The 144179-nt window shown below is 35.4% G+C and overlaps 4 protein-coding genes across 4 annotated transcripts; 1 reads left to right on the top strand and 3 right to left on the bottom strand.

The window, feature by feature from the left end:
* Positions 1-24861: 24861 nt before the first annotated feature.
* Positions 24862-95126, top strand: LOC149570380 (E3 ubiquitin-protein ligase SINAT5-like). The gene is made up of 3 exons (XM_089823026.1): positions 24862-25364; positions 93544-93930; positions 94082-95126. Exons 1-3 carry the CDS (start codon positions 25086-25088, stop codon positions 94400-94402), a joined length of 987 nt encoding a protein of 328 aa, XP_089679152.1. The 5' UTR covers positions 24862-25085; the 3' UTR covers positions 94403-95126.
* Positions 43727-45660, bottom strand: LOC149570383 (uncharacterized). The gene is made up of 3 exons (XM_089823025.1): positions 45176-45660; positions 44633-45038; positions 43727-44498 (listed from the first exon to the last, which is right to left on the bottom strand). The coding sequence occupies exons 1-3, from the start codon at positions 45404-45406 to the stop codon at positions 43918-43920; spliced, it is 1218 nt and encodes a 405-aa protein (XP_089679151.1). The 5' UTR covers positions 45407-45660; the 3' UTR covers positions 43727-43917.
* On the bottom strand, positions 45441-46119 carry LOC149570382 (uncharacterized). Its single transcript, XM_089823029.1, has 3 exons — positions 45987-46119; positions 45719-45871; positions 45441-45577 (listed from the first exon to the last, which is right to left on the bottom strand). The coding sequence occupies exons 1-3, from the start codon at positions 46117-46119 to the stop codon at positions 45441-45443; spliced, it is 423 nt and encodes a 140-aa protein (XP_089679155.1).
* LOC149570381 (uncharacterized) lies at positions 46175-47763 on the bottom strand. Its single transcript, XM_089823028.1, has 2 exons — positions 47205-47763; positions 46175-47013 (listed from the first exon to the last, which is right to left on the bottom strand). The coding sequence occupies exon 2, from the start codon at positions 46979-46981 to the stop codon at positions 46355-46357; it is 627 nt and encodes a 208-aa protein (XP_089679154.1). The 5' UTR covers positions 46982-47013; positions 47205-47763; the 3' UTR covers positions 46175-46354.
* Positions 95127-144179: the final 49053 nt, after the last annotated feature.

Raw genomic sequence — 144179 nt, 5'->3', positions numbered from 1 at the left:
ACTAGATTTACATTATTATGATATTATTTCATGACTTTGATTACAAATGCATCGGTTATTATTGCTTAGTTGATTTCATTCATGTGTTGTTAATGGTATTTTGATGATCCTAGTTAGTAAATGTGGTTTCTTTTATAAAAATGTTAACATGATGTCTTTAATGATGATTATGTTGTATTGATAGAGATGCATTATTATATGTACGCATTTGATCTTAGCTTTGTGATTATTATACTTACCCCACACTTGCATGTGTATGGTGTGTGTGTGTTTATTTTATCTTTCTGTCTGATGTGTTTGATTTGGTTAAGGGAGGGAGTCGTAGTCACCTGCTAGTCGAGATCTACACGATGAACCACTCCCCGCCATTGTCTGTTTAGTTTAGATATATTATATACATGTACATGCTCGTCTTTTATGCAGGATGTAGGTACCGGGCATCGACTTCCCTGAATTGCCAGGATGAGCGCGCCCTATTACAAATACTCAAATGGTGAGAATGGGAAGATAATGATCAGGTCCAATCCTAGCCATAAGCCTATAATACTTGTCCTGCAAGGAGGACTCGTAACAGACTGTCTACCCTTTTTAAAACCTGTGAGTATTTTTGTGTGTATGTTGTTTTGTGAGTGTTTGATGTATTTTCTATTAATTAAGTCTAATTAATAGATTAAATTAATAATTTAATTTAATGGAGAATTATTATGACTTTTTGAATATTTAATTATATTTAATTAATTAAGAAATTAATTAAATATAAAGAATTGAATTGGAAGATAAAAGTTTTAAGATTAAATTTAGAACATGATAATATTTATTTAATTTAATAATAATATATTTAGAGTTCATTTTTAAATAAATGCTAAATATTATTGTTATTTAAGTTAATAAATATTTATCAAATTAAACGTTCAAAATATATTAAAAAGGAAAAGATATTAATTTATGGAAAAGATTTAAGTTCGCATGAATGAGTTTTAAATATAAGAGATTAATTTAAAAGATAAAAACATGTGAACTTGAATAAAGGTATTTTAATAAAGTACGCATGAGATTAAAATTATAAATTAACTTTAAAAGCAAAGTCAAAGTGGAAAGTTAAATAAAGTAATTTAATAATTCACTTAAAGTGCATGAAGGAATAATAAAAGAATATTTTAATTTAAAAAGGAAATTAATTGTGCATGAATGAATTAATTAATAAGAGAGAATTAAATATTGGAGATAAAAGTTAAAGTTTAAATTTAGAACGTGATTATATTTATTTAATTTAATAATAATATATTTAGAGTGCATTTTTAAATAAATGCTAAATATTATTATTATTTAAGTTAATAAATATTTTATCAATTAAGTTTCTAAAATGAAATTAAAAGTTAAAAGATATTTAATTATCATAAAGATTATAGTTCGCATGATTTATGCATGAGTTTTAAATAAAAGAAATTAATTGAAAAGATTAAACATGTGAAATTAATAAAGATATTTAATCGCATTAAGTGCGCATGAGATTTATAAGTTATAAATTGATTAAAATAGAAGTTGAGTGGAAATTAAATAAAGAGATTTAATAATCCATTTAACGTGCATGAAAATATGAAAGATAAGATAAATAACGGTTGACTTTAGAGTTAACAAGATGGATCAAGAGACCTCTCGGGTAAACGCACAATTAGTGCCCCGATTATAGGAAGAGAACTCCTTATCAAAATTTGAGGGTTCATTTTTCAAGGGAGATTTTTGGGAGACAAGTTTTCAGACACAGGTTTCAGGGAACACACTTTTGGAAAGGGGAGCAAAGAAATCTTTGAAAGCTTGGAAGGGTTCGGATTAGCAAGGGTTTCACTAGATTGTTAGCATCAGATCAAGGTAGGGTTTGTGAACCATTCTAGAAACACTTTCGGATCTTTGTCTTCTTCGTGCTTGTTGGAAATTGCTTTCTCAAATTTTATTGAATGAATCTTGCTACCTTTCTTCTGAATCTTTTGCGATTTGATTTCTTCTGGGAATCGGGATTGAAAAAAAAACTATTTAGAAAACCTTGTTTTACTTCCGAAAGAAATTTAGTATTAAATTGAAATTTGGGTTTTGAATTAAAATGGAATTAAGAAATTTAAATTTGGAAGGGGTTTGTTTTTGGAAATGAAAATCTTAGGATTGAAAATTCGAAGGGTTCAATTTATTTTTCCTATCAGTTTAATATCGTAAATGTTATTAAAATATGTATATATTAAAATAATATTGTTATGAAGTTCGTTGAGAAAAATATTATAAAATAAAGAATATAGAATTATAATACAATTCCTAAAATTTTCATATATAATAATTTATCTAAATTTATTAGAAGGGTTGTTCTTCTAATAAACAAATTTATTGAAATTTGACTTAGTTAGAAATAATAATAATAATAATAATAATAATAATAATAATAAAAAAAATTTTTAAAAAAAAAATAATAATAATAATAATTTTTTAAAAAAAAATTTAAAAATTAAATTTAAAAAAAAATGAAATTTTTTTATAACCCCTGTCGGCACCGTACGCTGCTGACGCAGGCTGCGACAGTAGTGGTACAACGTACCACTACTGGCGTAGACCCTGCGCAACAGGGTACGTTGCTCAGCAGCCCCTTTATGGGGAGGCCGGCAACCCTTTATAAAGCCGACGAGCTTTTAAAAAGGGTAGACAGTCTGTTACGAGTCCTCCTTGCAGGACAAGTATTATAGGCTTATGGCTAGGATTGGACCTGATCATTATCTTCCCATTCTCACCATTTGAGTATTTGTAATAGGGCACGCTCATCCTGGCAATTCAGGGAAGTCGATGCCCGGTACCTACATCCTACATAAAAGACGAGCATGTACATGTATATAATATATCTAAACTAAACAGACAATGGCGGGGAGTGGTTCATCGTGTAGATCCCGACTAGCAGGTGACTACGACTCCCTCCCTTAACCACATCAAACACGTCAGACAGAAAGATAAAATAAACACACACACCATACACTTGCAAGTATGGGGTAAGTATAATAATCACAAATCTAAGATCAAATGTGTACATATAATAATGCATCTCTATCAATACAACATAATCATCATTAAAGACATCATGTTAACATTTTATGAAAGAAACCACATTTACTAACTAGGATCATCAAAATACCATTAACAACACATGAATGAAATCAACTAAGCAATAATAACCGATGCATTTGTAATCAAAGTCATGAAATAATATCATAATAATGTAAATCTAGTATTTCTAAAACTAATCAATGCATAAAATTAGCTTAAAAGAATTTGACAATGATAATAGAATGTGAACTAGGGGCAGGCACTGCAACATTTAATTAATCAAGATAGGCGTATTTATTAAATTAAATAAATTTAATTCCATAGTACATTAGCCTTAGGATATAATTTAATTTAATTAAAGTATAAATACTTAATAATTAAATTATAATTAAATCAAGTAGGTTTAATGTGACTAATATGAGTACGTACTATAGGAATTAAATAAGAAATATGATGAATGTAGATTAGGGTTTTCTGCATCTGACAATTAAGTCAAGTAGTGAATAGTAGAATGAGAATTGCCTATTAGAATAGGACTTAGAAATTATCAGAAATAGACCAGAATTGGTATAATGGCAATGAGCCAATTTTGGGATATTACACCACTTATTATAATTGAACATAAAATTCAACTTCACCTGAAGCATAGCTCTTATTTCTACATGGAGATATGGTACCACAAAAATGATTATAATCAACAAATACTTTCTTAAATGAAGTGTAGAAATTTTATTTTCTTTGATAGTAATATACATTTCTTAAAGTTGTATCATTTTTCTTATTAAAAAATTGAATCATTACAAAACAAAGCAATGCATAATTTCATTTTTCTAAAAGCACATATGAATCCTAATTTAAAAACAGTAGAAGATCTTTTCATATTAAACACAACCTTTTTTATAATGTTATCCACCCTAAGAGGTAATATATCTAAATATATTCATCTGTCAATAAGTCATAGCAATGCAAATGGCAAGCATCAAACTCAAAAGGAAAATTTGTGAAGCTCTCTAAAGACCAAATAATAGAGCATGATAAATGCAGACCCTGATAAAGATAATGTCGATAAATCCACGATAAGCACATTCAAAATCTGATTCTCTCTTATGGTCAAGTTTGTTACCATATCGCCCTAATATTTGAGCGACGGTCTCACCAATTTTCAATTATCCTGATCTTGAAGTAACACATTATGATATAAAATTAATGCAAGAGGCCTTAAAGAGAAATCATAAATTATAGGCTACTTGTTCAGACCAAAACATCGCCACAAATAAGTACGTAAGGTGCCATGTTTGACTCTCCTAGGCTGCGAGAAAATTGAAAACAAAAGTAGAAAGCTTTGCTTAGAAAACCTGTTGTACAAAAAACTCTTTGATCTTTTATCATGTACAATTTTAAAGCACAAATCATAATAAGATTGTCTGTAGTCAGCTTTTATGTGTAATAAAGGAATTTCGACGAAGACCAACAAACCATTGACGGATCAGATATGGAAAGCAGAGCAGACTGCAACGATGTGAAACAAGGGTATATGATGAATTATCCAAAACCTAGATTGAAACCAATATGTAAGTAGCAAAGGCATCTTTCTTTGGCATCTCCTCGAAGCACTAAAGGGGAAATAAATAAGTCTGGGAGAATGTACATCGATAACCCTACCTTCATTCGATCTCCATTTGCAAATCTAAGGTATGTTGTGAAGATTACAAATTGTTTTTTGGCGCTAACTGAGACAAATGTTCAACAAAAGAATCTCAATCATAAGGCAAGTAAGCGTAAGTTTTATAACCAAACCTTTAATAGTGAAGATTTCCATCAATTTGTCAATGCTGCTGCTCGGAAAGGATTGAAACCTAATATCATTTTTTCCATTGAAAGTCTTGATAAACAATTTCACTTTTTTAATCACACCAAATATTCTACCTGTAAGAGATTTCCCTAGTAGATAGGTTTTCTAGTTGATCCCTATGTGAATTCACTCATAGAACATTGCCATAAGCCGGATAAATCAAATTTCAAACCTGCATATAACCCGCCTAAAACATACAACCCCCTCACCACAAGATTATTTTGCCCAAGGCTACTTCTCAATCTCCTATTCTAACCTAATCGACTCCTCACCCCAATGTTAAAACTAAGGAATAGATTCTAATTATTAGCAATCAGGATAGTGAAGATTGTTGGCAAGATTGCCAGAATGTTGATGTATTTGCATTTTGGAATGGGCCAAAACAAGAAATTTTCAATCTCATCAATCGGTTAAAGGATTTCTGTCAAAATCAAGTAAGTATATCTCACCATTCAGATAGATTAGTTTAAATACATTGTAGCGATGAATATATCAAAAAAGATTTCCTCTTTATCTCTATTTGTTATTTTAAGGTCACACTATTAAATTCTTGAAATTGACCCTAGATTGTAAGGAAGAACTGTCAAATTTCATCATCCCATCTTGGATCTCAATTCAATCTATCCCTCCAAAACTTATGCATTTAGAGATTCTGAGGAATATAGGTTCATCAATTGGTAATCTAATAGGAATAGATGCTTCTTATAAATATTGTAATAATATTAAATTTTTGATCAACTTAGAGACTAAAACTCCTGAACTTCAACCTATTAAGGTAATAAAAAATAGATCTATTTATAACTTAAACTTTTGTAGATTTGAAGGTAAAAATTCTAAAATAATCAGACTAGCTAATGAAAGGAATATTACATTTAAAACTTGTCAACCAACCTCGAATCTTAAAGATACCTTCCTTATGATGAATACTAGGAACAAAAAGAAATTCTAGGGGAAGAACAACCATGTCACAGCAAGGAAAGAAGTTTTAGATTTGGAAGACGGAGAAATAAGAAAAAAAAAAAAAAAAAACAGCAGTCATTGTTGGAATATTCAAATAGGAAGAATGCTTTTGAGAGGAGGGGGTGAATCAGAAGTACTATATTTTGACCATCAAATTTTTTTAACTGAAAGTAGATTGCATGCATATGAACATATCAGACAATTATGAGAAACACATAAGCATCACCACATAACACTTGAGATTTTGGTAACCCAGAAACCCTCCAAAAATAAGAAGGTAAAACTGGAGTGGGGATGATACCCACAAAATTACTATAGTAATAATATTTAACCACTTTTGATGGTCTACCCTGTTAAAGGCCTGCCCTGTTAAAAGCTTTACACTATATCAATAGTGACCTGGTTAAACGATTTACAAACACTTTACATGAAGTGTCACCCTATTAAAGGATTTAATCACCTATTTAAAGGATTTACAAAAATAGCTATTAAGCTAACCTATCACCATAGGGTTTTTTCATTCTAATACAATTGCTAGAGAGTATTATGTACAATAAACCTGATAGCTTACAATCCTTTGTTTGCTGAATACAAGCACTTGATCTACTTTCTCTAATCTTGATCCTCTGAGATCTGATACTCTTTACTCTAAAATAGTGTTCCTTCCACACCCTTGTACATCCACTTCTTTTTCTAATGAGATTTTGTCTTCCTTATAAAGACATTTGAAGACTTAGGGTTAGGCATGGATCTATGATCCATATTGAATCTTTGCTTCCCGCTCATTCCTTGCACTTTTCTTATTGGTTGCATGCCTTCTCCATTTTTCTTATTGGCTACATGTAGATTGCATAGGAAATACAAAATATTCTATCTTATCATTTAATCCTTCGAGATTCGTCATATGTTGACCATGAAAATGGTTTACATATGAATCAATGAAGTTACAAACTCATATGTACATTCTGTGTTACTCGACACTTGCTGATTCCAGATGCTCGGCACTAATATCAAACTGGCTTACTCGGCTCCTGTTGCATTTTTGTATTGCTCAACATCATTTATGACTCGGCACTTGTATCATGCTTGACACCTAGAGTCATTCGACACTTGAACTTTACTCAGCACCTGATCTTCACTCGGTACCTGAAGGCTACTCAGCACCTAAAGTCTTTCCTGACTCGGCTCATGTTGTGGCTCGACATACATGGTGTACTCAACTCTAATATAGAAAGTGGTTAAGTGTATTGGCACTCAAGTGTTAAAAACCATTATGAGGTTAACAATCTCCCCCTTTGACATGAGTGACAAAAACACTTAACTGATCTTATGAGTACATTAACTAATCTGCTTGGTATATACAGAGGTTTAAAAAACCTTTAATCAAAATTTGTGTAACTTACAATATATATACCTCAAAATTATTGTAACTCCCCCTGAGTTGGTTTTTTGTGCCATTATCTATATATCATGCTCCCCTTGGTTTCCTTGGTTTTATTTCCCCCATTCTCTCATTCATCTTATAATATCTCCCCCTTAGTTAATAAGATATATATCTCCCCCTTTTTGACACTTATGTCAAAGGATTTTAAGGGTTAAGACCATATTTTGCCAAAATGTGTTGTTTACCTCCATAATCATCCTGAGAGCTGTATCCCAATTATTCAAAGCAATTTTCAGTGACTTGTGTTGGATGACAGTCTCTACAGCAAGATGAATAAGTCCATCTGAAGTAGAAAGATTGGGATCTTTCTTGAGAACAGTTTCTGCATAGACTTGTTCCTTATGGAGTATTTCCAAATGTGGGGTAATGGAGGATTGGAGCTGTATCAATTTTGCCTTGATATTGGCCTCATCTGCTGTTAATACAGCTATTTCTTTCTGAGTGTGAAGCGATTGAGCAAAATTCTTCTCACTTTGAGCTGGATCTTTTGGTAGCTGCATGCTTGAAATATTTAAATTTCTTTCCAAGCTTAGTATCTTTTGGCTTGTCTCCTGTGTGAAGTATGAAAAGTCACACAACTTTTTGTACAATGAGAATATATTCTCAAGTACCTTTTTCACTTTGTCTATTAGCTTTTCCAGTTCAACTTGGGAGAGTGCAATTTGACTTGATACTTGCTGATTTACTTTTCCCTGGAATTTCCTTTCAGACCATTCTATAAGTTTTGCATTTGTCTCTTGGTCTTCATTTGTCACCTAGTCAACAATATCTGATAATTGCTCAATGATATGCTTTGACTCATCTAGTGACTGCAAACTGAAGGCATCCATAAAGATGTCCTTAATCTCATGTAGTGTTTGCTTTTGTTTATACTCCCTCCTGAGTATCTCTTGTCTCTTTCTCCTATTCAGTGCTTCCTACACCTCATTGATTTGATCAATGGTTATTGTTTTTGAGTCATATCTTGGTATGACTATCTCCTCATCTAATTCAGGGTCTCCATAGTGAAGTACCCTTGCAACTTTTGTAGTAATAGATCCTGGTGCAGATATTTGCAATGGTTGTTGTGAAGGAGTTTCTGAGGTAGGCAAATTTATCAATGTTTGTATTGCCTCTTGCTCTTTAGGGGTTTCCTCTATTTTTTCCTCCTACTGTCTACTACCTTGATCAATTATGGTAATCTTAGGAAGTGCACCTTGTGTTTGTGTTGTAGGATCAGATGTAATAGTTTATCCTGTTTGTTCTATTTCTTTTTCTACAGCTGCACTCAGCTTCTATATTGAGGTGTCAACTATGTCTAATGAAATAACTGTGGGCATTTGAGGTTGACCACTAGTAGTTGTAGAGATGATGGAAGGTGGTTCTTGTGGATTCACCTTATCTCTAAATGTGCTTTCTACTAGTTTTTGTAATTCATCCATACTGACCAATATTGGATCTGTACATAATCTTGCTTGCTGCGTAGATTGGTCAAGGATTCTTTTGAGGTCTTCTGCAGTTAATGGATTGATGTTCTGACTAGAAGTGTCAGGAACATCTTTTATAATTATAGTTTCTGCAGGTGTGATGGGTACATGAGGAGGGCTAGAGGGTGGCAATTGTGTGTCTTGCACACTCTGGTCTGGTTGCTGCTCTTGCTCAGTTGTTGTCATTACATCTTGTTCTTGTGTCTCTTCCTCCTCTCCATCTTTCTTTTCTTCTTCCTCCTTCTCTTCTTCTTCTTTCTTTTCTTCTTCTCCTTTTTCTTCTTCTTCTTTCTTTTCTTCTTCTTTCTTTTCTTCTTCTCTCTTCTCTACTACTGTCTTCTCTTCTCTCCTTTTTCTTCTCTCTTCTGGTGGAGCAGTAGCTTCTTCCTTGTATTCTTCTTCAAGAAAATCATCAATCTTTTTGTACAAGTTTTTCCATGATTTTATTGTTCTTTGAACAATTTCTTCCATCTTGTTTTGGAGAATGAAGAATGCCCTGTACTTAGGTGTAAACCTAGTATTATGCCTTTTGACTGCTTTCTTTATTTGTTCCTTAGTCAAATCAGGCAATACGCTTGCTAGGGTTGATTCCCTCATCTCCTTCTCCATTTTCAAACAAAAATGCCATCTATCTTCTACAATTTTAGCAGTTCTTTTGGCAATTGTCCATCTAGTTCAAGAGGAGTGTACTTGAACTATGCCATCATTCCATAAACTGTTTCCTCTATCCTATTTTGTTCTTCTTTAGTAAAATTATTGAAATCAACTTTATTTAAGTTGCTTAAATCACCATTTTCAATCTTTTTACATAAAGTATCAACTAAAAAATGGCTTACCTTTTCAGATTGATCTTCTTCATCAGTATCAGGTTGAGCCACATATATTCTTCTTTTCCTCGGCTCTTCCTGTGTTTCCTTGATTGGTTCCTTCTTTGTATCTTCCTCTTTAGCCCTTTTAGTGGAGGCCCTTGTTGCAGCTCGGGTTTTTGGCTTTTGAGGTGATGGCATAGCAAATTTCTTTGGTTTTTGCTGAACTGGAGGTTGTTCTGTTGCCTTTCTTTTCTTTGACTCAACTTCAGTTAGTGCTTCCTTGGCTTCTTCTTCCTCTACACCTTTCTCCTTGTCTTCACCTAGGCCTTGGGTCAATTCCATTGGGCCTTGTTCTTGTTCATCTTCATCATCATCATTGTCATCTTCTTCTTCTTCTGCTTCAGCCTCAATTTCTTCACCAAATTTCTTCTTAATCTTTTTCAACAATTTGTGTTTCTTCTTTAATGTGGAGGCATTCTTTAACTCCATATTTATCTTTGATCTTACCACATCATAAGTGCCAAAGTGTGGAGCATTCTTATCAGTCTGTTCTGCCAATAATGCAGTTATTGCTGCAGAAGCTTCATCTATATTGATTTCATATCCAAATGGCCTTAGCCATCTCACCCTTGGAATTACTGCTTGAATATAGGTAAAATCAATGTCAACTAAGAAGCACAAATCATTAGTATGTTTTTCCACTAAGGAGACTAGTATTCTTGATCTTTGCTTCATGAATTTCTTGAAATCCTCAAAATAACTTGTCATTAGGGTAACAAAATTTTCTCCCATCTGTTCTATATATTCATTGATTTGGGCAATGATAGTTCTATCATTCCTCCATGTAACTTTGCCGAAAGAGGGAAACTCATTCTGAACATAAAAGAATATACAAACTAGAATTGCTCCAAATTTGCATTGAGCACCATTTGTCCTTCTTATGGCAGCTAGGTTTTCAGTAATCTGTTGTAGTTGCAGTTCTGCAAGATCATAAGTATGATCCTTTTTCACCAATTTGTAACCTACATCTACTGCAATACATGGAACACTATTGAGTCTACTGGATTGATAGAACTTATGGGCAATGACTCTAATAGCAAACTCAACTAGAGGATCCTGAATAGTGTGAATTGTCATTCCTTTTTTATTCCACTGAGCACCAGTGTTCTTTTCAATAACCTCCTTCGATTCACTTCTCAAGGTTTTGAACTGATCTAGAGTAGGGTACCTAGTTACCCTATGTATGATTCCTTTGGTTAATTTGATGGGCATATCTTCCAACCAAAGACTTCCACCACGAATTCTGCTTAACACAAGTTTAACCCATTCTGTCTTGAATACGGTGGGAAAGCTCAAAACTCGGGTCAAACCCTTTCTTTCAACAATTTTGAATTCATATTTTAAGACTCCATCTATGCACAATTTCTCATAGGCTTGCCTTATCTCCATATCTCCTAGGGCTCCTATCTTACAATTATAGCATCTTCTCACGTCTTGAACCATTACAACTTTTGGGGGAGTTTGGGAGAGAGCTTCGGCTGGGTCATTTTTGTATGCAACTTCAAGAATGGGACAAAAATCAGGTCACTTGACCTCATTAGACACTAATTGAACTTCAAACGACTCTTTGTCCTCGATTTTCTTGGAACTTGATGCCATTTATGCAAACTAGGGTTTCCTTTTTACGAAATATGAAACTGCGTAGCTCGACACAAATGAAAATACCTCAAGATCAATGAAAATGCATTGAGAGATGTTGCAATCTGCTTGAAATGCTGGATTCTCAGCTATGAAGTCGCTCTACTCTCTTTCTCTTTTTTGCTTCTTGATCGTGATGAGGAAAATTGATTGGAATTGCGATAATATACCCTATTTTCATCACATTAAATGCTGAACTGCCAACTCAGCTTCTGATGGATTTTAACATTACTTGGCTTATACTACATTTCCACTTTACTCAGCTTGCATTGGAGTTAACCAACTTGGCATCAATTATCAACTCGGTCATTGTTAGGAACTCGGCATGTGTTGGAGTTTAGCTCAGCATCCAAAGATAGCTAGGCAACATCATTTAGATTTTGTCTTGACATCTTGTCTCATGCATATTTATACTTTGCATTGCTTCTTTGTCTTGGGACTAACGTGTGATATAACTTTTTATATTAGTCCCATATATTTCTCATGCTTAGTTTGATGAAGTGTGATCACTTGACCCATTGGGTGAAGTGATCCCTCTACTTGATGTGTTGCACTCATCTTTCTTTTTCCAAGTCTTATTCATTTGCCCCCTTTTCTTTTCAACATCAATCTTTTCTTTGCCCTTATTTTCTTTAGTCTTGGGTGCCTTTGACCTTGTAGGACAGTTTTTGCTAGTATGACCAATTTCCAAACAATTGAAACATGTAGTTTGGCTCAACCATCTTTCATAGTTTCCCTTGAAATGTGTTCTTATGCAATTCTGGGGTGTATGTCCATATTCCTGATGATAATGACAACTATACCTAGTGTTGTAATCCCAATGATAGTGACTTTCATTTCCTTTTGATTTTGCTGGTTGATTTGATGTCCACATAGGCTTTGATCTGCATTCAAATGCTCTATGTCCATACTTCTTGCAATTATGACAATATCCTTCAAATCTTTGAGTCCTTGTGACATTGGATCTGCAATCTTGTGTTATATGTCCTTGCATGTTGCATTTGTGACAGTAACTCTTGCTCTTGGGTGTATTTGGCTGATTGAATCTCCTACTCCTGCAAATATTAGCAGTATGTCCCTTTTTATTATAATAATGACAAGTGGGTTTAGAATCCTTACCTTTGTCACTTCTTTGCTCAACACTCTTTGATGATTCTCCAACTTCAGTGCTGTTGTATCCAAGTCCTGATGTATCATGGGCGGATCTTGAGAATTTCAGCAACTGTTCAAAATACTTGATGGCTTCACTTGACTTGTTGAGATTCTCTGCTACCTCTTTTTCTCTATTTAATTCATTCTTTAGTTGTTCGTTCTGCATCTTCAAAGTAGAGATCTCAATATCTTTCATATTGAGTTCATGATGAAGGTTCATCATTTGGGCAAGTGTATCCATCTGCATGTTTGAAATCCTTGTTAATTTAGTACATTTTTCTTCAAGTCTGTTTGCAAGATTTCTTTTGTCATTTTCCATCATGACTTTGTCCTCAACTGCTCTTTTCTTTTGTTCAGTGATTTCACATAACATTATGGCCTGTGATTTATGTTCCATCTTGAGAGATCTTATCTCTTCTGCTTGAACTTTGTTTTTCTCCATCAATTCGGCTATTGTTGCATCAAACTCTTTGGTGTCTCCATTGGCACACAGTTTTGTGGTATCAATCTCCTTGTAGTTTATATCATTTTCAGCTATGGCTATATCCTTCCTTTTCTTCAAGGATTTTCTCAATTCCTCCCTTGCTTCCTCTACTTTGTGTAGAGCCAGTTGCACATCAATCACTTGATTGTCAATAATCTTCCCAAGTTTGAAGACTTCCATCTTTAGATCTTTTTCTCCAAGTTATTAGACTTCTTCTTGTGAGAGCCTTGCTCTGATACCAATTGTTGGAATATTCAAATAGGAAGAATGCTTCTGAGAGGGGGGGGGGGGGGGGGGGGTGAATCAGAAGTACTGTATTTTGACCATTAAATTTGTTTAACTGAAAGTAGATTGCATGCATATGAACATATCAGACAATTATGAGAAACACATAAGCATCACCACATAACACTTGAGATTCTGGTAACCCATAAACCCTCCAGAAATAAGAAGGTAAAATTGGGGTGGGGATGATACCCACAAAATCACTGTAGTAATAATATTTAACCACTTCTGATGGTCTGCCCTGTTAAAGGCCTGCCTTGTTAAAGGCTTTACACTGTATCAATAGTGACCTGGTTAAAGGATTTACAAACACTTTACATGAAGTGTCACCCTGTTAAAGGATTTAAATAACCTATTTAAAGGATTTACAAAAATAACTGTTAAGCGAACCTATCACCATAGGGTTTTTTCATTCTAATACAATTGCTAGAGAGTATTAGGTATAATAAACCTGATAGCTTACAATCCTTCATTTGCTGAATACAAGCACTTGATATGCTTTCTCTAATCTTGATCCTCTGAGATCTGATACTCTTTACTTTGAAATAGTGTTCCTTCCACACCCTTGTACATCCACTTCTTTTTCTAATGAGATTTCGTCTTCCTTATAAAGACATTCAAAGACTTAGGGTTAGGCATGGATCTACGATCCATATTGAATCTTTGCTTCTCGCTCATTCCTTGCACTTTTCTTATTGGTTGCATGCCTTCTCCATTTTTCTTATTGGCTGCATGTAGATTGCATAGGAAATACTAAATATTCGATCTTATTATTTAATCCTTCGAGATTCGTCATATGTTGGCCATGAAAACAGTTTACATATGAATCAATGAAGTTACAAACTCATATGTACATTCTGTGTTACTCGACACTTACTGATTCCAGATGCTCGGCACTAATATCAAACTGGCTTACTCGGCTCCTGTTGTATTTCTGTATTGCTCGACATCATCTGTGACTCGGCACTTGTATCATGCTTGGCACCTAGAGTCATTCGGCACTTGAACTTTACTCAGCATCTGATCTTCACTCGGCACCTGAAGGCTACTCGGCACCTAAAGATCACTCGACACCTAAATTCTTTCCTGACTTGGCTCATGTTGTGGCTCGACATACATGGTGTACTCGGCTCCAATATAGAAAGTGGTTAAGTGTATTGGCACTCAAGTGTCAAAAACCATTATCAGGTTAACAGTCATAACTCCAATATAAAAAAAATTAGATAGAAAGATTAGAAGAGAGCTACAGAAATACTACTAGTAGTCAAAGAAAAAGAATCTCAAAGCCAAGATAAAGGAAAATCTCTAATATCAGATAACAATAAAGACATGATTGAATTGTCAGATACGAAAGAAAGTAAAGGCACTAGTTCACAGTTGGCAATTGATCCTACCTGTGAAGACCAAAGTCCTACAGATATCAACAGAAGAGGAGAAAAAATAGAACCTAATACAGTTAATATTAAGATGCAAAAAATAGCAAACAGAAGCAAAAGGTTAAACAAGAAACTAAAAAGAGCACAGAAAGCCAAGGATACAAAAGAAATCAGTGGAAAAGAAAAAACATCAGGAAAAGAATCTAGGTTTTAGGACAAAAATACCTTGACTAATTCTAATAGCATTCTTGAAGAAATTGAAAACAAAGGTATTTTCTTTGATACTTCTCCGGAGCAAAGTAAGGATAAATGCTCAAAAGAATTATTAGAGACACTATTGCAACAAAAAGAAGATTCTATGAAGGAGATCATAGATCCTAATAAAGAGGGAGTCAACAAGTGGTCCAAATTTTGGCAGACACCATATACAACACAAGAATCTCCTATTCATAATGTTAGTGGGCACATTGTAAGGGAGAAGGACCAGAATAAGACAAAAGGAACATTGACATTGGATTTTCATGACTTCTTGAATAATGATATGTCAAAGATTGGTGATATGGAAATTTTAATTTTAGATGAGGCTAAGAAAGACAACCTAGAACTTCTAACAATGATCCAAGTTTTTAACCTTTACAATATTGATAAAAGTAGTGACGAACATAAAGAAGAATTAATGTAACGAGTTCTAAAATTAGGTGGAGATAAATATACCTTTGAATATTTAAGAAGAGATTTGTTAATCATTAAGGATGAAGATAAGAGACGTAAATATGTACAGACGATCAAAGATAAAACAATTATAGGAATTGGATATGTTCTTGATTTGGGCAGAACATGGAGTACACCAGACTTAGCAGATAATATACATATAGGTGCTCAAATAACTCGTGCAGATTAGATAATGAAAGATTTAGAAAATGAAGAAAAAGATGTGGAAGAAGGTGAGCAATCTAAAAGTGTAGTTAATGCTCAGGATAACATAGAGCTATTAGGTATTATGATGAATCGAGAAGGGATAAGTACTCCCAAAAATGGCAGAAGGAAAGCTAAGAGAGGAAGGAAGTCTCTTAAAGAACTTAGAGAAGCAAATGGACAGGCGAAAGAATAACAAAAGATAAATCAACTACTTGATATTGGGAAGGGGAAGAATTTTCCCATAGCAGCATGAAGATCACCACCTGGAATTCTAGGGGCTTAAATTCACCTAGCAAGAAACAACTACTAAAACATAATTTAAAACAAATTGATTTGGAAATTATTATATTACAAGAAACAAAACTGAATAAGGAAGAAGGAATTAAGCTAGCAAAGAAATTAGCAAGCTAGAACGTTAACTTACATAAATCTAGAGGAGCCTTAGGGGGATTAGGAATGATTTGGAATCTTAGGAAAGTAACCCTAAATATTCTAAAATCAAACAACTCATGGATGAGTAGCAGAATAAAAAGTATAAAAACTAACTTACGACTAATGTTAATAAACAACTATGGTCTGAGCCATAACACAGACAAAAAATTGCTATGGGAAGAAATAAGTCTATTTATTAAAAATCACAGCAATGAACTCATTCTTATAGGTGGAGATTTTAATACTATAATGAATATAGATGAAAATTTTGGAGGCATCTAGAAAATTTCACAAGCATTTGTGGAATTTTAAAAATGGATAGACCTAAACAACCTATTTGACATACCTATTAATAATGGTAAGTTCACATGGAATAATAGAAGGAAAGACTTTTCCTTTATCACCAAGAAATTGGATAGGTTCTTTCTCAAAGGAGAATTAAGTGAACTAGATGTTGATATTCAAGCTTTAATTCTACCTATAGCAAGATCAGACCACTATCCTGTTAGGATTGAATTTTGTGAACCCAATAAACCTATTAAAAATCCTTTTAAATGTGAAAAAATGTGGTTTTTAGACAAAATTTGATGGAGCTCATTAGAGAATGGTGGAATCAAAGCAATTTTGAAGGTTCCAAAATGTATATATTTGTCTCTAAGATGAAAATAATTAAAGAAAATATACTTAAGTGGAATAAAGAACATTTCAACAATATATTTAAAGAAAAAATAGACATTGAAGAAAGCTTAAGGAAATTAAATATAGAAGTAATTAAAGAAGGTATGAATAATGAGAATTTTTTCCTAGAAAAGGAACTTCCTGCTAGATAGGAAAACATTCTAGCAAAGGAAGAAGTCTTCTGGAGGCAAAAATCAAGAGAAAAATGGCTAGAAGAGGGAGACCGTAATACAATTTTTTTTCATAATAGTACTTTACACAACAGAACTAAAAGAAAAATTATTAAAATTAAAGACTCGTCAGGCTCTATCATTGAAAACCCTGACAGTATACCAAAGATTTTTGTAGGTCATTTCTATAATTTATTAAATAATTTTGAAAGTTTGAATTTGATAGCTCAAGCAAAAATGCTCGAAGATATACCAAAAGTGGTTTCTATAGAAGATAATAAAGCATTAAATTCACCCATATCTCTGGAAGAAGTTAGATCTGTGTTATTCAACATGGACCCGATAGTTCTCTAGGTCCAGATGGATTCCAGGCTTTCTTCTTCCAAAAATGTTGGGATATTATCGGAATTGAGCTTTGGAATGCCATTAAAGCATCAAGAAATGGTGGGTCATTACTATCAGAAATTAATAATACATTTCTTACTTTAATACCTAAAAGAGATGATCCTGAAAACCTAGGGGATTTTAGACCCATAGCTCTTTGTAACACCATCTACAAAATTTTAGCCAAAATTTTAACTAATCGAATGAAAGTGCTTCTTCCTAAGCTTATATCATAAGAACAAATGGGTTTTGTATCGGGAAGATCGATTCTAGATGGGATACTCATTATACAAGAAACATTACACTCTGCCAATAAAAATAAAATGGCAGCATGTTCATGAAACTGGATATTCAGAAAGCATATGATATGGTTGACTGGAGGTTTTTATGCAAAACCTAGAAGCATTTAGATTCTCTCACTAGTGGATTAATCTTATCTATCAATGTATTTTAACACTAAAATTACAATTCTTATTAATGGGACCCTTGAAGACTTCTTTCACACATCAAGAGGTATAAGACAAGGAGATCCCCTATCGCCTTTTCTTTACATTATCACATCAGAAGCCTTCAGTAGAGCAATTACCAAAGCTTACTTTGACTACAAAATAAGGGGAAGTACTATAACCTAAAATATTTCTAATATAACCCCCCAGCAATATGTAGATGTTATCATTTAATCAGGAGAAAGTATAATCAATGAGGCCCAAAACTTTAAGATGATCATACAACAATAAATGGAAGCTTTAGGTCAAAGAGTGAATGCTGAAAAATCAGAATTTTTTTTCATTAACACCAAACCTGAAATAGAAAGATAGATATGTAATATTATGGGATACAAAAGAGGTACATTCCCATTTAAATACTTAGGAATAGAGTTAGAAAAAGCCAATAAAACTAACAAAGGATGGCATAGTATACTTGATTGAATGGATAAAAGAATAGGAGGTTGGAAAGATAAATGGCTTACAAAAGCGAGTAAAGTTACTCAGATCAAAGCAATTTTATCTGCCCTACCAACATACCCCCTGTCCTTCTTACTTCTATCCAAAAGTATCAATAAGAAGCTTAAGGCAAAACTCAAAAGCTTCCTCTGGAATGACATTGATGAGAAAAAAAAGCTGGCTCTTATAAAATGGGAAAAATTATGTAAACCAAAGGAATTAGGAGGCTTATGTATCAAAAACTTAAGCTGGCAAAATGAAGCATTAGGGGCTAAACTGACATGGCATCTTTTTTCAAAAAGAGAAAAAAAATGGCCTAAAATTTTGTATAACAAATATCTTAATGCAACTGATCCCTACTCATTGTTTAGAATAAGGAACCTTCCTAAAGGATCTGAAAGATGAAACTTTATAGTTAAAAGTAGAGCCTTGATTAATAAATATCTCACGTGGGATGTTGGGAATGAAGATGAAGCTCTCTTTTGGGAGGATTCGTGGGTTGGTCATCCATCATTAGATAGAATGGGCATCCCAACTATCCTTAAAGAGCAATTAGTTAAACTCTAGGGGTATAAGGTCAGTAATTATAAAACTAAAAAAGATATTAATAGCAGTATAAGATGGGAATGAAAATCTTTGGATAATATTTACTTGGAACCAACAGTAAAAAAGGTTTATGAAAAAATAAATCATAAGAGGAAATTAAATTAGTTAGAGAGAAATGACAAACTCATATGGGCAACATCAAAAGATGGCAAATATAGTGTCAAAAATGGATATAAAGTAATCACTCATTCCCAAAGGTGGGAAGAAGTGAATATTCCCCTCAAACTTTGTTGGGACTCTTCGTGTCTACCAAAGGCAGGTTTCTCTTTGTGGATTGCCTACCAAAATAGGATTTTAATAGTTAACAAACTTAGAAGGATGAGCATTGAGGGACCATCAATATGTGTGCTATGTAAGCAAGATAATGAAAATACTGATAATCTCCTATATAAATGTCCATGTACACAATATTGTTGGGAGTGGCTTAGACATATGTTATATTAGACTGCTCCTCTACCAGAATCTGTGGATGATCTTCTTAAGGGATGGCCAACTGATAGTAATAGAAATATATATAGCAAATTATGGAATATTTGCCCATCTATCCTTGTTTGGGAAGTATGGAAAGAAAGGAACAAAAGAATATTTCATGACCAAGATATGAGTGCAGGTGAGATTACTAATAAAATTGAGGCATGTATTGTTGAAACCTTAAACTCTCACCTTAGGAAAACCCAGAAAGAGGAAGGATCATTTTTAGAATGGGATGGTCTAGTAAAAAAAGAGATGGAAAAACCTAATGAATCCCCTGCTCATGTATAAAAAAAGAATAAAGAGGCGAGGGAAAAATGTAGATGGTTTCCACCACCTAGAGGTTGGACCAAATTGAATTTTGATGGAGCCTTAAGAGGCAATCCTGGTATTGCTGGAATAGGATGCATCATTAATAATGATTTTGGCAATTGGATTGCAAAAAGGGCTAATTCAATAGGATCTACCACTAACAACCTTGTTGAATTAGAAGCCCTTCAAGAAGGTCTCTGAATTTGTCTAAATCTAGGTATCTCTAAACTTATGATTGAAGGAGAATCACATATTGTCCTAAATGCTATTAGAAAAAGGGAGACACCAAATTGGGTTTTAAATTCTAAATTGGAAGAAGCTCTAAATCTCTTGGATCGCTTCAAAGAGACTCAAATTCTACATGTTATCTGGGAAGAGAATAAAGAGGCAAACCAACTAGTAAATAAAGGTGTTGACGACATAAATATCTTAATCTATAATTATTAGTAAGATAACTAGAAATTGAATAGCTGTCTTGATCAAAATTGGATTATGTAACTCTCATTCTTTTGAGTGAAATTAGTTCAGACAGAGAAGTTAGAAAATAAGAATACTAAAAAATATAACATCTCAATAACTTTTAGATATCTAGATATATGTATGTATACAATATTGTATATGTATATATATACACAAAAATCTATATATCTATGTGATTGTAGACATGTATAAACTTTGAAGCATAAGCCCCAGTAGCAAACAAAGGGGTAGTTGGAGAAGAATTTATAATTATTAATTATTATTCTGCAAGATGCAAAAATGTAATTTTAAAAATAATAATAATAAAGGTTTTTAATCTAAAAATAAAAACAATTAGACAATAAGTCCATATATGAAAGTAAATCAGTGTAAGAATTAGGATATTAGTAAGTTTATGTGGGTACATATTATTGATCCCTATTAGTTTATATCTTTTGCGCGACTGCATTTTTGAAATTTTATTTTGTTATGTCAAATATGTTTCTTTTATCATGAACTTCTTATCATTGCGAGACACTAAGTTTCATCCTATATCACTAACCTTATTTGAAAGTGAGTAGTGTTTTTTATGCAGTTTCCAACCAAATAACGAAATCTAGAAAGAAAGGTGTAGTGGTGGGCCGAAGTTTCATTTTTTCTCATCTTCTCAAGGAAGTATTTTGATTAAAACATTTTTATGTAAATTAAACGAGATGATGTAAACTGGGGTATGGGCCTTTTATTCTGTATAGTATAGAACTTCAATCCTGGGCTAGACTAGAGGTTTTCTTACTCTGTTCTTTCCTACCAATGCCTGTTTGAATGGAGAATCGATGCAATTTTATTTATTAAATTATAATACAAGGCTTCGGCTGTTTACTGATAAAAAAATAAAAAATAAAAAATATCTGAATATATTTCAATAAACTATATAATACCTAACTTAAACCTAATCAGACCTAGGTTATTTAAACCTAATTAGAGCTAGGATATATAGGATGAAAACATAGTGTTCTCCTCTTACTAGATTTATATATAAAAATATGGCTATTATCATGTTTCATTACAACTCCCGTGCAAAAATAACAGTCGGTAGGTTGTTGCATTTACCATTTTTCTAATGCTTGTGGTACTTTTTGGGCTCGTTTCTAAAAATTGGAATAGAGTTTATCTCAAATCTATGATTGAAGTCTAGTGTCCAACAATTACATGTTGTCTATAATACTAGTTAATTATATAACGTACATATAGCCATACAAAGAGCACAACTGTCAAAATAACTCATGTCTAATGGAGAGTTTTAAAAAGGGGCTAAGAATCTCCTCCATAATAATTATAATCAATAGATCACTAAGAACCCTCGTCATCAAAAACCTATTCAACAAACAATGCCAAATTTGTGTGGAGTCCCTCTGTTACATCTATCCAAATTGAGGATATATGTTGCATGGCTAGTAAATAGTAAATATACAAGGGCTTATATTTTCTCTTGCATCTCTTGTTCATTTTTATTTTTACTCTGTTTCTGTGCTCTATACACAAAATCTTAAAAACTTAAATCTAATATACAAGAACCTATATTTTATCCAATGATGATTCTTATGGTAACTTGAATTAAAAAATGTACGTACCAATAGAATACAATAAAATATTAGTTAAATAATTTGGCCAAGAAAAGGAAAACTTATATATTTACCTAAAATGTAATAAAGCTTACACCTAAGACTCAAAGTTAACATCAATGAAATGAATTCCAACAATATAACCTTCATTTTAGTCATTTGAGATATGCTTTTCAATATGCATGATTAGCTATTAAAAATAGTTTGTAACAAGCAAAGATTAATAATTCTATTTACTAAATTAAGGGCAAATAAAAGAAACATAAAGATGTAAGCTATCAGCCTATTAAGAGTAGCTGACACAATCAGAAATGAGTTCATCCAAGCCACAAGGAGAATTAGAAACTCCCCAAAAAACGGTGTGAAGTTGAAGATTACCTGTACATCCAGGACAATTTAAGGAATGTCTGGGTTGTAGAACAATAAACTGCACATCAAAAAGCCCAACTTACAATTTTCTTTGCATTGTTGGTTTGTAGAGCCAGATTATTCAATCAATTGTACAATATGCCATCCAGTTGGTAGGCATAATTGCATACACTTATGAGAAAAATGGAATTGCAAGTTTTGAGAGTTTTCAGCAGAAGAGTCCAAATTAAAATTTGATCACTGGTTCTGATCAACTCATAATCAAAATCAAACAGTACATGTCCCAAGTCTAAAAGGAGAATTCTGAGATAGACAAGATGGAAAGTAGGGTGACTATAATTAGTAGGATCATGTCCTAAAGAACATGTATCAATATTTGATCCTTGATCCTCCTGAGCTTAGAATCATTTTTAAGTTTTAAACGTCCTATTCCAGAAGGAATACTTTGAGCCAAAATAAGATAGAAGTATGATGACCATGACTAGTGGGACCAAGTTATCTAGTAAACCCTATTTTATCCAAGGATGTCAAATGCCTCAAAGCCATGGATGAGTTGATTGTATTTGTTCCTTAACCTAATATACAACGTCATTTACAACTCCCAATGCCTGATTACATCAACCCCTTTCGAATGCAACAACATACATTTCCTAATATATATTTTAGTGAAATTATTGCATGCTAGTATCAAATCAACCTTCATAACCCATCTTTCATAGCTACTTTGGGAATATAGATCACGAAGATTGACTTCAATAACACACCCCTCATTTTTCAAATGATGTTATAACATGAAAACGTTTTTTTAATTTGGAGGCATCTAATTCCTATGCATTGTTTCTAATCCCAGATTTGGATCAAACTCCATAATCCATTCATAATGATAAAGTAGAAAACAACAAAAGAGAAAAATGTTGGACCGTAAAGTTTGATTTGTCAAGAGAAAAATAAAAATGACACTACCAAATCCAAACACAATTACCCAACTTTTAATTAACCTAGTTTCAATAAGTGACCAAAATTTCCCAATTCCAAGGTCAGATAGTTAAAAAGGCAAAAGAAGAAGAATTCTTCCAGACTATGAAGTAACCTTAACATGGAAGCATTATAATCTTTGATGATTTATAACTAGTATGGAAATTATAGACGAAGATCTTGCAACTAGAAGATAAGCAGTCATACGAGCAGGAGGACGAGATAAAAATGTAGCAAAGCTTACTTGAAAAAAGTAGACTCTTTCCCGCTCTAAAATCTCAGAGTTAAAGTAAAGATTACTGGTAAAACTCTGTCAAAAAGAATATAAAACAAGATATAGATTGAGAATGCACATAACTAAAGACATTGTATGGGAGAAAATAGAGAACTAGTTCAGAAATCAATATAATAGAGAAGGATCATACTGAAAACAAAGGACTAGTTCCCTTCATTAAATTTTAACCCTAGTAGATTTTTAACTATAGCATTACAATATCAATTCACATACACAATAAAAAATTCAAAAAGAATCATTATGTCAGTAGAATATTAATTTGTATCAGTTCTAGGGTTAAATGGAAGTAGATGGAGTTGGACTTCACGAATATAGGAAACAAATTAGACAGAGTGAGATTAAATGCACATTCAGACAAAATATGCGGAACCCTACCCAGACTTAAATTAGATAAAAGAAATAATCCACACTGAATGAACAAAATATATAAGATGCATTAATAACATTGCATCCTAAAAAAATACAAACGTAAAAAGCAAATAACACAACAATTCTAGACTTAATAGATGAGAATAGCCAAAATGCTTACCTCACAAGAACAAAACACTCCAATTTTTCACTCCCACAATTTGATAGCCCTACACAATGCCTGATTTCTGAATTTGTAACTTGTCAAACCGACATTCAATTCGATGTGATAACTACAGTTCAATTCAACATTCAATAAGGAATATCATAGTCTAGAAAGATCTCTAAATGAATTTAGTGCACTATTCAAGGAAAATTCATAGTCTACCACAAAGTGGAGTAAAAAAAAAGCAACTTTCTGCAAAAAACTATTAAAATGACACCTACTATATGCCACTTGCACAAGCAAAAAAGAAAATATCTACCAACTCGTACCCATTGCCTACGGGAAAATAATTACTCTTACTCAATCACCTACTGACAAAATAGAATTATAGAACAAAAAAAGATTTCGCTATCTTCAAATCTATACCAATGCTGACAACATTAAATGTCAATAGAATGATCAATAAAAATCAACCCAAAGAAATCGTTGACAAATTTGAAATAATCGACCACATTCATTAATGCCTATTTCTATATAATATATATATGTCCTTAGGCACTATACAACAACAAACAAAATGGAGCACCAACTGCCAAAAAAACATAAAAGACATTCCACAACAGACTGTTCATTGCATGATTGAACAAGTAGAGTAGAAATATAATTTTTTTGTCAATAGAAAATGATAGTTCACTAAAAAAACATGATACTAAAACATTAATTCTCTTATTTGATTGACTCACTGAATAAGAAGAAATAGGCATCTACTGGATGCTATAGTTTACTAGGAACTAAAAATAGAGAGCATGCATATTTGTCATTGAAATAATCAAAGAAAGAAGGTATCATAGCGAGGATATTTCTTTCAAAAGTAAGGTACTAAATGGAAAATAGAGGGGGCAAACAAATACCTTTGAAATTTAGATATACACTAAAAGAGGTAAGATATCATTTGATAGATTTCATTTTTGGTTGTATGTACATTTACAAAAAGAAATTCCTCCGCATAAAAGGGTGGACAGAGCAGAACCGTTGACAAGGGCTGGCCCCTAAAAGCCAAACAAATGGGATCCAATCCCTATAATTAAAACCCGGGGGATTCCAAACTACACCATTTGCCTGAAACATCTACTGTGTTCGAGACACAGGCTCCCTCTTCGAAACCCTCAATCCAAAATTCGCAAGAACCCCACCCAGAAACTAACGACAGTCCCTGCCCAAATTAGTCGGAACCCCTAACCAAGTAATCCCTCGAGAAACACCCAAGAGGACTGAAAAAATAAATTTGGAAACATATATCCTGGCCGAACACGCGCTTGTACTGGTTTGGTTATGAATTGCGTTGGGTCAAGAAAGAGATCAAGCGTTCCATGTATGGATGTGGAGGTTCTTGAATCTCTTTCAATCGCAGATGATGAAGATGATGAAGAAATGCAGCGCCCTCTTGTTAAAAATCCCAGTAACAACAAAAACAATAACAACAACATTGTTAACAGTGGCATTCATCACAGCAGTGCTCTTAACTCTGTTGTTTCTCCCGCTGCCAGTAGCGTCCACGAGCTCCTCGAGTGCCCTGTCTGCACGAATTCTATGTACCCGCCTATTCACCAGGTATTTAAAGTTTCACCCGTTCTATTGATTTGTTTGTTTAGGGTTTTTGGGATTCTGTTTAGTAAAATTGGGTATTTGGAATTATTATTAGTGGAAAATGCCACGGAATTTTTAGTATTGGGTCGAATTATGTTATGGTGAGTACTGAATGCGGAATTTTCAGTGTTATTTTTTTTGTTTAGACTCTTTCGTTCCCCGGTGGTGTTAGTGATGAGAAATGCAATAGAATTTAAATCTTTTTTTTCTTTTCGATGTGTTAAATTTGTATGTGATAAAGCTAAAATTGCCTATTAGAGTTGAATTCATTTTTTAAACTTTGGGCGCACAATTTTTCAATGTTTTGTCTGAGTTCTTTTTAGTGGCGTGAAAATGCGACAGTATTTGAATCTTTTATGCTTTTATATTTATTGATAATTAATTTTATGACTTTCTTTAAATTTATTGTAAAATTCTGTGTAAACCTTGGTTTCTTGAGTCTAGTAGCAGGTCAGAAAACTGATAATTTGTTTTAAATTTTGTATTCTGTGTGCAATTTTCATTAATTTTCTGCGAGATATGAGTGACATGGAAATGTAATGGAATTTGAATCTGTGTCCTTTACTTTGGTAAATTTGGATTCTTGGGTTATATCCACACTGTATGGAAATGGCAAGTACACGTGGATTTCTAATAAAATTATTGAAGACCCTTACTTGAATGTTAAACCGACATCCACATGTGGAGTCATATGATAGAACTAATCTATAGTCAATCCACCAACACTTTTTATGAGCTGATATTGTGTTTTCCATAGCTATGTGACTTACATAGACATTGTACGATCATTGTGCAAATGCGTACATGCACAGATACTTGCCATTTTTCCAATCAGCAAGACAATGGTGTAATAAAGTTCACTGGTTCGTTATCTTAAATGTTGATTGAAAAATATATCTCTTGGCTGTGATGGACAAGCACTACACTTGTAATCAGCTATCTATTCTTTCTTAATTGTATTACTATCACACATGACAAGAGACATTGCTACAAGAACCCACAATGGAGAAAACTTAAGTTGAAAAACCCTAGAAGAGTAAGATTTTGTCTCCTCATCTCCACTTAGCACTATCATTTTGCGATTTTAGCAAGTCAGTTCATGCAATCTGAGCCCTTAAATGTATTTCAGGCTTTGCTAGTATCTCTAAACTTCTCATCTACTTTTCTGTACTTCAGATCACTGGCTTATTCAACATGCTTGATTGTTGCTCTTATTTGTACAGTGATATACTGCAGGAACTCATTTGAAGATTCATGGAACACCTTTTAATATTGTAGTACCTAGGGGTGAATAATTATGTTGATGAATGAGCAAATGAGTATTACAGAGGATTTTAAATGCCCCTCACATGGATAGATGAAATAGAAGCCTATCTTTCCCTTTTTTCCCATGTGGAGCATGCTCAGCTGTAGCTGAGCTTATTTGAATGTTTCCATATTATGATGCATAGGTTTGTGCCAATCTGAACTCTCATATATATTTATTTTTAGTTCAACTTGTATCTCTGACATATCCTTCAAATATGCGGGCCTTAGGAAAATCGTCCTTGAGCTTTGCTACACATGTTGCCCTATTCCTATCTCTGCACTTTACAGTGCTGAATTTTGTGCATGATATATATTTTATTCATTGTGAGATTAATGACATCTATTAGCCTACAAATAATAAGCTCGTTTTTGGAAAAAATAGACAAGAGAGATCCTTGGTAGTTTTAAGGCATGCCCAAAGAAATATAAGAAATGGAATTTCAAAAATAAAATGTGATCAATGAGCTATTAGTAAGTAGGTAGGAGGAATAACTTCTTGCTTATACATCTATTGTCATGATACATAAAGATTAGGCTAACCCATGAAGGTCCAAATCTCATATATGTCATTATTATGTATACTACAATATCGACAACTCAGTGGGCTTGACAAGATTGAGTTTTACATTCAAATATGCCTACCTCAAACTCTAACTTGGTAATCAGAGCTTAGTATCCCAACAATTAATTATTTCATTATTGGAATATCTATTTACCATTCTTGTGCATTGAACCACTTATCAGATCCATTTAAATTAAATTTATACTCTTCAGTATTCTTTCTCTTAGGATAGGGTACTAATTCACAAGTTTTGTTCATATTTGAAATTGTATACAAGTAGTACTCAAAAAGCTAGCTATAAAAAGATGTATAAGAGTTACATTTTAAATGAAACTTTGGTGTCAAATTAGTAAAATGGCAAATATGGTAACGCTAAATACTAAAACTTTAAATTTGTGTAACAATGGATACTAAATTAAATTTGATAAATAAATGTCAAATTTGAGATTTTTATTATCTTGAGAATATGAATATTAAAAAGATGATTGCAATAAGTAGCATGACTTCAAAATAAGTACATAATGTCAAAATGTAGTGAAGGGACGCCTCTAGTCATTGTCTAAGGTAAACTCCTCATTGGAACTATTGGACTCCTCATGGTTAAGCTTCTCCAAACTAACACCAACTAGCTATTCATAGAAGTCGTAGCATCAACATCAATTTTTGTTGGCTCCTTTGGCTGTACATCCAATCATGTTGCTAGACTCTCTTTGTCCACCGCGCCTTGCATTCAATAAGAAGTAAAGCACTATGTACAACCACAAGCTTCACTGCTCTCATAAGGTCAGTCTATTCCTCTTTAAGAGTGCGGTTGAATTGTTGATTAGGTTTTTAACCTTGTAATTTTGCCCTATGGTTCTCATTAATTTTTTTGATTTAGGGTTTGAGTATTGCTCCTTAGGGTTCTCCAAGTCCAGGTTGCCAGGGTTCTTGTTTCAAATTTTAGCAAAACCTTGTTAAACCCTAGCGTGTTCTAATTTTACGTTACCTTTATCAACTTAAGTAATGGGTCTCTTAGTCATCAGATGGGGCCATGCCTTTTAAGTCCTAATATTTTAAATCTATTAAGGTGGGCCCCTTTTGATATTTTACCTTATCCTTAAGTTTTTTCCCTAAGTTCGTTGTGGTCCCTTTATTTATCCCAAGTCTCACCTATGTTTTATATGATAAAATTGAGCCTCATTACCTTTTCCAGTTGTTGGCTATGTACCATTCTCCTGTTTGTGCTGCAATGGCCCATTATGTTCATGGGATAACAAGGTTTTTCCATCTATTGTGTTCTTGTTGGTTATCATTCATTGGAACCTTATATTATAATCCTTTGTTATGCATGGTTAAAGGTCGATTTACTAAAGTCCCTATCTTTTGGCATGTGGTGAAAATGAGATCTTTTAATGTGTCAATAAAGATGCTTGACATATACTTCATCTCAGCGTTGCCTAGTGATTAAAGCTTTGAAGGAATCAATGGCTCTTGTGATCCCACAATCCAAAGCGATAACTTGTTATTTTACTCGGGGTTACGAGATGTTGCCATGCATCTTGGGCCAACGAGTGACTACGAAGTTGGACTGAGGAAGGTTATATGTGGCAGTTGATGATTGGTTGTGGTACTGACAAATTTTCTTCACGTTGCCGATGCTGATTTGTACCAAGGATCTAGTTTGAGCAACTAATAGCCTAATCTTTTAGCACATGGTGAAAATCAACAACGATGTTATAACTGGATGACAAAGATGCTTAGTGTTTAATGGCCCTTTATATCTTGTGGGTGTTAAATTCCTGCGAAGATCAACAATTGCCATGGTCCCACAATGAAAGATGGACGATCTTTATTTTACCCGAGATCATGAGATGGAGATACGTGTCTCCAGTCACCAAAGTTTAAGAGATAGTGGGTTGGGACGCTTTCTTGGAGATTTTTATGACATGGTGCATTCCTATTGGTTGATTGATGGGCTCATTTGATAAGTTGGCAGTCAAATGAAGTTGGACTTCTCTTGGTTATTTAATCAAGTTAATTTGGTGAAGATCTATGATGGAGATTTAAATTGCATAACTGAGGTTTTTGAGTTGTTTGTTTGCTCGAATGAATTAGTGACAAGCAAGCTGGCTGAAAACGATAATAAAAAGCCGTAAGGATTTTTTTGTTTCATTCTGCATTCTCAAGATCTTAGAAGTGCTTTGATGTTGTCTAGTTGGTCGAAGGTCATTTTGTCGAGCATAATTTGGCGTAGTGTCGAGAAATCAATAAGTAGGGCTTTCTTTCTCAAAGCTTGTTCTTACGAGTGAATACTTTGCAGTTTTGTGGGGAAATGCATGTTTTTGTTTAGTAAAGGTTTGTTGTGTTGCGAATTTGTGAAATTGGGGAGGGTTTGGTGCTGAGTTGAGAATTTTAAGTTAGGAAGCTCTAGTTTCCAAAATTAAATTGGTCTTATGGAAAGCCCTTGAAATTGACCATGCCTCCACCAAGAGGACATATTAGAAATAGTGATTACCTTAAGAGACAACTTTTTGATGATTTCTTAGACCAATTGAAAAGCCCTCGACAAATGATAAATGCGACGAGCCAAAATTATTGAAGGGTTAGAAGGTTGATGAGGGATTGTATGGTAAATATGGTTATGTTTTAGATGCTCTTATGTCGACAAATGGTCTAGAACTATTTAGATAGTGGTATGGGCAAGCTAACCTTGTAAACCGAGAGTCCAATGTTTTTGATGATTTCTTAGACCAATTGAAGCCCTCGACAAATGATAAATGCGACGAGCCAAAATTACTGAAGGGTTAGAAGGTTGATGAGGGATTGTATGGTAAATATGGTTATGTTTTAGATGCTCTTATGTCGACAAATGGTCTAGAACTATTTAGATAGTGGTATGGGCAAGCTAACCTTGTAAACCGAGAGTCCAATGTGTGCTAGTATGATGTAGGTAAATTGCTAGTGCCAACTGTATTTTTGGATGTGGAGTTGATGTTATCAATTGTTGGGAGATATGATTGAGTTGGAAAGGTTGTAAGTGACAATAGTGGTGAGTTGTTGAGAATCATCAGAGAATAAATTCAAGAGGTGTTTGACACCTACAAGCTTGCAACATTCGTCGAAGAGATTAATCTGGAGGGTTTTGCATCTCGATACACAGACTAGGGAAATGGTTTGGGGAAGGTTGCTACCTACACATTTGGCTAAGACCGGGCCAACCAAATATTTTGTTGGACAACACACCAAAGAGCCCTTTTTTAGAAAGTAAAGTCCACCAAGATAAGTGGGGGGGGGGGGGGGGGTGAATTGGTTATGAACTATTAAAACATGTATCAACCTTATTAATCCTTAAGCATGTGAACAATATAATCAACAACTATAATAGGATACTCATACGCAATAACACCATTATATGTTAACTAGGGAAACCCTTGATCAGAGGGAAAACTCCGGTTGGGATGTTATCCACAAAATAATGTATTAGTATAAATTTTCCTTGTTAGAGGATGGACTCTGTTAAGAGTCAATGAAATAGTACATATCAGTCCTTATTAGGAGACTTTGAATCCCTGTTAGGAGATTCCAACCCTATTAGGAGTTGTAGAAGGCAGGTGGACCCACTTTCCAAACAGTTTCAGGGGCAAGACCATTGAACCCACTGTCACTCACTGTCCAAACAGCTTCAGGTGCAAGTCCACTGAACTCTCTGTCCAACTGATCTCTGTATTATTCCTTGCAGAATAATAGAAATTATAGCTTATTCTCTATCCTTAGATCGGACTTATCCTCTTATGATCTTGATACCAGATCACCAACTTCGCATTCAAATAATCTCTTTTATTGCTTACTCGCATTTATCAACTACTTCGCATATCACACACTTGAATACATTGGTCACTCCTATCACCACAAGGAAAATAACCTTCCTTTATACTATATCCTCAAAATAATCCCTTGAGTCGGCCTTGAGGCTTTCCCAATTAATTATAACATGACCTCATTAAGATATTACCGAACTTTACAATTATAAATCACTGTCGGCTCTCACTCTTTACAACTTTCCACATGTGTGACCTCAGACCTTGTGCACTTGCTGATGTTATCATTAGACTGTCTACTGTCACTATCTAACAACGCTCATCATGATTCCATCACATTTAAGAGATACAACTCAATCAGCAGAAACCACTAATCAGGTACTCTGACCGCTTGCTGTCTTCTGTAAATCAAGCATATCTTCTGCATGTCTTCAACTCTTTGTATGTGCAATTATCCATGTCATCAGGATACAGTGTGGAATACATCCTTAACTGCGCTTGACGTTATCATCAATACACAATTTGTACGACCTCGTTCTCTGTCTGCTACTCTGCTAGTCTTCATAGAAACAATGCTATGTTGACACCAATGACGAACACAATCATGAATGCAACATGTCAATCATGCTAACAATCTCCCCTAGTGTTCTAGCAATGCTTAGGATACCCCCCTAAAGGAATACCAGCAGCATTCATGCTAACACCCTTTCCCTTTGAAATTTTTGCTAAGCATTTACATACCATTCTTTGTGTAATCATTAGGTAGGTCAACAAGATCATCCATGCTAATTGAGTACATGTACATGGCCATCCAAATCTAACACCTTGGCTTCACTACAACCTATGATTTTGCCCCATTTGTTGCAGACAAGATTCATGAGGGGTTCGGGATTTGAAGTAGTGAGGAACTAAGCATTTTTAATGGTACTCCTTTTTGATTCACATGTTCTTGTTTAAGAATGCTTACTACTTTGCATACTTTATGCCTTTGGAAAGAGTTGGATGGCGAGCCTATGCTAGTCCAAACTTGGTCTACAGTCATGTCAAAGGACTGGGAGGGATCAAACTGTGTTCTGATTGACACTAATTTTGCTGCTAGGTTAAGGGCCAGATTAGTTGTCAATCCACCAAGAATTCCCAGACGGTTGCTAGATTTTTCGAGACCGAAAAATGAGTACTGGAATTGGGTGTCAACCATAAGTAGGGAGACATCATTCCATACCAGGTTAGCATTGTCATCAGAGTTTATGGGCATGGTGGCTGACCATTTGTGTTACCCTATCATGTTACTTTGAGGTTGGGTTTTGTGGAGGTTATTAGACAAATTGGATGGATTTAGGATAAGGAACTAATAGGGAGGGTGAGGGTACTCTTTTCCCTGACTTCTCATTCTTCCCACATTTTGCTAGCTGCAAGGGAGGATGGGTACAATCTCTTTAGGTGAAGAATCAAGATGAAAGAGATGGCTCACGAGTTCAATTACATTGAGGATTGTATAAGGAATATTTATGATGAGGATATTCAAGAAGAGAATAAAAAGAAGTGGCTTGCTTATAAGCAAGAATGGGTTGAGGTAAAAAAAGTTGGATTCTATGTATGATCCTTTACACACCTTCAGTCCTTTTTTTGTCAAAATGAATACATTATTCAATATCTTTGAAGATGTTTTAACCACTCAGAGACAAAAATACAATAGATTGAAGGCTCCGGCTGCAGTACTATCAGAGACACAAACTCAAGCTCAACCAGATGCAGGTGGAAGAATAGAAGAGAGACCTGATTCAGGGGCTCTATTTTATGAAAAAGGCTGCAAAGTGGGCCAAAGGAGAGCATGTCAGTGACAGTGATTATGAAGAGGAGAGGACGAAGGAGGGAAAGCAAATAATGACTACCAGTAAGCTGGTTGGGCCCCCTCCTATTCCATTGAAAGGAATTTGCATTATTGACCCGGAGGATCCACCAAGGAGAGAGCCTTATCCAGCTTCACCTAGGCCCTCATCTCCACCCAGTGAAAAAGGAACATAAAAAGTGGCTGAAATTAAAACTGGGAAGGGAGCAGGAAAAGGAAAAGAAAAAGGGGATAAATTTGACCCCATCATTGCAGAGGAGGAAGGGGCCAAGTCAAGTGACAAATGAGGAGGATGTTATCAGCATCCTTGAGAAGGATATGCATGCCGGGGTCCCTCCTCTACCAGTTGCTCCATTGCAAGACTTCACTTCTTTGGAAGTGTGTGCAAGAGTTCACAAAGATGTGACAAAGGAGGTATGTTCTGAATTCTTAGAGGATGCAAGTTTTGTGAAAACCTCTACAGTCCAACAGTATATGTGGGAACAGAGCAATTCATAGTATCAGACAAGGCTAGAGGAAAGAACGGCACAAAAGCCTAACAAATGTGAACAAAAGATTGCTGATGAAGTGCAGTTGGAAATGCACAAAGAGTTTGACCCTTCACATATTCTCTCAATAATATGGAGGGGCACTCTATACCATAGTTGAAATAGTGAAAATATATTGCGGATATTGTGCATCTGCAGCTGAAATGGTATAAACACAGAATATATCATGGCCGATATATGCAAAAAAATTCCACAATTTATTTGGTGGAAAGTTGCAGCTAATGGTCAAAAACCACAATCAACATTTGTGTACATGAGAAAACATTTTTTTTATGCGTTTCGTTCGGATGAAACTTGTTTTTTCCGGATGTGCCACCTGAGGCATGACACATATAAGTGTGACCTGTAGCATACCACCTTGATTCAGTTAAAGAGTCCAAAGTGATCCAGATTTGTGGTCGAGAATGAGAACAAAGTGATCCAGATTCAACATTTAGTGATCTTCCTACTTCTCGGTTATAAGGATTCTTACATTTGTGAGCGAGATAGAGATAAAGAACTCAAAGTGCTATTGAACACTATTAATGTAAATTACTATAAAAATATAAAGACTTTGAAGTGCTATTAAACAATATCATGTCTGTAAGGCATATAAAAATTAATATAGCATAATATGTATTCATGTCTAAACTCTCACTTTATACATTAAATGTGATAACAATGAATATTAACACTATCTAAATATAAAACAAAGAAAATAATTTCTATAATAATATATTTTAAATTATTGAAGTATTACAATTGTTATATTAATATCTTCTAAAGAATTATAGATAATAATTTATCATCACTAGTGGTATCTAATGTTGATTTATATATGATAGAATCTCTGATAACTAATATCTTCTACAAATTCGGTGTTTTTAAGAATATTTTTTAAAATTACATATTTTGAAATGTTCGATAAAAATGCCAATTTGTTTTTGATTTTTTTGCTGAGTATTTGGTGAGTTCGAGTTTTTCAAAATTATTGGGCCAGTGGAGTGATTGTCGAGGCTGATTTTTTCACTACTTGTTGCACTTGCCATTTAACTAGTTTGGGCTACAGGATTAGCCGCATGGTCACCCCTTTCAGCGTCAGGTTCATATTCAGATTTAGTTTCATTATGAGATTGAACCTCTACCTCTTTCTCGCTCATCTCATGAGAGCTTTTTGTGACACTTTAATAAACAAAATAAACTCTAGTACCAACTTTTAGCCTATTTAGATGAAAAAAATGAATAATTTGATGTTGAATGTTGATGGGAAAATGAAACATGAATAATAAATATTGAAATGAATCTATGAATATTTATTCTTCATTTTTCATTTTCCATCAACATTCAACATCAAATGATTCAAACCAGCTCTTGAAAATGAAACTTACAAAAAGAAAAAAAGAAGAGAAATAGTAGTCATAGAAACCTAGATCTTAATAAATCCCTCCAAGTTGGTGTAGAAACCACTTCTCTCTTTTTCTTGCTCCTTTGCACTTGCATAAACTCAAACTGTCTCCTTTGCTCACTCCTTTGAGTCTTTTCTTTCTTCTTCGCTAGCTGTTGGAAAAATCAGAAAAGATAGAATGATAAAATGAGAGGATTTCAGAGGGTTTTGTAGTGGAAAGAAGGCTTAGATGGGGCCCACGTCTTTTAGGGTTCATTCCTTTTCTCCAAATTAAGTCAGTTTTTGGTTGTCGCAAGATAGGGGACTCAATGGTGCCTTGGGATGCTTGAGGGACATCCTGGAGAAGTCTCAATGTCCCTCATGTCTTGGGGATGTTTTGCATCCTTGGGCGGTGTTGGCTCCTGATTTAACAGAGTTTAAACAACCAAGTATGCAAGGCAAGAATGCGTCTATGGGCAGCTATCTCCAATAATGGACACAATTCACCAAGAACCTGGGCCAACGATAAGGCTACACTCCTTCTACACTTCAAGCTTTGCAAAACCTAGGCGGGTGAACCTCTTAGGATCCAATCATATGACCAGTGCAATGAGTATAATCAGAATCCAAAATAGCAGATAAAAACCCCTAAATCTTCTATATTTAACCAAGAATCACAAGCATGAAATAGCTAAGAACATAACTCATGAAACTGGCAAGCTAAGTGTAGGTTAAACTTTGAATAACTTTCAACATGAAAGGGGAAACGTTTGATTAATGATGTTGATTCAACACAATCTCAAATATGCAGAAGTTCCTATAACTGATCAGTGCCTAATCCATTGGGCAATTCCATGAATTCGAAACATACATCTGTGATATTAGGACATATTTCGTATACTCAGACATCAGATCTATCTAATCACCTTGTGATTCAGACATTGGTGTTCATTCAGATCTCATTCTCACAAAATATCCTTCTCAAGTAACCAGTAACCTTGTTAAACATATCAAGCATTTACTTGGCCCTTTGGTCCAATAGTAAAATACATCAAACATACAACCTGAAGGGGATGCAAATGGATCTTAGATCTTTGTTCCAAGACCACATAAGACTTATAGATTGCTGAGACAGGAGACAAGAACCAGAATGAAACTAGTGAAATTATTGCTCATATGTATTCATTTCCTTGAAACTATACATTCAGATGCATAAGATTAAAACATGAAAACACCTAACATATCAGAACTTCCTGTATTATCTGCACTACTGCTGTTCACATGAGAGAATTATGTTGAAGAATGGTGTCACAGTCAAGGAAACATGTCAAAATACTGGAACCAATGGTCTCAGAGCAATAAATGTTTTCTTCCCAAAAACTGAAACCTCTACAATAAGAAAGAAAGAGATTGATATAGAGGAAGGAATTCCCGGATTGAATCAGCAACTGACATGTGTCTATTAAAATAACCTTCATGTTTCTTTTTAATGCTCACTATTATATCTTATTATATCTCTGTAAATATTAGAATGTTTCTAATATTTTGGTGTAGTCTAGAATAGAATGTTTCTATTCTATTTGACTCCCCTCTTTGTATATATAGATCAGTTTGATCTCTGATTAATTCATTCAAGTATTCCGCCATTTACATTTGTAACATGGTATCAGAGCTAGGGTTTAAACCCTCTGTGCAAATCGATTGAAAAATTGGTCTTCAGCTACTGGCGTTCTTGGAAACCCGTAGCTTAGTCTGTAAGTCACAAATCTGAAGGTCGTTTTTTCAAATCTGGAGGTCGTTTTTTCAAATCTGTTCACATCCAGATCTCAAAAAGTGGGATTTTTTGGTTGTTTTTTTCAAAAACTGGTCTGTCTATCCCTGTTGGATATTCTGCTCGCGTTTCAGCTGCTGGGTTTTGTTGTTTTTTTCACCTGCAAACATTTTTTTCTACCTTTTTGACCTTTTTGGCCGCTGACTGTTATTCTGCTCGAAACCCTAGTTTTTGACTTCGGAAAAATTTTCTGAGCACATATTGTTGGTGGGTTTTTTGAAATCTCAAATGGGTCTTCATCAGATTTTTGTGGGTGCCTCGTTTTTTGTGCCTCAATTTTCGAGCCAGCGGATCCGAATTTCGACAACATTTTATTTTTGGGTTTTTTGAGCTCTTTTCTGGTTACTTCTCCAATTTTTCTGGGTCTTTCATTTTCTCACCTCGAAGTTTGTGCCATTTGAAATATTCACATATTATAAGCATCTGTATCAGCAGCATCAAAAGTTGGACTCAATTAAACAGCACGCCAATGTTGCCCAACACTCAGAGCAGAAAGAATCTATCTACCATGCCTTTATGGCCAGCATACCTGCAAATCATGTGAAATCTTCTGCTTGGTACATCGATTCTGGTGCCTCCCGACATTTCACTCATAGGCGTGATTGGTTTGTTGAATTCACTCCCTATTCTGACTCAGTAATCTTTGGAGGCGGTGAAGAATACAATATTGTCGGCAAGGGCAATGTTCAGATTCAGTCTGGAGGAAGAAAACTCATGTTTCTCAATGTATGTTATGTTCTTGGCATGAAACATAATCTTCTGTCTGTTAGTCAGATTATGAAGCACTCTCCTCAGTTGGATGTCGTTTTCAGTGGAAATAAGTGTTCGATTATTGATCGTGTTTCCCGCACTACCCTTGCTTTCGGTCTCGAGGATCATGGTATTTATAAGCTTGTAGATTCAGGCGATTCCCTTGAGCATACCTTCATCGCCGAATCATCCGCTCTCAGCAGTCTCTGGCATCAGCGATACGGTCATCTGAACATTCAATATCTAGCACAGCTTGCTCGAGATAATTTAGTCCATGGCCTACCTAATATTCAGACCCAGAACCATCGCGTTTGCGGAGCTTGCCAAGTAGGGAAGCAACATAGGACACCATTTAAGAATGGTGAATCATGGCGGGCATACAGAGTACTCCAGCTAGTCCATGCTGATGTATGTGGTCCTATGAATACTCCTTCTATTACTGGGAACAGGTATTTTTTACTCTTTGTGGATGATTTCAGTCGCAAAATGTGGGTATATTTTCTTAAGCAAAAATCAGATGCCTTTCTTGTATTTCAGCAGTTTAAAGCTCTAGTAGAAAAAGAGTCTGGTTCCTCCATCCGTACTCTTAGGACCGATAATGGGGGGGAATTTTGTTCTTCTGCTTTCTCTGCCTTTTGTACTACTCATGGCATTAGACGTCAGTTCACCACACCTCACACCCCTCAGCAAAATGGTGTTGTAGAGCGTCGAAACCGTACCATCACAGAAATGGCTAGGACTATGCTAGAACATAGAAATGTTCCCAGAAAATATTGGGCAGAAGCAGTATCCACAGCTGTCTACCTTCTTAACCGGTCACCCACCCTTGCAGTTAATCATAAGACTCCTGAGGAAGCCTGGTCTGGTCGCAAACCTAGGATCAACCATTTGAAAGTTTTTGGCTCTCTGGCATATGTATGGATTCCTGATGCCAAACACACTAAGTTGGATTCCAAAAGCCAGAAACTTATGTTTACAGGATACAGTCACACACATAAGGCCTACAGACTGATTGATGTAAATACTGATCGTTTAATCTTCAGTCGTGATGTTGTGTTTGATGAGGAATTTGGACCATTTCCGCTCTCTCACTCCCCACCACATTCCGAGATTCAGTCTTCAGCAATCTCTGACTTGGGTTCTTCTATTTTATATGAGTCATCTGATGCTACTGATACACCACCTCAGTCACTTCCAGATAATACAACTCCTGCTCCTGCTTCTCATCCAGCTATTCCGTCAGCATCTGATATTGGCTCCTCGACTCTTCGGCCAAAATGGTGGGCTCAAACGATTAGTGATCTTCGTCCTGATGAACTCATTGAGGGTAGAACCTCCAGAAATAAGAGCCTTCAGCACAACACAGTTAATATAGCTCTTATGGCCAACATCCACAGTATCCCTGAGCCCCAGATATATGCAGAGGCCAAAGGAATTCCAGAATGGGAACAAGCAATGGATTCTGAGCTTCAAAGTCTTCAAAAGAACCACACTTGGGTTCTTTCAGATCTCCCTCCTGGGAAGAAACCCATTAGCTATAAATGGGTCTATAAGGTCAAGTACCATGCAGATGGTACCTTGGACAAATACAAAGCTAGACTTGTTGCTCGAGGATTCACCTAGCGCGAAGGCATTGATTATGAGGAGACATTTGCACCGACAGCCAAGATGAGCACTATTCGCATTCTTCTTGCAATTGCAGCTCAGTATGGTTGGAAAGTTCATCAGATGGATGTGAAGAGCGCCTTTCTCAATGGTGAATTACAGGAAGAAGTCTACATGACGCAGCCCCCAGGTTTTAAGGTTGCCGGTTCAGAACACAAAGTATGTAGACTCCAGAAGGCCCTCTATGGTCTTAAACAGGCCCCTAGGGCTTGGTACATAAAGATTGATCATTACTTGGTTGCTCAAGGATTTCAGCGTAGTCCATCAAACAATAATCTATATATTAAACACTCTGGTAATGATATTCTTTTTCTTGTTGTCTATGTGGATGATTTGATCATTACTGGAAATTCAGAACATTTGATTTCAGAAATCAAACAGGATCTATGCAGAACTTTTGATATGATAGATCTCGGATTGCTTCATTATTGTTTAGGTATTGAGGTTTGGCAGACTGACAATAGTATTTTTTTGTCTCAGTCCAAGTATGCCAGAAGTTTGCTTGATAGGTTTCGAATGCAGGATTGCAAATTTGCCTCCACTCCAATGGAGACTGGTCTGAAATTGTCCGCACAATCTGTTTCTCCTCTTGTAGATGAAACACTCTTCAGGCAGCTAGTAGGTAGTCTCATCTACCTTACTACTACTAGACCTGATCTCAGTTTTGCAGTCAGCTACATCTCACGGTTCATGACAAACCCCAAGACTGATCATTGGATTGCAACGAAACGTGTGTTACGCTATGTACATGGTACTTTAGATTATGGTCTTCTTTACACAAGGAGTACTACTCCTCAGCTCAGTGGATTCACTGATTCCGATTGGGCCGGCTCAGTTGATGATAGGAAATCTACTTCTGGCTATGTGTTTAGTATCGGATCTGCAGCAGTTACTTGGACCAGTAAGAAGCAACAAGCACATGCACTCTCCTGTATAGAAGCAGAATATAGAGGAGCTGTCAAGGCAGCTTGTGAAGCAATTTGGCTCCGACAGATGCTTGCAGATATGCATATTCCTCACGCAGGTTCGACTTCTTTGTTTTTAGACAATCAGGGCGTACTCAAACTTGCCAAGAACCCAGTGTTTCATGAACGAACCAAGCACATAGAGCTTCATTGCCATTACATCCGACAATTAGTAGAAGATGGATCTATTCAGTTACACTATGTTCCTACCTCAGAGCAATCAGCAGATATTTTCACTAAACCCCTTGGTCCTGACAAGTTTGTTAAATTCAGGGGATCTAATGGTGTAGTAAATAGATTGAGCATTAAGGGGGGGTATTAAAATAACCTTCATGTTTCTTTTTAATGCTCACTATTATATCTTATTATATCTCTGTAAATATTAGAATGTTTCTAATATTTTGGTGTAGTCTAGAATAGAATGTTTCTATTCTATTCGACTCCCCTCTTTGTATATATAGATCAGTTTGATCTCTGATTAATTTATTCAAGTATTCCGCCATTTACATTTGTAACAGTGTCCACTTGAAATTCCCTCTCTTTGCCATGAAAAGACTCTCTCTAATCTCTCTCTTCAACTGGTGAATCAAATCCTTAATCAATTTGGCTATCAAAAGTATAAAGTATCTCAGAAATTTGATGAAATAATAACCACTTTTGATGCCGGATTTTAAATCACGGTTAAGCCAAAAATCAGTTAAAAGGCCTCCAAAATGCAATACAATCTTCTCAAAGTCATTTTTTCCACATTCTGGCTTCAAATAGTCTTCATAACTGCCCTCTAACCAATTCTGATGATCAGTGATCAAAACTGCTTGTTCTATTGCCAATGCCCTAGGAAACACAAACTGACCTATAGTATGAACCGGTGAAGACCTGTGCACAATCTAACTTCATATTTGGAAAATTTAGATCTTTTCGGTTCCGGTGGTATATTGGAACGCCTATTTTCGATGAAAATCGCCCCTGTTATGCCCCTTTGAAGTTTAAGCCTCTGAACTCCATGGTTTGCATTAAAAACCAAAAAATTTGAAAAATTTAAATTTTTTCTATAGTATAAACTATAGAACACTTAATTTTAAAACAAAATTCAAATTTTGGTTTGAATACACGGGTAGAGGGTATTATTTTACATTTAAAAATTCCTCTTCCTCTGACCATTTGAACGGCGCCATTTGTCAATCTTTAATTGGCTCTATCTGCAAAACAATGCCACGTGTCATCGCCACCTAAGTGCCACTTGTCGTTGCCACCTCAGCGTTCGCTACCTCGCTATGGTTATCTTGTGAGCATCTTCGCTTGGCGAGATAACGGGGACCATTAGTTGTGCCACGTGGCAACATCTTAGCACTCGGATCTATTGCCCGCCACATCATCACGGGGGTGGGTTTGTTTAAAATTTAGTTTCAACAACCTGCCGCTGATGTCATCATTGGGGTCCCACAACAAACCCTGCAGCTTTCCAAAAGTCGCTGTCTCAAAGACAACTTACTCTTTGAGTGCTATTATATTTAAAGAAATAAAATGGACCTCCCACGATGAATGTGGGATAATGGCCTACTGGCTTTTTACCATTTTCCTTCTCTCGAGCCTGGCTTCTTTTATGCGAGCTGGCCTTTGTGCTTTCTCCAGCGTTGCTCTGTTCTTTTTATTAGTGTGGGCTCTCCTCTGCTGCGTGAGTTGAGCTCCTTGTTTTGACTGCGTGTTCAACTTCCTTTGGCCGGCTCCTCTTCTTCACGTGGACTCCCTCTTGTTTGCCGACTTCCCTTGATCATGGCGTGGACTCGTTTCTTGCATTTGATTTGTCAAAGGGCATCCGTCTTCATTGCTGCTGGTCTTTACCTTTCGATAGTGGCTTTGATTGCTCCCCTTTTGTGATGCGTGTGTTCTCCGCTTATTTCCAGCATTTTGAATGTTTCATGCACATGGGGTCTCTTTGTGCTTGGCGTCTTCAACTGGTGGCGTACCTACTTTTTTGCTTGGTCTGTTCCTTTGACAACGACTTTGGATCAAGCTCCCCTGCGCTTTGGCTTTTCTTGCAAATGGAGTATAGTGTGCTCTTTTGAAGGATTTATCATTGAGGAATTCTCTCACTTTTAACTACCTACATGGACCTTTTGTTTTGTTATATGAACATGTGCTCCAATACAATCAATACAAATCTCCCTTCTCAATTGTAATGTAGGGCTTTGTTTTTGCCGTTCTCTCCTTACTTCTCTGCTGGAACTGCATCGGATTAGTTGTAGAAATGGGTGACTTTCTCTAATTTGCGTGAGATGTGTTGATATTCTACCTTCGTTGACTGCCCATCTTCACATCTAGCCTGCGTGGGATGAATATGACGTGGGCCTCTGTGCATCCAACAACTTCCATTTTTAATATGCCTTGACTGTTCTTTGTCTTGGATGCTGATGGTTCTCCTTTTACTATCGCCTCTGCAACCTTCTCTGGCACATGCCCCTACTCTTTTTATGGCATTTTTGATCTCCTTTCATAATGCAAGGGGGACTCCTTATTACTTATGGACGAGGTTGAATAGCGTTGATTGGCGTGAGCTCTTTCTCAAGCTGTGGCTCTTTCCTTAGTGCTCGATGCTGCCTTCTAACTTTAAATGGCTTCTCCCTTGTAATGTTCACCATAGCATTTTGAAGCATTATCGGTGAGCTTCATCTCCCCTTTATCTGCTATCCAATGGACACACCCTGCAGCCTCATCCTTGGTTGCTGAGAAAACATAAAAGAGACTATTAGGCTGAATTGAGCGTGGATCATATTTCCCCAGTATCCCTGTAGCGGTATCTATAAATACACTCCTATCCTTGCTTGCGCAAACCAATTCTCACATATTGCTACACGGTTGGACTTTCAAGCCATTTTTATTTATGATTGACTATGTCGGTGGGTTCTGTAAGCTAGAGATGTAATTCAACTTTAATTATCAGAGACACCACTCTTTCATCTTTTCACTATAAAGCCATCAATTTATGAAAAATTTATTTGAATAATACGCTTTGCAGTTGTAAAATTTTAGTCCCATTCACTTTAAAGTTGTAGCCAATCTTTTCTCATATGGAATCAAGCATTCAAGCTCAAGCTATCTGTAACCAACCATCTTCAGAACAAGCGTACTTTAGCCTGCCTTAAGTCGAGAGCTTTGGAAAAGAGAAATGTAATTCATTACAATATCAAAAACAAAGAACTATGACAGGGGTTGCAATTGTGACTCCTCGGGCTCCTTATCATTCAGATGATGAGTAGTCAAACTTAGATCAACATCCCATTTATGAATTATAATCAGAAAAAGCAAACACGACTTATCAATCCGAAGCAATTAGTCGGGCCCCAAAGTGGGTCTGACTAAAAAATTTTTCGGTTTTGAACAACTGAACCTTCAAACCAAAGAAACGTGAATCGGAATCGGCAAGGCCGAATCGAATCGTGAATCGGCAATGAATCGGCAATGAATCGGCGATGAATCGGCAAATTTGAAAAAACCCTTTAAATTTAAAGATTTTAACAATTTAAAACTTATTTCATGCACCCTTTATTGAATATAACTTAAGCACACTATAACATCATCAAATAGAAGTTAAAACTTAACATATATAAACATGAAACATAAAATCCATCACATACGTAACTATGTTATCTAAGATTCTAAAATGTAAATTGTAGGCTAGCTGAAGTAAATAGAAATCAAATGATCATAATGATTTAAATCATAGAATGTATGTAAGATGATCCATAAGACATCAAATCATAAATTTATGTAAGAATCTAAGATGAAGATCCATGAAAGTTTGAAACTTTGAAACATATGTCTATCAATGATTCAGTATCAATATCTGTAAACAAAATATAAAAACAAGGCTCTAGCTCAAGCCTCAGGCTCATAGTCATTATCATCCTCAACATCATCCTCAAGCTCGGCTACAGCCTCAGCCTCAGCCTCTGAGTATCCAGTCTGCCTAGTAGCAAGGCGTCTAATGTAGGTCCTAGAGGACTGTCGAACCATATCTCCCGCATATAAGATGGGCTCACGAATGTCGCTAGGGCGTGTGTCTGTGCGTGCACGTGTGCGTCTACCAATGCCTGAAGAACGTGCTCTAGCTGCCTCAGCCTCTATATCCACCTGGTCAATCCACGCACGGTCTTCCTCAGTGAAGACTGGATCTACAACCTCTGTGAGCCACTCTGATTTTGGATCAATCTCCTCCAGAATGATCGGAGAGGAGTCAGTGCCCAAAATCTGTCTGATCCTAAGATGGAGGTTGTAATGAACGAAGACAAGATCATTCAACCTCTGCACTGTCAACCTGTTTCTCCTCTTTGAGTGAATGTGCTCGAACATGGACCAACTGCGCTCACATCCAGAAGCGCTGCTTGGCTGACTCAGAATACGAATGGCAATTTTTTGAAGTTTTGGGGTTGTGGCCCCAAACATTTGCCACCATCTATCTGAAATAAGGGAAAATAAAAATAATTAGTCTCATTTACAAATTACAAATTACAAGTTAACTCTAAAATTACATAATCAACTTTAAGTTTAGAATCTAGATTCATGAACATTGAATATATTATTTAATTTTTACCTGGCTGTATTGTTTCCCGAGCATCTATGGCTACCCTGCTAGAGAAAAGTGGCCCTTCTTTATTATTGAACTTATCAAGCTCAATAATTGCAGCACTGCTATCCTCATCAGTACTCAACCTCTGGATCACTGTATATAATCCGGTGAGAACCTCCTCATCCGCCTTGAAGTCAGGACGGAAACGAAATGCCGAATTCAAAAAGTAAGCTGCTGCATGGATGGGTCTGTGGAGCTGATTCTGCCATCTCCTATCAATGATGTCCCAAATAGGGGCATACTTCTCCTGCACTCCTGCATACTGAGCTCTAATGGCCTCCTTGGCCCTATCCATGCCCTCATATATGTAGCCCATAGAGGGCTTCTCCCCATCAGCAGTTCGTAGGAGAGATACAAGAGGCTCAGTGGCCTACATATAAAGTAAAACAAAAATTTGAGTCAAAACTTAAACATAGAATAATTCAATAATATAAGGTAAAACTAAATCATTAAACAATTAGCATAGTAAACTGTAAAATATTAAATGTTAAATTGCAATAAAATTACCTTAAGTATTTCTCTAGCAGGTTTCCAAAAACCATCATCATCAAATATGCAATCCACCACATCTATCCCTGCAGTGGTCGTAGCATAGGAAGATGAAATCCACTCCCGCCCAACAAACATGCTCCTCAAATCATCCCTTGATGTCAACAAGGACTGCAAGGTGATGAAATTCGAGGCAAACCTCGTGATCCCTGGATGAGCTAACTCTTTGTCTCCTGTGTACTTCCTCATTGTGCTAAGGACAAATGAATGATTATAAATAAACTTACATATGTTTTTTTGCCCTTTCCACACATGACTTGACCCACTCAAGTTTGCCAATTTCCTCCAACATGAGGTCAAGGCAGTGTGCTGCACAAGGGGACCAAAATATGGTGGGGTGCCTCTCCATCAAAAGTTTGCCTACAACAATTTTAAGATAATTAGAAATTCAAATTTCAAACATGTTAGAACTTAGGAAACTTAGAAATTCTAAGTTAGAATTAGAAAAAGTTCAAAATTCAAATAAATTTATTTTCAAAACTTAAAAAGTTAAAAGTTTACCTGCAGCAACATAACTTGCTGCATTATCCGTCACCACTTGCACCACATGTTGTTCCCCCACCTCTGCTATAACTTCCTCAATAACTTCACATAAGTATGTGGCGTTTTTTACATGAGCAGAAGCATCAATGGATTTGAGGAACATGGTATATCCTACAAGTAACAAAACAACGAATTATAATTACTATTAGCAATCAACAAATCAAAATTTGAAATAGTCAATCACGATTCAAAATTATGTATGTAGGAAAGTAGAATGATCAATCACCTCCACAAGATACAAGAAAATTGAGGAGTGTTCTTCCCCTCCTATCTGTCCAATCATCAGTCATGATGGTGCAACCCTTTTCGATCCACTCCTTTCGGTTGTCCTCAAGCTCATGCCTCATATCCTCAACCATTTCCTCCAGGAGGTATCCACTCAACTCAGCCTCAGTTGGGCCTTTAAACCCCGGACCACAAATGGCAACTGCATCTATCATGTTCTGCCAATAAGGAGTCCTGTCACAAATAGATAATGATATTGATTAGAAATTTAGATGTCAAAAACTAAAATCATAAAACAAGTAGATATAATTAAAGTTTTACTTTTACTTTTAACTTTAACTTTGAAGATAACAAAGAAAAAAGAATCAATTACCTGGCTGCAATAAATGGAATGTTGGAAAAGTACCAGAATTTGCAAATCTCTTTTCTGGCAGCATCATGAATCTCCTTGTTCAAACCCATGCCCTCAAGCGTGGGTTGGGAGCCAGGAGTAGTGCGGGGCACAAAGTAACTATCCATTCTGCTTTTCCGCACTCTAGGCCGCAATAGGTTGGTGTTGGACTCTGTCTCAGTATGAGACCGACTACCACTAACACTCACATGAGCACTAGCACTAGGATGAAAAGGAGGCCTAGAAGAACCCTCCCCAACACAACCTACGGATGCGGAAGCTGATGCAGATGCACTTGCAGATGTAGATGCGGTTGCGGATGTGGGAGCATGGGAGCCAATACCTCTTAACCCTTCAAGTTGCATTTTCTTAGTCAACTTGTCTTGTTCAATTTTTTCTAATGCCACTAAACAAGAGCGTTTTGCCTCAGCGGTTTGTTGAGTGCAAACTGTGACATCATGGCCAGGTATGCCAGCAATGTGGTATTTCAATCTATAGATACCTCCCGAATTTATTTTTTCTTTGCAAAATATACATTTTGTTTGATATTTGGTTCTCCCAGGAAACTCTTCATTATATTTCCAGCATTCATCTTTTTTACCCATTGTGGAAATTGGAAAATGAAAGCAAAGGGCTGCTGCAATAAAAAAATTCATGTAAAAAATCAAAGTTTGCAACTAATAAACAAAAACTACAAAACAACAAACCCTAGTTTGCAATTTAGTAAAACTAAAAATAAAAAACATTCAAGATTTGCAAATGAACACTAAAAAAATTTAACAAAAAATGCATACTACACTAACATGCAAAAAAAAAACCAACACTTACCTCTTGCAAATGAGTTGAGGAGTGTTGATATTGACTCCTTAATGCTCCCAATGCAATTTATGGCCTCCCCAAATGGACTTTTGATCTCTTTGGTGCTCTTCCTTCTTGCCGGTTGGAAACCTATGGATTCTCTTTTCTCTTCTTCTCTCTCACTCTTCCTCTCTTCTACTCATACTAAGCAAATAGAAGGCTCTTTAGGGTTATAACAAAGAGGAAAGTCAACTTAGAAAGCAAATAAAACATGTGTTTTTTAAAAAAAATTGAACTTTCTATCCTTGCTGCCGCGGCCGATTTCTGGAGATTCACGATGGCGATTTTGGCGATTTTTGCCATGAATCGCCGATTTTGGCGATTCAGGCGATTCACAAGAAAAAATCGCCACCAGCGATCTCGGATTCCAAAAAAATCGGGAGCCATGAATCTTATCGCGATTTCGGCGATTTCATGGCGATTTTTGGAACTATGCTTCAAACTAATCCATCGAACCCATCTGGCACTGATTTCGAACAAATTTGACCACTGAACTGTCACAAGTCATTTTATCCCTTGTGCAACTTGTCGACTTTGTGCCAGGAGGTCCTTTGAATGGCCTTAAAAACTGACCAGAACACTTGATCGGGCTCTGAAAACTGGCATACTAACTCTTTGTTCCGCATACTTGCACCCTGTCAAATCTCGTCTCATGACGAATTTGGGGTCAAATGATATTCGCTGTTAAAGTTGACCTCAGAATCACGTGCAAGTAAACACGTCAGAAAACCAATAAACTGGGTTCGGATTTGGCTTTGAAAACTGGGCAAATGGGCACATGGGGAAACGAAAACTGGGACACTGGTTCTTTGTCATGAGGAGAATATGGATCTGCGATTTGGGCTCATGACGACTAACAGGGCGCACATGGCAAGCGGTCAAAGTGAGCTATTCAGAATTTGCAGACTGGAACAATGGCAAAAAAACATTTTTTGCAAATGGAATGGACCAAAAAAGTGTGTAAATGGATTCGTCACGAGTTGCAAACTGATACACTTGAAGTATTTTCAGAGTACTACACAGTGGTACAATCCATTTGATCCTACCAATCATGGATCTCAAGTTATGACGTCCCGAACAAGAGTACCGATCAATCTGCAGTTTATGACACTAGTAAAAAATAAAAATTGCGTTCGAAAACTGATCAAACGGATTCGTCATAAGCTGAAACTTGAAACATAACAAGTCTCTGACGTTTACAATGCAATGCAAAAGGAAAATTGTTATTTGGGTCAACTAGTTAAAAGTAATAACATGTTAAATAGGGCTTCCCAGAATTATGTGCAATGTGCATCAGCATGAAAACAGTAAACTACCAACTTTGAGGGATTCAAGACCTAGTCAAATGGATTCGAAATGACTTGAAATGTGAAACATAGGTTCTTGGGTATGGACACTAGATACTCCCAAAGTGGCGGGTCATGAAACATTTTTGGGTGCGAGATATTCAATCGCAAACATAGCCTCCTGACACTGTTTGAGGGTAAAATGCAGATTTGAAATTTGTTCAAAATGAGACTTCATAGAATGGCCTAGAATGGCAGTTTATCATCATGGAATATGTGGACGGGCTAAATGGAAGGTGTTAGAAGCATTGAACACCTCTTAAGCCTCAAAGGTACAGCCAGGTACAATCACATCAAAAGCATTTATAGGGCTCAATTTCTTCAACGGTGCTCAAAATTCGGGCTACAATTTTGAGCGCCAACAGTGGCTTTGTCTGGGGATGCATGTCCCTTGCGAGCATGGCAAGGATTCAAATCTCTGGAGGAAGCAGACCACACACCTGAACTTCAAAAACTTCTCTCTTGAACAACGTTATTGAAAGCAAGAAACTACCACTCCTACTATGTACACATGATGGCCCCGGGCCACCGAACTTTAACAAAATTGTTTACCTCTGTCATAAACCTGATTCTCATCCGAACTTTCATGAGGTAAACTGGAAATATCACTCATATCAGTTCCACCAATTAGATACACATCTTGAATCTCACCATTTAGCAAAACTAAATCTACATCTTGACTTTCACAATGCATATAAAAACTAAATTCATTTTCAACCACTTGCTCACTATGAAAGTTCTGATCAGCATGCTCAAACATATCGGACTGAAACTGAAAATCCTCTTCATTTAATGAGTTATGCATGCTATCAACTTTGAATATGAAGCTTCATACTCAACTCGAGGAAATGAATCACACATACCTTCAAATTGTGTATCCTTATGCATAACCGGATAGTATTCAAGTGAGCACTTTGACTTGTATTCACACATGTCATCAATGTCATAATCTGAATCTAATCCATAATCCTCCAATGACTCTTCACAGTCAGCAAATGGGTTAGTCATCTCATTACAATGTTCATCATAAAACTTGCTATAAGGTGCACGCTGATTTTCAACAACAACTTCATCAAGCGCCATGTTGTCATAATCAGATGCAACATCATGATCATACTCACTGTCATATTCGGAAGAAGAACAATTTGATTTCTCACAGCAGTAGGATAAAGTATCATCATTGAACTCATTCTCCACTAAATCTGAACCGTCCATGTGCTCTTCAAACAAAGGATTGATAACTCCATGCAATGACCCTCTTTGAACATTTTGACAAAAAATGGGCTGATCATCATTAGGATTCTCATCATATAAAGTGTTATTATACACTTTAAAACCATTACCCGTTTTGTCTTCATGGAGACTTTCAGCATGTGAAGAAAAATCAGGACTACATGCAGACTTGCTTTCTACTTCATCAATGAAGCATGTGGAATATGAATCAAAGTTACTTTCATAGTCTTCATGTAGGTGATTCAAATGTCTTGCAAGCAAATCATCATTTATTTTACCAATAGGTGCTGATGCATTAATTTTAAAATCTTTTATATATACTGCTGGTTACTACTGGACTCATTCTCAAGACATTCATCTACACAATTAGGTAATCCATCTTTATAAAGAACCTCTTTGTTCTCATATTGTGTAGACAAGTTTTCTCCACAACTTTCAACCTCTAGCTGATTTGCACAATTCTGAAATGGAACTTCATTTTCAGATTTAGGAACATTACTCATACCTTTACTAGCAAGAGAGTACTCACTTCCGTCATTGCTTTCTTCTTCCCAGCTTGCATCTGATTCACATGAAGATGCACATATGCTATAATGATCCTCTTCTTGACTTGAGAAATAATTTCATCATCAGCTTCATATGATGCCTCTTGATAATATGTTGGATCAGCAAATTCACCCTCATCACTTGATGCATAACTGTCAGCTTCTTTGTCCTTATAATGAATTGAACATATTTCCTTTTCATGATCAGTTATGTTTTCAACATGAAGCAATTCAACATTAGGAGAAGGGACCATTGAATTTATATTTTGCATGTATAACTTGTTGAATGAATCAATTCTATCTTTAGCTGATGTAATACTGGAAACATGTGCATTCAATTCAACAAGAATGTAATCATCTTTTCTTTGCAACAAAGAAATCTCATCTACACATGTTTTTAACTCTGAATTTTCAACAAAATCCTTTACAACAGCAGGAGTACACCTTCTTATAATTCCATATTTTAAATTGCATTCAATATCCATTGCAATTTCATAGGCCTGATATAGACTTTGTTGTTGTTTATCCCTCAGTAAGAAACCCATCTTCTGGCCCAAGTCGCCCAAATAAATAACTAAACAGATTTGATCATGGGGCCTACAATTTTCAGGGATACCCATTAATGTTTCATAAAATCTACTATTAAAGCTTGGGATCAATTCATCTTGTTCAATCTGAATTTCCATCAATCGATTCAACATTAATTTACATCTACCCACCCATCAAACTGTTCAATGAAGGACAAACTTAACTCATCCCATGAAGCAATTGAAGCTGTAGGCAAGCATGTGAACCACTCTCTTTCATCTCCTTTTAGAGTTTGCACAAACAACCTCATCCATAGATCTTCATGGCACACATCAAAGTTATACATCAAGTTAGAGAAACTTGGACATGCTTCTTTGCTGACTGGGACTGGTTCCTATCAAACTTTGGCAAATACCTTCTGATTTCATCAGGGATTTTATTAGGGAAACCAAGTATGCCATCATAACAAAATGGCACATATCTTTCGATATTCACAGATCTATAACTCTCACTAACTGGCTGCGTACTAGATGAAGCGGAATTTGACATTCCTCAAAAATTTGAACTCATTCACCAATAAATACTTTCATTCACAACTTGCAGCAGATCTGGAAATATCTTCTACCAATTTCAACTTCAAACATACTTTGAAATATAAAACACTTTTACCGAATCTACCTCTCACAAAGTATGTTGAATTGTACTAAACCAATTCTCCTATTTAATGCTATAAACCATCTGATGGATAAACTTTTGTAAATCTTACATTCATGTAAATGAAAACACATGAAAGTGGAGAATACCTTTTGATACGGATGCTTGCAACTACTTCAATGCTGCAAATAACAGCAGATTCAAATCTTATCTGGATTTAGTAACACTTGCACCGCATCTCATACAAATCTCTCACCCATTGTCAAGAACTTGAGATACATTCTTCAAATCTGCATTTCGACTGTTGTTTCCTTCAAAATACCTTCACATTCATGAAGCACTGGTGCAGAAATATGACTTTGAGTTGCCACTCACTTATTGAGAAAAGATTTACCAACTTACAAAACAAAACAAGCTGGTTCAGAATTTACAACTGGTATTTGCAAACTGTACTCAACAACATGAGAATTTCACACTCTTGACAAAGTAAAAGAACTTGACACTGATTCTGAACTATGACAGCAACTTATCAAAACATCAAGTAATTGTGATATTACAGATTATCCAATTTAGTCAAACTTCTGCTGTCAATGAATAAAAACACTAGGGAACATGAAACTTCAGCAAGGGAAATAAGGAACACCTCTTGCTATAGATTTGCTATATCCAATGTGTTTCATGCCAGAGATTTTGATTCTTTCTGTATGCACTCCCTAGCAGAGTTGCCATTTTGTTGGCGACTCGGATGGGCAAAACCCCACTGAGAGTAGGACTGAAATTTTCAATGAACACCAGACACTCTTGTCCATTCAACAAAATGGATTGCCACCTTGTCTCCCCAGTAGAGTCGCCATTTTGTTGGCTCTTGATTTAACAGAGTTTAAACAACCAAGTATGCAAGGCAAGAATGCATCTATGGGCAGCTATCTCCAATAGTGGACACAATTCACCAAAAACCTGGGCCAACTATAAGGCTACACTCCTTCTACACTTCAGGCTCTGCAAAACCTAGGCGGGTGAACCTCTTAGGATCCAATCATATGACCAGTGCAATGAGTATAATCAGAATCCAGAATAGCAGATAAAAACCCCTAAATCTTCTATACTTAACCAGGAATCTCAAGCATGAAATAGCTAAGAACATAACTCATGAAACTGGCAAGCTAAGTGCGGGTTAAACTTTGAATAACTTTGAACATGAAAGGGGAAACGTTTGATTAATGATGTTGATTCAACACAATCTCAAATATGTAGAAGTATAACAAGTGATCCTATAATTGATCAGTGCCTAATCCATTGGGCAATTCCATGAATTCAAAACATACATCTGTGATATTAGGACATATTTCGTATACTCAGACATTAGATCTATCTAATCACCTTGTGATTCAGACATCGGTGTTCATTCAGATCTCATTCTCACAAAATATCCTTCTCAAGTAACCAGTAACCTTGTTAAACATATCAAGCATTTATTTGGCCCTTTGGTCCAACAACAAAATACATCAAACATACAACCTGAAGGGGATGCAAATGGATCTTAGATCTTTGTTCCAAGACCACATAAGACTTACAGATTGCTGAGACAAGAGACAAGAACCAGAATGAAGCTAGTGAAATTATTGCTCATATGTATTCATTTCCTTGAAACTATACATTCAGATGCATAAAATTAAAACATGAAAACACCTAACATATCAAAACTTGCTGTATTATCTGCACTACTGCTGTTCACATGAGAGAATTATGTTGAAGAATGGTGTCACAGTCAAGGAAACATGTCAAAATACTGGAACCAATGGTCTCACAGCAATGAACTTTTTCTTCTCAGAAATTGGAACCTCTACAATAAGAAAGAAAGAGATTGATATAGAGGAAGGAATTCCCGGATTGAATCAGCAACTGACATGTGTCCACTTGAAATTCCCTCTCTTTGCCATGAAAAGACTCTCTCTAATCTCTCTCTTCAATTGGTGAATCAAATCCTTAACCAATTTGGCTGTCAAAAGCATAAAGTATCTCAGAAATTTGATGGAATAACAACCGCTTTTGATGCTGGATTTTAAATCATGGTTAAGCCAAAAATCAATTAAAAGGCCTCCAAAATGCAATACAATCTTCTCAAAGTCATTTTTTCCACATTTTGGCTTCAAATAGTCTTCATAATTGCCCTCTAACCAATACTGATGATCAATGATCAAAACTACTTGTTCTACTACTACTGCCAATGCCCCAAGAAACACAAATTGACCTATAGTACGAATCGGTGAAGACCTGTGCACAATTTGAATTCATATTTGGAAAATTTAGATCTTCCTGGTTCCGGTGGTATATTGGAACGCCTATTTTCGATGAAAATCGCTCCTGTTATGCCCCTTTGAAGTTTAAGCCTCTGAACTCCATGGTTTGCATTAAAAACCAAAAAATTTGAAAAATTAAATTTTTTTCTATAGTATAAACTATAGAACACTTAATTTTTAAAACAAAATTCAAATTTTGGTTTGAATGCATGGGCAGAGGGTATTATTTTACATTTAAAAACTCCTCTTCCTCCTGTAACCATTTGAACGGTGCCATTTGTCAATCTTTAATTGGTTCTATCTGCACAAAAGCACCACGTGTCATCGCCACCAAAGCGCCACCTGTCATTGCCACCTTAGCGTCACTACCTCGCTATGGTTATCCTGTGAGCATCTTCGCTTGGCGAGATAATGAGGGCCGTCGGTTGTGCCACGTGCCAACATCTTAGCACTCGGATTTGTTGCCCACCACCACATCATCACGGGGGTGGGTTTGTTTAAAATTTAGTTTCAACAACCTGCCGCTGACATCATCATTGGGGTCCCATAACAAACCTTGCAGCTTTCCAAAAGCCACTGTCTCAAAGACAATTTACTCTTTGAGTGCTATTATATTTAAAGATATAAAATGGACCTCCCACGGTGAATGTGGGATAATGGCCTACTGGCTTTTTACCATTTTCCTTCTCTCGAGCCTGGCTTCTTTTATGCGAGCCGGCCTTTGTGCTTTCTCCCGCGTTGCTCTGTTCTTTTTATTAGTGTGGGCTCTCCTCTGCTACGTGAGTTGAGCTCCCTGTTTTGACTATGTGTTCAGCGTCCTTTGGCTGGCTCGTCTTCTTTACGTGGACTCCCTCTTGTTTGCCTGCTTCCCTTGATCATGGCGTGGACTCGTTTCTTGCATTTGATCTGTCAAAGGGCATCTGTCTTCATCGCTGTTGGTCTTTACTTTTCGATAGTGGCTTTGATTGCTCCTCTTCTGTGATGCGTGTGTTCTTTGCTTATTTCTAGCATTTTGAATGTTTCATGCGCATGGGGTCTCTTTGTGCTTGGCATCTTCAACTGGCGGGTTACCTACCTTTTTGCTTGGTCTATTCCTTTGACAACGGCTTTGGATCAAGCTCCCCTACGCTTTGGCTTTTCTTGCAAATGGAGTATAGTGTGCTCTTTTGAAGGATTTATCATTGAGGAATTCTCTCAGTTTTAATTGCCTACATGGACCTTTTGTTTTGTTATATGAACATGCGCTCCAATACAATCAATACAAATCTCCCTTCTCAATTGTAACGTAGGGCTTTGTTTCTGCCGTTCTCTCCTTACTTCTTTGCTGGAATTGCATCGGATTAGTTGTAGAAATGGGTGACTTTCTCTAATTCGCGTGAGATGTGTTGATATTCTACCTCCGTTGACTGTCCATCTTCACATCCAGCCTGCATGGGATGAATATGACGTGCGCCTTTGTGCATCCAACAGCTTCCATTTTTAATATGCCTTGACTGTTCTTTGTCTTGGATGCTGATGGTTCTCCTTTTACTGTCGCCTCTGCAACCTTCTCTCACACGTGCCCCTACTCTTTTTATGGCATTTTTGATCTACTTTCATAATGCATGGGGGACTCCTTATTACTTATGCACGAGGTTGAATAGCATTGATTGGCGTGAGCTCTTTCTCAAGCCGTGGCTCTTTCCTTAGTGCTCGATGCTGCCTTCTAACTTTAAATGGCTTCTCCCTTGTAATGTTCACCATAGCATTTTGAAGTATTATCGGTGAGCTTCATCTCCCCTTTCTCTGCTATGCAATGGACACGCCCTGCAGCCTCATCCTTGGTTGTTGAGAAAACATAAAAGCGACTATCAAGCTGAATTGAGCGTGGATCATATTTCCCCAGTATCCCTGTAGCGGTATCTATAAATACACTCCTATCCTTGCTTGCGCAAACCAATTCTCACATATTGCTACACGGTTGGACTTTCAAGCCATTTTTATTTATGATTGACTATGTTGGTGGGTTCTGTAAGCTAGAGATGTAATTCAACTTTAATTATCAAAGACACCACTCTTTCATCTTTTCACTATAAAGCCATCAATTTATGAAAAATTTATCTAAATAATACGCTTTGCAGTTGTAAAATTTTAGTCCCATTCACTTTAAAGTTGTAGCCAATCTTTTCTCATATGGAATCAAGCATTCAAGCTCAAGCTATCTGTAACCAACCATCTTCAGAACAAGCGTACTTCAGCCTGCCTTAAGTCGAGAGCTTTGGAAAAGAGAAATGTAATTCATTACAATATCAAAAACAAAGAACTATGACAGGGGTTGCAATTGTAAGTGACTCCTCGGGCTCCTTATCATTCAGATGATGAGTAGTCAAACTTAGATCAACATCCCATTTATGAATTATAATCAGAGAAAGCAAACTCGACTTATCAATCCGAAGCAATTACTCGAGCCCCAAAGTGGGTTTGACTCAAAATAATTTCGTTTTTGAACAACTGAAAATTCAAACTAATCCATCGAACCCATTTGGCACTGATTCCGAACAAATTTGACCACTGAATTGTCACAAGTCATTTTATCCCTCTCGTGCAACTTGTCGACTTTGTGTCAGGATGTCCTTCGAATGGCCTTAAAAACTGACCAGAACACCTGATCGGGCTCTGAAAACTGGCATACTAACTCTTTGTTCTGCATACTTGCACCTTGTCAAATCTTGTCTCATAACGAATTTGGGGTCAAATGATATTTGCTGTCAAAGTTGACCTCAAAATCATCTGCAAGTAAACACGTCAAAAAACCAATAAATTGGGTTCGGATTTGGCTTTGAAAATTGGGCAAATGGGCACATGGGGAAACTAAAATTGGGACATTGGTTCTTTGTCATGAGGAGAATATGGATTTGCGATTTGGGCTCATGACGAATAACAGGGCGCACATGGCAAGCGGTCAAAGTGAGGTACTTGGAATTTGTAGACTGGAACAATGGCAAAAAAACATTTTTTGCAAATGGAATGGACCTAGAAAAGTGTGTAAATGGATTCGTCACGATTTGCAAACTGATACACTTGAAGTATTTTCAGAGTACTACACAGTGGTACAATCCATTTGATCTTACCAATCACGGATCTTAAGTTATGACGTCCTGAACAGGAGTACCGATCAATCTGCAGTTTATGACACCAGTAAAAAGATAGAAATTGCGTTTGGAATCGCATTCGAAAACTGATCAAACGGATTCGTCATTAGCTGAAACTTGAAACATAACAAGTCTCTGACGTCTACAATGCAACGCAAAAGGAAAATTCTTATTTGGGTCAACTGGTTAAAAGTTATAACACGTCAAACAGTGCTTCCCAGAATTATGTGTAGTGTGCATCAGCATGAAAACAGTAAACTACCAACTTTGAGGGATTCAAAACCTAGTCAAACGGAGTCGAAACGACTTGAAATCTGAAACATAGGTTCTTGGGTATGGACACTAGATACTCCCAAAGTGGCGGGTCATGAAACATTTCTGGGTGCAAGATATTCAATCGCAAACATAGCCTCCTGACATTGTTTGACATTTCGGGTAAAATGCAGATTTGAAATTTGCTCAAAATGAGACTTCACAGAATGGCCCAGAATGGCAGTTTATCATCATGGAACATGTGGACGGGCTAAATAGAAGGTGTTAGAAGCATTGAACACCTCTTAAGCCTCAAAGGTACAGCCAGGTACAATCACATCAAAAGCATTTATAGGCTCAATTTCTTCAACGGTGGTCAAAATTTGGGCTACAATCTTGAGCGCCAACAGGCGGTGGTGAAGGAATAGTGGGGGGATGTACACTCCCTGTCCTCGTGCCCCAAAAATGCGAGGGTTTTTAGGGGGTATGCATTATTGTGGAATATCGTCAATTTCTTTAAAAAGAAAAGATGAAGTCAACTTCTTTGACAAGCCTGCCATAGGGATAAAAACATATGCCAATAGGAGGATTGTGCATTTTGGTCTGTGTGATAAAGCTGTTGTCATTTTAGATACAAGTCTCCTTAGAATGATGACGGAAGGGGTCATAAACAGAATTTGTTGGAGCCCAAACTTCCACAAAGTGGCTCATCAAGTTCTTATAACATTACCCTTAGTTCTTATATGCAAAATAATTCTCTTGGATCTTGCCAATCCCTATAGGTCTTACAAGTGCCAAGTTAGGTGTCACATGAAGTAGAATGCTTTTAGAAATGGAAGAAGGAATTTAGAGGAAGATGTACGCAGTGCTTGCAGAAATTACATAGCCCAGGTCTTCTTTAGTGCTCGTATGTCTTAGAGTGCCCTATGGCCTTAAATGTGGAATGAGCCACTAGGAAGTGTTGTTGCTATGACCATACCCCTCTATGGTAACTCCTGGAGACCATGCAATGGTTACTGGGATGCAAGTCCATATCTCCATGATCACAATATAGTTACCACCTGATGATAGTGGTCTAATGGAATTGGAGAGTAATACCATTACCAAAGATAACTTTTTTTCTTGAATGTGTTTTATTTTTGGATATTGAACAAGAATTTTTGACAAGAGCAGAAAAATATATCAAATTAGCCACTAGGAGGTGTTGTTTCTATGAACATTCCCCTCAATTGCAACTCCTTGAGGCCATGCGTTGTAGCAGAGGCATTGCATAGAGGTTTTATTTAATGCTCGTTGGGATGCAAGCCCCTATCTCCACAATCACAATATATCTACTACTTGATAGTTGTTCTAAATGAACTGGAGAATAATTTCATTACAGAAAATGACTTTTTTTTCTTGAATGTAAGTGCCATATCTTCAATGTGTTTTATTTTTAGACGTTGATCAAGAATCTTTGGCAAGAGCAGGAATTTTATGGTTATCATATAATCAAGTCAGACTTTCACTACTATCCATATGACTTCCAGTAATCTCCTAAGCCACATTGATTCTTTTGCAGCTTCTTCGGTAGGCAGCCTCTATAGAAGAGAAAACTTTAGAAATCTATTCATCCATGTTATATCGTTTGGACCATAGTTCGAGCTTTGCAGACATAGCTGAAGGCATATCTTCTATTGATATCCTGACAACAAGTGTATTCAATTTGACAATACCCAAATATACTTTTGTTTTTGTGCAGGAATAATAAAGGAAAAAGCTTATTGAAACTTTGATGCACTTCTAAAATTTCTTTCTATTTTTCAGTAATTCAAAATATGATCCTGCACAAGTTTAGATGTCAAACCTCTTGATAGGTATTATGTGATCTAGATATTGTTAGGTTTATTGAAAAATAGGATTGATCTTTTCTTCATGGTGATTTTGATTTCTGATCAATATGAATCTTAATAAGTTTGGTAACTAATTTGAATCGATCATTTTTTAAAAAGTAAATCATGTGCACACTTTGCTTTGAGATACTTATAGTTGATCCTAAAGTATATATAGTCCAAATGATGAAAAAGACTGGATATAAATTTCCCAATAATTAACTCAATTTACTTAATAAGCAATTCATTTACATATGAAAATAATCAATAATGGTTTGATCAAAACATTGAAAAAATAGCCAAAAATAGTGCTGATTTTTATTTTATTCATATTCATTTTTATAAGAACATTACAGTATGAGATTGTCACAAACATAATATTAATCAATTTCAATGCTTTTTATTAGTAAATAGTCACCCCACTAAGCATATAATCGCTGAATCATCAAATAAAAATTTCGTTTAGTAATGGGTGAGCTATCCTTTTCAGGTCTGCTTCCTGGTTATTTTCTTAGGGCAACAAATACCCATTATAAGTAGGTGCATTATATCCAAGAAGTTACCTGGATTTTCTCAATACATAAAGTTTATTAAAAATGCTAAATTCATGTAAATGCAACCATTTTGATGGATATAAATTATAGAATGTCTCTTTCCTCCACGCTACCTGAATGTTGCAGCTATACTGATTTAGGGACTTAATGTCATTGTTTTTAATCCACCATTCTAATCAACGATTATAAAAAGGTTCAGTTATCTGTTTATTTTGGGTTTAGGGACTTAATGCCATTGTTTTCAATCCACCATTCTAATGAATGATTATAAAAAGGTTTAGTTATCTGTTTATTTTGGGTTTATGACTAAAAATTACACCTAGCCTATGTGCAAAATCTTTGTATAAAAGTCTGTTAACAATTATAGAGATCTCAATTAAGCATGTAGTGGGTGATTAGATCATCTACGCTCATAAAAAATGTGACCCATAAATGTTTTCCCAGTATTGATGCTCGTGTAGTAGCATGGGCATATTTGATACACTAATAAATACAGTTGTGATACTTACATATCAACAAAGATGATCAATAGGCAACATTTAATTTATCAATATTGTTAGGTCTATGCTTGTCATAATGCAATAGAATTTGGTCAGGGACATGTAGTAACAATATCTTCTTCCACCAAACCTGCCCTTTATCTCTATTGCAACTGATATGATCATCATGTGACAACAGGTTTAGTGCCAATTACCACTTAAAAGGAAGTAGAAACTCAAGCAGGTGATAGTTATGAGTGTATTAGCAATCATCACAGAGAGGCAATCTCATTTAGATTTTTTTCTTTCTTACTTCGTTGTGGTATTGAAATTAGAAAATATTTCTCCTCATAAAGCACATTTCTTGTAAGATAAGATCATTAATGCAAAAGAACATCAGCTTTATATCAATTGATGCAAAGTATTTCTACTATAAAAGCAAAAGTCTAAAAGTCACCAATCAAGGAGCAATATAAGCATCATGGTCATAACAAATGTGTTTATAGAGGTAATAAAGGCCATATGATCTTGGTCAAGCAGCTATAGGATTTCACACTCACAAGGAAAATAAGGCAATTGACTGAAGTAATTTTGGTGTAAGGCTGTGCATTTTGAAAGCAGACAACTAGCAATGAAGAGCCTGCACCAACCAACATATCGTAGCAAGATCTTGACCACATAATTGACATGATCATATAAATACATCATACCTGAGGGGTATTCCAAATTCTTGTTACAGTTGGTTGTGCTGTGAAAGAAAAAAAGCAGCAAATAAGTCACTGTTTTCTGTGGAGGACAAGTAATGAGAATGCCATTCATTGGACAAACACCAGAGCTACAGAATGAAATAATTTTTTTCTAATCTATTATCCCTTTAAATGAAATTAAAAACATCATCTATTATTCCTTAAAATGTCTCAAGTAGATCTGATGCCCTAACCTCCCCAAATAAATTTTTTACCTATTATTCCTTTAAATGATTTGGATAAGATACTTGCCATGGTCTTGGTTTGGGGAGTGAAAAAGTTATTTTTATCTCTCCTGCACAGTTTGGCTTTGTAGGGGGAGGTGTCCCACTAATTTCCTAATTGGGGGGGGGGTGGGTGGGGTGAACTAGGTTAAGGCATCTAAGTGTAATGTATGTGTGGGCTTATGGATTTTGGAAAAGCTTATGACTATATTTTGGCATTTACATTCTTCTTGTTTTGAAGGCTTTGGGCTTTGGAGAATCCTTCTACAGGTATTTTAATATTCTATTTAATGATGCCTCACTACAATTGTGTGAGTGGAGAACTTCCCTCTTCCTTCCCTTTGCACAGGTCTATCAGACAAGGGGGTTTGCTTGTTCCTGAAGCAGTTTGATATTTGTTGAGAGATTGATCATTAGGTCCCATTGGTGGTAGAGGGATAGCTTTATGTAATGGTGATTAATTATTAGAATTGCATTGTGCTCATGATACAACCCTTTTTCCTGAGGTGGATGAAAGATTTTGTTTAATATCAAGAGGAGATTGGAAATCTCGTGTCACTCTTCTTGTTCAATAATTGCTGTTCATCAGTTTTATACGGAATTGGGGTGGTCCCAATACATTAATTAGGTATTTGAGGTATTTAGCTTAGCTTCCAATCCTTCCTTCAGGAGATGCGGGTTAACATTAAGGTCACAAAGTGTCAAGGTGTATTTGCTCCCTCTTGTTTAGATATTCTGAGTCTATCAAAAGTTCGTCTTCTTACACTATCTATTTTTTTTTTTGTTGGCTTGTGTATTTCTTTATTCTAGCCGAATGAATTGTTAACTTTTGCTTTTTGGTGTCTGACGTGAAAGGTGGTAAGAAAAAAGTATGCACTTTCTTGGTGTCTTCATACTAAAGCTAAAGAGATCAGAGGGATGAGTTTAAAAACTGGTTTAACCAAATTAGTCACTTTTGTTATTAAATGGATTCTGAAGGCTGTTAGAGAAGACGAGCCTTGGATGTAGCTACTTATGTACAATTGGGTTGACAGTGCACCAAAAAAAAGTCTTCAATGGTTAAGGCTGCACCTGTGTGATATTTTGTTCGGCAAATTCGGAGTACAACCTTTTGGTTTCTTATATTTCTGTTCTTTATGAAAGGCATGTGCTTATGCTAGGGTCTTTACTAGAGGTCATGAGGTGATTTTAGGTAACAAAGAGCAATTTTGGCTTTAAGATATATTTGGTGTCTTTACAATGCGAATGCACCTTTGGTAAAACTATAGAGATTACCAAAGGTGTGAGATTACCATTGGTGTCTTTACAATGCGAATGAACTCAACAAGAAAGGTTTCACATTCTTGAAGGATACAGGGGAACTTCCACCCAATTGAGAAAACTGGATTTGAAGGGTGTGAGAATGGTTTGGAGATGGTCTTTGGTCCACTGTGAGTTTGGTTGGAGGAAGTGAGTTGTTGAGAGCCTTTACCAAGTATCTGTATGCATTGCTGCTATTTTATAATCAGTAGTTTCTCAAGGTCGTTTTTCTCAGGGTTTATTGGATCCATCTAATCTGTGGACTAAAAGATGTATAGTTTGGTCTTTTGTGTTAGAACCTGAGAGTTCCTGTTTTAGGTAGCTGCTATTGCATCAAAAGCACAAGAAAGGTTTCAAAAAGAATTCTCTCATATTTGTGAAGAGCACAAGGGAACTATAAATCTGTGTTGGAACCTGAGAAGTCCTTTTTAAAGGTGGCTACTATTGCATCAAAAGCTGGTGTAGGTGCTAATTGTCATTTTTCTGATTTCAGTTTTGTCTTGTCTGTGGACAATTGAAACTACTTAGCACTTACTCTATGATTCCCCCTTTTGTCAGATTGGATTGGAGTTGATTTTGTCCTAGTTGGGTGGCTTGTTCTTGTAAAAGCAATATTGAATGGATGGACATTGATTTTGGTACTTCTTAAAACAATGTTCTATTGTCCAGATGTTTGTGTTACGGTTAGCTTGCGCTACTGATATGGAAATTTTTGTGGTTTATATGGTGTAATAGTCATCTTTCTCACTTTGAGTTCGATTGGAGGAAGTAAATTGTTGGATGCCTCTAATAAATGTGTATGTATTTCTGCCCTTTTCTAATCAATGGTTTCGCAAAGTCTATTCTTTTGGGGTTACTGGATCCAGCTAATATGTGGACTATAAGGTTTAGATGAGTTTTTTCTGGTGTGTTGGAACCTGAGAAGTCCTTTTTTAAGGTGGCTACTGTTGTGTCAAAAGCTGGTGTAGGTGCTGATTGTCATTTGGCTGATTTCAGTTTTGCCTTGTCTGTGGACAATTGAAACTACTTAGCACTTACTCTATGATTCCCCCCTTTGCCAGATTGGTTTGGACTTGTTTTCATCCTAGTTGGGTGGCTTGTTCTTGTAAAAGCAATATTGAATGGATGGACATTGATTTGGGTACTTCTTAAAACAATGTTCTATTGTCCAGATATTTGTTTGTGTTACGGTTAGCTTGCTCTGCTGATATGAAATTTTTGTGGTTTCTATGGATTGAAAGGAACAAGAAGGTTTTCCAAGGACATAGAAGGCTGTCTTTTCTAGGGAAGCCATAATCTTTGTTGTTTCTTGGAATGTTCATTAGTAGGTTCGTATGAAGTAGGACATCAAGAAGTTCCTTCAAGAGGGCTCTCTTGTTCCCATGTATCATTCTGAAGATAGAGCTGAATGCTGGATTGATGAAGTTTTCTACTCTGTACTCCACTGTCCCAATCAGTACATAATCTGTAAAGCAATTCCAATGGATGATGATGTGGTTTAACAATTGGGCAAGATTAACAGTGCTTGCTTCTACAGACAATGATGAGATGGATGAATTTTCTACTCTGTACATTGCTGTCTCAATTAGTACATACCTGGATTGGTGGCTGATGGAATATAATATATAGATTTCAGAGTTAATGTCATCAACAATGTCTCCCCAATCTGTCATGTAGGACCTCCATAAACAAGCCTGCAATGTCTGTCAAGTAGTTGTACGTTGGAACTAAGTCTGGAAGACGATGAATATCCTGCTGCACGAAATCACCTGAATCCATGCTGTGTCAATGCAAGCATCATCTGGAACGACAGTAGATGCGATAGCAATAGGAGGAGAAAAAATGTATGGCTCAAGAGTCAAGACCTTGATCTCATGTGATAATCCCCAATATGTAATAAGTATTTAATATATAATTGAATAAAAGAGTATAATAATAAAAAATGAATAATTAAACAACTGATATTATATGATGTGATAGAATCTATTACCAAACCAATATAAGATAATAAGATTACATATTTGATTATTGATTACTAATAATAAATCCTTCTATATATATTAGTTAGACATCAATTAATAATGTACTAAATAAATACTAATCAATTTTGAATAATTAAATAAAAATATAAAATAATAAATAAAATTGACAACTATAAGTAAACCCTAACTTAATAACATTAACATACCATGCTCAATGGCTATGAACCAACACACTTCAATGTCGGCACATTAATAAGAAACTCCAAGGTTACGACCTTTCAATAAGGCATTTGGGCAATATATAACTCCTTGTTCAGTATTGAAAATGCTCCCCATCGAACAACAAAGAAATAATAAAAAAAGAAGAATATATAACTACAAGCCGATCAAATAAACGGGCAAAAATACATAACCCGCGAGAAAAGGATAAATGGTGACCAACGAATGTGCATTGTGAATATTATACTCCTACATGCTATCAATCACTTTGAAAGGGATATGTTTATGAATCGTTTTATTATATATATCCTCCAACATAAACGTATAGACCACTCACATACTGAAAAAATATATGGAAGGAGCAAAATATAAAAGGGCAGCACCTTTAATTCATCCCACTATTATATGCATCGAAAAATGAACGTGCAATATATATTTGCCTATATTAAAATGTGGGGGGCAGCAAATTAAAGGATGTAAGAATTTGGTATAGCTCCGATACCATGTAAGAATTTGCCTAAGGCAATAATTCAACGCCAAGATCAAGAAGCTCAATAGATAGCACAAGAGAGACAAATGATGATCAAATGAGAATGGATATTAGATGATTGGATATCAGATGATTGGATGAATACATTATAGAAGTGCCTTGTATATTAAGGCAACTGATATGACTAGGAGTCGGCAAAGAGATAAGCATAACAACTAAGCACATGTCCACCAAGAGTGGATTATCCTCCATTGTGCATGAATGTACATGCAACAATGCGAGGATAAGAATACAAAGGTGTATCTTGTAAAGAGATGTAGTAGACAGCATGTGCTTAATTGGAGTGCAAACTACTGTGTTGTCTACATGACAACTCATATGAATATGCAAACTCCTAGGTGTTTATATGGCAATTAATATGCTAATGCATTAACCTAAGTAAACTTAAGTGTAATTAGTAAATACTTAATTACACCAACACCCCCCCTTAAGTGCAACTTAGGGAAATGTACTTAAGCTCACAAAAGCTAAATAATAATGCAAGATGGATCCTGACTACTAGACCATGTTAGGTACCCATGTACAATATACAAGTGCAAATGATATGCAATGCAATCTCTCATAAAGTAGAGAAAGAGGAAAAACCACATGGGAAAAAACCCTCCTCCAAAAAGAGAGAAAAAAATAAAGTAAGATGCATGTATGGATGGAGTAATCAAGACCCCCCTATTATGACATACATCATGCATATACAATAGAGAATCCCTCCATAAGAAGGAAATAAGGAGAAATTAAATTCCCCCCATAATGAATGATCTCCTAGAAGAATAATGATTGCTTGAAGACAAAAGAGAATCCAATGCCTACAAACAACATTTCTCCCCTTAGGAAGAAGATACACCAAATATAAATGCAAGAAGGCTTCCCATTGTGGATAGGAAGATGGAAGGGGAATCCATATGAAGTATGTTGTCTCTGAAGTTTGAAGATGTGTCACCATGTCCTTGAATAATGAAGATGTCATGAACCAATCAAGATCAAGTCCAATAGAAGAAGGTGACAGACAAGGAACCAATGGTAAATGCTCCGTATAGGAATGTGGATCAAACTCCAAAGACCAAGATGCCTCCTCAACAAAAGTAGGAAGAGAAACAAAGAAGCTCCCCCTAAATGTAGAATCTGCACCCATGAAATATGCTCCTGGATCAATGTAGAATCTGCACTATGAAAACTGAATGATATTTCCCCCTTGAGGAAGAGATGGTGGCATGGGTGTACAAAAGAATCCTCCCCAATCAATAGGAAGAACTCTCAGAATGTAATTTCTCTTAGGAAACTGCATAGGAATCAGCAACACATGAGTATGATCAACCATGCAATCTAACATCTCAAGTGAAGTTTGAGATTCATGTAAAGCAATGTCCAAAGACTCAAATGTCTGCTTTGAAGTGAAAGGGACCTCTTGCAAATGTTGTAAGAAAGTATCCACAATCATGTCAAACTCGAAAGAAAGATCAAGTGGAGAATCATGAGGGTTAGAGTGTTTCCTCTCAACAATTGAAGAAGGATCATCCTCAATAAAGAGAAGAGGTATATCATCAATAGTGTCTCCCATATCGTTAATGTAGGACTCCACAAACAAACTTGCAATATCTGTCAAGAAGTCATCCCAAGGAACTAAATCTGGAAGACAATGAATATCTTGCTGCATTGAATCATGTGAATTCACGACTGTGTGAAGACAAGCATCATCACGAGCAACAGTAGATGCAATATCAATAAGAGAATTAGTAGCTGCAAATAGAGGTAAAAGATCTTTTGGGAATGGAGGAACATGTGAATCTCCATACATCTCCCAAAGATAGATCCAAATATCATAAAAATCAGTTGACTTCATGTCATCAAGTGAATCCATAACCTCCATATCCATATGTAGAAAGAGTGCATGACAAATGATTGTAATAGTCTCACCATTGTATGAAAGTCCTTTCCAATATGGCAATGCATTAATCTCACTAAGATAAGTGAGAACTAATTCACTCCATTGCTTATAGTTTTGTGTTGTCAAGGTAATTAAATCTTCCTCATCCATGATGTACTAATCAATGCAACCCCCCCAAAATAGATGCTTTGGCACTTTATGCTAAGTGTGTGTACAATTGCCACTTGTCAAAATGAACCAAAGTGGACTTCTAATTTTGATAGTTACAACAGCAAATATGAAGCTATATATGATTCATAAAGATAAGACACAAGATCTCTCAAGGATCTAATTAATTACGAGTGGCAAAATAGGCTAAAAATGACCAAATGCTGAAAGTACTATGTCCACTCAAAATTACTCCAAACTGATACCGGATCTGGAAAGTAGACAAAAAATTATGCACTTTAAAAAAAAAATAGCACCTGAATATGTGTCCATATGAGCCCGAACGAAGCCTCTGAAGTTGTGAAAATTGGGATTGACAATTTTTCGAAAAATTCAGGAACAAAGATCTCAAACAACCTGCACCAATGTGTAGATCACGAAATTCTACCGCAAAACAAAAAAATTGCTCGAAAAAAGGAGTACATATGAGGGAGATATCACTGTTAGAAAATCACCTTTCTAGAATCGCCGCTGTCGCACCTCCAGAAATCAACTGACTTTATTTCACCTCAGATGTCCAATTTTGATGAAACAAAAGTTGATTCAGGGTTTTTTTGACCTTCTAAATGTGATGCCAACATTTGATTTACACCAGTAAGCTCCAATCTTGACTTGCAAGAAAACTCTCTCCAATGGCTATGTAATGAAACTCCTATGGGTCTAATACCATGTAAGAATTTGGTATAGCTCTGATACTACGTAAGAATTTGCTTAAGGCAATAATTCAACGCCAAGATCAAGAAGCACAATGGATAGCACAAGAGAGACAAATGATTATCAAATGAGAATGGATATCAGATAATTGGATGAATATATTATAGAAGTGCCTTGTATATTAGGCTAACTGATATGACTAGGAGTTGGCAAAGAGATAAGCATAACAACTAAGCACATGTCCACCAAGAGTGGATTATCCTCCATTGTGCATGAATGTACGTGCAACAATGAGAGGATAAAAATACAAAGGTGTATCTTGTAAAGAGATGTAGTAGACAACATGTGCTCAATTGAAGTGCAAACTATCGTGTTGTCTACATGACAACTCATATCAATATGCAAACTCCTAGGTGTCTACATGAAAACTAATATGCTAATTCATTAACCTAAGTAAACTTAAGTAAAGTGTAATTAGTAAATACTTAATTAAACCAACAAAGGAGAATAAAGCACCTAAGTCCAATTCACACATTGTCCAAACATAATTCCAAGTCACCATACATTTTCAAAGCATTATTAATAAATTGCCAAATCATTATTCTAAGTCAAGGAATAAGGAATAAACAATATGGAAACCCCTATTATGACCACATAAGAAGTGTACATTATTTATGGATGGGGACCATATAAGATGGCAAATTTAATAAGGAAAATTAAGGATAAAAGGGACCTATTAATATATAAAGAAAGGACCATGAATATTTCTACAATATATTAATATGGAAAAACTATTGAAGAGTATTCCTTATATTATCATGAATAATTATTAAAATATTATTAATCTTATTATATCATTATAATTGAATCAATATTGGTAGTAGGGTATTTTCCTATTCTCAATAATATTTTTTCCCTCTTGATATTATTATCTCTAATATTACTACAATTGATCGGAAGCATACAATGCTACCAAGGAGGGGTTTGTATAAATCTAATCTAATAGATCTTATCCCAGTGGAGGGGGGGTCAGTGTCTTGTAAATCTTTGTGAAATATGCTTGGACCAGTAAACTTTGAGGGAGTCCATAAATGGTGTCTAGGAAACTTGGATAACATTTATAACTTTCGATCATAAATCTAAATAATAAATATCATTTGACAATTGAAATGTTTGTACAAAATTGACAATTGATTTAAAGACAATACTCATGATAGACCTAAAATGAGGACATTACAAAAATCTGCTAAAGAATCACTATCATCATCATGGGAAAGGTCTACAAAGTAGTATAGTCAAGATGCATAATCAACCACCCTTGTAGCAATGATCTCTTTAGTCTCCAAGTCTAATAAAAACTGAATCAGGTGTGAATTTCACAATCCTCCTTGTTGCCCCATTAGTGAGTGTAGATGGAAAGAAGATTATGACTTGGGTGAGGTGCACACAACATATCTTTGAAGTATCTCTTCCCCTTACCAATAGTTCCTTTCCCAAGCACATTCATGTAAGTATGATTGCTCATCAAAATAGGTGGAGTGTGATAAGGATAAAACAAAGAGAACGTAGATTGTGAAGATGCCTTATGATGTGAAGTCTCTGAATCTAGAAGCCATCTCCCTGAATCATGACTTGAAGTAGCAATGAAAGCTTGTCCTTTGCACTTATCCTTTTTGTGATCCTTTCCTGTATCAAAATCTGAATGTGAAGAAGAAGATGAAGTAGTCATTCTTGAAGGTAGACTTATTTGATTATTGTTAAGAAGATTCTTGAGTTCATCATTTCCTTCTTGTAGCAATGATGTTCTTCATGTCCATTCTCTTTGCAATATGCACTAGTGAGCAATTCTGTCTTGGATGATTCCCCCTTATTGTTGCCTTGGGGCGAGAAGGTAGATTGCTCTTTCTCATGTTGTGTGTCAGATTGTGATTTGGCCTTAAACTGCTTTTGCTTCTTCTTTCCTTGATTCCCTTGAGTAACTGCTACTAATGCCATATAATTTGAAGACTTGAGAATTCCCATACTTGTCAATTTTGATTGCTCCAACATCAACATCTCTCCAAATGATTCAAATGAAGGTTTAGTGAAGGCACTTCCCATGGTCAACTTGTGAGTATTGTAGCTTGAAACAAAAGTTGCTTATTGTGAAGGTAGATTGTAAGACCACTATCCTTAAGTTGTGCTCTTGACTCATTGGCTTTGTTGATTAAATCTTTAATTGTATTTAAGTCCTTAGTATCCAATTTGAGAAGGTTTGCTTGAATTGTGAATCCCTTAGCTTCATCCACTTTACCATACAAACTTTCAAGTTTCTCCCAAGCTTCCTTGGTACTGTTCAAGGGTGTAATGTGAAACAAAAGATCTGTGATGACTACTTCTCTTGAGTTATCCAATCATTAAGTTCCTTAGCATTCACATAAGGACCAGAGGAATTGGAATTGTTCCATTCACAAAGAAAATCAAGCCATTCGTCATTAATTTGCTCCATACATTTTCTTTCCATGTTACATAGTTTAAAAAAATACCATGTCGAGTTGCAAGTTGGACGGGATCTCGCCTTGGCCCCAATGCAAGTTGATCCGATTTGAATCAAGGAGTTGAATGTCTTGGATCGAATCGACAGTTCGTGGAAGATTACGTGGTTTAAGTTGGGTCTTGATAAGTAGTTAAGAGTGCAATGCTCCCAATCATAGTCATAGTCGGCGAAGACCAAGCTAGGCTGTGATTGAAGGCTCTTCGTCGTTGAGGATGAGGAGACCTAATGGGGATAAAGAGTGGGCGACTCCAAATCATTGTTGGAGCTAGAATAGAGTTGGCGAGATTCGACCTCGGGGGTAAAAGAGATTCACTCACTTAGATGTTGCTCAATGTCTTGATCGATTTGAGCTATCGTGAGCTTGGACTGGCTTGATTCAATGAAAGTTTTTGTGGTCAGAGCTGAGAATATTAATAGTGTTTTGACGATATTTGTAGTGTTGGATGCAAAATGTGCTTGATGACAAATCAAAGGGCTCGGTTCGGATCTTTGATGATTATGTATGTTTGCGTGTTGCTTGTTAATGTTTGGTGAACTAGCTACCATTTTATTAATGAAGAATAATGTTGCCATTTAGTGGAAAATGTGAGGTGGGTGGGGCTGTGACTTCATTGGCTTTGTGATCACTTTGCGTAGTCAAAGTTGACAAGACCACTATGGGCAAATGTTTGACAGGAAAAATATATCCCAAAGGTGAAATGATGGAAAATAAACTCTAGAGCCGAAAATTATTTCTGAAAATTCGTACCAAATTCGTAGATGGGGTTGCCAAGCCCAATTTGCGAATTGTTTTTGCCTCGATTTTGACTTCCACCTAATATAGGCACATTATATTTGAAGTTCATGGAAAGGACCACTCAGACGCAATGGTGAGGTCTAATCTTGCTCAAAACACTCCCACTAACTGTTGCATTTCTGAATATGAATCAAAATATGAATAACTAGGAGTGATGCAAGTGATAATCTATCAACTAGACAAGGTTTAATCACATGTCTACCAAAGGTAGATTATCCTCCATTGTACTACAAAGTATGTACAACATGTGCATCAATGGGAGGATGATAATGTGATAAGAATACAAAGGTGGAGCTCACAAATAGTGAGGTGTGAGACAACAACTAAGTGCAAGTGGATTTCTCCTACACCACGTGTTAAAATAAAGTGCAAACTCACAACTAATATGAAAATGCATTAACCTAAGTAAACTTAAGTAAAGTGTAATTAGTATCAACTAGACAAGGTTTAATCACATGTCCACCGAAAGTAGATTATCCTCCATTGTACAACAAGTATGTGCAATATGTGCATCAATGAGAGGATGATAATGTGATAAGAACACAAAGGTGGAGCTCACAAACAATGAGGTGTGAGACAACAATTAAGTGCAAGTGGATTTCTCCTACACCACGTGTTACAAGAAAGTGCAAACTCCATGTTGCCTACATGACAACTGATATGAAAATGCATTATCCTAAGTAAACTTATGTAAAGTGTAATTAGTGAGATATTTAATTACACCAACAAGACATCTTTATTTATACAACTTTTCTTTTTTACTTAACACATTTTAAAGTGTATAAACTCTATTTAAGAGTGTATTTTTAATACATTCAATTCCATTTCTAGAAGTTTCACATTCATGGATGCAAATCTTTTAATTTTACACTTAACGACTCCCTGTTGAATTAAATGCTTTGTCTGTGTCAGCAGTTATTGTTCACCTTCATAAAATAGTTCTCTTGCTTAATGACCCCTTGGCTTTTTGGGCTAAAATTGTTGATGATCGATCTAAATTTCGAGTTTTCAAGTTGAACGGCTTCAACTTTTTTACCATCCTAAGCAAAAGTTATAGTGGGAACAAGGGTGATGTGTATTGGTGTGCCATTGTTAGCAAAGCCTCCTCATATATGAGGGAAAAATTTAAAATAAAAATCTGTACCAGCCTAAAATAATTTTTTTAATAATGAATAATGGCTTTTTCAGAAGTAAAATAAAATGTTTAATACCATTTTCAAACAAAAAACAAAACAAAACATAGAGTCTAAAACTGTTCTATACATTTCTCATTATAATTTATACACATTGTTGGGACAACAAGTGTGAATTATCACTACTCTTTGAATCCATCATTCTGTTTACTTCTTTGATACTCATTTCAAGAGAGTTAGCGAGTAAACAAGCACCGACATGAAAGTAAACCTGTACTCGAGTAAATAAAATAGTAAGTAATAACTATTGAATTAACTTGTTTTCATATAACTTCTTGATTTTTTTTGAAATGGCTATATAGTATATACTTAACATATACAGTTGTGAAGGTAAAATAATAGAGTTCTTCAATAAACTCAAATTTTATGGGTCCTGTAATTCTTTTAAATGGAACTTTCCATCTGCATTATTAAGTATGTCTCAGTTTATATAGATGCTAAAATTTAATAGTTATATACTGTTGGGAATTTGAATAAGATTTATATGTTGCAATTGCAAATGCTACTAGCATATATACCTGAAATACATCTATTTAAAAGATGCTAAGAGATATCTGTTTTGAGTTTTTTATGTATTTTAAATGCAGATTCAGTATATGCATCTTTAAATTGATATCTATTGACATCTTTAACTGCACACATTTAAGATATCTATGCTAGTTTTAGTACATTTACAAGTGTGATAAATACAGAACATTGGTCCATGTCAAATATAAATAATAAAAATATTATTCTGAGTTTCTTTCAAGTGCAAACAATTAAGAAAAAACAAAACAAATAATAATCTAGATTTGATTGAGTGTGTTGAATAAACAAAATACATGTTAAGATTAAGTGAGATTGTTGAGTTGGAATTGTTGTTGACATGATGGTTTGATAACAGGTTTTGTCATTGATGTCAACATATGTTCTTAAATTTCAGTATGGAGTTGGACAAATTTAGATTCAGTGTTTTACATTCTATTGATCAGAGCAGTACAGACAGTGTACAGCAATCCTATATGCGAGCTTGGATTTGTGTTGCAAGATGATTGTAGACCTTATGTCTATGGTTGTAGCTCCCTATGTGTTGATTTGAGGAAGTTATGGTTGTTTTGGTGAAGACTGGTTGCAGGTCAGTGATAGAGAATTATGCCAGAGGTAGTTATATTTTGGGTATAGCATGATGGCGAGTTGGACTTAAGGTTTGTAAGCATAATGCATGGTAAAAGACTTTGATGCATGCATGTTTCAGGATGTGTGGATAATTTGGTTCATGCTGGACTGATTACTAGCATGCAAGGTTACCAGGAGACTGGGGTACTTGGAGACCTTGGAGACTGGTAGTGGTACTGGTACGGCTAATTTTCAAAAATAGGAGACGGGGGTACTTGGAGACGTTAATTGCTGTTTAATAAAGAAATAATTATACATCATTGACAAGTCTTTCTAGAGGCAATTAAGCAAATTGATTGGAAAACTATAGTGGCTATCATTATAATTACTAACATATATGATATAAGTAATAACAAATTTTTAAGGGGTGATGATAAAGGATAAGATTTAGGAGTTTTATGACGCCTTATGCTCAATATTTTTGGTGGGAGACATCAATTGTTGGTTGGGGCACTTTGGAGATGGCAACCAAAACCTCGTGCATCCAAACATTTTTGGGGACGTCTCCGCTACCTAGAGATGTGTCTCCGGTACTGGGGGTCTCCGAGACGTGTCTCCAGGGGTAGGAGACGGGTCTCCTGGTAAAGTAGCATGTGACGTGTGGAATATTGTTTTGTAGTTGACAAGAGGATGTAGCGTGTAGATTAATGTGATGAGTTCTAATTATGGATCATCACATGTAATTTGATTTATGCTATTGTTGTATATTTATTTAAGATGACATGTTTGCCTTAGCATGGATTTATTTATTTATTTGTGCATTGGGGAAGGGCTAAAATGTCGATCTAATTGTTTGGTTGTAACTTGTATAAAGGAAAGTAATTTCCTTAGTTGTAAAGTATGGAATGATTGTTATATGTGCGAGCCTTGATGCTGGGTATCACAGCAGAGCTGAAGAATTCTCAGATGCTCTGAGAAGAGGTATGAGTGGCATCCGTTATCATTCGTAGTGCACTTCATTGGAAATTGTTAAGTCAAGTGTGTTGTTGTCAGTCTGTTTACCATTTGGATTTGTTAATCCTTGAAGGTGGCTTTGACCTTCACATCTCCGACAACTAGTCTTCTTCAAGGTGGATTTAACCTTCTCTCATTGGGTAGTGTCCTCGGGTAGTGAGCCTTTTGTTCTCATCAACTTCTAACAAGGTCAAAACTTTTTAACTAGGGTTTAGTCGTTTAATAGGATCTTGTCCTTTAATAGGGATAGATGTACTAAATGTATTGTATCAACTCCTAAAAGTGTTAGGTCCTCTAAAAGGAACATTTTCATATTAGTGCAAAATCTTGTGGGTATGATCCCCACTGCGGTTTTTCCCTGAACATGGTTTTCTTCGAGAACAAAAATGATTGTGTTATGGTGTTAGCATTCATATTGTTATGCATTGTTATCTTGATTGGCGATTTGTTTAAGGTTGAAGTTTATAATTATTGCACACAACTGATTCACCCCCCCAAGTTGTGAGGTGTCGACTATGATTACTAACAATTGATATCAAAGCTTCTGGTCCTCTTTGAGAAGGAAGCTTAATGGCTTGAGGAGATTCATGATAGCTTACAGGAAGGATAGTCCTAAATTTGATGGTCATAACTATAATAGTTGGAAGAATAAGATGAGAGCACATCTTATCTACTTGGGTATTTGATTATTGGATGACCACAAAGAATTAGAAGAGCATAAAAGCATAGAATGAATTGTCTTAATGCACAGATAAGGAGATAAAAGATTTACATGTATCATGATTGCTAGGGAAGCCTTGATTAGTGCCTTATTTGAAGCTAATTTTATAGAGGTCAAAGATTTTGATTCAACACATGCGTTTTGGACTATGTTGGAAACATTGTATGAAGCCTTGTGTGATCATTTGGTGTACTTGTCTTCTTTATACAATGTATCCAACTTAGTTCAAATTGCATTTGTAGTTCAAGGATGAAAGATGTATAATCAAAGATGAGTCAAGAAATATGATCACATTTGGTACCAAGGCTAGATGTAACGTATTTCAATTAAATCCTTTTGATGTAAGTTGTTTTGTTGCGAAGATTGATGACAGTTGGTTATGGCATAAGAGGTTTTGTCATGTGCATTTTGATAATATGGTAAGGATTAGTAATTCAAATGTCGTTAGAGATTTACCTAAGATTGTGAAGCCTACTAACATGATGTGCAAGGAATATGTGATGGGTAAACAAACCAAGAGTAGCTTTTAGAGCAAGACACATTGTGCTAAGGGAAAATTAGATATGGCGTATACAAATCTGTGTGGTCCTAGTAAGACAAGAACATATTATCATTAGAGATACTTTATTCTTTTTGTTGATGACTATTCTAGGATGATGTGGGTTGCATTTCTCAAGGAAAAATTTGAGGCCTTTGATAAGTTCAAGATCTCAAAGCGAAGGTAGAGGACGAATCATGTTTGAAGATCAAATGCTTAAGTTTAGATACAGTGGACAAATCACATTAGACAGTTTCAATGTATATTGTGAAGAGCATGATATTTTAGAAAAACATCAGCTCCTAGGACTTCATAGCAAAATGAGATAGCAAATCAAAGAAATCGAAAAATACTTGATATTGTACGGACTATGATGCTTGAGGGTAAGGTACCATTGTTAGGATTAGAGAAGTGGTTGTCACTTGGGTATGTTGGTTATGTGTTGTATTGATGACATGTTTGTCATTGATGTCAACACATATAGGTTTGTGTTCATGATAGGCAAAGATTCTGTACATCGTAGAGGTTAGATTGATCAACGAAGATGAAATATGATAGATTAAGTTAAAGTGAGCTTAGGTTCATGTTCGGGAATGTGTTCAGATGCTACATCTATGTTTGCGTATGTTTATATGGAGAATTGGACGAGTTACAAATCATTTGTAAAGGCTGGTAGCAGACCAGTGTGTAGTAAAACACGTTGTAGATAATTGGCTATATCTTATGAGCAAGATGGAATAAGGTGAGCGAGCTTAGGTCATAGTTGAAGATATGTTTGTGTTAGCACATTCTTGGGATCATTTTGGGAAGGTTACTAAAGCGTAATGTGTGTTACGTTCATTGACAACCAACTCTTGTATTGGGAATTGGACCTAATAGAAGTAATTGGTAAAATACTTGCTTGATATTAACAGTGATCAAGAGACCAATTTATACAAAGACTGAATGATGTTTGCTTGAGAAACAATCGTAAAAATTAGAAACAATAAACTAAATATTAGAAATGTTCTAATATTTACAGGAGATTACAATTGATGACCATTAGATACTAAACAAAGATAATAGGAACTATCTATTATCGTAATACCCTCCTTTAATGGTTAATCTATCCAAAGCACAAAGCTGTCAAAAAACGTAAAAGGCAGATTCTGCTTGCTTGGACTGCAACACACTGTTCGCTGTGGGCTGTGAACTAGATTGCTTAGACAGGGCAGCTAAGCGCTTCCGACATTTAACCTTCATGTGCCCATACTTGTGGCAATAGTTGCATTCGGTGTTCTTTTTCTCGGAGCCTTCTGAAGCTAGAGCAAAGCACCTCTACTGAGAAGACTGTTGTGAACCAGAACCACCTTTTCGTTGTTGTGATATTCGAAGACGGTTAGAATCTGTTGTTTCCAAATGCCATAATTGCAACCGTTGAACATATGATTTCCCTCGAGTAAAATATTAATCAAAGATGCCATAGCACATGTGAAAATTTGTGAAGGCACGTACTTCGAGGCAAAAAATAGAAGACCCAGAAAATTTGAAGGGGTGCCCAAAAGAGAGCTCGTAAAACCTAAAAAGAATATGTTGTCAGATTTTGGATTTGCTGACTCAAAAGTTGAGACATGCAGAAAACTCTGACAACCATGTCGAACTCTGAAAATACCCACGAAGAGTATGTATAAATATTTTGGATTTGGTATAGAAAATTAGGGTTTCGAGGAAAAACGAGCTTGGCTGCAAAAAAGCTTAGAAAACTGGCAGTTGCTAAGAAAATTGTAGAATCTAGGTGTGAATAAACAACAAAGGTTTGTAAAAAACTTAGACACCTTCAAATAGGCAAAAAACAACGACTTTTCAATTTTTTTGGAAAAAACAGGTCACAAAACAGACACGATTTTTAGAGAAATTTGGATGCGAGTGGCAGAAAAATCTAGGCGTGAGTTGCAGAGAAATGGCGCCCAACAGATCTCCATGTGAACAACAAAGAATAACCCTTGATTTTCAGAGGATTCAGTTGTGCTAGTTGTAGATAGAAGGGCGTGAGTTTGCAGATTGGAAAAAATCGTGGGAGTTGCAGATAAAGTGACATGATATTTTGGCAGAAAACCCTAGTCTAACCAGAGGTTTTCGAAGCAAATATGCATGAAAATAATTTTGAAAATAAAAGGCATCTCATTTCAACCAAGAAATTATAATTATTTTAAAAATTTGTCAAATATTGGCTCTGATACCATATTACAAAGCAATTGGTAAAATACTTGCTTGATATTAACAGTGATCAAGAGATCAAATAGACTGGATGACGTTTCCGTATGAAACAATCGTAAAGAATAGAAACATTCTATTCTAGAAACAAAAAAATTAAATATTAGAAACATTCTAATATTTATAGGAGATGACAATAGACAACATTAGATACTAAACAAAGATAATAGAAACTCTCTATTATTGTAATACTTAAGGTCATGTTTTAAGACATTTTTGTGATGATATGTTTGTGTTAGCACATTCTGGAGATCATTTTTCTGGATATCATTTTGGGGAAGGTCGCTGAAGTGTAATGTGTGATTATGTTCATTGGCAGCCAACTCTTGTATTGGGAATTATTTTGGAAATTGTAAATTGCATTGTAGCCTGTGCATCTTAATGAGGTCCTATGCAATAATTGTAAATTTTGAAAGCCCTCAAAGGCTGAATTAGTTATCAGCACAATGTATAAAGGAAAATTGTTTCCTTGGTTTGTAAGTGTTCCTATGTAATAATTGTAAATTTTGAAAGCCCTCAAAGGCTGAATTAGTTATCAGCACAATGTATAAAGGAAGATTGTTTGCTTGGTTTGTAAGTGTGATTATGTTCCTATGATAAGGATGCGAATTTGATCAAAGCAAAGCAAAAGATTGAGTTGATGTTGGTTTGGGGTTTTTAAAGGAACTGTATTGGCAATAGAATTGCTGTCTTGGTTAGATCATTATTTGAATTGTTATCCTGAAGATCTATTTGTATAACACTAGCTGAAGCAATTTGGACAGTGTGTTCAATTGTTTTCCTTCATGCTCCTAACGGGGACTAATGTGCTGATTGTATTTTAATTGGCTCCTAACAGGGTCACATCCTTTCACAAGGAATTTTTATATTATTACATCATTTTGTATGTGCTGCCCGTACTGGGGTTTTCCCTCTAATCGAGGGTTTCCCTAGTTAACAAATCATTGTGTAATTGTGTATCTTTTATCTCTTGGCATTGCTCACTGTTTTGGTAATTGAAATTGGATTTAAGTATATTTGGTACACAGCTGATTCACCCCACCCCTCCCTAGTTGTGTTGGTGAAATTCACTATATAACAACCACATGTTTATTGAAGATGAGCAGTTAATACAACAGTTAATACACTAAATAGAGTCCAGATTAGACATGGTACAAGTAAAACTTCATATGAACTTTTGTTTGGTCATGTACCATCGGGTAAGTATTTCAGAATTTTTGGTAGCAAATCTTATATCAAAAGAGATGATGAGATAGGAAAGTCCGATCCTAGAAGCGATGAAGGTATATTTTTTGGATATTCTATTAAGGGCAAAGCATATAGATGTTATAATCTGAGGTTAAGGAAGATGATTGAAAGTGATAATGTGAAGATTGATGAAAGATTTCAGATATAGGAAAGAACATTTGATTATGATTCAGATAATGAAGCAAATCAAACATCTACAAGTTAGAATCTGAATCAAGAGCAAGAATAATTCTTTGAGATTGATAATGGAATGCATGTTCAGATTGTAGAACCTAGAGAAGCACCTAGAACTCTAAGGTATGTTACTTTGAATCATTCAGAATATCAGATCATTGTTAATGCTAGATGTGCTGTGATGACTAGAACAAAGATGAATGAATTATGTTTGATTTCACAAGTTGAGCCTAAGAGTACTGATGAAACAAGTAAAGATGAATCATGGGTTAAAGCAATACAAGAAGAGTTGAACAAATTGAGAAGAACAATACATAGGAATTGGTTCGTAGGCTTGAAGATAAAAAGTTATAGGAACAAAATGAATGAACAAGGTGGAGTAGTAAGGAACAAGGCAAGGCTAGTATGTAAAGGATATTCACAACACGAAGTCATATATTTTGAGGAGACATTTGTTCTTGTGGCTAGAATTGAAGCAATGAGATTATTTTTGGCATATGCAGCTAATAAGAACTCTAAGGTCTATTAGATGGATGTGAAATCTGCTTTCTTGAGTGGAGAATTTGAAGAGGAAGTATACGTTGAGCAACCTGATTGGTTTCCTTTGACATATCAAGAAGACATGGTTTTCAAGTTGAAGATAGCATCGTATGGCTTGAAGCAACCTCCAAGAGCTTGGTATGTGAGATTAGATGGGTATCTTTCACATTTAGGTTTCAGGAAAGGTATTGCAGGTTGTATTCTATATTTGAGAACTAATCCTGAAGGTATTTGATTATTGAAGTCTTTGTTGATGATATTTTCTTTGGTGGCAATGATGAAATGAATAATAAGTTTTCTAAAGAGATGAAGAGTGAATTTGAAATGTCTATGAGAGGAGAGATGAAATTCTTTCTTGGTTTGCAAATAACTCAAAATAAGGATGTGATATTCATATCACAGACTAAGTATCTTAAGGATTTGTTCATAAAATATGGATTGAAAAATTGCAAATCTGTAGGGACTCCTATGGGGACAAGTTGTAAGTTGGCTTCTACTGATGATTCACTTGATACATTTCAAACTGGATACAAATCTCTGATAGGAGGATTGCAATAGCTAACTCACACTAGGCCAGACATATCTATTGCAATTGGAATTGTTGCAAGATTTCGAGCAGCACCTAAGGAAACATACTTAGCAGCTGTAAAAAGAATTTTCAGATATTTGAAGGGAACTTTGGATTATGGATTATGGTATGACAGTTCTAAAGATTTTACACTGTATGCTTATGCAAATTGAGAAGGTAATCTTGATGACAAGAATAGTAATAGTGGAGGAGCCTTCTTCTTAGGTGAGAGATTGGTTTCTTGGTTGAGCAAAAAGCAAGAATGTATATCTTAGTCTATTGCTAAAGAAAAGTATGTTGGTGCTGCAAATAATTGTACACGGTTGGCTTGGATGAAGCAAACGTTGAAGGACAATGGTATAACCTTTCATGAATCTATTATTATACATTGTGATAATACAAGCATTATCAATATGTTAAAAAATCTAGTATTGCATTATAAGACTAAGCATATATCATTCAAGTATCATTTCTTGAGAGAGAAAGTGGAAGAGAAGCGAGATTGGAATTTGAAAGTGCTAAGGAATAGATTGCAAATAACTTTACCAAGCCTTTGCCCAAGGACACCTTTGAGTATTTAGAGGTATGCTTGGGGCGATGGCCCTGCCTTGCGAGCATTGATTGCTGTAGGTTTGTATCAATCTAGGCATAATCAAAGCATATACACCTGGACTTGATGCTTGGTGCTGCCCCCTTAGTGTGAGTAGTCGCATTGTGCAGAGTTAAGCTCGAGATCTCTTTGGATTATATTTTGTTTTCTACTTTTGATGGCACTTGATTTGCCTTTTGGTTCAAAGGAATTGTAGAGATATATATCCCAGAGGGAGAGATCATTAGAAGGGGAGAGATCATCATAGCGAGAGATTGATTATCAAAAGGGGAGAGATTGTTTTCAGAAGTTTGGCATTGTTTTTGGCACCCTTTGCCATTGATGGCAAAGGAGATCATGTGAAAAGCCTCCATTTGGGAGAGGTATGTCTATAGAGATTTATGTTGAGGATACTTAGAAAGTTCTATTTTGATGCTATTTTTGGATTGATGGTTTTTCACCATATGTTGCCATCAATGCTAAAGGGGGAGATTGTTAGGATTGGGGACATTGTTGAGTTGGAATTGTTGTTGACATGATGGTTTGATCGCAAGTTTTGTCATTAATGACAACATATGTTATTTAGTTTCAGTATTGAGTTGGATAGATTTAGATTCTGTGTTACAGGCTATTGATCAGAGCAATATAGACATTGTACGACAATCCAGAGTATGTGAGTTTGGATTTGTGTTGTATGGTGAGTGTAGATATTATGTCTATGGCTGTAACTCCTTATGTTTTGATTTGAGTAAGTTATGGTTGTTTTGGTAAAGAGTGGTTGTAGGCTAGTGACAAAGAATTATGCTAGAGGTAGTTGCTGTATATTGAGTATAGTATGTTGGCGAGTTGGACTTGAGGTTTACGCGCATAATGTAGGGTAGAAGACTTGATTGGTGTATGTTTCTAGATTTGTTGATCATTTGATTCATTCTTGACTGATTGCTAGCATGTGGTGTGTGGAATATTGTTTTGTTAGCCGACAAGATGATGTAGCATACTGATTAATATGGTGAGCATTAATTATGGATCATGGGCTTATTTATTTGTGCATTTGGGAAGTCCTAATAGGCTAACCTAATTGCTTGGCTATAGCTTGTATAGAAGGAAAGTAATTTCCTCAGTTCTAAAGTATGTAATGATTATTAAATGTGCAAGCCTTGATGCTGGATATTAGAGTAGAGTTGAAGGATTGTTAGAGGTTTTGAGAAGAGGTACAGATGGAATCTGTTATCATGTCTAGTGCAATTCGTTGGAATTGTTAAGACAAGTGTGTTTTCATCAGTTAGTTCATCATTTTGATTTATAAATCCTTGAAGGTAGCATTAACCTTCACATCTTAGACAAGGAGTCTTCTTGAAGGTGGATTTAATATTCTCTCTTTGGGCTGTGAGCCTTTTGTTCTCATCAAATCCTAACAGGGTTGGAACTTTTTTACATGGGTTTAGTCCTTTAGCAGGGACATATGTACTAAAGGGACATTTTTATATTAGTGCATGATCTTATGGGTATAATCCCCATCGGATTTTCTTCCTTTAATAGAGTTTTCCTCGAGAACAAAAATCCTTGTGTTATGGTGTTGGCTTTCATATTGTTATATTGTTGATTGACAACCAATTTAAGAAGTTTGAAGTTTATAGTTATCACACGCAATTGATTCAACCCACCTATTTGCGAGGTGCAGACTTTGATTACTTAGAAGACATAGATGACTTTTCTTTTTAATTTAACAAACAGGCAATAGAGTGGGAGTGTCGGAACTCAACATACATAGAAATTCTAGTTATTTTTGGGTATTGTAGATCAATTGCTAGTTTTAGTGCTTTGGCAAGTAAAAATAAATAAAAAACATTTCTAAGTCCTTTTCAAGTGCAAATAATTAAGTGTAACTACTAAAATTTCTAGGCCTTAAAATGCTTTTTATTCTTGTTGAATAAACTATGCTAGCTACTCGTTTACATGAAATCAAAAGTAATAACAAGAATAATTGATTAACTGCATTCACATGATATGGTCTTACTACCAACTAATGATTAGCTATATTTTGGTAAACTAGATGAATCAATTATTGGATTAGCCAAAATAAATTACACATGATAAATACACAAATTCTAATTGCAATATGCTAACGACCATTCTAGATACATAGAAAAGTGCATTAAGTTAAACAACTGAAACTGAAATAAGATGCAACTGGAAAAGAAGAAAGAGATACTAACAAGGTTCAAATCACACCATGACAAGTAATGTAGAATTTGATTTATTATGTGCAAGTCTTGGCATTTGGAGGAGAGGAAAAGCATTAACAGAGGGCTTAACCTCCTAACCATGGACCTAATGTAATCCCCACTCATTCTCAACTGAGAATGACCCTACCCTACACGAGATAAGGCATGTGTACGCCATCTCGTTTTTCCACCTGAGTATCTTGGTGTTAGAGTTGACAACTACATAATCGGCTAGAGTGTGGGTACCCCCAATAGGCTATCCATCTGGATATGAGTTATTCTGACCTATGGTGATCATAGCATTATCATTTGCCACTAAACCTATTTGGCCATGGATTTCTGATAGACATAACCAATACCAATGACAACCACTGCTTGATCCCCCTCTGCTCGACTTGATAGACATAACCAATACCCATTACAACCACGAGCTGACAAGATTACTCAATTACTAATTTTCAGTTCATATATGCTTTATAGTTCTAATGCATTCTTCCATTTTTTGTAGGCTAATTATCGTATCCAATTCATTTGGACTACACCACTCATCTTAACCATCCTTGTCTATCCTTGATGATCCCTAGTGTAACTTTTTGGTGTACATTATATTTGTTTAATGAAGAAAATGTTGTCTTTGCTTTCACAAAACTTATGAAAAGCAGAAGAGGGAATTATCAAGTTCTTTTTTCTCCTTCTGAGGATAGACTTCCTCAATCTCAGGGGCATATGAATCGATGTCATTGTATTGGGAAGCATAAATGTCTTATTCAAATGATTCTTCTTATCAAGATACATAAGCTTTAGAACGGAAAAAGTATGGTAAAAGAGAGACTTATTATTAATAGCCCATAGATTCCTAGCATGACTGGTATGACAATCCTACCCCAGTTTGAATGGACTTACAACTACTACTTCTAGTCCAATTGGACCAACTTGAGAAAACTATGAACATTAATTCTAAAATCTGTTAAGGAAGTAACATGATCAATTTAGGAAATACGACTTGATAAGAGAGATTGCGTAATGTAAATCACTTGCTTGTGTTGCCAAAAATCAATGATCTCCAATGAGGCTTCTAGCTGATAGCACCGTTCTGCGTATGCTAGTTGAGAGCGAAAAATATATATATGAAAACAAATCGAACAATTGCAGATTTGCAACAATAAAACCATGAGTTGTGTGAGCGAGCCCCGGCTCAACACCATCTTCAAAGTATATAGATGAAAGTCCGGCTTCAGAATGGGCAAAAAGCAAGTTAAGTTTGCATGAAGAATACAAGTTGGGAGACATGCATTGAAAGTTACAATCTTGGCAAAAACAAAATAAATAAATGTAAAAGGCCTAAAATAATTAAAGAATTCATAAGAGGCCGATAGACTATTCAAATTAAATTAAATTTATTTGGAAACTAAAATTCTCCCACACTCTTATAATTAATACTTGTTGAAGATGGTAGCTGCGATAGAGATCTTTATCTCTGGAAATAAGAACGTTATTACCGTTATTGTCCTCTTCAGCTGAAAAGGACACAAAGTTTAATTTTTAATATTATAAAAGTAAATGACGTGTCAATCACATGCAATTGAGGCATGTATAATCGAAGAGTCATAGGAGTTATGAGAAACTCAAGAGATCTTTGGATAGAATTTGAAGAGTCTCTTCTATTGTTATATATTCGCATCATGCGATAAGCATTGCACTCTTGAAGTTTTATTATCAATAAAGATATATTTTGTTGTGGCTGGGTTTTTTCCCTTCATTCTAGAAAGGTTTTCCCAGGATATTTCCGGTGTTCCTTGTTTCAGTTTTGTGCTCTATTCTTCTTGTTGTTAATCATTTCTGATTTCTGGGCTCTAAGTTTCAACATGGTATCAGAGACATGTTTTGATAACAGTGCAATGAAAGAAAATTATGTATTGGTTATTTCCTCTAGTTCTGTCTTTTGCATGCATGTAATATTGCATGTATGTAATGTATTATGATAAGGTTTTAATCATTTTTGAGTGTTTTTGATTATCGGTTTCTCATTGTTATTTTGGTATGCATTTTTGATCTGTATGTCGGATTATTTTAATCTGATTTTGGATGTCTTCAGGTGGGTTTGTTATTCATATAGTAATGTCTTCATTTTGGATGTTTTGAGCGGGATTTAGTGCATGAATTTTATATTGTAACGTGTTGATTGAGTGCGATCTTTTGGATTTGTTGATCTATTTTAAAAAAAAAACCGGTGTTAGCTGTGATAGGAGGATCGAACATAGGGGTTTGTTAATTGGTTAGAGCTTTGTAAATCAGCAATGGCGACTATGGTGGTGGGTGGCAGAGGTTCGACTCTCTCCGCAGAAACAATTTACAGTATAGCTTACGAGCTTTGCACTCTTCAATTGGACTCATCATCACTGGAAAAGATTTCACAATCGTTTGGCAGATCGTCATTGTCTTTGGAAAGAATTTCTCCTTCAAGTGAAAATGTAAGCAAAGAAAACAAACCATTTTTGAGCAAAGTAGAAGCCAGCGTTGTGCTTGTAGTTCTTGCAAACAAGCTCGTATAATCTCATGCACAAATTTGCCCCGTCATCCCCCTCTTCATCGAATACATTTTGAAGAAAAATATAGCATTGATTTGTCCGCTTCTTCGGACAAGGTCGTTGCGCATGCTATTGCGGAGGCAATATATTCTTTTAATGGTGATTTTTCGGCTTTCAGAGTTTCGAAAGATGATTTTTGGGTTGCAGTCGAGGGAATGGATGTCATGGAGTTGTTGTTTGCGGCATATGTCGGAATTAGCGCGCTTATTGTCTATTCTTCCTCGGCTTTATTAGTCGTTGCAGATGCCGTCGCAGAAGGGAGCAAAGGTGTGTGGCGCAGATCTATGCGGTGGGGAGGTTTGTGATTATTACCATATCAAATGAGCTGATGTGTTTTTTATCCAAATGATTTTCTTGATATTCGCATACAACCTTGTGACAAAGGTTTTGAAAAATATGCCAATTCCTTTTGAAGTGCATTTAGGGAACATATACTATGCTGAAATTTGTTATACATAGAATGCTCTAAAGTTTGTGATGATAGGCAGCTCTATTAGTGAGAAGCAATCATATACTCTAGTGATCAATTCTCATTCAAATTTGTGGCATGAGTGTTTGCCTCTACTGCCGTTTATTAGATTTTATAATAGCAATTCTTTGTTTGATAACAATTTTCTGCAGGCTCAACTTTATTTAAATGGTGTCATTTATTTTGTTGCTAAAATCGGAAACATAGACGCCTAGGAATTGGAAGGAATTAGAGATGGAGAAGATTTTTACATCATGCAATACGTTACGACCTAAATTACATATTATGGATTATCGTTTTTGCATCTTTTTGATAAGGGTAGTTGCTTATGTTGTAATGAGCATTATTTACTTGTTATGGTTTTAAATCTTGAAGAGAAGAAGCATTACTTATGTGGTGATGACTGCAGATTGTATTTTGAGGTTTTGTGCAGCGACTGGAATCTCATAGTGTTGTGGTAATATATTTTTCACATTGTAATTCGAAGACTTAGAGGGGGATTGTAGTATAGAGTACTTAGGCAATCCTCTGTTTTATTTATTTGACAGGCAAGTAATTTGATGTGAGCTTTTGGAGGATGAAAGGATTCATTCTCTCTTTGGCTTTGTTTTGTTCATCAGAATTTCTCTGTGGAGTATAGAGCACTTAGTTTATTGTGTCGTAAGATATTATTTCGTGTCCAGATTAATACATTTTGGTTTGTATTATCTATCATATTGTATGAGATTCATTATGTAATGTTGAATAATCAATATTGCTTTGTACATTTTGGAGATGTTTTCTTATCATAACAGTTAAGGAAAATATTGCATGGATTTGAAGAGATAAGTGTTCTTATAATTATATTAATGCTATGAGATTTATGAGATTCCATGACAGTTCACGTTGAGAGAGTCCGTGAATAAAGGCTTAGCTGTGAGTCTTGCAAATCTTTTCATGTTGAGTGATTTCATTTATGAGTGATTATTACAAGTTTTCATGAATATGATTGATTGTTTCATGTTTTCATAGAATATATGAGATGAGATTTTATCATTAACATTTTGGTTGTAGTCTTGTGTAATTGTTCAGCTAAAGATCTCTCTCTGGCTAAGAGGGAGTGTTGAAGATAGTAGCTGCCATAGAGATCTTTATCTCTGGAAATAAGAACGTTATTACCGTTATTGTCCTCTTCAGCTGAAAAGGACACATAAAGTTTAATTTGTAATATTATAAATGTAAATGACATGTGTCAATCACATGCAATTGAGGCATATATATTCGAAGAGTCATAGGAGTTATGAGAAACTCAAGAGATCTTTGGATAGAATTTGAAGAGTCTCTTCTATTGTTATATATTCGCATCGTGCGATAAGCATTGCGCTCTTGAACTTTTATTATCAATAAAGATATATTTTGTTGTGGCTGGGTTTTTTCCCTTCATTCTAGAAGGGTTTTCCCAGGATATTTCCGGTGTTCCTTGTTTCAGTTTTGTGCTCTATTCTTGTTGTTGTTAATCATTTCTGATTTATGGGCTCTAAGTTTCAACAATACTCATATTGCTAAAGTGTACTATTTATACATATATACATATGTTTTATATCAAAATATACGTATACGTACTTACATATATAATGTAATACGTGCAAATATACTTGAGTACTATGGGTATTATTTATAAATATCATTCCCATCAGCAGATGGTGCAGAACACCAAGATTCCAAATTAAAAGTAACAATTTTATTTCATTAATTGTTCGTATGAATATATATACGTGTGTGTCTTTTTAGGTTAGATGACCTAGTTAGCTCATAGTGGACACTTGGCATTATTTAGTTTGTCCCAGTCTGCTTCTCCCTGGCCATAGTGGTTTAGTTGAATACCTGATAACTTGGTGGCAGGTGTTGAAGTTTGTAGCTGCGATAGAGATCATCGTCTCTGATTTTATGAGATAGAAATATGTTTGTTATTGTCGTTATGGGCAACTTCAGCTGAAAGAGATATTTGTAATTATATTTAAATTAATATTATGCAAAAAGACGTGTCATATGTCATGCAAAGAGGCATGCATATGGAAATGTTAATGGTTGAATATGTAGAAATATGAAGGGTCTTATTTTTGGGACTCAAAGAGATCTTCGTGTGGAAGATGAAGAGTCTTCTGCAATCTATTTATATAATTGCTTGGTATATTGCAAATCGGTTGAGTGAAAGCCTTGTACTTGAACATTTTATGATCAATAAAAGAGATATTTTGCTGGTGTGGCTGGGTTTCTCCCTTCAAGTTTTCCTAGGATAAATGCATTGTGTCTTCTATTGATTTTTTCTGCTCTTTCATTGCTGTTTATCTCTATTTCTGGGCTAAAACATTAACAACAGATTGGTGCTCATGCCCTTTTCCCTCTCTGTCAATGCTTTCTCCCCTTCACCGTGCACCTACAAGGAAGAATAACTTGGTGAAAGCACACTTCCAAATCATTCAAATACTGTTAAAGTAATCATAACAAATGACCATATTAACCAATCATTTCCAATTCATATGAAATCATAACGAATAACCAATATTTCCAGTTCACATGAAATCATAATGAATAACCAATTTAACCAACCATTTCCAATTCAATGAAATCTCAACATCTATATAGAACATTTTAAGAACAAAATATGGGATGTAACATTAAGAAAGAACAAAACAAACTTTGATTGAGTGTGCTGAACAAACAAGGCAAATGTGGTGATGGTTGACATCCCCTTGGCTGCAAATCCTTTGCTTTTTATCCTTTCTTTTTCACTTGTTGCGAATGCAAACTGAAATGGGCTTTAGCTTATAGGGGCTCCATTTGAGCGAAGGCCTTGGTAGCCACCTCTCTTAGATCAAGGTTTAGTTTTACTTTCAAAGATTTGATGGTTTTCAAATAAGTTGATATTTAGTAGAAGACATTAAGTTTCCACAGTCCATAATGATATACTCACAGACCTCTGGATTAACTGTTGGCATCTTGAATCAGTGTTTCAGATCGTACTCCATGACCCATCATCTGGATAGTATGCAAGAGAAGGGAGATGAATGAAATGCAGACACAAGACTAGTTAAATAGTGCAGGGAGGGGTGGGGGGTGTTTGACACAAGAAACAAGGGGGGAAAGGAGAGAAAAAAATTAAGGAAAGAAGGAAAAGAAAAGGCAAGGGAGGAGGAAATGAGATTTCCAAAACAAAGACAAGGAAACAAGATGGAAATGAAGAAAATTAAGAGAAGGAGAAAACAAAAATGTGTATATGTGCATAAACACAGGGATAAAATAGATTAGCAAATTGCACAAAAATAGAGAAACATGAACCCATTATAATTAAATTATCATATATAATATATTACTATAACAAAAATACATATATATTATTAATAAAAAGATCATGTAGATCAGAAGTATAAAAATGGAAATAAAAATTATAAGAGAAAATAAAATAGTAGTATAAGATAGAAGTAATCATATGGAAATAAAATTAAAACAACTAACAAAAATAAAAGGAAATAAATTTATATCTGTCAAGGATCTTGATGTCTCCCAGCTATTATATGTTCTTGGGCAAGATATGCACCATGCCGATGAAGGAAATAAGGTACATGCCATTTTGATATATTGGTAGGTTTCCAAATATCAACCCATGACATGATACTGCCCCTCTCACCTATCGCACAAATATCGTATCTGGGCCAAGTGACCAAATATCAGATTTAGAAGTCTTCTGCTTGAATATACCTGATATCATATACACTAAATATAAGCAATTATAAACACTAGGAAATAGAATGGGTTAATAACTTAATACCGCTAAGTTTTAATTAATTTTTGTTCAGGTTTGAGTCAGCATTTGGAAGTTAGAGATTCTTGTGCCCTTTATAATTTTATAATTTGTCTGCAAAGTCCGAGTGCTGAGTGTTAGTCTGGTAGCAATGAAGTAAACAATCCTGAATAAAGAATTCTCAATGATTTTTTTTGGGTATTATATAATTTTTGGGACACCACTTATTATTCTTATTTTTGAAAAGACAAATTGATTATTAGTCTTTGGGTGTGTTCCATTTTGTGCCACAATGGAGCCGTATTAGAGATTTCTTTAAGGGCTTCAGAATGATTTCTTGACAGTCCTGACATCTGACAGAAGGAACATCTCGTTAGTTTAGGTTGGTTTTTCCTACCATGACCCCAGATATTCGTTGTCTTAGGATTGTGGTAGACTTTGCATGATGTGTTTCTTTGTAAGGGATGCAGTGAACACAAGCTGTCACTGTCACCTTGCAGATGTTTTAACTTTTTATGTTCCAATAAGAACAAGTTACTGCTTCATTACCATAGTTAATCTCAAACTAGTAGAAGATTTCAAAGCAAGAAATGCAAATATTGACAGAACTTGCAAGTCTCCAAATCCTGGGAATCATTTCTGGTAGGCTGGAACCTTTTCTCTGGGCTTATAAAAACATTTTACTGGCCTAGACATGTTTAGAAACTTGAGAGAGGGAAAGGAGTTGGGATGGGATCTTGTAGCCATTTTTCAAACGTGTCTCTAGGGATTTTCAAAATGTAACCAAGACTGTCTTTGACCATTTTCAATTTTCTTCTCTGATGATTCCTTGCTTTTCATTATGCTTTAAATATCTAAATTTTCTAAACCATCAGTATTGCAGTCCCATTTTTGAGTCACGGGCATTCTGTTTTTGATACATGCTTTCTCAAAGCTGTATTACCTGCCATAGACAAATTGAGCTTATTAATTTTTATAAGTACAGTTTCAGAAAGCAAATCACGAGGGAGGTGCATGAAGGTCCATCAGATTTGTCAGTTTTTTTAAGGAAATAGCAATGTGATTCAGATTTTTTTGGAAGGGATGAGTAGAGATTGCTCAATAGTCAATGGGTGGTTTGGATGCTATAGTTTTCAACAATTAAAGACGGAAAGTGAATCCTGCCTGGGCCTCTTGAACTTGTTGATTCTGTTGGAAATGCTTTGTTTGAAGAAACAAAATACTTGGTTTCTAGTAAAAAAGAAATAAAGCTTCCTGGTTTTGTAAGATGCTACAGATCGATATTTAAAAAATTTAGTTATCAGTACCTCCCTTTATATTCATTTATACAAATGGAATATTTAACCATAGCCACTTGCTCATTGCAAGTGTAATGCTCTCTATATGAGAAATAAATTTGTAACTGCCATCTATGTCACAATGTGGGGCGGATTTGATCCATGAAATTTGAAATCCTTTTGAATTTTTAAAAAATTCAAAAAATTCATTTCAGTTCGCCCTAAAATTTGGGGCAGAAGTTTTCAATAAAAAAACTATTTTTAGAAAACATTTTCAACCTGATTATTTGGAGTGAAAAGTTCTAGTTTCATTTCTGTAAATCTTTCCTGTCTCTCTTATATTCATCTATAAATGTTTTAATCATCAGTGACTCTATATTCATTTATACAAATGGAATGTTTTAGCAAAACTGCTTGTTATTTGCAAGTGTAATGCTTACTATATGAGAAACGAAATGAGTTTGTAGCTGCTCTGTTTCACAGGGTTCCACAAATTTGATTTATGCAATGTGAAATCCATTGAAGTTTTGAGAAACCAAAAAAATTGTTTCAGGTTGCCCTAAAACTTGTACAGTACAATGGGTTAGAAGTTTTCAATTAAAAACACATTCTCAGCAGTATTATTTGGAGGGAAAAATGCGAGCCCCATTTCTGCGAATCTTTGCAAAATGATATTGATCAACTCATTTGTAGCAAATATTGATGAGTTTTTCTTATCACTGACATTTAAGAAACCTTGAAATTTGCATTTGCAGGGTGCACAGAATGGGATGCATGGGATTGGACATTTTTTATTTTTTTATTCGCACTTTGTTCTTATTTTCTTTATTTTTCTTTTTAATATTTTTAATAAAAATTAGCTATTAAAATAACTAACATTGTTTATAAAATTTTAGTATATTAAAATTAGATATCTTTAAATATTCAATTTCAATAATTAGTTATCGAAGGGATCACCTTGTGGTGCAGTGGTGTTGTGGTTGCATTGTTAATGGTGTAACCAAGGTTCAAATCCCCGCTTAACCCAAAAACAGTGTTAATGCTGGTTGAGCCCACCTCGCCAATGGATATGAAGATAATGATGATCAACTCTCAAGATTGTTGCTGGGCTAGTGCTCGAGGACCCTGTGTCAGACCCACGTTGGGTGTGCTGGTTGTGCCCCTTGGGCTTGGTGTCCTTGATGGGCTTCTGTGCTCGCAGGGTTTGGGTGTTGGATTTGGGGACGAGGCCTCCCAGATTTGTGACCTCACTGGTTCGTAGCTCCAGTCAAGTGAAATATTACCCATCAATTTTTTTGTTTTCGTTAGTTATCAATATATTAAACTGAATATATTACAATTTCCTATGATTACTTGAATTAATAATATTCCTTATATTTTTATGGACTGCAGGAATGGGTAATTCCCTATAAACTGTGGTGCACTTTGTAAACTTTTTAATGCGAGGTTTATATTTATATATAATTAAATTTGAAGTTCTACATATTATAATCTGAATTAAAATATGATTTTTTTTTGCCGATTTTTTTCTCTTGCCAAACTTTATCCAAATTTTTATTGCTGTTGAACACAAGTCAAACTTGAACCTTGTGACATCGATTGCCATGGCCATATATATTCAAATGATGAAAATTCTATTTGCTCTTTTCGAATGCAAATTTAATTTCAAGTATCATGCTGATATGCAACTTGCTATTCTCCTACATGATTATCTTGATTGTTCTAGAACCTTCTTTGTTTTATTGATTGTGTGAATGTTCTATTTTGACCATGTGCAAATGTTTTTTTGTTTGTCTGCTTTACTAGGTTTCAGAAGCAGTCTCTACTTATTATTGCCTGTAATTTTTTATTTTGCATTGCTTGTAATTTATAAAACGAAAACTCTGTATGTCGTTGGCTAAAACATGTATTTCTGTTCATCTGTTCTGATAGATTTTCTGAGCAGAGATCTTTTTTGTTTTATCAGGTTTTCAAAAATTGTATAATCTACCTCTTTATTTCTGTTGTTAATATGCATTGATCTGATGGGTATGATTTTAATGTTTCAGTGTCATAATGGGCACACACTTTGTTCCAACTGCAAGTCTAGAGTTCTCAACAAGTGCCCTACTTGCAGACAAGAGCTTGGAGACATTAGGTGCTTAGCCTTGGAAAAGGTTGCAGAGTCTCTGGAGTTACCATGCAAGTATTACATTGTTGGATGCCCAGAAATTTTTCCATACTACAGTAAGCTTAAACATGAGACCCAATGTACTTTCAGGCCATATAATTGTCCCTATGCAGGATCAGAGTGTTCTGTAACAGGGGATGTTAAAACCCTAGTTGCACATTTAAGAGATGATCATAAAGTGGACATGCACACTGGTTGTACTTTCAACCATCGATACGTAAAATCAAACCCACGTGAAGTAGAGAATGCAACATGGATGCTGACAGTGAGTGTATTTGGGGAGATTTTGCTAATTTGACTATAGTTTTATTTGATGCTTGTTGGGATGGTTTAACGTACTTCTGATTGTTCATGATTTTGTTGCTTACTTAAATGTGACGGAATCATATTTGATAGTTTTATTCAATGCTTCACAGGTCTTTAATTGTTTTGGACAGTATTTCTGTCTTCATTTTGAAGCCTTTCTATTGGGAAATGCACCAGTGTACATGGCTTTTTTGCGTTTTATGGGAGACGATAATGAAGCTAAGAACTTCAGCTATAGCCTTGAAGTTGGGGCCAATGGCAGAAAGCTGATCTGGCAAGGAGTGCCCAGGAGTATTAGAGATAGTCATCGAAAAGTTCGTGACAGTCATGATGGTTTAATCATTCAGAGAAACATGGCACTATTCTTTTCAGGAGGAGAGAGGAAAGAACTAAAGCTGAGGGTCACTGGGAGAATCTGGAAAGAACAGTGAGGATTAATTTATCGCATTCGCAGCTTAATTATAGAGGAAGAAGCCCATGTTAATTCTAGCTATTGGTGCATCTAGAAAGTCTTGTTCAATAATTTTGGAGAACATCAGCTACATATGGATTGATTTAGTGCAGATATATATAGACAGTCTGCTATTCGGAGGTTGATTTTGTTCAGCCAATGGAAACCAGGCAATTTTAAGCTGTATTTTGGAGGTTTTGTGTAGGATTTAATGCTATTACAATTTGATGGCTTGATAATACTCTCATATGTTCTGGGTGCTATACATCACTGTATATTTGCGAAAATTGCAGTGAGTTATGTAATTTATCTTTCACTCATTGGCTAGCAACCTGCAAGCATTTACATGCAGGTTCCATAAGCATGTAACTTCTTCACTCGCTCAACAGGAACTGTGAAGGTTCACATCATGAATTGGATACCATTGACCTTTCCTGATATAGTTGGCTATACATAGCTTGTATCTATTGACAACTGAGTGCATCTTGGTAGCTGACTATGAGCTATGCCAGAAATGAGAAGGGGTGATTGATGTACACATGTTAGCCAAAGTGCATTGTCAATTATGTTACACGTGCAATCTAGAATATATCTAAAATGACATAGAGTATTGTTTTATATTGAAAATTTCTGAGAATCATTATAGGATTATATACTGCTGCAAGTTATTTTTTATCCATATATATGAACATTTTTTCCTGTTATCTGTAAGCTTTACATCGCTATTTTAGGGATGTTATTTTGACGTAAAGGTAATCTTCAAGATTTGCACGCAAGGCTTAAAGAATACATAAGTTGTCGAATCTAATGCATCTCCCAACTATCAAAATGATTGTATGATCAAGTTATATGCTTCATTAGATATTGGCTTTGGGGCCAATCATTGTATGTGGCAATGCCTTATTCTTCTTCTTTGTCTTTCTAAGGGCGAAATAAAAATTTATGAAACAATAATATTTTAATATATAGAGCATAATTCTCTTATTTTTCTCAATTTCTTTTGTAACTAAAAAGATGTCATATTGCATGCTAGTTGGTTATGAGACCTTTAACCGGATAGAAGAATAATGCCCGAGGCAAATGAAATTAATAAGTAGTACTGACAAATATAATTTTCTATTTGCTTCAAATTGGCACCTGCATTAATTGGAGGTATAATAGGTGAGTCGATAGGATAATTATATACAAATATATTTTTAAAGATACTGAAACTTCTTTCTGGATTTTTTATTTATTTAGAATCTTTTTTATGCTCAGGCTACAAGAGTGAAGCTTTTGAAAGCAATTTGCCCTCAGCCTTTTATACACTGAATTTTGATATCATTGGAGAATTTTTGTGAGTGGCCATTGCGTTTGTCTTTCCCTAGAATTAGCGGACATCCATAGTATAATTGGAGGCACACTAGCATTTAGTTGCTTCAGTTTTCCATGCCCAATCCAATGCTTATTGTTGAATCTTGGACCATTGATCTCAGCTGGATTGAATGGTTTTGAGATGACTGAACATTAAGAGAACTTTATTCTAGCATAGGTGAAAATACTTACCAAGATCTGATAAGATGGGGATGTTGATCCATGTTAAGGGTTTCACTGAGGATGACTTTATATGCTCATGATACAGTAGGTTTCTCAAATGTGCTTTTAAACAGAGCCAGTCCTTGCAAGCACTGAGACATTAGGGATTAAGGTGACCAATTACAAATAGAACACACACTGCAAGAATGAATTTGAGTTACAGGGTTCACAACGGAAATCGATCAGACAAGTGTTCTTATTATTTAAGTTTTTAAATTTTAAAATTATGAATGAATGTCAAGTATTTCGTTTGTGAGAATGACAGAAAATGGGAGTAAAACACAAGCAGTTCAACCTCGAATTTGATATGTTCAAACAACAGCCATCTTACGAGACGTTTCCCATTTTTAGTGTGGCCATACAACTATTTGTTGATTCCTTTTCTGTTGACTAAAATAGTCTTTTAAGGGTCTTTTGAAGTGTTTGATGGTTATGTTATTCCTTTTCAATTTAAACCTTTTAAAAGTAACCTTGTTATTCCTGAAATGTCATTTTACCTAATCTGTGTGCAATTTTAAAATAGCCTTGTATGCTTCGAGGAGCACATCCTAAATTTAAGAGGTCGGGGGCTTATGTGGAAGTTTTAGGGTTAGGTTGCCTTCGGACTGGATGGAGGAGTAAATCTTATTTGCTTTCTTCAAAGGGAGTATGAAGATGCCCATGCGAGTATATTATGGCTGTCCAAGGCTGTATATTTGGACGGAGGACCCGAAGTAAGGATTACAAGCGTTGGAAGTAGGAACTATCAAGTAAAAAGGTTTTACAAGGGAGGAGAGAAAAATAATTTCCAAGTTTCAAGGACAAGAAATTGCTAAGATGGATTGGATGATAGTAAGGATTCTTGCCATTTTCCCACAACGTTCTCCTGGCAAACAATTGTTTCAACTTTGAAAATATAGGGAAAAAAGCCAACTCATTGCTAATGCACTATCACTGGTGTCATGCCAATTTTAGTTGTACACATAGGACCTTTTGACTCCGTTTCATTCCTTGAGCATTTATTTTCTATAGCATATAAATTTCGTCAACAATATTAGACTTTTGACTTATATCACTAAAATTCTCTCTAAGCACTACGTTGTGGTATAGGTTTGGTCATAAGATTTTATTGTGTGTTAGAGAATTTGGCGTGGGAAATGGACATTGCTAACATGTCATATCTTTCACAAAGAAAATTAGGTTTTGGATTTTGAATAGGTGGGGGAAAAATTTGGAGTACATTAAGTTGTGGATTATGTGTTTTTTCACTTGGACGTACAAGGAGAGGCTTGTGCTTGTAAGAAACTCAAGTTTAGGCTGCAATTGTGTGAGCATTTGGAGAAAATGCACTCCAACCATTTACCCACCAATCTTGGAGTGCATTTTCTCCAAATTCTCACACAATTGCAGCCTAAGCTTCAGTTTCTTACAAGTACAAGCCTCTCCTTGTACGCCCAAGTGAAAAAACACATAATCCACAACTTAATATACTACAAATTTTCCCCCCACCTATTCAAAATCCAAAATCTAATTTTCTTTGTGAAAGATGTGTTAGCAATGTCCAAAATGCATATAGTGTAATGTATTAAGTAAAAACAATCCAATCGTAAAGTCACGAAGAAAACTCAATAATGGAAGGAGAATGTCAATAGATACATAGGCAATATTCAGGAGAAAATCTCCTTAACCACTACACAACATGAAGAAACCTAACACGTACACACCATGAAGAAACCTATAACATAGAAGGGAAGGCTGGAAGCAAGATGTACACAACATTAGAACATAAAAGAGAGGAAGATACTCTCCAATAACAACACTCTAAAACTCATCCAACTTAGTAATGAAAATGGCCACTACATAGAAGTCCCACAAAGATGATTTTCTCAACCAATTCAAAGAAATCTTCATTCTTACCATGAAAGAGGTTTAATGGAAGTATAGTTGTTCACACAAGAAATCTTGAACCAATCCCAAGCCTCTCTTTTTTTCTTCACAACATCATCTACCAAAGTAATGGAGTCAAGCCTACATGAGACACCATTTGGGTTGATGGCTTCAATCCCCTTCATATTTTCCAAGTACTGAATGATCACACCTAGTCCAACCGCTCCACTACTTGAAGGAGAGAGAAATTAATAAAGATTTTAGAAGGCACATTTGACTTTCAAACTTTCTAAAGATTTAACTGGTATTGGGAGATCCACAATTGAGGATTTATAGAAAAATTAATTTGCACAACCAAAACAACAAAGAGAAAACATTATTCTACATTTGCTTGATCAATCATGATATTTTGAAGACACAACAAGTTACCTTGTCCAACCCTAGATCCATTGAAGATCTAGCATCAATTCCTATTCATGTTCATATTTTGACACATTTTATTCAACAATAGAAGAGTAGCAAGGATAAATAGGTCGCAAAAATCCATGAACTTAAGGAAGTCCTTCAAGGAAGGAAAATCTAGTACATTTTTAATATGTTTTCATAACATGGTTTTGGTACATTGTTAATATGAATGTTACAACTATGGATATGGTTTATTTTGATTCATGATTATGATTTTGCTTTAAGCTAACTTGCTAGCCCATCATATCTTATATATGTTCTCTACTTGGCATGTCTATCGGATGAGGGGAGGCAGTTGTAGTCACTGTTGTGGGAGATCTACATGATGTCATACTCCTCCTTCCATGATTGTTATTGTTGTTTATATATATATATATATATGGTCAGTGTTGCAGGTGTGTGCAGGTACCAAGCATCAAGACTACCTAGCTACACAAGTATGAGTGTGCCTTAAAATCCTCAAATAAGTGTTGATTTGGAGATGGTACTATGATCCATAGAGGCACCCTTGTATCCCTAGAACTCTGATAGGAAGTCAATCATTTGGGTTGCAAATTATGTTTTTATCATTCTATTTGATGGTATGATCACTGGATCCTAGAGTTTAGAATTATATTCTCTTGGCCTTGATATAAAATTAAATTGCAGATCATCATGTTATTTTCCTATGGTATTTGTTTGGTATATTCATATGAGCATATATGGGTGCATGCATATATGCCTGTATAAATATACATAGTGGCATAATTAATGTATTTAATTGTTTGTGTATGTTTGTAATTGTATATGTGTGCTAAAATCAAACTTATCAAATCCAACTTCAATAACTAATAATAAGAATATTGCCAAGAGATAGAACATACACAATGACACAATGATTTGTTAACTAGGGAAACCTTTTATTAGAGGGAAAACCTTGGTGGGGATGGAACCCACAATATAATGTACTAATATAAAGGTTCCCTATAAGAGGATATAACACTATTAGGAGCCAATTCAATACAATCAGTACATATAAGGAGACTTTGAATCCCTATGAAAAGATTCTATCCTTGTTAAGAGTGTAGACACCTAAATCTAATTACATCGCTAAGTAATCTTATTTAGTCATCTTCTAGGATATTATTGATTAAATATTTTATAATTAATTAATTAATCGTCATCTTTTAGTTAATTAATTCATTTAATTAACTATAGTCCAATTGATAAAACCAAAAGACAACCTATAGTGAAATTATTAGTTAAATCCCTATTCCTCTATTAAATTAAATAAATGCATAAATTTATTTATTTTAATCCCACATCCCCATTTATTAAATAAATCAATCCCAAATCCATAACTAATCCTAAAACTCTATCATTAGCTAAATCCAACCCATTCACCCATGCTAACCTCACGTAACTAGCTAATTAACCTATCTCATTAAGTCCTAACCCACTTACCTCCTAATCCCATCCTAAGCCAAGCCTAATTCCCCTCCTAAATAGGTGCACAACTTTAAGCACGGTTTAATACTTTCTAACCCAAACCAAAGTCAAAGGTCTTCACTCATCCTCTTACATTCCTATCCAAGAGCATTAATGGTTCTTACATGCCTTAATGGCCCTTAAGTGCCTCTTACATCCCTCTTTCACACTCCTCCCTCATAACTCCCTTTGACGACCCATTTTGAACTTCTTCCCCTATCCAATCCTCTTGTGACATTTGTCACAAGGCTAAGGCTTTGAAGAAGCACAATCTATGTGCTCCCCCTTCCTTGCATCCTAGCCCTTCCTCACCATTCTTCCATCCTTACATCCTGACCCTCCATTTCACTACCCCTTGGCCTATAAATTGGACCTTTCCCCTCTTACAAATCATATCAACTTCCATGCAAACTTATAATGTCCTTTTGGAGAACAAATCACAGAATCGTACCCTTACCATGCAAGAATCCTCACTCACCCCATACACCATATTTCATCCATTTGAAGACTCTTATCCATTGAAGACTTGAAGCATGCTTGAGCACACATCCATCCTTACTCGGACACATCGATAACATCAAGGTCACACTTGGGGAGCTTACCATTCTTGGTTTCCCTGCCCCTACAGTGTTCCTTTTGTCTTATCATAAGTATTGCTAGTTTTTTTAGTTTGTGAATGTTAGACTAGCTTTTGATGTTCTTAGTACACTAGATTTCATAGCTCTACATTTTGGCACACCCGGTGGGACCCTGCATTCAGGTCATTTTGATTATATTTTGCACTTACTTTGTTAGTTAACAAAACTAATATGTTGTGCCTTTTGTTTTGCATGTTAGGTTTTTAACACTATTTGCAGGAACATTAGTCCCAATCCAGGAAACACGCTTCCAATCATATTATCCATTTTCCAATAGCAAAACCCAAAAACACATAATATTTATGAACCTATGGCTGTGAGGTTATGGGAGGAATTTCATGGGATTGTGAACCTGCGAATGCAAGGTTGAGCCTTTCACAACACTTACCTACCACATGACCATTAAAACCTCTTTCTTCATTCCCGCCTTCCAATATACCCACAGGAACGCTTGTTACTACTAACGAGTTCGCTTGCAATACTTGCGAGATCACTTTGCCAAAACAATCAGTCCCAGGAATCCTGTTTTAACTCTTGCCATCAAACCTGCAGTTAAACTTGTCAGTAGGATCGCCTCACTATAGGTTCACTCTATAAGTATTTCGTTCGTGGCCCATAATTTCTTTATTTTTCACCAGTTTTTGTACCACAATCCTGCACTGTTTGACTGCATTCCCGCTTTGTGGGATTGCAGGTTGACTCCCATGGGTTCACTGGTTTTTATTAACCTGTTTATGTTAGATTTCTTGCAGTGGAATAACTTGTAGGCGTATTTTTTTATTTTGACCTTTAATTGTCTGTTTTGCAGGTTTACTTAGTTTGCCTTGCAAAAATCCAATCTTGAATGCCTTAAGGACAACTTAACATGTTTTTAATAGAATGAATGATTAAGTAGTAAAAAACAAAATCTTGAATGCCAAGTATTAAAAAGAATCAATGCAAAGAACTTTTAGTTTGGGTGTTAATGAACATTGTGGATAAAACACTTCAAACTTTGAGGCTTAAAATAAAACTCACACAATTTTGAATGTCTTAAAGAAAAATCACTCTTATTCCCATCTTTATCAAAGCTTTCATGCAAATGATTTTCTTATGTTGACTCAATTTATTATGTTGATCATTGTTGTAAGTTAGAATGAACCTTTTGTATGTTAATCACGAGTGTCTTCAAGTAGTCAATAGGATGGATACATCAAAAAATTCACAAATAGAATGAATCAAGTACCTTGTGTGTCTTGAGATTGTGCCTTTAACACATCTTTGACTTCTTTATTTCTTTCAAACTAGGACCATTTAAATACGTGACACATGTACTAAAAGTTGTTAGCAAGATCATCCACAACAATCTAGGAGTGCTTCTAGTGAGTTCATCATCCTCTGAGAAATGCATCCCCTTCGGATAGAAGCTAAAATTGGTAAATAATCTAGCCGGTATATAAATAAGAGGAAGGGTAAACCTTCTTGCTCCATCAGGCAAGTTTGGGTGGTGTGTTTCTTGAGGTAGCATGAGGTGGGAAATCTTTCCCATGATTTCAACATGTCTGGAATAGATTCTTAAGTGGATCACATACGTAACAATCAAGTGGTTGACTCCACAAACCTAATTATAAACCAATTTAGTAGCTATCCTTTTATCCTTGATGTATTAGTCATGGTGCAAGAAAATATAAGGCTTTTCTAAAGTTACCTGACATATGTTTTCTCTAGTAGAGGCATAAGGCTACTTGGGTTTCATCTCCAAGAGTCATTGTCCCCGCAGAAGGGGGGCTTCTATTTGTCATACTTTGAAGTATCATTGACATGTAAGTTTGTCGATCGACTCTTGTATCGACTCACCTCTTCGATTAGAGGGAAATATTGCACTAGATCTAGAAACCACCAAGACGGGCTCTGCTCGATAGGCCTAATGAGTAATACATTGAAACCAAATTGGCCTTAGGGATAAAAAGTGTACTTGAATTGTCTTATTTGTGCAAGTGACCTCGTGAAAAATATTTGTAGAACATACACATTTATGGTTACTATCAAATCCTTTTGCTAAAGAGATCATGTGTCTATCTCTCTCTCAAAGTTACTTTGTCATTTGAAAGATTATTTCAAAACACCATATCTGGTTATGAAAAAAAGTCTTATCCTTGTTATCTCAAAACAATTGTTAGCAAGTCTATTCACAACAACCCTAAGTCTAGTTGGTTTTACTTCACCTCTTCCAAAATGAAAGTCATTACACCATCATTTGACAAAATTTCCTATTTCTTTATCAAAAGGAAACTGTCTTTACCATCCCAAAAACAATTGTTAGCAAGTCTATTCACAACAACCCTAAGGCTAGTTTGTCCTACTTTATTCCTTATCTTCAAACTAATCCATTGGTAAAAACCATTTCTTGCCTACTTAGACCTATTTTTGCTATCCAAAAGATCCACGTTGTCCAACCTAAAGTGAAAGGTATACTTAGTGTCGTCACTACCTTAACCAATAGTTGCGATAAACCTATTAGGACTACCTTATGTTAGACCAACCCAAAACCAAGTTCAAAAAGGTCAAGCTTCCACAAAAAACAATTTATAGAGAGATAGAAGCAGAACACACAAAACACACACCAAATCCAAGACTTACCAAACTAGATCCTATTGAGAAAGAAGTGTTGAAGTCACTATACAAACTGAGTGCCGTTACAACATTCAAAACCTAACCCTACGACTCGGAGTCAATCAAAGCCTTATCAACTATACTAGCTATACCCACTTTTATTAGGATATTCTTCTTCCACACACACTTCGCACTTATCATATCATAGATTAGGTGTCTATCATAGATTTAGGTTTTCATATAGGTTCTTATCATACTTAGGCATATTTTAGATCCATCATCTTTAAATCATGCTTTAGAAATTCAACCCCATCCACATCACAAAATCATAGATCAAAATCCTATACCATCTCCATCATACCTAAGCACTTGATGTCACTTTGTTGACAATTGTCTATCCTACATCCTACATCCGTCACACTATCTTAGTTATCCCTCAAACTAAGCATTGTTTAGGGTAAAGTCTTGTGTATCCCTCATCACCTAGAGCAAAAGGTTGGTCTCTACACTTGATCATCATTTGTCTTCCAAAAGGTCACTAGTCTACCTTAGAGTTGACATCACCATCATATCTTGAGCTTACACATAGGGAAAAATATCCTCTCTCTTAATTTTCCATCACATCACTCATCTTTAGTTTTCCTAGGTATCATATCATTAGACATATGCTCCTTCCTACACATCTATCATGCATCTTTGTGCATCGTAGAAAATCCCTACATCATAGTTGTTATATCCTTAGAGCATTTCCACAAAATCATCCACCCATATATCCTTGCACTCATTGTCCTACCATCTTCCACTTCATCCTTAGGAACATCATCATTTCATGCCACCTACCGCATGTCTCGCTAAGAATAAAAGGAAGAAGAAAAACATGGATCCTAATCTTAGCGGTAGTTCAACTAGTGCACAACTGTACCCAACAATATTGGCAATCATGCATGATCCACCATGATATAATCCAGAAGAGTCATGTCCCTCACTAGACATAGATGACTTTATGAATCAACTAGGACACATGACCATTGTTAATGCCATCATAGATAGAAATAGGGAAACAATCATCGCAAACTTTCTAAGAGACAATGTTGGCGTCTTTGGCTTTGGGAGGCTAGTACCTTTAGACATATTTGATCCTGACCATCCCTTATTTGTAAGGCTACCAACCCCCCATTGGACCATCTGATCCAAGTAATCCTTTTTTAATATCAAAACGAGGACATCATACAATACAACCAAAACTGCGGATCCAAATATACCATCAACCTAACTTGGTGCCCCAATCTCACAAAGCAATCACCCACCATAGCACAATCATTGGTCCACACAACATCCCAACATACCACTACTACACCTATTGTGTCTATAAACACCACCACCTTCATTACTCCATCTACTTCTATCCCATTCAGTAATGCTACATCCTCCTTCCTTCAACTTTCCACTTCCACTTCATATGCATCTACTAGCACTATAATCCATCCCTCTCAGCAACACAACCAATCAACACCTCATTATACCACAGGGATGCCATCCTTGGGGTTTAGCATTTTTCCATGCCACATCTAGGAAGCAACCAAACCAGACCACGTCAGTCAGTGCCAACAATAGGTGCATTTCCTTACACTAATTATTTGGCTCCATACAACTCCCCATTGCCACCTCAGCCAAGCACTCAATCCCAAACTTCTGCACCACTATATCCACCACCTCCACCCTTCCAACAACTCTCACCATAGTCATCACATGTCCAAATCCCCATATAGAATCCTCCAACTAGACAACAGTCTCACATCTACCCTCCACTACAACAATCACCCTATCAAAACTACATCCAGCAAGCACAACAATATGTCCAACCACCATTCCAACAACTCATAACTCTCATCCTAGCAGTAGTGCAATCCACATTTCATCCATCACAGTATACGAACCAAAGTTGCCTATCTTCACCTGCACAATCATATACATACCTTCTATTGGGGGCACTAGGATTGGGGGCACCAACCATAACTCCTAGAAGAAATGAAAAGTGCCCTAAAAGAAGTCAAGGATGGAAACAAGTCCAAGACCTTCAAGTTTGGGACTGTCCATATCCATTTGAAAAGACTATAAAAATGATTCCCTTCCCTAAACACTTTGAAATCCCAAAATTTGTTAAATTGGGGAAAGGCAACCCGATCACACATATCAAAATTTTTTATATGCATTGCCAAGAAGTGGCTTACAATGACATATTCCTCATGCAACTTTTTCCCAAAAGTCTAGGAGGCCCCGCTCTTGAATGGTTTTGTCGCATACCCCAGGGCACAATTAGTACCTTTGTTGATCTTTTGGAAGCCTTTGTGGCCCAATATGCTCACCTAGTTGAGACCAAGTTATCTGTAGTGGATTTGGTTCATACCAAACAAAAAGGAGGGGAAAGCCTCGTAGATTACATACAACGATGGCAAACTCTCACAACTTTGATCTCATGCACCATATTCAAATGTCACCTTGTCAAGATGTTCATTAACAATGCACATACTAGTCTTGCACACCACATGGTTATGAATTGCTTGCAAACATACAAAGACATCACGAAAAAGGGAATGGGCCTTGAGCAAGGACTCATTGAAGATGGTGTCATCAAATTTTACAAACAAAACACCCAAGACTGAGGGCAATACAATGACAAACCACAATATTGGAACAAAAATAAAAACATGGTCACCAATTGCGCCACCAATACATGACAAGTTCATGTTGTAGGAGCAGCGCCTAGTGCACCTAATCCTTCTTATCCACAAATGCCACAACAACAATAATCCACTTATCAACAGAGCACGTACCAACAATCATACCAACAACCCCCATCACAACACACCCAACACAATCCACAAGCACAAAATCCTCTCAATCAGATGAACGCCATTACTATCGCAATTGGGTCAAGGCCATGCTTCTAGATGCAATCCCAAGTATACACCCCTTTGGGGGAACCACTTGATATCATCTTTGCAAAGTTGGCTAAAAATAATCTTATCCGACACCCACAGACTTAACCATTAGAAAACAATCAATCAAGAGCGTTTTGGTATAAAGAAAATGAATTTTGCAAATTTCATCATGTTAAAGGGCAACCCACCCTCAAGTGTATACAACTCAAAGACTATGTGCAAGATCTCATTGATCTAGTGTGATCCCGCTAGATCCGTACTTGTAGGGCTGCATTTTCAAAACTTTGGGAACACTATCAAATAAAAAAAATCACAAGCAAAAAGTTTTAGCGCTTATCGATCAGTCTGGTGTCTGTCGTGCCCACACTTGCCGTACCATGTCGGCCCGATGCTCTGGTCGTCTCTGTGCAACCATCATGTCCTCCAACTTAGAGCTCAAAAATCACAATATGTCATCATCAATAATAGTGCAAATAATTCTTTATGACCCTCCTAGACCCTCTTATATCCTCCCTTGTGGTGCTCTACTTCCCTCTTTGAGACTCCAGCGACCCCCTTTTCCTCTAGCCTTGTTATTTTTGCAATTTAATTACAATTTTAACACTTTCGTAGTCCTTCTGCATCCTCCCGTTCACCCTGGCTTGTTGTACCTTTTCAAGAAGTCGTCTTGCTCTCCCCACCACCTTCTTGAGGGGGCATTACATAGTCTAGTCTCTCCTCTTCTACTCAAGACGAGACAACTCTGCTACTTTAAATGAATCTTCTTTGCATCGTTTATATTCAAACTTCTTTGAAATAATGTTGTCTCAACACTAAGTCAAAGAGGGGAAAAATGTAGACACCTAAATCTAATTACATTGCTAAGTAATCTTATTTAGTCATCTTCTAGGATATTGTTGATTAAATATTTTATATTTAATTAATTAATCATTATCCCCTAGTTAATTAATTCATTTAATTAACTATAGTCCAATTGATAAAATCAAAAGACAACCTATAGTCAAATTATTAGTTAAATCCCTATTCCTCTATTAAATTAATTAAATGCATAAATCTATTTATTTTAATCCCACATCCCCATTTATTAAATAAATTATTTATATATACCAATCTCAAATCCCTAACTAATCCTAAAACACTATTATTAGCTGAATCCAACCCATTCACCCATGCTAACCTCACTTAACCATCTAATTAACCTATTTCATTAAGTCCCAACCCACTTGCTTCCTAATCCCATCCTAAGCCAAGCCTAATTCCCTTCCTAAACATGTGCACAACTTTAAGCATGGGTTAAGACTTTCTAACCCAAACCAAAGTCAAAGGTCTTCCCTCATCCTCTTACATTCCTATCCAAGAGCATTAATAGCGCTTACATGCCTTAATGGCCCTTAAATGCCTCTTACATCCCGCTTCCACACTCCTCCAACCTCATAACTCCCTTTGACCACCCATTTTGACCTTCTTCCCTTATCCAATCCCTTGTGACACTTGTCACAAGGCTAAGGCTTTAAAGAAACACAATCCATGTACTCCCCCTTCCTTGCATCCTAGCCTTTCCTCACCATTCTTCCATCCTTACATATTGATCCTCCATCTCACTAACCCTTGGCCTATAAATTGGACCCCAACCCTCTCACAAATCATATCAACTTCCATGCAAACTTATAATGTCCCTTTGGAGAAAAAATCACTAAATCATACCCTTGCCATGCAGTAATCCTCACTCACTCCATATACCATATTTTGTCCATTTGAAGACTCTTATCCATTAAAGGCTTGACACATGCTTGAGCACACATCCATCCTTACTTAGACACATCGATAACATCAAGGTCACACTTGGGGAGCTTACCATTCTTGGTTTTCCTGCCTCTATAATGTTCCCTTTGTCTTATCATAAGTATTGCTAGTTTATTTAGTTTGTGAATGTTAGACTAGTTTTTGATGTTCTTAGCACACTATATTTCATAGTTCTACAAAGAGCAGTAAATAAGACAACTAAACCTACTGTCGAAATTGCTTCATAACTGTTACACAAAACATATCTCAAGGATAACATATCTAATTAGTGAACTGACCAATACAACGAACTCTTTGCTAAAAAAGTTCCTTTGAAGTTCTTAAATCAATCTCAACATAATTCTCTTCTCTGCTATGATCAAATTCTCATCCTCAACATCCAAGCATCAATAACAAGATCACACAACACACTTTCTCCCAAAATTATAAAGAAAATAACCTTTCCTTTATAATTTTCCACAATAACTAATTAGTTCAACCTTTTAAGCTTTCCCAATGTACAATGAGTAATATAGGACCTCAATATGATATTACAAATAAGTTCTATATGCTACAATATACTTTATAACTTTCAAAATAAATTTCATTACAAGAGTCGACTGTTAGTGAACATATCACACATTAGACTTCCATGACCTTCACAGAATTATCTCCATAGTAATGGTTCCGACTCTTTGGCCAACTTTAACAAAGAAATAGATATTAAAAAAAAAAACTTATTTTTAGGTGCGTATTACTAAAATATTGTAAAGAATTTGAAGATGATGCAAACTAGTGATTTTTAGCATTTTCTTTCTAGTTTCTAACAATAATTTTTTATATTTTATTTTTAAATCATTTGAACTCCATTTTTTTGTTCTCCTTTGAGAAGTGGTTTATATGAAAATTGACATTTTCAAAGAGTGATGGGTCATTTGATCAAGATATTTTTTTTTTCAAAATATGATAATGGAAAAATTCTTTTAAGGCAAGAATAGTAACATCGATATCTATCAAGTTTAGTTTGCTAAAATCAAACTTAAATTTAACTTATCAAATCCAACTTCAATAACTAATAATAAGAATAATGCCAAGAGATAAAATATGCACAATGACACAATGATTGTTAACTAGGGAAACCTTTTATTAGAGGGAAACTTTGGTGGGGAATCCATAATATAATGTACTAAAATAAAGGTTCCTTGTAAGAGGATATGACCCTGCTAGGAGCCAATTCAATACAATTACTACATATGAGGAGACTTTGAATCCCTATCAAAATATTCTGTCCCTTTTAAGAGCAATAAAAAAGACAACTAAACCTACTATCCAATTGCTTCATTACTATTACACAAAACATAATTATAGGATAAAATATCTAAGTAGTGAACTGACTAATACAAAAACCTCTTTGCCAAAATAGATCCTTTGAAGTTCTTAAATCAATCTCAACATAATTCTCTACTCTTCTATGATCAAATTTACATCGTCAACATTCAAGCATCAATTATAAGATCACACAACACACTTTCTCACCCTTACAACCAAGGAAATATCCTTCCCTTAATAATTTTCCACAATAACTAATTAATTCAGCCTTTTGAGCTTTCCCAATGTACAATGAGTAAATAGTACCTTAATATGATATTACAATTAAGTTCTATATGCTACAATATACTTTATAACTTTGAAAATAAATCCCATTACAAGAGTTGACTGCCAATGAGCATATCACACATTAGACTTCAACGACCTTCACAGATCAATCTCCATAGTAATGGTTCCCACCTTTTGGTCAACTTTGACATTGAAATAGATATTTAAAAAAAAAAAAAAAAACTTTATTTTCACATGCGTATTACTAAAAAGTTCTAAAGAATTTGAAGATGTTGTAAACTAGTGAACTTTAGCATTTTCTTTCTAGTTTCTAACAATATTTTTTATTTTTATATTTAAATAATTTGAACTCCATTTTTTCATTCTCATTTGAGAAGTGGTTTATATGAAAATCAACATTTACAAAGAGTGATGGGTCATTTGATCAAGATAACTTTTTTTTTTCAAAATATGATAATGACAAAATTCTTTCAAGGCTAGAATAGTAACATTGATATCTAGCAAGTTTAGTTTGCTAAAATCAACCTTAAATTTAACTTATCGAATCCAACTTCAAGAACTAATAATAAGAATAATGCCAAGAAACAAAACATGCACAATGACACAATGATTTGTTAACCAGGGAAACCTTTTATTAGAGGGAAAGCTCTGGTGGGGATGAAACCCACAATATAATGTACTAAAATAAAGGTTCCTTGTAAGAGGATATGACCTCGTTAGGAGCCAATTCAATACAATTAGTACATATGAGGAGACTTTGAATTCCTATCAAAAGATTCTATCCCTGTTAAGAATAGTAAATAAGACAACTAAACCTACTATCCAAATTGCTTCATAATTGTTACACAAAACATATTTCTAGGATAGCATGTAGTGAACTGACCAATACAATGACCTATTTTCCAGTTCCTTTGAAGTTCTTAAATCAATCTCAACATAACTCTCTGCTTTTCTATGATCAAATTCACATAATCAACATTAGATAATCAATTACAAGATCACAAAACACAGTTTCTCACCCTTACAACCAAGGAAATACCTTTCCTTTATAATTTTCCATAATAACTAATTAATTCAGCCTTTTAAGATTTCACAATGTACAATGAGTAATATAGGACCTCAATATGATATTACAATTAAGTTTCATATGCTACAATATACTTTATAACTTCCAAAATAAATCCCATTACAAGAGTTGACTGCTAGTGAACATATCACACTTTAGTCTTCAACGACATTCATAGAACAATCTCCATCGTAATGGTTTCCACTTTTTGGCCAACTTTGACACTGAAATAGATATTAAAAAAAAACACTTAATTTTCAGGTGCGTATTACTAAGAAATTGTAAAGAATTTGAAGATGATTTAAACTAGTAATTTTTAGCATTTTCTTCCTAGTTTCTAAAATATTTTTTATTTTTTATTTTAAAATAATTTGAACTTCATTTTTTTTGTTTTCATTTGAGAAGTGGTTTATATGAAAATTGACATTTTCAAAGAGCGATGGGTCATTTGATCAACCTAACTTTTTTCCAAAATATGATAATGAAAAAATACTTTCAAGGCTAGAATAGTAACATCGATATCTAGCAAATTTAGTTTTCTAAAATAATACTTGAACTTAACTTATCAAATCCAACTTCAATAACTAATAATAAGAATAATGCCAATAGATAGAACATGCACAATGACAAAATGTTTTGTTAACTAGGGAATCTTTTTATCAAAGGGAAAACTCTGGTGGGGATGGAACCCACAATATAATGTACTACTATAAAGGTTCCCTATAAGAGGATATGACCCTATTAGGAGCCAATTCAATAGAATCAGTATATATGAGAAAACTTTGAATCCCTATGAAAAAAACTCTATCCCTATTAAGAGCAGGAAATAAGACAGCTAAACCTACTCTCCAAATTGCTTCATAACTATTACACAAAACATATCTCTAGGATAACATATCTAATTAGCAAACTGACCAATACAACAACCTCTTTGCCAAAAAATTTCCTTTGAAGTTGTTAAATCAATCTCAACACAATTCTCTCTTTTCTATGATCAAATTCACATCCTCAACATTTGAGCATCAATTAAAAGATCACACAACACACTTTCTCATCCTTACAACTAGGGAAATAACCTTTCCTTTATAATTTTCCACAATAACTAATTAATTCATCCTTTTAAGATTTCCCAATGTACAATGAGTAGTATAGGACCTCAATATGATATTACAATTTAAGTTCTATATACTACAATATACTTTATAACTTCCAAAATAAATCCCAATACAAGAGTTGACTGCCAATGAACATATCACACATTGGACTTCAATGACCTTTACAGAATAATCTCCATAGTAATGGTTCCCACTTTTTGGCCAACTTTGACACTGAAATATATATATATTTTAAAAAACTTATTTTCAGGTGCATATTAGTAAAATATTGTAAAGAATTTGAAGATGATGTAAACTAGTGTTTTTTAGCATTTTCTTTCTAGTTTTCTATTTTTTTTTAATAAAAAAAACCATTTGAACTCCATTTTTTTGTTCTCCTTTAAGAAGTGGTTTATATGAAAATCAACATTTTCAAAGAGTGATAGGTCATTTGATCAAGATAAATTTTTTTTTTTCAAAATATGATAATGGAAAAATTGTTTCAAGGCAAGAGTAGTAACATCAATATCTAGCAAGTTTAGTTGGTTTAGTTCAATTTTGTTAAAAATTATAAATTTTATTGCATGAAAAAGTGGCACTAATGATAATTTAGACATAGGTTATTGTTTATCAATATAATTTGGTTTGTATTTATTGAAATGATTTTTTTCCTGATTTTCTAGGAAGGTAACACACATATCTTTGATGAACATATTTTTGAAAATTTTTATCCTCTCATTTTCTATTTTTTTGAAGCTTCAAATAGATATTTGTGAGATGGGCACAAAACCTATATTTAATAAAACTAAAAATAAAATATCATGATAAACACAATATATACTAAAAATTTATTCATTGGAAAGCTTATAAAAAGTAGAACAATTTTCTATATTTAGTTTTAGAATGTTCAACTATTTATCCCTTGTTTGAGCCCTTTGAAGGGAAAAAGTTGGTAGAAAATTAGATGATTTTGTGCAAATTTCCATTTTTGGAGGCTTCGACCAAAGAGGTCCTCTAACGAAGCCCCTTGGGGAGGCTTTGTATGAAGCCCCTTTGGGCAAAGCTACCTAGGAAGTTTTTGAAGAGTTCCAAGGGGCTTCGTTTGAAGCCCCTAGGCCACATTTTGATGGGTCTTCATGCCACCAGAGTTTGGCCAAGGTGGCTCTAAACGAACCATATCAATTGTTATATTTTTATTGATGTCAAAGTCTGATGAAGGGTGCTCTCCTTAATACCACAAACACATAACAAAAACAAAGAAATAACAAAAATTTGTGAGAACAAAATATGGGCTTCCTATTATTATCGTAAGTGCAAAATTACATAATTCTGAAAAACAATATACAAACCCACATGGGTGCCTTTGTTATAATAATTTGCAACATAGATCTGCGAACTATCACCTAGAGTTGTCCTAGACAATGTACAATCATTCCTTAAATAGGCATATTTACATTGCCTAGGAAGTTTTTGGACATCAAATGCTAACCCTTGAGACCAACTAACCCTAAAATTACATGTAGAGTCAGCCCCAAACACCTTTGGTACTTATTTTGAAAATTTTGTTTGGTCCAACTTCGAAAGGCCATAACTTTTGAACCATTGTTCCAGTTGGCTATAATAACCCCTTTTTGGAATCCTCAGCTTCTAATCTACATGGAAATATTGGTGCAATCTTCAACTATTAGAATAATGAATAACTAGCTACACATGTGGCAACACAAGTTTGAGTTGTTGGCAACAAGATTTTAGTTTAATTATAGTTGTGTCACAAAGTTCTAGTTCGAACAAATGACTAACTTTAGATCTTTATCTTAGATCCAGTTAGTTTTCTAGAGTAGTCTACTTGTCCATTAGTCTTGTTGTGGTGTCATATTCTCTTAGCGTGTTGTCAAAATCTTAAGAGTTTTTTGTCAATCTCCTTTGCAATATTTTAGGTATGTAGGTTGTTCATTCAACTATATCGATAGGCTTCCATTATTCAATAATATCAAGTTGCTAGTTCTTCTTCTCTTGACTATTTTCTTCTTGAGTATTGCTTATCTATTTTCAATATGGTATAATGTAATTCTTAAGCCATATGCAATTGCCCATAGTCCTGAACAAAATGGTGTAATTGAAAGAAAAAATAGAACAATTGTCCACAATATTTGAACTTCCATTGTCTTCTTCAAGTAGTTTCAATGAAATGGTTTTTTCCACATTTTCTTCATCTTGAACATCATATGCAAATTCATGAAATAAAACATCTCTAATAGAAAACACCTTATGAGTAGTAGGATTATACATTTTGTCATCTCTTTAAATGTTACAAAATTTATTTTCCCCAAGGACTTAGTAAACATATTAACTAAATTGTCATTAGTATTACAATAGTTCAACTCTATCTCTTAAGTCTAAGATTCATTTTGTGGTGTTTGCAAAATTTTTTGGAGTGCTAAAGATGCAAGATATATGTGTGAAAAAGGAGAAGCTACTACAAGTAATATCAACTAGTGTGCCGATCTAATTGGTGTTAGTGGGAGAAGTACTCATTGTGGTAGTATTCTTAAGTGTAAGAATTTTTTGGTAAAAAATTCTTGTTAGTTTTCTTTTGTTTTGTTTTTTTTTTTGTGATGGCCAATCTTGTAGATTCTTATCTAACTGAATCAAATAAGTTAGGTGGTACCAATTATTTTAATTGGAAGTTCAAGATGTAGACTTTAGTGGAAGGGCATAATGTTTGGGCCATTGTAAATGGTAAAGAGGCCAAGCTTACATAACCTACAACAACAACAATTGTTATCCAAGATTGGGAGCAAAGAGAATTAAAAGCCAAGATTCTCTTGCATATGTTAGTAAAAGACTCAGTTATTCCTCACATAAGAGACATTACTACTTCTAGTGGTACATGGTCAGCTTTGAACGGTTTGTATGATATTAGGAACTCAAATGTAATTTTTTTTTTAAAGAGAAAATTATTGTCTATCAAAATGGAAGTAAAAGAAAGTTTTAATGAATTTCTATCAAGAGTTTAGGAATTGAAAGATAAGTTAGCTAATGTAGGTGAAAAAATATCTAGTAGTAATCTACTAATGGTTACTCTGAATGGAATGGTTAGTGATTATCAAGTTTTCATTACTATTTTGGGTGCAAGAGAAAATACACCTTCTTTTGAGAATTTGGTAGGTATACTTCTACAAGAAGAGGAGAGAAAGAAGCATGTGAATAAAAGATCTCAAAGTGTAGAGTCAACTTTGATGGTGAAAGAGAATAAGCCATATAAAGGAAATCAATGGTCAAATAACAAAAGGGTGGGGTAAGTTTGACAACCAAAGGAACAAAGAAGAGAAAAGGTATCATGATTGGGAAACATCAAAAATCAAATATAAGGAAAAATAGAAATTGTAATTATTGTGGCAAACTTGGTCATTATGCATAAGAATGTTACAAAAAGAAAAATAATGAGTCCAAAAACAAAAAATATGAGGATAATTTTGTGAATTATGAGGATGCAATAAGTGATAACCTTCATGATTTAAAGTTTTTTTTTGACTATGCTCTTTCAATTGAATCAAGTGATTGTAATGATTGGTTTATAGATTCAGGGGCATCAATCCACATGTCATGTCATAGAAATTGGTTCAAACATTTTCAAGAGAAAAATGATGGTAGAAAGATCTATTTAGGAGATAATAGGTCACATGATGTAAAAGGATGTGGTGATATAAGTGTACAACTACCTAATGTTCATGTAAAGATACTTTCTAATGTTATGTATGTCCCAAGAATTAAGAAGAATTTGATTTCAATTTCAACAATTGCTGATCAGGGTCTAAAAGTTAAATTCTTGAAGACAGTTTGTCAAGTTAAAGATATGGAAAATCACAATAATGTGATTACTTAAGGAATTTTTTGAAAGAAGATTGTTGAAATGAAGAAGATTGATGAAACTGATCATGGAACAATCATTATTTTGTCACCGATGTCAAACCTGCTACTTGTTGGTGAGATAATTGCTTACTTTAGTCTGAATGCTATCATTTGATTGATTGATGAAGAGGATTTGAAAAGAAAGGATATTAAGGGAATCTAGAGAAAGATTGAGTTATATGGTGTATAAAAGGAGCACTAAGACCAAGCAAGACCTTGATGATATAGTGTATTGTTTCTCTACTTAAGGCTATAATGAAAGGATACTTGAGAAAAGACTAGAAGAAGGCTAAGGAAAGAAATGTGTCTGCCAAGCCTGACCAAGAAAATAGTGGCAACCGAGCAAGTTAGTGTAGGCTGAGCAGAAAGTTAGTTGTAACCAAGAAAAAATTAGTGTATGCCGGACAACCCAATGTTGACTGAGCATTAGAAGACAATGTTTTCTGAGCAAATAATATGTTATTGCTGAGTGACAATAAAATGAGTTTGATCGAAGATTTGACGAATCTGAGCTGACAAAGTTGAGTACTTGAATTGTGTGAAGCATGTGGAAGATAAATATGATGAGTTGGTGGCACAAAATTCAAGATAAATTATTTTGAGATGAATTCAAAGGGGATTATAAAGGAGGTTTCTAGAAGGGAATAAAATGAAAAGATGGGAAGATTGAATGAATTTGAGCTAACCCTAAAATAGATCATTGTTGTTAAGCAACAAAAGGTCTAAAATTTTCTATATAAGCAAATAACAAGCCAGAAGCAATTAGTCAAGTCCGCGAACTTGAGAAAGACAAGAAGTCTAAGATGTTGCTTCATATGGTGGCCAAATGGAAGAGTTTGCAATTGGCATACAAAGCAAGAAGACTTAAGGACATGAAGGCTTGAAGGGTGAATAAGCTATTAGAGATGAAGAGGATGAATGCCAAGAAAAATGGAGGACTGAATGTGAGATCTGTAATTTGCAAGTGAGTTGTTTTATTATCAGGTCAAGTCCTGCAGTTACTTTCTAAAAATTGTATCAGTTTGGATAAATCCTTTGGACTAAGGTTAACCTTACAATCATAAGTAAATCCTTTAATAGGGTGATATTCTAATCAAATGTTCTAAAGTCATCTAACAAAGCTCAATCATATTAGGTGATTGAAATCCTTTAATCAAGGTTACATTTAAGAGTGTGCACTGTAACCTTTAACATGGTTGGCTCCTCATAGGGCTTACTTCAGAAGAGTGAAAATTGGTAGCATGTTACTGGTGATTTTTCCCAAATTGGGTTTTCACGTTAAATCCTTGTGTCAAAATGTGCGATTAATTTTGTGGTATTTCATGTTTACATTTTTGCAAAGTTATTTTGACCTAGAACAATAATATGCAAAAGTTTAAGTTATTGAATGATCAATGCATGCATAAGTACTAAAAAGTTTTATTTGTACATTTGGACCTTGGATAACGGATTCACCCCCCCTCTTAGCTATTCTAAATATTCCAAAAATTGGTACCAAAGCATCAAGTGCTTGTGAAGAAGAAAATTGAAGGTACTTAAAGCTAAAGATCAAGATGCATAGATTGGAGGTGCCCATGTTAAACAAGGAAAATTTTAATGCATGGAAATTTTTGATGAAGCTACATCTAGGACTTGGAGATTATGCATAGTCAACTATTACCACTAAACATGTTGATGCAATTGGAGCCCCAACTACTGAACAATTGAAAGAAAAGAAGGAACACAATCAGGTAATGTTGGAGATTACATCTATCCCAAGATATTAAGAGTTTGATGACATCAAAGTATGTGATTCTGCTAAGAATATGTGGGATGCCCTAAAAAAATCTATGGAGGAGACAAGGATGTGCTAAGAGCCAAAGCTGAAAGTCTTAGAGGTAAATTTGATGAAATGAGAATGCAAGAAGGTGAGACTATAGTCCAGTATTATGCAAGGATCAAAGATGTTGGTAGTGCAATTTGAGGATCTGATGGAAAGATTGAAGATGAGACTGTGATAAAAAAAAGTATTGAGAACCTCGATTCCTATCTATGCTATACAATAACTAAGGTGTACTCCTAGTAGTAATTAGACCCTTGAAGGACTAGTTGGTAGACTCACTTCTTTTGAACTTTCAAATTTTGATAATTTCAAATATGAGAATGTTGAATCTACTTTCAAAGCTAAGTTGACACTAAAAGAACCAAAAGATAAGAAAAAGGAAAAGGTCAAGCATTTTGCTAGTGACAGTGATATAGATGATGAAGAGCTAGAAGAACTAGAAGCATTGTTGGCTAGGAAATTTGACAGAAGAAAAGGAAAATACAAAGGTAAGTTACCCATCATATGTTTTAGTTGTAATGAGGTTGGTCATATTACAACAAGATATCTTGAAAAGTCAGACGACAAGAATGAAGAAAAATAAAGAGGTAGAAAAGATGATAGTAACAAAGGCTATAAGGACAAGGGAAAGAAGGCTTGTTACACTGCTGAAGAAGAATCCAATGATGAATATGATGATCATGATGATGAAGTTGTCTATGTTGCTATGAAAGATGCTTCTGATGAAGATGATGCAATTGCATTGATATCTTATGTGAAAAAAAGTGATAGATAAATCATTGAAAGTGGATGTTCACATCACATGAATGGAGACAAAAGTAAGTTCACTACCCTTGAGTATTACAATGGAAACAATGTTAGATTTGGTAATGATGCACCTTGTCTAATAAAAGGAAAATGATCAATAAGATTGACAGACAAGATCATGTGTGCAATTGCTTACTATGTGGAAGGAATTAACTATAATTTGTTGAGTGTGTCACAATTGAATAGTGTTGGGCAGTCGTTATGCACGAGGTCAACGATAGGAATCCATTACGTAATTTCTCTCTTGAAAAACTAATATTTTTGGGATCAACTCCAAGGTTCAATATTTGTCTTGCAACATACCAAAATCCTCTCAGTTGAAGATAAATGTGATTGTTCATGAGGGGGCCTTTGCTGGTTCTATTATGATCTCAGAATGAAATAAAATCTATTTGCTGTCTCAAAATAACAAACAAAACAACAATGTTTTTTGTATTTTCTGTTTTTCAATGATTGCAATTCTAACAATGCAACTAAAATGAGTTCCTATTCTAAAAAGGGATTAGCAAAGAAAATAAAAAAACTAAAAGCAAATAACATGGAATTTAAATAACATGAAATTGAAATCCTAACAGACATAAGCTATAAAAAACAACACGCTGCAAGTTAAACTTTCAAATAAATCAATAGGAAACCAAAGAAAATAGGAGTAGTGCTTCCTAGAATCCATTGATGCAATCGTCGGTGAGAAACTTTAACAATTGTATGATATTTCACCTTTCATCAAATCACAAGGCCACAAAAGTGTGCCCATGTGAGACAAAAGGCTATGCAGGCACAATTTGATGATCTCTTCTCAAGCTCCATACATCAACAAAATTTGTAAATCTGTAGCAAACACCATAACTAAAAGATTGCACAACCAGAAACAACGCAATAAACCTTTGGCTCAATCACAATCTCATGAACAAAATTCACAAAATAATGACACATTCAGGCAAGAATAACTACACTCCAAATGCGAGCACCAAAAGAATAATTTTATTGCATAATAATGATGTCCCTTGTTACATTTTACAATGGGGTATTTATAAGAAAATGTCTCCTCAATTTGTGTTGAGAGTAAGAGATATCTTCATGCAATAAAATGCTTTTAAAACATTAAAACAAACTAAATATATACAAACTAACAATTAATCTGTTGCTTAGAGGGACTTCATCCATATTTTATTCATTAATTGGATGCATAAGCCCTTTACATGTCAAAAACAAAGAACACATGAGAGAGAAAGTAGGAGGAAGCCTTCAGTCAAAGTAGGAGTGTCTGGAGGTGCCAAAAATAGAAGCTAGTCCTTTACTAGGTGTGTGTCAAAGTTAAACTACCGTCAGAATGTGTTTTTTTTGCATAAAAAGTGCTATTTTTGGAACAAGTAGTTGACTATTAATGTGCCTCTTACTTGCAGAGCTATGTACCTGTGGACTTGCACACTTGTGGAGTTGCAGAGCTGTGGACCTCGATAGGGTCAAAAATCTCAAAATTTTACTGAGTGTCAAAATTGAAATTCTAGCATCTGGGTTTTGTTCATCTCCATCCCAAAGCTATGTTTGGATGTTCGACCTTGAATTTATCTATCATCTTAGTAATCTTAGCTACATCCAGTAAATCTAAAGCCTCATACTTATCTTTTACCTTCTGTCAGTAATTGTCTATCTCAATTCGGGTGTCACCAAAATCCCTAAGTTTGGTATCCAATTCTAACAAGGCTTCTTCAGTCCTCAAGGCTTGTCAGATGTCCTCATCATCAACAACCTCCACAAAAATCTTCTTAAAATTCTCTACTACTGTCTCTACAGGTAACAACTTTTCTCGTTCCTCATCTTCAAAAATATCCAAGCATGCATCTATCTAGTGTCTCTTTGCTTCCAAAATTTTCTCTCGAGCTTGGTCCTTGAGCCGATGAATCTCCTTATGTAATGTCTCCATTACTCTATTGCTATCCACTATCTTTTCTATCCAATCGTCAATCATATCTAATTCTTCTCTGATATATACATTGATCAAAACCTGATATCTTTGGCCCTTTATGGCTTGTAAAGTCTACAAATCCTTACTCCAAGCCCATACCTCATCCATGATACTGAAGTCCTACTTCAAAATTGCTACGATCTTATTCACATTCTCCTATGTAGCATGCAGTAACTTCAAATTCCTGTGATAATGGTAAAACCTTTCTCCTCAAAAATTTCTCGCCACTCCTGACAAGCTTTCAAAAACGGGTCAAGTTGCACACCTCCCCCTTCTCTAAGTACAATGTTCAAAGTATGCTTAGGGTGTTCAAGATCAAAAGGACTAACGAATTCATCTAGATATCCTTTTAAGATCTCAACCTACCTTTGAAGTGCTTGGAGTTCAATCTCCTCTTGTTCCATGTACTTGAGGACCTCTTTGACTCCCATAGTCATCATTTATTGGGCTGAATCCCATGCAGGCCTTCCCAACATAACATCCTTTAACTCATAGTCTTCAAGGTTAAGGCCTTTTGCATCTGTGCCTTCAGGAGGGAGAGCCACTTGTGCAAATAAATCCTAGTTCCTTATGCTAGTGACAAATGCCAATGGTATTGCCTCATGTGATGGGGACTCAGGTTTGTTCAAGATCTCTACAATATCACAAATGTCTTCCTCTAAAGCATGAAAATGAGGCTTAGTACTCCTCATTATTTCCTTTCAGATCCATTTAGGGATGTGTCCTATTGAGGACCTGGCTCTTGATGACAAAGGAGTATGTTTTGCAACTTCCTTCCCTTTGTCACTCCTGCTCAGAGTCGTATCCTATTGGGAGGGTTCCCCTTCTGTAGCCTCAATCTCTGTGGATTCTATGGCTTGAACCTCGGTGTCTTAGGAAGGTGGTTGGGAATATTCTACCATTTTTCCTTCTGACACTTCATCGATCACCATTTGTTTTGGTCTCGCCTTTGATGATGGCTCCTTATAAACTTGCTCTTCCTCTGATCTCTGAGCTAGAGGGGTCACCAATCCCTATTCTACCACTATAACTCATGGTGGAGATGGAGGAGTAAGATCAAGACCCTGTGTGTCTAGCAACATTTGTGTCTAGTCTTCTTGTTGAGGTTCACCTGTAGGGGTGTCCTTGATCTTATCCCCAATCAATTCTATACCTACGAGCATGAAATCAAAATATGACATTGAGAAAACATCATTGCCCTCTTCACTTTTCTCATCCACCCACTATTGTATTTCATCTTTCGCAGAAGAGAGCTCTAAGGGTTCTGCTTGAGTGGATGGTGGGGTACCCATGGCACTCTTTCTTCTTTGCAACTTTGTGGCTCTAGCTAGCCAAGTTCTTCCCTGTAGGGGCACTTGTTCATCTTCCTCTTCTAATTCTTCTTCTTCCTCCTCTTTGTCTCCTTTTGGAATGCTTTTAGGGATACATGGATTAGGCACTAATCTTCTATTGATCCTTTTCCTTTTCTTCATCTGAATCTTAATCCTCTTCTTTTTTTTCTTGGAGGTAGAAGGAGAAGCTAGCTCATCTTGTGCAGGAGGAATTGAGACTTGCAAAATCTCTCCCTCTTCTAGTTGGGTAGACACAACAGGAGGCAACTGCAGTTCATCCTAGACCTTGGTAGCTCTAGTATCTTGGGACCCTTGTGGACTCTGTTCCTACTGCTGGGGAGGTGCCTATTCTATCTAAATCCTCTGAGGAGAGGTCCCATTTCTTTTATTATTTCCCTTCCTTTTAGGAGGGTGATAATATCCAACCAGGTGATCAAGCTGGTACACTGTCTCTGGCCGAATAGGATACTGGTCTGAGAAGGTAGGAATTGTCAAAGGTTTTCCAAAACTGAAGAAATTTGATAATATTGTTTGCAAACAATGTTAGATAGGCAAGATGAAAAAGTGTAGTTTAAAAGTAAGATCATAATTCAAAAGAAATTATGGAATTAGTTCATATTGATTTATGTAGACCAATTGATATGCAAAGCTACAAAGGTGCAAGTACATTATCCTATTGTTGATGATTACTCAAGAATGATGACAATAATATTTTTAAGAGAAAAATATGATGCTTTTCAAATGTTTAAGTGGTATTTGGAAAGAGTTGAAAAAGAAACTTGTAAAATCTTGAAATGTATTAGATCTGACCCAGATGGAGAGTTTACATAAAATGAGTTCAAAAATTTCTGCAATGAAAGAGGAATTAAAAGACAAACTTCTACACCTAGGACCCCTCCAAAAAATGGGATTTCTGAAAGAAGGAATAGATTTGTAATGGATTGTGTTAGAACATTGATGATGGAGAAGAATGTTGTTTTGAAATATTGGAGAGAAGCTATTAGTATAGCTGTCTATACCTTGAACCAAGTACAAATCAAGAAAGGTACAAATTCCACACCTTTTGAATTATGGTTGTAAGAATTTTCTTTAGGGAAAAATAACACCAAGATCAATATGCTCAAACACTAACAAAATATGAACCAACAATGGATGATCAAAATAACAATAATGAGAATATCATATGTGTACATACACACTAGAAGTGCCTATATATAAAGGCATCTAGAATGGCTAGGAGTTAGCAAAGTGATAAGCCTCACAACTAAGCACATGTAAACCAAGAGTAGATTATCCTCCATTGAGCAAAAAGGTTAGTGTGATGATGAGAGGATAAAAATACTAAGGTGTATCTCATAAAGAGATCTTGTAGACACCATGTCCTTAATTAAAGTGCAAACAATTGTGTTGTCTACATGACAACTCAAATAATTATACAAACTCCTATGTTGTCAACAAGAAAACTCATATAGCTACACATACTCCTAGGTATCTATATGCTAAATAATAAAATAATATATTTAACCTAAGTAAACTTAAGTAAAGTGTAATAATAATTAATTATTTACACTAACAATGGTATGGATGCTCACCCAATTTCAAATATTTTAAGGTATTTGGAAGCAAGTATTCCATTCTTAAGGACAACATAAATGGTAAACTTGATGCAAAAAGTGAAGAAGGTATATTCTTAGGTTATTCCACAACAAATAAAGCTTATAAGTGTTTAAATACTAACACCAACAAAGTTGTAGAAAGTGTAAATGTAAAGTTTGATGAATATACAGAAGTGCATGAAGATGAACTAAAGAAGGAACCTAAAATTTATAGAACTTTTATGTACTACTATGAAGATATGTTTGATAATGCTAATAATTCTGCAAACCAAGTTGCTAGTCAACAAGAATCAATAACTGTCAAGTCACATACAATGGATGTTGAGCTACATTCAGGAGCCAAGTTGCAATCAAAAGATGAGGTACATTCTGATATTGAAATCAATAAACATGACTGGAATGCCAAGTTACCCAATGGAGAAGTGCACAATGAGTCTGAAATTGAACATCATGAAAGATCCATTGTAGAAAGGAGAGATAAGCCAAGGTTGTCAAACTATGTTAGAAGACATCACCCTACTGAAAAAATCATTAGAGATAAAGAAGATAGACCAATGAAAAGGAATAGGTTGAGAAATGACACATGTTTGTTAAGAATGCATGAGCCTAAGTCAGTGAATGATGCATTAGAAAATGAAGACTGAAATCAAGCCATGAAAAAAGAAATTGATTAGATCGTGAAGAAAAAAATGTGGACACTAGTACTAAGACCTGAGAACAAGAATGTTATTGGAACCAAGTGGGTGTACAAAAAAAAAGAAAAAGATGAGAATGGTGAAGTTACAAGGAATAAGGAAAGATTAGTTTGCAAAGGTTATGCACAAGAAGAGAAAATTGACTATGGAGAGACATTTTCCCCAATTGCAAGATTGGAAGGAGTAAGAACTCTGATTGCTTACTCTGCTTACAAAGGATTTAAAATTTATCAAATGGATGTCAAGTCAACATATTTGAATGGTATACTAGAAGAGAAGGTTTACATAGAACAACCTAAAGGTCTTGTTGATCCAAATGACAAGAACATGGTGTGTAGATTGTACAAAACTTTATTTGGTTTGAAGCAAGCTCCTAGAGTACTTGAAGAAAAAAGGAGGTAAATGAATTTTAATAGCTGAAATATTTGTTATGATATCATATTTGGAGGACAAAATGCATTGTGTAAGATAGTTGCAAATGAAATGATGAAAGAATTTGAGGTGTCTATGTTTGGAGAAATACAATTCTTTGTTGGATTACAAGTATATCAGATGAAATATGGAATTTACATCACCCAGTCCAAGTATGTGAATGAAATCTTTAAAACTTTTGGTATGGAAGATTCAAAACCAGTTAGTACTTCTATGGTGATAGGACAAAAGCTATCCAAAACTGATGATTTTGCCGTAGTAAATCAAATATTGTACATATCTATGATTGGTAAATTGCAATATGTAGTTCATGGAAGACCTAGCATTGAACTAGGTGTTGGGATTGTTGCAAGGTTTTCTACAAATTTGAAGGAGGATCACTTAATGTCTCTTAAAAGGATTATAAGATACTTGAAAGGAACAAAAGACTATGGTCTATACTATGAGAATAATAAGTTTGAATTGAGAGCCTATACAGATGCTGATTGGGTTGGAAACATTAATGACAAAAAAAGTAAAAGTGGAGGAGCATTTTTCTTAGGAAAAAGATAGGTTACTTGGACCAACAAGAAACATTATTTATATCACAATCTACCGCTAAAGCAAAATATGTGGTTGCTACAATTAATTGCACAAATGTGGTATGGATTAAATAGTTACTCAAAGGAATGAAGGAAGAAATTACTAAACTTGTGACACTCCACTATGACCATAAAAGTGCTATAAACATGTCTAAGAACCCTATGATGCATACAAAGACAAATCAAATTGGAATCAAGTATCATTACTTGAGAGAATTGGTTCAAGACAAAGAAGTGAGAATAGAATATGTGAATACAAAAGAACATATATCTGATATATTCACAAAGGCTTTACCTAAGGATGCACATGAATATCTTAGAGGTAAAATAGGAGTAATATCCCATCCAAATCTACTTAAGAAGTAAGAGTAGTGCCCTGCATCAAATGAGTTAAATAACATATTTTACAACTTGATGTAGTGGATCTTACTTTAGGACTTGTCTAAAGTAAGGAAGGAGCTGAAATAGAATATTTACAGTTAAATGAAAGGTGACAGAGGGAGAACCTGAATTGATTATATTTACATGTATAGATGACAAGTCTTTGGAATTATTGTCAAAGAGGGAGATATTAGAGAAACCAAGGAGATATCAGAATCAAGGAGATATCAAAAAAATTAGGGAGATATCAGAGAGTTTAGAGAAGGAAGGAGAAAGATTGTCAAATAGGGAAAAGATTAGATGAGGGAATAATATAAGGAATAATTCAGAGTATATAGAGGAAGTCACACAAATTGATAAAGGGAGAGATTTCAATAAAATGTATTAATTTTCTTTTTGGTATTTTGGTTGGTATTGATTTTCCATCAATGCCAAAGAGGGAGATTGTTGAAATGAAGAAGATTGATGAAACCTATCATGGAACAATCATTATTTTGTCACCGATGTTAAACCTGCTACTTGTTGGTGAGACAATTGCTTACTTTGTTTTGAATGCTATCATTTAATTGATAAATGAAGAGGATTTGAAAAGAAAATATAACAAGAAAACCTAGAGAAAGGTTGAGTTATATGGTGTATGTTAGTAAACAAATTTTTCCTTCAACAATAATGAAATAAATTGACTCTTAAATTCTAAGAAAGAAGAACAAACAAAACTAATAGTTGGATGAATTATCATAGGATGATAACTCTCCTCTAAATTGAGAGGTATAATTCCCCTATTGAAAGATTTATTATGAATTGAATAATAGGATGTATCTTTAAACTTAAGATACTAAGGGTTTTTGGCATTCATTCATAGACATGAAATGAATGTGATTGCTAGATTTATAGGTTAGAATAAAGAAAGAAAGATCAACAAATAACCAGATGATCATTCATGCAATCATTCTTTAAATTACACACAAAATGAAGGAAAATGTTATTTATTCTACAAACTATAAGAGACCACAGGACTGCATCCAAAAAATGAAAGACGTGACCACACAATCAATATCAATCCAAGAAAGATATATTCAAACCACAAGACTTGATATATATAAACTTCTTTTCATTTTATACACAAAATAAAATAAATTACATGATTTCTTTGTCCCTATGATTACAATCAACTTTTGTAGAAGAATAAATATTCTTCCCCTATTTCCCTGTTACAAACAAAACATATGCTCTTCTCCTTGCATCCTCATGACATGCAAAAAAGAACAACCATGAATTTGTCCCTGTCTGGCATATTTAACTCCATTCCTCCCGTAATTTTTTAGTTACAAAACTAATTCTTGAAAGGAAATGATTAGTTCCTTTTATCTAGCTTTCACCTCTGACCAATGGCTTTTTGCTTTTGAATATAATACCCTTTTAATCTTTCAAATTTGAATCTTTACATCTATTACACTTTGATTAGTATGATCAAACCATGGATTAATCTTTGATACTTTTTATTTAAAGAAAAGTATCTATCGATAGGCATCCCATGATGCTACTCTTAATAGGGAATTACATAATGGTGCCAAATGTCCCTCCCAAGATTTAATGGACTAACTTGACACTTGCTACCATGTGATTGTACAATATACTAATGAAAGTGAAAGAAGGCTCTACATGTACAAGTCAAGTATATCCCATCATGAGGGCTTGATGATTTTGTTCACATTTCCTCAACAAGATCGATAACCACAATTTCATCGACCATGATGGAATACATAGGGAGCCACATACTTATACAATTTATCTTAAACTGACAAAGTCTTATTGGCCCTCCAAAGTCGGTTAGTGATTTTGTATGCTTGAGTTCCCCTTGGATAGAATGCATACACATTCTCAACACCTAGATAAATTCATCAAAAAAAACCATGATTTTCCCCCACATTTTGGATTTCATGTCTTTAATCTTTTTCAAAAACCTACTAAGACAATTCTCTTGTGAATTAGACATTTTGTCCAATAGTTTGCGAGCTTCCTTTATGCTTCAATGTTTTACTTGGAGATGCCTATCATGGTATTCCATAGCAATATATGATATATAAAGTAATATATCTTCTTCAATCTCATTAGCAACCCAAAGAAATTAGAGAAGCCAGAGGTATGCAGGCATCTAGATTTTATTTGGAGTTCAAGGCTTATCAATCTCCTCCCAAAACTGGTGGTGGTTCCTATGCTTCATTATCACTGCAAATACATTATATCTCATTGTATGTTCCTCAAAGAACTTTTGTGCTATGAAAGCACATGGTCCCATCATGAAAATTTAGCACTCATCATTACCATTTGCTGGCAGTGTCTATGACATTTATCCTTTCCACTACGTGATCACATGTGGTGATGGATTGTGCAATGGTGTTAGGTTTCCATATGTATACCTCTTGAATACCGTGCATGTGGCCGGTCCATGATTCTAGGCTGCTAGACCATCTTATTAAATTAGCCTTACAATTCAATTCATGGGATTTGAATTGCTTGTGACACTAACATTATATTCCCTTCATTGAAAGGAACAACTTCCTATATGTGTGGCCTGACGACCATTATCATGGATGCTCATTGGTATGTTGGCCACTATTGATAAGTGACCCATTTTTGAAATCAATATCTACACCAATGATTGAATCACTTTCTCCCTTGCAACATCTAAATTGTATTGAAAATCTGTCAAACAATTCACAAAAATCTCCATATTGGTGTCTTCAATAATGAAGAGAAAATCAAGTATCTAATTGAGCACTTTGGCTAACACTTCTCTAACACAAAGAACTAACCAATGAGATGGGGTCAAAAATCTCTTGGCTCATCTTATGAGTAATTCACAACTCCCCAACAAGTGTCTCAAACATGTCTCTATTAATCCATTAGAGTGTAGATTCTTATATGTCAAACTTATAACATAAAGGCGAGACCACACTATAGTCATAGTGACAGTTACACTCCGACCATGTCATAGGCATTTTCAATTACATCTTTTTATTTAATGAAAACCTTTTCACTACACCTATAGGGTTCCTATTATGAACTTCAGATGTTCACCCTTTATTTAACATACTTCTTTAATGTTCTGAACCAATATGCCTTTGAACTGATGAACAAGAATTCCACAAGTGTTGTAGCAGATCTCAATTTCTATTGAAGAGATATTTGAGATTTCTTGGAGTAGAACATATCATGTACATTTTTCTACATGAATTAAAGGTAGACATCATGATACATTGATGCAGGAGCATCCAGAGGTATAAGGGCAATCCTGTGTCACCCAAAAAAAAAGTACTTAGACTTAGTTTCTGTTTCATGTGTTTTCATTTTTGGACACCCATTTGGGTCAAATAAAGGTTCCAACTCTCACAGTTCCACTATCAGTGTGGTAGAAAATCTTGAAAAAATAGGAGCATGTAATTGGGCCATCATTTTGGTAAACTAGAAGGTGTGAATTGGCCAAATGAATGTAATTGTGATTTAGAGCATTCTAGAAAAAGAATCAGGTCAAAAGGCCCCATGGTTTGAAAGTTATTGCAATTTTTTGGGTTTTGGAGACCTCCTAAGAATGCTTCAAAGTCAAGTTAGGGGCATTAAATGACCTCAAAAAGGGCTAAAAGATGGGGGACAAGTGAAGCTAGTCCATAGGGCTATAGAGCACTTCGAGAGCTTTCCAGAAATGTAAATGGTTTGTCAATCGGAGCTACGGTTCAAAAGTTATGCCTCCTAAAAGTTTGATTACCGTTTCTGGATTCTTCTAGATTTGCGCTGACTTCTAACACAACTTCTGGAGCCTTCTATTTGGTCGGTGGATGCCTACTAGCACCTTCTAGAATGTATTCCTAGTCCTTAACCCTTCGAGGTCTATTTAAGGAGATTCTTGGCATTGTAAAAGGCAGTTCAGAGTGGATTTTGAGAGGAGGTACTAAAAGGAGAAATTATCTCCACGTTTATGCTATTCTAAGCCCTTAGGGCATGTTTTGAAGTTTATTTTCTCTATACTAAATGTACTAGCTTATTTTTTTTCAGTTAATACAATTTTCCCTTTTCTGTTGTGTCCATTCTGTGCTTGGGTTGTGTCCCCATCAAGTGGTATCAGAGCTGGTTTTCCTGAGTGTGTAGACAGAGCACCAACTGTGAGGCAGTTTGCACCAAGACTGTGTGGTTGTGGGTTTGAGTTAAGAAGATACCTCCACGAAGAGAGCATGGTGGAAGGGCCAGAGCTATTAATCCTGAGGAGGTTAGAGCCCTCCAAAGGCAGGTACAAGCATTGTAGGAGGAGCTCCGTAGAGGAACAATTGTGGCCGCAGGTGATGAAAGTGAAGATGACAACGAAGAAGATGAAATTGGACCAGAAGGGGAATTTGACAGGGAAGTTTTGAATCATGCAGAGGAAAGGCTTTTTAGGTCCATTACTAAGTTTGGGAAAAGACCTACAATTGAAGTGGGTGTATTTTCAAGAAATATGAAACCAGATGAGTTGATCGATTGAATCAATGAACTGGAAGAATACTTTGAGAATGAGGATATCAGAGACCTAGATAGGGTTAAGTTTGCAAAGGCCAAACTGAAAGGCCATGCCAAAATCTAGTGGCAAGAGGTCCAATTGGAAAGAAAAAGAAGAGGAAAGGAGAAGATCACAAGATGGAATCGCATGGTGGAAAAATTGAAGAAGTAGTTCATTCCTGTGGACTATGAGCTTGATTTGTTTAAGAAGATGCATGGGTTAAAGCAAGCAGGAAGATCAGTCCAAGAATATACAGAGGAATTTTATCGACTCTTGATTAGAGTGGGGCATGCAGAAGCAAATAAGGAGAAGGTTGCTCATTATATCAGTGGGTTGCGACCTAGCATCCAGGAGGAATTAAGTTTGGTAAGAATGACCAACGTTGAAGAGGCATACCAGTTTGCCCTATGAGTTGAAGAGAAGCTAAATAAAAGGTTTGAAGGAAGACAAAGAGGGCGCGGTCAAGGAGGAAGGGGAAGCGGTAGATCATCTAGAGGCCGCAATGAAACCCAAAAGAAAAATGAAGATGTGGGTACTAGCAGGAACCAGAGGAATGAGGGTTTCAACCGCTCTCATGATCAAGACTTTGGAAATCAGAGAGGAAGAGGTAGAGGACATGGAAAAGGAAGAGGAGGCTTCCATGGTACCTATTTCCATTGCAATGAAGAAGGTCATCGTGCCTTTGAATGCCCTCAACGACAAGGAAGGAAAGATAGGAGAGATAAGGGCCAAGATAGGGTTGCTCATGTGGATGAAGATGCACAATCATCACATTCAGAGGATGTAGAAAGAGGAGAGACCTTGGTAAATGAAAGAGTCCTACTAAGTGGTGAGATTGAACCAGGACAATGGAGGAGTTTGTTTCATACTAGATGCAAGTGTGAGGATAAATGTTGTGATGTGATCATTGATGGTGGTAGCACTGATAACTTGGTATCAGAAGAGATGGTCTCTAAGCTGAAGCTCAAGAGGGAAAAACATCCCCAGCCCTATCGGATTGCTTGGGTAAAAGATGATCATAAGGTCCTGGTAAGTGAACAATGTTTAGTGAAATTCAAAATTGGGAGTTACCATGCTGAAGTTCTCTGTGATGTTATTTCGATGGATGCTTGCCATCTATTATTGGGTAGACCATGGCAGTTTGATAGACATGCAGTACATGATGGACATGCAAACACATACTCTCTGACAAAGGATGGAGTTCGCCAAAAATTGAAGCCCATGAAAAAGGAAGGTGAAAAGGTATGTAGCAGTGCTAGGATTTGTCTTGTTGATGAAAGGAAGTTTTTAGATGGCATGAAACATCAGCATATGTGCTATGCTTTGATTCCTAGGAAAGATAAAGAAGGTAGTAGTGAAATACCACTTGAAGTTTCAAATTTACTAGGGGAGTTTGGAGATATTATCTTTGATAATGTTCTAGATGGATTGCCACTAGTAAGGCAAATTAGTCATCAGATAGATCTGATTCCAGGAGCTAGTTTTCCTAACAAGGTGATGGGATGCAACCCAACAACAGAATAGACACAATAGAAAGGGGGAATTATATTAACTGAGAAAATAAGCTAGTACAAACAGTGCAGAGAAAATAAACTTCAAAACATGCCCTACGAGCTTACAATAGCATAAATCTGGAGAATATTTCTCCTTTTAGCACCTCCTCTCAAGCTCCAATCCGAACTGCCTTTTACAATGCCAAAAATCTCCTTAAATAGACCCCAGAGGGTTAAGGACTAGGAGTACATTCTAGAAAGTGCTAGTAGGCATCCACCAAAAAAATAGAAGGTTCCAGAAGCTGCGTTAGAAGTCGGTGCAAATCTAGAAGAATCCAAAAACGGTAGCCGAACTTTCGGGAGGCATAACTTTTGAACCGTAGCTCCGATTGACAAACCGTTTACATTTTTGGAAAGCTCTCAAAGCGCTCTATAGCCCTATAGACAAGCTTTGCTTGTCCCCCATTTTTTGACCCTTTTTGAGGTCATTTAATGCCCCAAACCTGACTTTGAAGCATTCTTAGGAGGTCTCCAAAACCCAAAAAATTGCAATAACTTTCAAACCGTGGGGCCTTTTGACCTGATTCTTTTTCTGGAATGCTCTAAATCTCAATTACATTCATCTGGCCAAGTCACACCTTCTAGGTCACCAAAATGATGGCCAAATTGCATGCTCCTATTTTTTAGGATTTTCAAATGCACTGATAGTTGAACTATGAGAGTTGGAACCTTTATTTGAGCCAAATGGGTATCCAAAAATGTAAAGACATGAAACATAAAATAAGTCTAAGTACATTTTTTTGGGTGACACAGGATTGCCCTTATACCTCTTCATGCTCCTGCATCACAAGGCTGCTCACAAGATGACTCCTACTGAAACAGAGGAGCTAAATAGATAGGTTCAGGAGCTGTTGAGGAAAGGCTTGATTCGAGAGAGCCTGAGTCCATGTGCAGTACCTGCAGTACTCACACAAAAGAAGGATGGAGAGTGGAGGATGTGTACAGATTCTTGAGCTATAAATAGGATAACCATCAAGTACCGATTTCCTTTGCCAAGGATGGATGATCTTATGGACTGCTTGAGTGGAGCTCAGTACTTCACAAAGATAGATCTCAAGAGTGGCTATCATCAGATATGGATTCGAGAAGGAGATGAGTGGAAAACAACCTTCAAGACCAAGGAGGGTCTTTATGAGCGATTAGTCATGCCCTTTGGATTGACAAACGTCGCAAGCACCTTCATGCGGCTCATGAATGAGGTACTTAAGAAGTTCTTGGGAAAATTTGTTATTGTTTATTTGGATGATATTTTAATTTTTAGCAAGACTTTGGAAGAACATTTATTGCATATTCGTAGTGTCCTTGAAAGGCTAAGAGAAGAGAAATTGTTAATTAATTTGAAGAAGTGTATCTTTGCAAAAAGGGAGTTAGTCTATTTGGGGTTTGTTATATCACCTGAAGGTCTCAAAATGGATCCAGAGAAGGTAAAAGCCATCTTGGAATGGCCTACTCCAAGGTCTGCTACTAAGGTAAGATCATTTCATGGTCTTGTTAGTTTTTATAGGAAGTTTATTAAGAATTTCAGTGGCATACATGCACCCCTAACTGATACAATAAGAGGGGATAGAAAAGAGTTCAAATGGACTGCAGTAGCTGCGAGAAGTTTTGAATTGCTAAAGAAGAAGGTAACAGAACAACCTGTGTTGGCACTTCCAAATTTTAGAAAGGTTTTCCAGGTGGATTGTGATGCTAGTGGCAGCGCTATTGGAGCTGTATTAAGCCAAGAAGGTAAGCCTATTGCATATTTTAGTGAAAAATTGAATGATGCAAAGAAGTATTCTGTTTATGATTAAGAGTTCTATGCAATAGTTCAGGCCTTAAAGAAATGGAGGCATTATTTATTGCCAAAGAAATTTGTTTTGTATACTGATCACCAGGTGTTACAGTACCTAAATAGCTAAGGCAAATTGAATCAGAGGCATAGAGTTCTTGCAGAGTTATACATTTGTGTTGAAGCATAGAAGTGGAAAATCTAACAGGGTTGCATATGCACTAAGTAGGAGACAGTTTTTGCTTAGAATAATGTAGGTTGAAGTAGTTGGGTTTGATGAACTCAAGAATTTGTACCCCGAGGATCCTGATTTTGCTGAAGCATGGAAAGCTTGTAAAGAACCTGTTGCTGTAGATAGAACCAAGTGGTTAGACTATTTGATTCAGGATGGCATGTTGTTCAAGGGTAGTCAATTGTGCATTCCAAGGAGTTCCATGAGGGAAAATATGATTAAGGAGAAACACAGTGGAGGGATGGTAGGAGATTTTGGTCAAGATAAGACCATTTCCATTCTTAGAAAACATTATTTTTGGCCTCAAATTTCACAGGATGTGAAGAAGTTTGTACAGAGTTGCCAGGTTTGTCAAGTTGCCAAGGGGTTTAGTCACAATACTGGCCTATATCAGCCATTTCCTATTCCATCAAGGCCATGGGAGGACATAACTATGGATTTTGTTCTTGGATTTCCAAGGACACAAAGGGGTAATGACTTAGTATTCATGGTGGTTGATAGGTTCTCCAAAATGGAACATTTCATTCCATGCCACAAAACTCATGATGCTGTCCATATTGCAGACTTGTTTTTCAAAGAGGTGGTAAGACTACATGGTCTTCCAAGGAGCATAGTTTCTGACAGAGATACTAAATTTGTGGGGTATTTCTGGAGGATATTATGGAAAAATTTAAGAACTGACTTAAAATTTAGTTCCACGCATCACCCACAAACTGATGGCCAAACAGAAGTGGTAAACAGAAGTCTGGGCAATTTGCTGAGATGTTTAGTTGGGGATAAGCCCAAGGGATGAGATTTGATTCTACCACAAGTAGAGTTTTCTTACAATAACTCTATAAATAGGAGTACTAGAAAATCACCATTCCAAATTGTATATGGGAATAGCCCAAGGGCTACACTAGAATTGAGGAAGATAGAGCAAGGGGAGAGGACAAGTGCTGAAGTGAAAGAATTTGCTGAACATATCAAGCGTCTACATGAGGAGGTTCAGGCACACATTACCAAGATGAATCAAGAGTATAAAGCTAGGGCTGATCAAAGGAGAAGACATAAGGAATTCCAAGTAGGGGATCTAGTCATGGTGCACTTACGAAAAGAAAGATTTCCAACCAGTACTTACAACAAGCTGAAAATGAAGAAATTTGGCCCCTGCAAAATTTTGAAGAAACATGACTCAAGAAATGCATATGAGGTGGAGCTGCCAGATGGTATTCACATTTCTCCCATTTTCAACATTGCAGATTTAATAGAGTATCATGATGATGGTGCAGATGAGATGCTGATGTTAGAGCCATGTCCAATTCTTGCTTCTGAGAAGGAGGAGATAGAAGACATTCTAGATCATCATGTGGGTAGGAGTACTAGAAATAGACATTATGAAGAGTATTTGGTCAAATGGAAAGGACGATCGATCGAGGACTGAACTTGGATTTCAGTAGCTGAGGTTTCCCATTTGGGATTTCCTCTACCATTCATAAAATGACAGGGTCACTTTTCAATCTACCTTGGGTGTCTGATGTAGGAGCATCCAAAGGTATAAGGGCAATCCTATGTCACCCAAAAAAAAAAAGTACTTAGACTTAGTTTCTATTTCATGTGTTTTCATTTTTGGACACCCATTTGGGTCAAATAAAGGTTCCAACTCTCATAGTTCCACTATCAGTGTGGTAGAAAATCTTGAAAAAATAGGAGCATGTAATTGGGCCATCATTTTGGTAAACTAGAAGGTGTGAATGGCTAGATGAATGTAATTGTGATTTAGAGCATTCCAAAAAAAGAATCAGGTCAAAAGGCCCCACGGTTTGAAAGTTATTACAGTTTTTTTGGTTTTGGAGACCTCCTAAGAATGCTTCAAAGTCAAGTTAGGGGCATTAAATGACCTCAAAAAGGGCCAAAAAATGGGGGACAAGTGAAGCTAGTCCATAGGTCTATAGAGCGCTTTGAGAGCTTTTTAAAAATGTAAACGGTTCGTCAATCGGAGCTACGGTTCAAAAGTTATGCCTCCCGAAAGTTCGATTACCGTTTCTAGATTCTTCTAGATTTGCGCTGACTTCTAACACAGCTTCTGGAGCCTTCTATTTGGTCAATGGATGCCTAATAGCACCTTCTAGAATATATTCTTATTCCTTAACCTCTGGGGTCTATTTAAGGAGATTCCTGGCATTGTAAAAGGCAGTTCGGAGGGGATTTTGAGAGGAGGTATTGAAAGGAGAAATTATCTCCACGTTTATGCTATTGTAAGCCCTTAGGGCATGTTTTGAAGTTTATTTTCTCTGTACTGAATGTACTAGCTTATTTTTTTTAGTTAATACAATTTTCCCTTTTCTATTGTGTCCATTTTGTGCTTGGGTTGTGTCCCCATCATACATATTCTAGTTTACATTTTATTGTGACACTCTTGAGCTTTAGAAACAACAATCCTTCATCTAAAATGAACTCTAATTCTAAGCCTCTAAATTGTGGTTTTGTACTTCAATTTCTACAACTTGAACTAGAGCATCTAAACCTAATGACTTTGAATCTGAGACCCAAACTCAATTTCAAGCCTCGAACTAGGATATGAATCTTGACTCTCTAAATTGCAAGCTTAATTTTGAACTTTAAACTTGAATCTCTGAACTTCGAGGTTCAAAGTTTAGGTTTAACATATCCCCAAAATATTGGATTCTTCGTAGGTCACAATATACAAAACCATCATTAGCAATAAAAAATAACCAAAAATTCCTTTCATGGTTAAATTTTGAAGTTTAAAATGCAGGTGCTAAAAGCACACTTACAAATGGCTCTGATTGGGAATGTGGGCTATAAGGGACATGATTAATACAACAATATTTGGTAAAAGACCAGTATCTAGCCATTGGGAAATAGAGTTGGCATACAACATAGATTAGAATGGACCTCTTGTAGAGATGGGAAGAACAAGATAATAGGGAACAGAAAAAACCCAAGATACCAACAAACAAAAACCAAAACTAACATAGAAAGAAAAAACAACCAACAAAACTAAACACCACCAAAAGGTTAGAGAGAAAAAAGATAATTACAGGTATATGTAGGTGAGAAGAACGTACCACAATAATTAGAGCTGAGGAAAACTTACACAAATCCATTTAGCAACTAAGAGAAGAAAGATCCCTTTCAGAATAATGGGCAAGTCTCGAATGAGATAGCTTGGTGTAACCTACACATGACAACCTAGTTATTGCTACAAGCTGAGTGGAATGCGTGGAAGAGCCTCATGAACCAATGCTTAGCTCCAAATAACCATAGCTCATCATAGACCTCTGCCTTTACTTGAGTCTCTAGTATAGAACTCATAAGACCATCTTCAATTGGTGGTTGAAAAATTTAGGCTCAAAGATCTTCACAAAGAAACTCATTTCATCTATATTGTTAGCATCCATGAAAAAATGACTTTTGGAAAGACTTTTAGCATTAGCAACATACTCATAATAGGGAAATGCTTCATCTAGCATAGGATCAACATGAAATAGGTAGGCTTCATCAAATTTTGCTGCTACTACTTCAAAAAAAATTTCATCCAAGCTAAATGTATTAACCAAATCAGCATTTAGATTTTTACCTCTAGAATCTTCATACTTGATCACTGATAGGAGTTGTTCAACAATTTCTTCCTCATTCAAAGAATCATTATCAATTGCAACTACTAGATTTGGAAATTCTCACTTGAAAATAGAGAAATGAGGACTTATACCTAGAGCTTTCGAAGAAGAAACCCTTTCTTTATTGGATGACAAGAGTGAGAGAGAAACTTCTCTAATATCTAGTAATGTTCTTGCTAAGATATTTGATGGTTCTTTGGGTTGCATTAACTCGGGAACTTGGCATTCTCCTCATGTGCCACTTGCCTCAACCCTTTCTATCCCAAGAGAAAAGAGAGAATCTTTTTCATCCAAAGATGATAGCTAGAATAGAGGGTTGTCTATGTGTTCATAAGATTCTATTGATAGGTATAAAGGGTTAGGCCTTCTCTAGGTAACCCTATCATTTAGCTCTATGCACAATTCCTCTACCTTACTTGCTGTTGCATCTAGACTTGAAAATTCCTTGACCAGGTGGGCTGCATAATTATTATCCAAGAATTCACCTTTGGGATCATCTTTGTTGATTGTTAACAAGAACCCTTTAGTAATCTCATCTTCATTCAAAGAATCACCCTTGAGCTGAATTGTGAATGCTTGAGCATGCTCAACCTTCTTTCCATCACACAATGTTGCATGCATCTCAACTTTTTCTTTTGCTATTAAATTGATGGAATCTAAAGGACTAATATTTTTTGATTGCATGAGTGGCTGAAAATATTTATTTCTAAGTTGGTGAGAGGAAGAAGAAATACCAACACTTTGATCCTTAGGAAGATTTCCTCCACTTACACATTCAAACCTTGCTGATGTTTGATATTAATGAGGTTTCACCATTTCTTTGTTGGTGGGCATGACCATCTTCTTTTCAGTTTCATCTTCACCACAAGCCCCATCAAAATAATGCGAAAGAGCATAATCAAGAAGGTCAAAAATATTATTTCCTTCAAAGGAGAAAGATTTGAGAATCTGGTTATTACAGACCTTTACACAAGGAGGAATATTTGCATCACCACCTTTGTATTATGGAAGTATAAAAGAATCACATGCAACACTCTTCCAAGCTTACCATATTTTCAGAACCTTGCTGATTTGGATTCACCAATGCTTATTCTTCATGAGGTTTAGAGATTTCTTGCTGAACCTCTTTATCATTCATAACAAGGTAGTTGTATGAGAGGGACAAGACTTGAATAACTAGGGCCTCAAAGTCATACTTTTATAGCTCTTTCTAAAGCTATTGTACTCTTTTCTAATATTTATCAAGGTCTTTTAGTTTGTGGAATCTATGACACAAGATCCTCCATAGTAGGGTATAAGTATGATGATCTTCAAGGCTAAGATTTGTTTTCATAACATGTGAATTTCCCTCTTTGTAGTACTTCTAGAAATCTTGCAACACTTTGTCATTGATCTTGTTGATGTCCAAGATGGTAGGGTCAGGTCTTTTCTTTAAATAAAGGCCAAGAAACCAAAAGACATGCACTAAATCCTTGTTTCCAATCCCCAATAGAGTCGCCAAAAATTTATTAGTAAATAGATTTTTCCTTCAACAATAATGAAATAAATTGACTCTTAAATGCCCAAAAAGAAGAACAAGTAGAACTAATAATTGGATGAAATATCATAGGTTGATAACTCTCCTCTAAATTGAGAGGTACAAATCCCTTGTTAAAATATTTACAATGAATTGAATAATAGGATGTATCTTTAACCTGAAGATACTAAGGGTGTTTGACATTCATTCATAGACATGAAATGAATGTGATTGCTAGATTTAGAGGTTAGAATAAAGTGAGAAAGATCATCAAACAACCACATGACCATTCATTCAATATTTCTTCAAATTGAAGAGAAAATGAAGGAAAATGTTATTTATTCTACAAACTATAGGTGACCATAAGACTGCATCAAAAAAATGAAAGATGTGATCAAATGATCAATATCAATCCAAGAAAGATATATTTAGACTACAAGACCTGATAAATATAAAATTATCTTTATTTCATACACAAAAAAAAAATATTTCTCTACCCCTGTGATTACAATAAACTTTTCCAGAAGAATAAATAATCTTCCCCTATTTCCCTATTCCAAACATAACATATGCTCTTCTCTTGGCAGCCTCATGACATGTGAAAAAGAAGAACCATGACTTTGTCCCTTTTTGGCATATTTAACTCCATTCCTCCCATAATGTTTCAGTTATAAAACCCATTCTTGAATGTAAATAATTACTTCCTTTTTATCTAGCTTTCACCTCTGACCAATGGCTTTCTACTTTTGAATACAATACCTTTGTAATCTTTTGAATTTGAATCTTTACATCTATTAAACTTTGATTAGTATGATCAAACCATGGATTAATCTTTGTTACTTTGTATTTATAGACAATTGTTTATCAATGGGTGTCCCATGATGCTACTCTTAATAGGGAATCACATAATGGTTCCAAATGTCCCTCCCAAGATTTAACGAACTAAGTTGATACTTGCTGCCATGTGAATGTACAATATACTAATGAGAGTGAAAGAAGGATCTATGTGTACAAGCCAAGTATATCTTATCACAAGGGATTGATGATTTTGTTCACATTTCCTCATTAGGATTGATAACCACAATGTCATCGACCATGATGGCATACATAGGAGCCACATACTTATACAATTTATCTTAAACTAACAAAGTCTTATTGGCCTCCCAAAGTCAGTTAGTGATTACGTATACTTGAGTTCCCCTTGGATAGAATGCATACATGTTCTCAACACCTAGATAAATTCATCGAAAAACACCATGATTTTCCATTACACTTTAGATTTTGTGTCTTTAATCTTTGTCAAAAACTTGCTAAGACAATGCTCTTGTGAATTGGAATTCTATCAAATAGTTTGCGAGCTTCCTCTATGCTTCCATGTTTTCCTTAGAGATTCCTTTCACTATCTACCATAGAAATGTAGGATATATAAAGTAACATAACCTCTTGAATCTCATTAGCAACCCAAATAAATCAGAGAAGCCATAGGTATGCAGGGGTCTAGATTTTATTTAGAGTTTGAGACTTATCAATCTCCTCACAAAACTAGTGGTGGTTCCTATATTATCACCACAAATACATATCTCGTTGTATGTTCCTCAAAGAAATCTAGCATCAAAAAAGTACACATTCCCATAATGAAAATTTAGCACTCATCACTACCATTTGCTGGCAGTGTCTATGACATTTATCCTCTCCACTACTTTATCACATGTGGTGATGGATTGTGCAATGGTGTTTGGTTTCCATATGTATACCTCTTGAATACTATGCATGTTCTGGTCCATGATTCTAGGATGCTATACCATCTTATGAAATTGGCCTTACAATCCAATTCATGGGATTTGAACTGCTTGTGACACTACCATTATATGCCCTTGATTGAAAGGAACAACTTCCTATATGCGTGGCCTGACGACCATTATCATGGATGCTCATTGGTATGTTGGCCACTATTGATAAGTGGCCTATTTATGGAAATAAAAATCTCCACCAATGATTAAAGTGCTTTCATCCTTATGACATCTGAATTATATTGACACATTTTCAAACAATTTGCAGAAATCTCCATATTGGTGCCTTCCAATAATGAAGAGAAAATCAAAACTCTAATTGAGAACTTTGGCTGACACTTCTCTGTACACAAAGGACTAACCAATGAGATGGGGTCAAATATCTCATGTCTCATCTTATGAGTAATTTTTAGTTCTCCAATAAGTATCTCAAACATGTCTCTATTAATGTATTATAGTGTAGATTTGTATATGTCATATAGACTTTGGAAATTTCCCTTTATATGATTCTTTCATTCAAACCTGTAGCATCTCCCATATACATGGAGGCTCAAAATCCCTCTAGTTTTAGATGGTCAACCTCATAAGGATCTCATATCATGCACCCTTTCCATTCACTATTGGATTTTCATTGTGACTTATAACATAAAGGCGAGACCACCCCGTAGTCATAGTGACGATTACCCACTGACCATGTCATAGCCATTTTCAATTACATATCATTATTTAATGAAAACCTTTTCATCACACATATCAGGTTCCAATAATGAACTTTAGTTGTTCACCCCTTATTTAACATACTTCTTTGATGTTCTAAACCAATATACCTTTGATGCCAATGAATAAGAATTCCACAAGTGTTGTAGCAGATCTCAATTTCTATTGAAGAGATATTCGAGCTTTCTTGGAGTTGAACATGTCATGTAAATTTCTTTGCATCAATCAAAGGCAAACATAATGATACATATTCCAATTTACATTTTACTGTGATACTCTTGAGCTTTAGAACCAACAATTCTTCATTTGAAATGAACTCTAATTCTGAGTCTTTAAATTGTGGCTTTGTACTTCAATATCTAAAACTTGAACTAGAGCATGTGAACCTGATGACTTCTAATATGAGATCCAAAATCAGTTTCAGACCTCAAACTGGGATCTAAATCTTGACTCTCCAAATTGCAAGCTCAATTTCACACTTTGAACTTGAACCTCTAACCTTTGAGGTTCAAAGTTCAGGTTCAACATATCCCCAAAACATTAGATTCTTCATAGGTCACAATCTAAAAAACTATCATTAGCAATAAAAAGCAACCAAAAATTCCTTTCATGAGGAAATTTTGAAGTTTAAAATTAGGTGCTGAAATCAGACTTATAGTGTATAAAAGGAGCACTAAGACTAAGCAAGACATTGATGATATAGTGTATTGTTTATCTACTTAAGGCTATAATGAAAGGATGATAAAATACTAGAAGAAGGCTAAGGATAGAAATGTGTCTACCAAGCCTGACCAAGAAAATAGTGGAAGATGAGCAAGTTAGTGCAGGTTGAGCATAAAGTTAGTTAAAACTGTGTGAAACTTAGTGTATGCAGAGAAACCTAGTGTTGGCCGAGCATCAAAAGATAGTGTTTGCTGAGAAAAAAACATGTTATTTCTGAGTGATAGTAAAATGAGTTTGATTAAAGATGTCATGAATCTGAGCTAACAAAGTTGATTTCTTGAATTGTATGAAGTGTGTGGAAGATAACTATGATGAGATGGTGGCACAAAATTCAAGATAAAATATTTTGAGATGAATTCAAAGAGGATTGTAAAGGAAGTTTCTAGAAGGGAATAAAATGGAAATATGGGAGATTCAATGAATCTGACATAACCCTAAAATGGATGATTGTGGTTAAGCAAAAAAAGATCCAAATTCTCTATATAAGGAGATAACATGCTAGAAGCAACTAGTCAAGTGCGTGAACCTAAGAAAGACAAGAAGTCTAAGGTGTTGCTCCATATGGTGGCCGAATGAAAGAGTTTGTAGTTGGCATACTAAGAAAAAAGGCTTAAGGGGATGAAGGCTTGAAGGGTGAAAGCTATTAGAGATGAAGAGGATGAATCCAAGCAGAATGGAGGACTGAATGTGAGTTTTGTAATCTGCAAGTGAGTTATTTTATTATCATATCAATTCCTGCTATTACTTTCTAACAATTCTATCAATCTAGATAAATCCTTTGGACTAAGGTTGACCTAATAGTCATAAGTAAATCCTTTAACAGGATGAAATTCTAATTGAATGTTCTTAAGTACTTTAATAGGGCTCACTCGTAACAAGGTGATTGAAATCCTTTAATCAAGGTCACATTTAAGAGTGTGCATTGTACTCTAGGCCTAGCTCCTCACATGACTCACTTCAAAAGAGTGAAAATTGGTAGCATATTACTAGTGTTTTTTCCCAAATTGGGTTTCCATGTTAAATTATTGTGTTAAAATGTGTGATTAATTTTGTGGTATTTCATGTTTACATTTTTACAAAGTTAGTTTGAACTAGGAAAACAATATGCAAAATTTAAAGTTATTGAATGATCAATGCATGCATAAGTTGAAGTACTGAAATTTTTTATTTGTACATTTGGACCTTGGATAATTGAATCACCCCCCTCTCAATTATTCTAAATATTCCAAAAGGAATCAAGATGGGAGATTTGTATAAACTTGATGTCAAAATAGAAAGCCATCATGAAATTAATGCTACATGTGTACTACTAAAGAGATATGACATAAGAGGTATGGTATGTTAGAAATAGATAATACTGAGAGGGTGGGGGGGAGTGTGAATAAGTATTCCACAATTTTTTTCCCACAACTGAATATTGTTAATTACTTTATAACTTGCATATGAAAGTAAATTAACAATGCTAAACAATAAATATAACCATACACATAGATAACTCATAACACCATTATTTGTTAACTAGGGAAACCATGACCAAGGGAAAACCTTGATGGGGATGATACCCACAAGATGATTCACTAAACAAAAGGATCCTATTAAGGACATTGACCATGTTAGGAGTCTATGAAGTACATATAGTGTCTCGAGTCCTTGTTAGAGGACTAGGCCTTTTTAGAAGCCTCAACCCTGTTAGGAGTTGGTAAATCAAATACAATGTATGCAGGAAGAGCCCATTGTCCTAAGATACAATTTATGCAATAAAGTTATTCAAAAGAATAGATATACATACAATACTTTCTCGCTACTGTAATTCACACTTCCTCTAATCATACATTAGATCTTGCATCACACAAGACTTATATATCTTTCAAACTATCTGTATAATAGTTCACATATCATATCTCATCACATGAAATTCTTCATTCATTGCGCAAGATAATATCTCTAATTATACTTCACAAATTAATAATTCTCTACTCAGTTGGCCTTCATGTCTTCACACGCTTGATATAATATAAAATAACTTATGGATTAATATACACAAAGTCAAATCATCATGAATTAGTAATTATTTTGTTACCAAAATAATTCTTTAAGTTGTACAACTCAATTCTCTGCTACACTCTATTCCACTCTGTCAAATACTCGTATTGGTATTTCAACTATAACTTGCACCATACTATTCATGCACATCTATGCACTTAACCAAATCATCATGCTATTTTCATAAAGCTAGCCTCAACTGTTCATAAGATAATTCAAAGTGTGTCATTTGTACACATCATATCTATCTTTGTGCTACTGCAAACTCTCTAACACTTAGACAATTTTCTAACTCTAAATGTATAAATGCAATGCTGAATATATGTTTCCTTAAATTATAACTATCAAGACATCTAATTGACCATATTACCAAAAATCTCCCTCATTGGAATTGATGGAAACATTTGGGAAAATTGGCTAAGTCCCAAAATGATGTCATACATAACAAAACAAATAAAAGTAACTACATAGAAATTGCCTTCAAAATATAACAATTTTATTAATGTTTTGATGGATAGTATATTCCCCCTTACATATAAATTAAAATCATACAATTTTCCTTAATTATTAATACTCTCCCTTTGACATCAATGGAAAAGGTGTCAAAACTA

The sequence above is a fragment of the Cupressus sempervirens genome, chromosome 3 (genome assembly GCF_028749045.1).
Source record: "Cupressus sempervirens isolate cs-2001-9-10 chromosome 3, ASM2874904v1, whole genome shotgun sequence".
NCBI lineage: Eukaryota > Viridiplantae > Streptophyta > Pinopsida > Cupressales > Cupressaceae > Cupressus > Cupressus sempervirens.
Note: the sequence above shows the minus strand (reverse complement) of the source record. Positions and strands in the feature narration are given on the sequence as shown.

Bases quoted from the DNA above. Each gene is read 5' to 3' on its own strand.
- LOC149570380 (XM_089823026.1), top strand. From the start codon at position 25,086: ATGAATTGCGTTGGGTCAAGAAAGAGATCAAGCGTTCCATGTATGGAT. The intron at 25,365-93,543 runs GTATTTAAAGTT...TTAATGTTTCAG, and splicing joins TGTACCCGCCTATTCACCAG to TGTCATAATGGGCACACACT. The intron at 93,931-94,081 runs GTGAGTGTATTT...AATGCTTCACAG, and splicing joins ATGCAACATGGATGCTGACA to GTCTTTAATTGTTTTGGACA.
- LOC149570383 (XM_089823025.1), bottom strand. From the start codon at position 45,406: ATGAGGAAGTACACAGGAGACAAAGAGTTAGCTCATCCAGGGATCACG. The intron at 45,039-45,175 runs GTAATTTTATTG...CTTTATATGTAG, and splicing joins CTGCTAGAGAAATACTTAAG to GCCACTGAGCCTCTTGTATC. The intron at 44,499-44,632 runs GTAAAAATTAAA...CCCTTATTTCAG, and splicing joins TCGGGAAACAATACAGCCAG to ATAGATGGTGGCAAATGTTT.
- LOC149570382 (XM_089823029.1), bottom strand. From the start codon at position 46,119: ATGGTTGAGGATATGAGGCATGAGCTTGAGGACAACCGAAAGGAGTGG. The intron at 45,872-45,986 runs GTGATTGATCAT...TGTTACTTGTAG, and splicing joins TTTTCTTGTATCTTGTGGAG to GATATACCATGTTCCTCAAA. The intron at 45,578-45,718 runs GTAAACTTTTAA...AAATTGTTGTAG, and splicing joins AGCAAGTTATGTTGCTGCAG to GCAAACTTTTGATGGAGAGG.
- LOC149570381 (XM_089823028.1), bottom strand. From the start codon at position 46,981: ATGGGTAAAAAAGATGAATGCTGGAAATATAATGAAGAGTTTCCTGGG.